This window comes from Cheilinus undulatus, linkage group 5 (genome assembly GCF_018320785.1).
Source record: "Cheilinus undulatus linkage group 5, ASM1832078v1, whole genome shotgun sequence".
Lineage (NCBI taxonomy): Eukaryota > Metazoa > Chordata > Actinopteri > Labriformes > Labridae > Cheilinus > Cheilinus undulatus.
In genome coordinates this window covers 22,064,351-22,176,349 of record NC_054869.1, presented here as the reverse complement: position 1 = coordinate 22,176,349, position 111,999 = coordinate 22,064,351, and the positions used below count along the sequence as shown (strand labels likewise).

The window sequence follows — 111,999 nt, the reverse complement described above, 5'->3', positions numbered from 1 at the left end:
GCCACTGACACACACATTCTCTCTCCCTTTGCTTTACTACACTGACAAACTTCAAACCTAACTCTTCATTTTGTTATCTCATCGCTGCGTGACATGCCAGCACTGATAGACAGCCAAAAACAGTAGCATAAAAAAACAACTTTATGATCCAGGCACATCAGGATACCCACAGCTCCTAGATGATACAGCATTCACAAACCCTGCTGTCTGTTGATCTAAAGCGTGTTTCCTCTAAGGAGAAGACCAAAGCACACTGATTTCTCAAACTCGGGGTGAATGAGTTTACTCCGTGTACCTTAAAGGACCAGACGACAATTTTTCCCCCTTCTTCCCTTGAGATGTATGTTGCTAAACAGATGGATCAGCACAGCATTTGTTTGCATCAGCTGTTCTTCATGACTATGAACATGTGTCTAAGCCTTATGACACCCAGGGGACTGTGCAGCACGCAAGCCCTTAACCTGTCTTTCAGCTACCTTTTGATAAGGTCCTTCAAGGTGAAGCTACCACACATGTTTCACCTTTTTTCATGAATGTTTCTATATCCATGTTAAAGACTGCGTGTCTGAATGATTTGCACCAGATCTTACATGTTTGGTGCACAGCAGGTCATACAGGACAGAAATAACATGTGTCACACCCCTCCCTACAATAGCTTCATGTTTAATAAATGAGGACAACTCTGCAGCGTTGGCAGATTGCGTTGTGGTGTTATGAGGATCTGATGTTCAATATACAGCAGCTCATATTCCTCAATTCCTTGTTATTTGAACCAAATACAGCTAATGTAAAAATCCTCACATATAGGCCTATCTCTCCTGTGTTACAATACAAGCTCTTGATATGTATGTAGGCCTACAAGCTTGCTCAAATGTAGGGCTTATCACCAGTGATAGAGCTGTAAAATAGATTTCACCTCACTTGTTTGCTAAATGAGATGTAAGGCAGAACATTCACAGACCAAGTGATGTATGGTCCCTGCTTGGACAGAGAGCACCATGAAAGAATTTATGAAACAACAACTTTAGGCTCTTGTTTGTATTTTGCTCTTTCATCCTGAAAGTGGAGGATTAGTCACAATGACAGCACAAACCTTTTTAATGGTAGTTTGAATTGTTGCCACGTGAATGACATTGAGAAAAGAACAGCAGAGATGGCAGGCTTCTGCCATGACCTTGTCCTTGAAACGACGGTTGCAGTGAGACAGAGAGATGGAAAATAGCAGGATCAATACACAGGAAAATGTCCAAAAACAGCAGTACGTCTGAGCGAAAATAAGCTGTGAGAATCAGAATGAAAGATATCATGTGCATGTTAGTGTGTGCACGCCTGCTCAGCTGTGTGAGTACCCAGGGTATACATATCAGGAACTTCCCTTGTTTTATCCTATATTTAGCTCTTTCTGTGATTTGAGACAATGAAAGAAAACTGGAGATGAGAGGTAGTGCTGAAGCCAGACGGTGGAGGTTGCAGACAACAGAGAGCAAGATAATGCACTGATGAAGGGATGACATGGAGCCACAAAGAGGGATGAGAGGAGAGGGCTGGGTGAGAGAAGTGGGAGTCACCTTGAGAGGGACAACCAGAAAAATGGCTGTTCTGGCAGTCTTAAGGATGACTCAGCTGCAATACAATTAAGGCATTGGATTATGTTTACTTGCTATAAATCTGTATTTGGTAGGGTGTGCATTCATGTGATTATATGATGGTGACAATATGTCAAAGCTGATCTCTGTTAGAAGAGGACAGCCATTAGAGTCAGACATTAAGGTTACCGAAACGTGTTAGTAGGCTATGTTTATTTATGTGTATTTTTTTTAAAGCTCTCACATTAAAAAAAAAAAAGGAAAAAGAGCATCTCACATAAGCTGAAAAAAATCCAAATGACTGAAGTTTCCAGAACAGTCCCTGCAGGACTTTGCTCTGTCACAGCACCATCTACCGGACAGTCAGCAGGCTACAGGCCTTACTTCCCGGTTTGTCCACAGGGGGCAGCACAGCCCCGCTGCCACAATAAAATCACCGTTTATTTCCTGTGTTAGCTTCATGACGAACGAGGGAAACTTCAAATGACCCACTTGTATTTTTCCACAAAATAGCGAAGAAATGTCTCATACAACCTACCAGCAGCCTTCTTTATTAGATGGCTGGACAAAGGAGAACAACGAGTTGGTAAGACAATGGGAGGTAGGTATTTATCAGCTTCGTTTATGTCTTAAAGCCAGCATTAACGACACTAAAGCAGACTGCCTTATTGACCTGCATAAAAAAGGATGAAACTGCCGCCTATATCCTTTTTTTCTCGTAGGGACAGTACATTTTATTGTGTCAATACCAGAACTTGAGGAAGTACTCATTTTTTGTTTAATGCTGCAAAAGCAAACATTCTGTTGCTTAATTTTAGCAATAAGTCAAGCGAGAAACTTGGGAACTTACCATTTCTGTGTAAAACTAGGGGGAGCTAGTTGGCTATAACCTACTTTTAAGAAGAAGAATTGAGTTAATTGCAGTGTCCAGATGTGCAAGCCTGATTGAGACCTGTCTACACAGGCTCAGTGCTGTGATTACAGCCAGAGGTGCATCTACTAAATATTGACTTGAAGGGGGTGAATATTAAGCCCTGTAATGTACGATAGCTTGTACTTATTTCTTCTTTCATTCATTCTTACTGGAGATGTATTAATGTGGGGCTTAAGTATTATTATATTAAATATAATGTTTACATTAAATATGAGGATAGTTGGTTTATAGCCCAAATTCTAACTAATGTTGTGTTGTAAAGTCATTTCAAGAGACAAATGTTTTGAACAAAGTGGCATCATTTTGTCTTCATTAAAGTGTTGAAATAAAGTTACTAAAAATATGAACACTTAAGAGTACATCTAAGTCCTATGAATTATAATTAAATCCAGGTTCTTGAATTGCAGCAGCTGGACAGAGGAGAAGATGCTTTGACCAGAGATCAGAACCAGACACATCTGAGATGTTGCTCCTCTGAGTTTCACAAACTTTTAAGAAATATTCAAGGTGTATTTCTGACTCATAAAGTGTACATTAAATTATCTAAAAGTTTGTTTCAAAGGTTTTTAAATTTCCTGTGTCTTATACCCTCCTTTCATTTCTCCATGTTCCCCGGTGCAGGCATCCCTCCTCTTATAGATCACATGAAGTTGGAGCTGACAGTGGTGTACAACACTTGTGTGTGCTTCACAGCTCAGTCCTGCTTCTCTGAAGCTGAGGGGCTGTTTCATCACGCAGCACAGAGAGGTAGACCTACCCTGTGAATCGATATCAAAACTGTGGAAGCAGAAGACATAGAAAGAAATGCTATAAATCAAGTTTCATGTTAGTTTGAATAATTGCTCAAATGTGACTTATGGCAGGATGCTTTCCTTTCCATCAGTTCTACAGGTGACAGGAGATGATCATGATGCTTCAGACCGTCTTGTGTTGTGGAGAACCATTTTAAAATCAACAGAAAGAACAGATTTGAAATCATGTGTGCTGCACCTTCTGTGTCTGCAGTGGGCAGTATGGCAGGCCACCTGTGAGCTGAAAATTATTCAAGAATTTAAGGTGAGGTCTACATGTAGGCTCTGTTTCAAGTAGTGTCTCTTTTTAAAGGAACAGGTACCCATTTAGTGAATTTTGATTAGGCTTAAAAGAAGCTCTTATTTATCCTGTGAGAATAAACCCCTGATCTTGATCATTACGTAAACAACCAGAATTATTCTTCAGTGTGGTATGGGAATGTGCCACCTCTAGAGATATGAAAGCTGTTTTAATCATAATCTTGGTATTTTGGCTGTGTTGAGTTATTTCTCTGTATCTCATCACAGGGCTTCTATATCCGTCATGAGAATTAACCTCTTCTATCAACTCTCAAGTTGTAGATTTTTTATCGAAACAGTCTGGACACATAGAGGAATTCTGTAAATATTTTTTCTTTTCTGGTTTGTTGGAGGGTTAGATCTGAAAACAACAAGAAATCAATCAGTTTAACTATATAATATAAAACCACAACAAACTTTATTTTATTACACTTCTCATAGAAGGTACATCTAAGTTATATGTCCTTTTTGAAATGATTTAAAAGGAACCAACATAAGATTCCTTTTGAAAAGTTATTCATAAAGACACAGGGAAATAGACATCAACAGATCCAAAAATGTTTACTATGGGTATAACTTTTATTAACTTGTTTTCTCTTTCTGTTTCTGCTAATAAAACAGTAAACGTGTATTTGATCACACGCTGCAGTGTCAAGTCCAAAACTGTTACATTATTACAGCCTTGGCCTTATTTTATATTGCAATTCAATAATACTCTGGTATATCTGTTGGACCTTGGTTTACAACTAGACTGCTACAAAAAATAGCATTCTAACCTATCCAGCTGTATTTGCTGATTTTTTTCATTGCTTTTGTGGAACATGAAATAAGGGAAAACAGTTGTGAAAAAAGCACTGTATTTGCAGGATGAGCTGTTCTCTCTGGTTGGGACACTTTCTGCTGAAATTAGGGATGACAGGAGAGAAGCAGGGAAAAAGTCCCCTGACACTCCTCTACTGCTGGTGGACCCGAGACGACTCTCTGAACTACTACACATATGTACATTCATCGCACAAGGTTTGCAACATTCATTGATTTATCGTGATGTCTGCAAAACAAATAAAGATCATTGTTTACTGATGAAAGTATTGTGCAGTTTAAGTAGCTTTAGCGCTGGGTTAAAGTCTTGATTGCTTTGCTGTACTTTGTGTATAAATGTTTAACATTGGCTTCAAAAGAGTTTAGATAATTCCAGGGTGAGAAAAGGAAAATAGCCTAGTCTTAGCTGATTGTATTTGAATGCTGATGTTGGCTTTTTAAATCAGAGTTAGTAATGTTAATGATGTGTTAGAGAAAATGTCCCAGATGTCTTCAGTGCATTTTGAATACACCTTAAGACTTAGATGTATGACAGTGTAAATAAAATAGATATAAATAGCCTTCTTGTGTTTGTTGTATGGATTAATTGAGCTCTTTGCTTCATTCAGGTGCAGAAAGGTTAAGTGAAGGTCAGAGTTCAGAAGCACTGTCTGATCTGCAGACAGCTTTCTCCCTGCCTGCTCCCAGATGTCTCTTAGCATACACACATCTCCTGTCAGGCTCCTGTCTCGCCCACATGGTAATAATGAAACATATGAACAGAGAAACAGCATGCATCATACTTGCATCATCCAAGGTTTGAGCATTTGCATGCAGTGAGTCTTTTTTTTTTTTGTCTGCAGGGCTGCCCTCAGATGGCGTTGCAGTGTTACCGAAAAGCACTGGAGACAGACTCTAGGTGTGTATGTGCTCTTTACCAGACGATGCTCATCTACAGACAGCTGGGCAATACACAAGCTGAGATACAAGCTCTGCGTTTGCTGCACTCCGTGAGTAACACAAACTTTAAGTCCATATAGGGATGGCAGAGAAATATACCAAATGGCTTAACATGTGTCCAAATTATTTCTTGTTGACATTTTTTGTTGTTGTAAAACCTTCTTTGTCTTTGTTGTGGTAAGTTTACCCCTCAGCAGGTGAAGCTTTACACCAGCTCATGTAGGCCTGTGCACTGAAACATGAAACCTCTCTTGTCCCACAGACTTTGATGTTGCCCTGCTCCACAGAGCCTGCCGTGCCTGGTACTCATCCTCTCTCTCCGTCCTTACTACTCAGCAGCCAATCACTGAGTAGCTTGCTCTCTGTTCCCTCTGCCCTCTCTGTCCTTCATAGTCTGGCCCTGAAAAGTGCGCTCCATGGGAGGTGAGAAGGCCAACATGAACCTCAGAGTCTCTAATCCTGTTATTGCTGGCACCTCACCATTACTTTCAACTATGAAATGTAGATGAAGAAAAGAATAGCCAAGTTATTGTTTAATGGGTGTGATTATGTTTCTCTAGGGCGTCAGAGGGCGTGGAATATTATTTGGACCTGCTGGCTGCTCTCCACTCAGAAAACCAACATGCAGTAAGTCAGAAAGTGAGCATTGGATATATATTTTTGCATGCATATGTGAAAACCACCATAATTGGAAACTGTTTCTTCAAATTTTAACTGACATCTGTTTGCTGTCTGTCTGTCTCAGGTTCCAGTCGAGGTTCCGCCCCTTCCCAGGTTACCTGAGCTTTACCTGCAGGCCGGTGCTGTCTTGCTCATGGCCCGACGGCCTGCTGACTGCATGGCGCTGTGTGATGAAGTCATGAGCTCGACACTGGAGCTACTGCCAGAGAGGGTGGTGTTAGAAGAGCTGGAGGAATATGAAGTTGAGACCAGAGGATGTGCAGAGGGTGAGGACAGGTTGGAGCTGCTGCTCTGGGCTGGAGCTGCCTATCTGCTACAGGGTCACTGCCACACATACCTGAAGGACTGGAAGCAGGCTGTCACTCTCTACACAAGGTCCGTCTGATGCCATCTTTTTAGTCTTAATGATTATAAACAAACACATAATATTTCACTATGCATTTCAGGTGTATAAACCTGTTTGTGAGGGTATGCTGTAAAAAGAGTGGTGAGTATTTTTAGGACTTTTAGTAAGATGTTGCAATTTCATTATTCTTTGAACAAGTACTGTAACTTTGTGCACTTTATTATGTGGTGTTCAATAACAGGTTTCCAGCCACAGATCCCCAGTGCAGATATGGTTAGCAGGCAGGGAAAAGATCTGTGTGTCCTTCAGAGGTTAAAGGGGCTTTCACTAGCCGGACGGGGCATCAGCTTCACCCAGACAGGCCAGCTAAAAGAAGCACTTAGAGACCTCCAACTCAGCCTGCAAGCACTCCCAGGTATGTTCATTAGAGATGTAACTTTAAGATAAATGTGTCTGAGCTCTAGACAGGGGGTCAGTGCCAATGCACTCCAGCTAATTATACAAACTAAGGCACGTCAAGGGAGATCAAACACAATAGGGACTTAACTTGGGTATGATAATCTATGATTTAAGCAGAGTTTTTCAACACTGTTTGTTGTATTGACAGCATTATGTTCTGAATAAATGTTAAACAAATTCTGCACAAGTTATCTGCTTTTCTAACGATAGGCATTTGGTTAATAAATTAATAAAAAATAACATTAAATATATCTCTATTTTATCTTATCCCACAAATTACAGCATCTCCAATTCTGTCTTGTATTTGCCAACCTAATCACTTCTACATTAATATATAGTAAATGATGTTTGTTTGGTCTCTCTTAGACTATGTCATGGTGTGATATGTTCCCTCTCAGAATGTCTGAGTGCAGGATTGTGGTGCGGTGAAGTATTCTGGAGACTGGGAAGAAAACAGGAGGCAGTAGCTTGTTGGGAAAAAACCTGGACCTTAAGCACACAATCCTCAGAAAAGTAAGCTGTTTCATTCTTATGGTCTATTTGCCATTTTCTGTAAGTGAATGGTTTACACCATAGGAATCCTGGTAGTGATACAAATACAAAAGAGTATCCCATTTGGTGTCTTTTTTTCTTCTTTTGATTAACATCATGTGAATGGGAGCACCATTTAAGTTTTACATGATTAGATTGAATCTGTCAACTCTGTCAAATACATGGTGGTCACCGTCAACTCAGACAGACTGCAGGCTATACAGTTAGCTAGTTACTCATAACATTAAATTGGAGAATCTCATTGGAAGGCAAAAATTGTACTGTTCATCTTATGTTTCTAAATCTGACACAAATACAGGTGCATATCAATAGATTAGAATATCATGGAAAAGTTGATTTATTTCAACAACCAATTCAAAAAGTGAAACTCATATATAGATTCATTACAGAGAAATTGAAACATTTAAAATGCTTTTTTCTTTTCAGTGTGATGATTATGGCTTACAGCAAATAAACCCCAAAATTTCAGTACCTCATCAAATTGGAATATTGTGAAAAAGTTGAATGGCCTCTTAGTCTTCGTCTTGAGTAACAAAAGGTCATTGCTAAAGAAGCTGGCTGTTCACAGAGTGCTGTATCCAAGCATATTAATAGACAGTTGAGTGGAAGTAAAAAGTGTGGTAGAAAAAGAAAAGCAACATAGAATAACTGCAGCCTTGACGGGCCTGTCAAGCAAAACCCATTCAAGAATTTAGAGGAACTTTACAAGGAGTGGACTGAGGCTGGAGTCAGCTCATCAAGAGCCCCCCCCTACACTGACATATCAAGGACTTTGGCTACAACTGTCGCATTCCTCATGTCAAGCCACTCCTAAACAAGAGACAATGTCAGAGGCGTCATACCTGGACTGAAAAGAAAAAGAACTGGACTACTGCATAGTGGTCCAAAGATCTCTTTTCAAATGAAGCAAATTTTGCATTTCATTTGGAAATCAAGGTCCCAGAGTCTGGAGGAAGATCAGAGAGGCACAGAATCCAAGGTGCTTAAAGTCGAGTGTTTTCATTTTCCACAGTCAGTGATGGTTTTAGTTGCCAGGTAATCTGCTGCTGTTGGTCCACTGTGTTTTAAGAAGTCCCGAGTCAACCAGAACATTTTAGAGCACTTCATGCTTCCACCTGCTTCCAAATGTATGGATATGCTGTTGTTCGAGCAGGACTTGGTACCTGCCTATACTGCCAAAATCTGGTCAAGAGGAAGATGAGACACCAGACAATACAGATGAAACTAGAAAAGCACTCGGAGAGCGCAGACCTCTGCCATTAGCCACATCTCCCAATAGTACAGAATCCTTTAAAAATTCCTGGATCCAGACGGTGATCCAGTTCACTCCCAAAATCTAATCAGTTCTTCCTTTTGCCATTTCTGACATTTCCTGAAAATTTCATCAATATCCGTCCATAACTTTTTGAGTTATATTGCTAACAAACAAACTAAGTCACTAACAAACTAACAAACCCACCCGATCACATAACCTCCATGGCGGAGGTAATGAAGAGGCTGTCAGAGCAACCATAATACCTCAGCAGTGCCACAGGCTGATCGCCTCCACGCAATACCACATTGATACAGTAATTCATGCAAAAGGAGCCCCAACCAAGTCTTGAGTGAATATAAATGAACATACTTTTCAGAAGTCTAACATTTCTGTATTAAAAATCATTTTATTGGCCTTATGCAGATTTCTAATCTTTTAGATACTGAATTTTAGGTTTCCATTGACTGTAAGCCATCATCATCAAAATTGAAATGAATAAAGACTAAAAATTTTTCACTGTGTAATTAATCCATGAAATATATAAGTTTCACCTTCTGAATTGAACTACTGAAATAAACTAACTTTTCCATGATATTCTAACTTATTTAGATGCACCTGTATTACTTTACTTTAGCTGTTATGTTATTACTAACTTTGAGTTATTTTTTTAATTTCTTACAATTATCAGACACCAACATCCAGCCCTTTTTATGACGAATTTTACATTCTCAGCAGAGGATGCAATTTTCTAGCAGAGAAGCTCACTGAAGGAATACAAGGGAGGTTAATTCTGGTCAGCTCTGGCTAATGAATATGCTTTTAAGATGCATACTGACATGAATTACAAACATATTTAGATGCAGACATAGTCTGAGTAAAGGCTAATTAAAGATACTTCATACCAGTAATAAAAATGCATTTTTTCAATGTAAATCAAATTGAAGGCCTGTGTGGTTGTATCAGTCTCTTGTATCAGTCTGTTGTTGTGTTGTACTGTGATTTGCTCTCTTTCTTACCAGTACATGCCTTTTATTTGCAGGAGTCTGTCTGTGTACCTACAGGAACCTCAGACTGGCCCCTTATTGGACTCTACAGAGCTGCGCTGCAGAATAAAGGAACTTGGTCTTACTTTGTCTGCCTAGAGAAAGACAAAGGGAGAATACCCTATCACTTACTGAACAGGATCAACGTTCTCCAGCCTGTGAACTGAAACTTATACCCACAACAACCATGTATCTACTGGGACACAAAAATAAAGCATCTTTGAAAATCTTGGCCATCAGTTTAGAATAAACAAAGTGTGTCAGGTAACCTTTCTATGTAAAGGTTGTAATGATGGAAAAAATCTCCAAATACTCAGCTACTCAGCTACCAAATACTCAATGCCATTGTTGATTCTGCTTATCAAGTAAATTCTTTATTAATTTCCTTATCAATTCCTTCCTATGAATTTTCTTTTTGGAAAAGTAGACTTTATAGGTTTTCACTGTTAACAACTCAAATTGTATTGTGTCCATCTCTCTGACTCCGGAAGAAGAATAATGCCAGTTTCAGTGAGAGTCAGTGACAAGCACACTTTAATTACTGGCTAAACATAAAGGGTTTTTGTGAGAACAAAAAATTTGTATAAATGTGTTGATGTCCAAAAATATATATTTTTTGTTGGAAATGTCTCAGTAGAGACAAACTGCTCTCTGGAACATCAATCTCTGAACTTGAATTAGAAAACAATAGTAGTTAATTATCTTTGCAATATAAAACCTTGTGAAAGGGGTGCGGAATTCAGGTATCAATTAAAGGCATTGTTTACATTAAATGTTAATGGTATTGATGGACTGAACCAATTGGAACTGGTTTTCGATTCCAATCCCTGCTGAGCTTCTGTAGTTATTTGCCTTTTGTAGTCAAAACTTGGGTTCGGAAAGAAATTGTGCATTTTGGGTGACTCAAGAAAGCAGGACAGTTACTTAAATTTTTTGCTTATACTTTTTGAGATAACACATCATGCAAATTGCTTGGGAAGGTGGCATGAATTTACAATTCACTTCTTTTATTTCTTTTAGGTAGCAAAAAAGAACTTATAATATTTTTTATAACTTAAATATGTGTGATCAGCTTCCTAATTTTATTAATTTTAAATGAAAATCTATCTCCTTTTTCTAACTAATCTTGTGTACATTAACTGAACACACAAAGATAGCAAATCAGTTATTCGTACTGTTCGCTCCTGATCTGTTACTGAGAGCAGCACTGGTTTCTGTTCTGTTTCTCAGTATCAACGCGGTACACATCAATTGGATGACAGAACTTTGGTGACAGGCTGAAATGACCAATAGGAGAAGAGTTGTCGCGAATGGAAACGCCCAATTCATTTGTAACTGGCCAAATCTCCACCATATTCCCGTTGTCGTCAGGCTCTGTGTTCTCTCATTGGTTATCGTTTCTGATGGGTAGCCTCTGGCCAATCAGAGTGACGGATGCATCAAGCTCATGGTATAACAGTAAAGAGGAGCACGGAAACGGCTGCTTTTCGTGTGAAATCACATAGAACGTTGAGTAACAAGAACCGGTTAAGCCCTTTACACATTTAGCTAGAATATCTTTATTTATTGATAGGAATCCAGGTGGACGACTATGGCTTCGGGAGGGGAGTAAGTAGAGATCAATTTCAGTCTTATTAGCATGTTTTCAAGATTATGGCCATCGGTGAATATATTTTAAATAACCAACGTCAGCTCAGAAGACGTTAGTTTATCAAAGTTAGCTTGATGCTAGTACGTTACCGTGTTTGCTAGCAAAGGAGCTAATGGGGTCAGTTAGTTCAGCCTCCGCACTATCTCTGCGTTGTTACTGATAACATATTAAGTCTTCAGACAGTCTGGTGTTATATTGAAAAAGCAATAGTACATGTCAAAGTGTTGTCACTCGAGCGGTTGTCGTTTGGCAGCACCGGTATTGTATTAGCCAGCTGTGTGACAGCGACTTGACAAAGCGCAGTCATTGCTGTCGTGTTTTAATGCTAATGTTAGCTTAGCAATAGTGTCAAGGCCACAGGCATCCACCATCACACCGATAAATTGGCCTAGCCAGCGATTAAAAGCCTGTATTTTTTATTCTGCTTCTAGTTGTTGGCGATGATAACATATTTAGGCATTAACTGGTGTAGATGGAGAGGATGAGCTACAAATCACATCTGTAAACGTTAGCTCGTCCACACTGCTCATTTCATAGCTAACTACCAACAGCCACTCCGCTCAGAGCACCGGAGCTAGCATGCTAACTGGGTATCCATTGTAAATGATCGACAATTTACTAAGGCTATATTTCGCTACTAGCTGAACAGTGTTATAACACATTCCCTCATCTGGTTTTTATATAGCACATGATGTATGTGTAGTTGGTGGTAGATACATTTTATTTCACAGTGGAGCTGTAGTGCCAGTTCTTCTGTGAGGTTCCTAGCAAGCTAACAAAGTTTTTTTCTAATTCTTTTGCTGTGTCATCTGGGCTCGCTTGGTCGCCAGTCAGCTAGCTTAAGGGCTAGCTTTAGCATTTTAGCAATACGAAAGGAAAACTACAAAATCGGCCATGTAGTTTTCTGGAAACTTGCAGATTTTTTGAAACCGAATGTTTGCTTCCGACTAAGTTTTATGTCATTATCCATGGTACCCATTTTCTGTGTACTATGAAAGAGTATTGTTATAGTCGGTAGTCTATGGCTAACGTTAATTAGCTAGTTGTGTAAACGACCTGTTTACACGCACTGTTGAATCGATACATACTGTTTCATATGCTCTAATTTTTGAAATATTACACGGTTACGCAAGAGAGACTGTTTTGTTGAGATTAAAAATGTATCATACTTGATAGGCACTATGTTGTCATGTTGACCCAGCGTGTCATTACGTTTTTGATAAGTAGTTAATACAAATACAATCAAGTAACAAAAAGCAACCGCTTTACTTTGTGCCAGAGTAGCAGTTTATTAGCATTTTCACTGTATGAATTTGTCGGTTTTAAGTTACCGTTACAATGGTACATTTTGACGTCTGTGGATAAGAAGGTCACAATGTTCCTCCACCTGTACACAGGGCTGTGGTCTAAGTGGAATTTAACAAACTGTTTACAATTTCTCCATCATCATCAGAGAAAACACATCTGAAACTCTGGAAACTTTAGCATCAAAGGGCAAAGTTACTTGATGCCTTCATATGGGTAGATTTAATGAAACAACTAAATCTGGCACCTTCAAAGTGTTCAACATATTTTTGGTTTAACTTTAAACCTGTTTTCTATCTCTTGCCATAGATCCAAAAATGATGATCTAGCCACTGCAATTCTAAAACAGAAGAACAGACCCAACAGACTGATTGTTGATGAATCCATCAATGAAGACAACAGCGTTGTCTCCCTCTCTCAGGTTGACTTTTATAAAGTTTTGATGTTTTCTGATAATTACAAGCCTTTTACTGTCTCAGAGATCAGATTTTTTTTTGATATGTCTTAAACTCTTGATAATTCAATGTTGTAACACTGAGATTTGAAATATTACTTTAATAAGACCAAGATGGATGAGCTGCAGCTCTTCCGTGGAGACACGGTACTGATGAAGGGAAAGAAGAGGAGGGAGACGGTCTGTATTGTCCTGTCTGATGACACCTGTTCCGATGAAAAGGTACGCATGAACAGGGTGGTCCGCAACAATCTGAGGGTCCGTCTGGGAGATGTCATCAGGTGGGAAAAGTTGCCTATTTGATTTTTTCCCTTCACTTTGAAAAAAATGGGTGGTTTTAATGTTAATATCTTCTTCAGTATTCAGCCATGCCCTGATGTGAAGTATGGGAAGAGGATCCATGTCCTCCCAATAGATGACACAGTAGAGGGAATTACTGGAAACTTATTTGAGGTCTACCTTAAGCCATACTTTCTGGAGGCTTACAGGCCAATCCGCAAAGGTGAGTATAACTTCCCATTGTCTAGGGCATGATTTGATTCTGTCTGATTAAAGCTTTATGTATGCAAGATATAGACTAAAACGGTTTTCTTTTTGTCGTAAAGGTGACATTTTCCTGGTCAGAGGAGGCATGCGTGCAGTGGAGTTCAAGGTGGTAGAAACTGATCCTTCCCCATACTGCATTGTTGCTCCTGATACAGTCATCCACTGTGAGGGAGAGCCAATCAGGAGAGAGGTGCGTTGTCGACACACAGATTCATAACAATAACCAAAAGCAAACTTTGCTGTTAAAATGTTAAAAATCTTGTTATGACACAGGATGAGGAAGAGTCCCTGAATGAGGTGGGCTATGATGACATTGGAGGAGTGAGGAAGCAGTTAGCTCAGATCAAGGAGATGGTGGAGCTGCCTCTCAGACACCCTGCATTGTTCAAGGCCATAGGAGTCAAGGTGAGGCACTACTTAAACATAAAATTGACCAATGGTCAGACACTAGCTTGCCAGAAATTGTCATCCATCTTCTATACCTTTTCTTTTGTACAATAATTTGTGTCTTAGATATTGAATAGTGTCCTTTCACTAGAGTAACGCAAGAGTGAATGTTTTCTGATGATATATGGGCCTATGTTGCTCAATCCACTTTGACATATTTGACTTTCAGTTTTCATAATTAAGCCATCATTAAGTGACTGACTCATGGCTATTGCTACATTAAAGGTGCATTGTGTAATATTTAGCCTAGTAGCATTTAGCTGAACAAACATTTCTAAGACGGTTTATCTGAAAAAGTGTTTAGTCATCTAAATTCAAAAATAGCTATTTTGAAAAAACAACTCAGAATAAACCTTTAATTCATACATAGGGAGGGTCCCCTCTATGGATGCCGTCATCTTGGATTTTTACATGTTTCCATGGTAACATGGAGGAAAAAAGGATCAAGTTGTTGTATTGTATTCACATTACAGATACACATTAAATTCAACTGGTTGCCACAGTTTCCAGCAGAAAAAATGCGATCTAAACCCACTTCTAGACGTTGATATTCAGTTTTACACACTGCTTCTTTAAAGCACTGGTATGGTTAAGTTTGATTAAAGTTTTTTTTTTTTTTTTTTTTTTTTTTTCTCCTATCTTCAGCCCCCACGTGGAATCCTGCTGTATGGACCTCCTGGAACTGGAAAGACTTTGATTGCCAGAGCCGTAGCCAATGAAACTGGAGCTTTCTTCTTCCTGATTAATGGTATGGACACAAATATTTCTTTATTCCTGTGCAAAATCATCCCTACTTCCAGTTGTAGGCCAATGCAGAGTTGTTTGTTGAACGTGTCTCCTTGCTGTTGTTCAGTTTAATGAAATAACATCATTAAATTAGACCTGAGAAACAAAGAAATGTTGCATTTTACAGTTTATTTTTTGCATTTATTTCCTAATAAGTAATCTATACTATGCAAACAGTAAAATCTTTTAGCAATGGGAAGTTCAGCCTGCATGATTTAAATCATATTGTAAAATTGGATTGTATTTTCTACATGAAGATTTTCATTTCACATGTGTTTTTAGTATGGAATCATGCTGCAGATGCACTTCTTCCTCCTATTTCTATGCTGTTCAGATTTTTAAACTGAAATCTGGTAAGCTCAAGGTGCCTTCTAAATTCAGAGTGTTTGATTTTTCATTTTAGGTCCTGAGATCATGAGCAAGTTGGCAGGAGAGAGTGAGAGTAACCTGAGAAAGGCTTTTGAGGAAGCAGAGAAGAATGCTCCTGCCATAATCTTTATCGATGAGCTTGATGCGATCGCTCCTAAGAGAGAGAAGGTGAGCAGGAGGAGATGAGGAGTAAATGGATTGCTGAGTAAAGTACAGCCTCTGTTTTGAAAATAAATTTAACATGAATATCAGATTTTTAGACCTTGGTGAAGACAGTGGTGTCAAGATACAGTTTGAAAAGTGAATTGTATAACAACTTAACCTTTTTTTATCCACTCTCTCTGCAGACTCATGGAGAGGTGGAGAGGCGTATTGTTTCCCAGCTGCTGACTCTTATGGATGGGCTGAAACAGAGAGCTCATGTCATCGTCATGGCTGCCACCAACAGACCCAACAGCATCGACCCAGCTCTCAGGAGATTTGGTATGTTGTCTGTTTTTGACCAGGAGCATCCAGTCACTTTTGTTCATAAAGTAGTAATTTCGAATGCTCTTAAAGAAAAGTTCAGTCTATAATCACAGTCCTGTTGTGTCTCATCACTATGAGTGTAATGAAATATGCAGTTGAGTCGAGCTGTATTCTCATTGTCAACCATACAGAGCTTTAGAGGTTAACAATAAATCTGTATTTTAGATCAGTAAGCTTTAAAGGTATAGTTTGTAAAATACAGTAGCATTTAGCTGATCAAACTTGGAAAAAATTAAACAGAATATTCATAAGTATGTTGGAATTAGTGTCTAATCATCTGAATTTAAGAAAGTTTTATGTGTACAAACAGAATAGCCCTTGTATTCATATTAAAGAAAGGTCCCCCTCCATGTACTCCACCATCTTGCACCACCTTCTTTCTACAGAAGGGACCCAATAACAGTTGCATGTTTTTATAAATTCCACCAGCTGTTACAGTTATGGCTTGAAGTGCTCAGAAAGAGACTTGTTGAGTTTGTGGAAAAGTTTGTGTTGATGAAAATACCAAAAGATCTGTGTCTGTCGTAGATGACATTAATTTTGTCCTTCAAGGCCCCTGTGACTTCAGCAGGAGAATTGAGCAAACGAGTGTTACAATCTAGAATCTGACAGTTGGATATCTCAAATATTCCCAGTTGAACACAGTGTACCTTTAATTTGATCAAGCGCAAAAAAGTATCCATGCATTCACTGCACCTTGGTTTCCAAGAGTATTGTCTTATGACTTGCAGTGGGTAGTAATAGTTAGTTACAGCATTCATTCAAAGAAACATTGAGATTATTGTTGAGTGAAATTCAATCCATCTTGGAGAAATGTAAAAAAAAATTTTTACCATCAGTGACACTTTAGTAGACAAACGGTATGTAACTTTCTATTCAGCTATAGAGCATCTAAAGAAATGGGTTCTTATGATGCTTAAACTAAAGCTGCTCTGCATGTAGGGCTCACTAAAGCATTTTGGGATATTACTAATTATGAGTGCTTTCACACTAGGGGCCTGGTCCCAGATCTGAGTGCACTTGAGCCCAAAGTCCAGTTTGTTTTGTTGGTATGAATGCAAATGAACCACGCCCGGGCCCACTTGGGGAGGTGGTCTTGGGCATGCATCAAGTGGACTCTGGCACGGTTCAGATGAGATGTGAATGCATCCGCGCTCAGATATGGGAAAGAGCGTCCTATCAGCTTTATGACTTCAACGTAAAAACTAAACTTTCCACAGTGTGGAAGTTTGTTCACATTTTTTTCTCAATAAAGGGCCAAAGTCATCAGAATCCAGTCAGTAAACGGTCTGTTGTGACTCCACTTACAGCTGAGCACAAGTTGGAGTCAGTGAGATGAGATGCAAAGGCAATAAAAGTCTCCTGTCACCTCAAAAACCGCTGTATCTGCGCAGCGCAAGCCCATTTAATCCTCTGAGCTGCACGTAGATGTGCAGATATGAAGATCGAAGTTGCTGGCATCTTAAAAAGTAATTTAAATCATTCATGGCTGCAGGATGGACTTTTTGCTGGGTCAAAACAAAAACAATCTTCGCTCAGTGGTTGTCATGGTAGCGTCTTCTTTTCTCTCCTCTGTGGTGGGATTGTAAACCAGCTATGTGCATACTGCCACCTGCTGTTTCAGACTGAGTACATACGCAAGTGGGCCCGGGCACGGTTCGATATTGCTATTGTGAAAGCCAGCTAGCGGGAGGAAGGGGGAGGGGGAGGAATTGTGCCGCGGCGCGGTTCAAATCAACTGGGCCTAATGTGAAAGCATCCTTTAACTGCTCCCTGCTGTTTATTTTGTGGGCTCTGCAGCGCAGCATTAGTTTCTTTCTAACATTGTAGTTCACAAGTTTCAGGTGTTGTGTGACGAGATGTGTTATTGATGGCATTGACAGTTTTGGAGTTGGAGCTCTGATGCTTTATGTATTTTTTAAGCAATTTTGACAACCTTAGTAACAACCCAAAATTTATAAACAGCCATCCTATCAATCCAAATGTGCCATGAGCAGAGAGCATAGGATACAGCGGTAGACAATCCAGTAAAGAGAGTGAGCGCAGTGAGTGTGGAAACAAAATAGTGATGCAGAGAAACACACGTTATTTCTGATTGGTTCACAGTGGTCATGTTCTAAGAAAACTTCCAATGACAAATGGGAGACGGGAAACTGGCATAAATATTCTCCAGAAATTAGGTAATTCAATGTTAGATGTTCTACATTTCCTAGGAAAGAATCCCCAGACCCCTCTCCAATTTTATCTGGCTCACTGTGATTAAATACACTCTTTGAAACACTAGTCTAGTTCTCTTATATCTGGGCTACAAGGTTGCCACTGAAAATCCATGCAGCCCACCCTTATTTTAAAAGGTCTTTTTTGACTAAAGTATTATTCTGCTTTTTAGGAATGAAACAGTTTATTATCAGCTCAACACATCTGCTAAAATGTGTTCTGATAAATATCACCATGTGGCATTTGATAGAATAGAGGCATGAAATGTGCCAGAAATTATTACATTTGGGCGTTAATGACCAAGAAATGTCTTTTCCCTTCACTATTTGACTTTTGATAAACAGGTCACTAAATCAGACAATTCAGCCCTGGCCCAGTGTGCTAGGAAGTGTCACATGCCTTTCATTTTTGACTGTTTATAATGTGCAGAAAGTGGAATTATTTTTTCTATGCTCAGGCCTTGAAAACGTCTTAAATTTGATTTTTTTTGAAAGCATGTAGGAACCCTGTGTACTTAAGTAAAGGTAAAATTACTAGTTTTAGAAGATACCCAATAAGTACATGTACACAAAAAGCTACTAGTAATGTAAGTGTAATCACTTTACTCCTCTGACTGTCTATGAAGAAATTTTCTGCAGGTAACTGCAGCCTACAGGTCCATTTAGAGCTTTGACAAACTAACTTTTCTCTATTCCTATTGACACCTAATAGCTTCTCACCTCCTGCTCCCCCTCTGACATTAACCCATCAATAGGATCATGTGACTGCAAACAACCTGTACTTTATTTCAAGAAAATCTTTTTTATTTGCCTTCCCAACAGTGTCTAATTTAAACTGTTCAGTGAGTCTTTGTAATGTAATTTTTAAGTCAAAAAAACTAAATTAAACAATTTATGTAGTTTGACATTGACTAGTTCAGTTTCAAATCTCACAAGGTTACATCTGTAGTTGTTACCATTCCAGGCTCATATCTATAATATCTCTCATGGACCATTATAGAGGAGGTGAAAAGTTTACATAGCTGTGCTCTTAATTATCGTCAGGTGTGTCTGGTGTGTTTATCATAACTCTTCATGTGTTCTTTAGAACTAATAAGTTTGTTTTAAAAACCAACACCTCCAGGGCGTTTTGATAGGGAAGTGGACATCGGCATCCCTGATGCTACCGGCAGACTGGAGATTCTCCAGATTCACACCAAGAACATGAAACTGGCTGATGATGTTGACTTGGAACAGGTCTGTGCACATCATTTTCTGAAGTCAGGTGACAACACACAGCTTCCCTGAAGCAGAATAGTGTGTGTCATGTGATTATTGTTATTAATATCTATAACTTTCAAGTAAAACACCACAGCTATTAGCTGGCATAACATTAACAGAGTGGACTAGGTTAAGCTCAATAAAAGTTTACTGTGTGTTATGTGGGAAAGGAATTTATCATTATATTTTCTGAACATGTTTCTGTAGGTAGCCAATGAGACTCATGGCCATGTGGGTGCAGATCTGGCTGCTCTGTGCTCCGAGGCTGCTCTGCAGGCTATCAGGAAGAAGATGGACCTGATCGACCTTGAGGATGAAACCATCGATGCTGAAGTCATGAACTCACTTGCTGTCACTATGGATGACTTCAAGGTAAATGCTGTAATATGGTCAGTGGAAATGTAGTTTTATAAAAGTCTGCTGAGCTACTTACTAGCATGTTTGATTCTTTTCTACAGTGGGCCCTGAGCCAGAGCAACCCATCTGCTCTGAGGGAGACGGTTGTTGAGGTTCCCAACATCACCTGGGAAGATATTGGAGGTCTGGATGATGTCAAGAGGGAGTTGCAGGAATTGGTGCAGGTATGAACTTCTTCTAGAAGTAGGTTCATAACTGAAAGAGATGTGGTTAAAATAGGTCTCTCTTGTTGTTAAATCTAGTACCCAGTGGAGCACCCAGACAAGTTCCTCAAGTTTGGCATGACCCCCTCCAAAGGTGTGCTGTTCTACGGTCCCCCTGGTTGTGGTAAAACTCTGCTGGCCAAAGCCATTGCCAATGAGTGCCAGGCAAATTTCATTTCCATCAAAGGACCTGAGCTGCTCACCATGTGGTTTGGAGAGTCTGAGGCCAACGTCAGAGAGATCTTTGACAAGGTAAGATGGTAGTGTCAGTCACACATCTTTAGTGTAAAGGAAAATAAATGCTAAATTTGTTTGTTTATGAAGAAAAACCCCAAGCTTTGGTGTTCACAACTAGTTCTGATGTAGATTTCACTCTATACCCCTCTTTTTGTGTGTCTGTGATGTCTTCAGGCTCGTCAAGCAGCCCCCTGCGTTCTCTTCTTTGATGAGCTGGACTCCATAGCTAAGGCTCGTGGGGGGAATGTGGGAGATGGTGGTGGAGCAGCTGACAGGGTCATCAACCAGATCCTGACTGAGATGGATGGAATGTCAAGCAAGAAGAACGTCTTCATCATTGGAGCCACAAACAGACCAGACATCATTGACCCCGCTATCCTGAGACCTGGCCGTCTGGATCAGCTCATCTACATCCCTCTGCCTGATGAAAAGAGCAGGATGAGCATTCTGAAGGCAAACCTCCGCAAGAGCCCCATCAGCAAGGTGACTTCCTACCGCTCAGTTTTACTCCTAATAAGAGTTTCTCTTTTTATTTCACGACGCTCAGGGCTAAAAGAAATACTGTGACAATGCTTCTGTGGTTAAATGTTTTCAAACGCCCATGAGTTTATGTTTCAATATTTCAAAAGTACTCCATGAGAAGATCACTGAAGACCTAAACCCAGAAAAAAATTCAGAAGAAGATCTGGATGGATCTTAATTGAATCAAAGTATGTGGGATTTTGAATCTCAGACTCCTTTTTTAACTTAGTGTTTTTGTTGTTAAAAGGATGTGGACCTGGACTTCCTTGCAAAAATGACCAACGGCTTCTCTGGAGCAGATCTGACAGAGATTTGCCAGCGGGCGTGTAAGCTGGCAATCAGGGAGAGCATTGAAAACGAGATCCGCAGAGAAAGGGAGAGGCAGACCAACCCATCAGCCATGGTCAGTGCCGCTTCTGTCCCCTCGTTAACCTCTTCACACTACTGCTGCTCTTACCGTTTGCATGTAGATGATTCTCTTTCGTTTGTTTTTTCACAGGAGGTGGAGGAGGACGATCCTGTTCCAGAGATCAGGAAGGACCACTTTGAAGAGGCAATGCGATTTGCTCGTCGCTCCGTCAGTGATAATGACATTCGCAAATATGAGATGTTTGCTCAGACACTGCAGCAGAGCCGGGGCTTTGGCAGCTTCAGGTACAGTGCTTGGCATTTACTACTAGAATGATTGTTGCTTTGTTGCGTAAAAACCATGTATGTTCATTTATTGCCAAGATAATTCCCCAATTCTGGAGTGTCCAAACTTCAGCCTGTGGCCAACTGTAGCTCATGGTTTATATTGAGATCAAAATAAAACAAATATGACACTCACTGAAAATCATTCAAGCATGCCTGCATTAAATGTTTACTGTGGTTACTACAAAGATTAAGATTAGAATGAAATGTTACATCCTCTCTTCTTTGTGTTTCAGGTTTCCCTCCAGTGCCACGGGCGGCAGCGGTCCCAGCCACGGCTCAGGAGGAACCGGCAGCGGTCCGGTGTTCAATGAAGACAATGACGACGACCTTTACGGATAAACATACACTGCCCCACAGTGGTCAGTACCGGGATCACACCTGTACAAATTCTCACCAGATTCCACATTTTTAGGACTTTGTGCTTCTTTCATGTGTTCCTTTTTTTTGTATGACTTCCCTCGGAGAAAGCATGTAGCCGCTTGGTTTGCCCTGGCTTTGATGTGGGTGGGGGTAAGGGGGATGTTGGAACTGGAAGGTGAGTGACTGACGTTGACTGGGGGAGGGAGGGAGGGGCGGGGGGCGTTGTTGAGTGGCCTCATTCTCAGTATATCACAACCAACATGAATGGCTTTAGTGATGGGATTCTATGCTAGACTTTAAGAAAGAAAAAAAAACATATTGCTAATGACTTCCTCTTTTTTTTTTAAAGAAACAGTAGCATATAATGTATTACAAATTTGTCAAGGTTATGTTGTTGAAAATAAAATCTCACGAAATGGAAGTGTTACTCAGTGTCTGAAACTTCTTTATTGAGGCAAAGTTACACATTCAGTCTGATTTACATACAAGTGCATCTTGAAATTTTAGCTTCATGCAAAATTACCCCCCCATGATTTACTTAAAGAGGTGAAACTTCCATATATTCTTGATTCATCTCATACAAAATGAAATATTTAAAGACTTTTTTTTGTTTTAATCTTGATGATAACAGTTTACAGCTCACAAAATCAAAAGTCCACTATCGAAAAATAACAGAATATCATGGTAAAGTCCAATTTGTTAAGGTTTCCTGCGCAATCATTCTTAGTCTGGCTCAGTACAAAACCACAATCATGGGGAAGACTTGGCTTTTGTCCAGAAGACTATCCCTGACTCTCCATAAGGAGTATAAGCCACAGAAGGTCACCACTGAAAAGGCAGGCAATTCTCAGGGGGTGAATCAAGGCATTTTCATGGAAAGTTGACTGGAAGGGAAAAGTGATAAGAGAAGGTGCACACACAACAGGGATGAGCTCAGCCTTCAGAGGATTGTCAAACAGCGGATTCATAAACTTAGTGGAACTTCACAACCTGTGGTTTCTGTTTTCACTATCAGCGATGGTTTGAGGTGCCATGTCATCTGCTGGTGTCGGTCCTCTGTGCTTTATCAAGTCCAGAGTCAAAGCTGTAAGACGCCTACCAGGAGATTTTAGAGCTCATCATGCTCCATGTACTGTGAAGCTTTACAGAGACACTGATTTCCTTTTCCAGCAGGACTTAGCACCTGACCATGGTGTTAATGTGTTTCATTGGGCAGCCAACTGGTCTGACCTGAACCCCATAGAGAATCTCTGGGGAAATGTCAAGAGGAAGATGAGAGACACCAGACTTAACAATACAGATGAGCTGAAGGCTGCTCCAACAAATTACTGCGTACATAATTGAGCATAATTTTCAAGAAGGTCACCATTTCTGTATTTCCTTTATCTGACTAATGTTTTGTGATATTCCAACATTTTGAAGAGGGGGATTTTTGATTTTTGAGAGCTGTAATCATGAAGAATAAAAAGTCATGAAATGTTTTAATTTTTACGAGATGACTCTAGAACACATAGAAGTTTCACTTCTTGAATCAAATCACAGGGAAAATAAACTTTTTTTAATGATAATTTTTTTGAGCTGCTCTTTTAACATTAATGATGCACACATAATTATCCTGTGGTAGGTTCATTTTTAGATTTTGAGATATAAATTGTCTTGTTTAGACCAAAGGACATTGCATGCTAGTCTGCTTATGTGTACTTAAACATAATTGCTAATTCTGTTTTGAAAACTAAAAAGAACGTTAAGATTTTTTTTTTTTAGGTTCTGACCATAACTGAATCGTAATTTAAAGTTTTTTTTTATTTTGATAAAGATGCCACTCCTTTTAATATTTCATCTCTGAAAGAACTGGACACCATTTGATCAAAACTCACGAAAGTGCAGAGGCAGTTCTCTTGCTGGCCACAGGGTGTCGCTGTGACAGTGAAGGAAATGACAAATAATTTTCTGTCCTCACTGCAGTTTCACTTTAGAATCAAGGGTAAAGTAAAATTTTCAAGCAACTTTCTTTGCAGACTAAGTGATTTAAAATCATTTAATGAGTGTCATTCATACCATCAAGGATATATAAAGGAAAATTGAAATATTATGTTGTTATGTTGTCTTTACATTTCTCCAATGTTACAACCATCCTTAAAAAGAAAACTTTGCTTTCTTTGTGTATCTCCTCAGTAAGCATCATGGAAGGGGAAATGAGGATGTTCTGCATCCCTCCACACTCTCTTGCCATCTCTCTGTAAAAAAACAAACAAACAATTAGGTTAACCATCATAACCTCATAAAAGGGTTTGTTTACATTGAACATGTGATGATGTTTGACCTAAATTCCTACAGTGCAGCTCTCTAAGAAAGAATATCCCATGAGCATATCAGAGGTTAATGGTGATCTAAAACAGATTGCTGCTTCAGCCATGTGGTGTCATCAGTGAGTCTAAACTCGGCCTGATGTATCTGCTGTAAATTCTGTATATAAGTAAAGGTCATAAGTATTATATCAGCCTTGTGTGGGAGAGAAAAGTCCTCTTTAAAATATTGTGTGCTGTCACAAGATTGATGACTCACCTCCACAGCTGGGACGATGAAGCGCTCATTGCGGTTGAAGGATTCAATCAGCTTCATGTCGTCCTCTGACAGGGAGAAGTCAAACACCTGCAGGTTCTGCTGGATCCTGGAGGGTGTCACGCTTTTAGGTATACACACGACGCCTCGCTGAATGTGCCACCTGAAGAACGAAAGGACAACCTAGCTGTTTGAGAGAGCTTATGATTTACAGTGGGTTTGTGAAAAGTTGTACCTCACCTGAGTATGACCTGAGCAGGGGTCTTGTTGTTCCTCTGGGCAATGACTTCTAGTCGAGGATCCTGAAGCAGAGTTGGTTCACCAGGAGAGGCCCAGGGTCTGTCTCCACTGCCCAGTGGACTGTATGCTGTCACACAAACCGCCACTGACCTGAGGAGGAGGTATGAGCACCGTGAGCACAGTGACCATAACTTAATCAAAACTATGTTTGACTGCATTTAAACAGACCGGCAGTGAGACAGGAGATCTGCCTGAGTCATGTAAGGATGGCATTCCACCTGCAGCACAGTAAAACAGTTCTGAATCAAACATCAGCAACACCTTTTCTAATGTATGTTTCTGTCATATTGTACCTGGTTCACCACAGGTTTGTGCCTGGCCATGCTGATGATGTCATTAGTCTGTCTGGCATTAAAGTTGGACAGTCCTATAGCTCTGACGAGACCTTTATCCACCAGGTTCTCCATGGCCGCCCAGGTATCTCTGTAGTGAGTGTTAGAGTAACAAATACTGCCATCTTCTCGCCGAGGCATCAGCTCTTTCCCCCTGCTGAAACATCCACACACTCATGTGATAGTTGATCCACTTTAATAATTAATAAAGATAAGCTTATTTTGTGCAGCAGCTCACTGAAATGCCATTGGCCAGTGCATGAGGTACAGGTCCAGGTAGGACAGACCCAGGTGGGCCAGACTGGTCCTGCACGCTTCCTCTACATCTTCTGGTTCATGTTTGGTGTTCCACAGTTTGGATGTGATAAACACATCCTCACGACGCAGAGCCTTGAGAGAAAAGCTGATTTAGACTCTAGCATCAATGATTCCCTGCTTTCTACACCCTGGCAACCTTTAACTTTGACACATAACATATGCCTCCTGTCTTAACTCCTTAGTTAATCCTTATCCAAACCCTGACCCCAGCCAGTCATGAAAAGGAATACCTGCACTGCCTCCATCTGAGCATTTTTTACTTATTGTGAATGTTGCTTGTAAGGACACCCAAAAAGTAAAAAAAATGCCCCAAAAATCTGAGATTTTGTCAGCAGGACTCAAATTGTGCACACTGCTGTTAACTATCCCTTGCCTGGCCCCTCATAGTGTGACTCTTTTGAACACTGATTGCACTCTATGTCTGTAGGTTATTTAGAGAAAGCTGACACAACAAAACCTTAACTCAAGCTCCACTTGTCTGTTTTAGATATATTTTTTTTTAGTTATTTTTATGCTTGAAGCCTCTGCCCTGGGGCCTACCTGTCACAATAAAAACTGCATAAATATTCACCCCCTTTAAAATGACTGACCTAATTCAACAGAGGCCCAACCAATCGGTGCCGCTAGTCTCACAATTAGTGAAACAGGGATTGCTTGAGTGCAGTGAACGTGTCTCAAGTATTATAGTATAAAGACACCTGTGTGTGGAAGCTCCAGTCTGGTCAGTCAGTATTCCTGGCTACCATTACACCACGAAGACAAATGAACACTCCAAGCATCTCAGAGAAAAGGTTATTGAAAATTATAATTAAGGGAGCGGATGGTGTTAGTAGGTGTCAGGCAAAGTGACTAAGAGCAAGCTGCAAAAGCAGCTTTTTGTTTAAATTTTCCAAAGCCATAAATCTGAAATATGGAGACATCTAACTGTCAGAAGGCAGTGGGAAATTATTTTGGGTAAAGTTATGCATATACAGGACAAATCATCATTGTGATAAGATGCCAATTCGTCTACAGAAGGTGTGAAAAACTAGACCAAAAAAATAAGTACCCTAAAGGCGCTTTAAACTGCCAAAAATAACAAAATCTGTAGTCCTAGCACAAACTCCATCTATTTATAAAAAGTGATGGAGTGTAAAATATCAGAACAAGTCAAGGGATTTATGGTTGAAACTGCCTACTTAAAGCGGACATATTATGCAAAAATCACTTTTTCAGGCTTTTCTAACACAAATATGTGTCTCTGGCCTGTCCACAATCCCCTAAGGTACCAGAAAAATCCATTCCCCCCTCCACCTCTCTTTCTCCACCTTTCAGAAAATGCGTGCTGAAACAAGACGTTCTCAGATTTTATACCTAGTGACCTCACATGGGGCATAAGCACCCACCCCCAGGTTTGGTTTGCCCTCCCCCACCTGGAGGAAAGTTCTGCCCTCCTCTACTGACCATCCCAGCTACCAGCTGAGATGCTGGATAGCTCAATGGGTTACCCTGCTGACTATGGTCAGGGATATTGATGGTTTGAGTCCCAGTCAGGTCCTAAACTTCAGATAAAAGTGTCTGTAACATCAGGAGTGCTGCATCCATTTCCCATGAGGGGTGTGGTCAGGGGCAGAGTCAGACAGCTAATTATCATTTAAAGCCACAGACACAGAAATGGCTCGTTCTGAGAAGTGCTGAAACAGACGGTCTTTTAGACATGCAAAAATCCAATACTGGAGTGTTTTTTCAGCAATAAACTTCACAGACATGTTCTGGGGACCCCTGAGACCACTATAAACTTGACCTGAAAGGGTAAACTATGTCTCCTTTAAGTACTGTCTAGCTAGATCAGACAGAAGGCCCGGGTTCGAGTCAGACCTGTTGCTCCTTTCCCTTATGTCATTCCCCACTCACTCCAGACTTCCTACTCTATCCTCTGCCCTATGTAAATCAATCAAACTTTATTTTCATAGCACTTTTCTTACGAAAATAATGTAGCCCTAAGTGCTTTACACATAAAAACAGCAGAATTAATAAACATAAACGATCACAACCTCCCTACTCTTAATCTATGCACAAGGTTGGAAAATATGTCATAAATAAAGGGCTTGTGAAAAAAGGACACAGATGACTGATGACCCATTGTCTTTGATTCATAAATAAAGTTGTAAATGGTGAAAAATGTATCTCTAAAAAAAGAATACAGGAATAATTAACTCATAATCAGTTTCATTCAAGAATAAATTCCTCACCTTCCCTGGACCGACCCTGGCAGCCAGAGCGTCTCCCACCTCCTGTTCATTGCTGTAGGCAGCAGCACAGTCGATGTGTCTGTACCCACAGTCTATCGCTGCCAGCACAGCCTGCTTCACCTGACAACACATGGTTCAGACAAAAACAGCATGATTATCATTTCACAAACTCCAGAAATGAGGTTTGTCTCACAAACAGAGCTTATTATCTCTACCTGGCCTGGAGCGCTCTTCCATGTGCCAAGGCCGACCACGGGCATCTTCTGTCCCGTAGAGAGAGTCACGAAGGCGCTCATGTTTCAGATCTGGAGCTCTGATGGGAGGAAAGACAGTGACAGAGTGTGTGAGGTGATAACATGTAGACTCCTATAGAAGCAGGCCAGTCATCATGACTAAGTCCTAATAGTCTGTTACTGATTCACACTCACATCTGAATTCATTAACTCCTGCACTAAAAGAGGGGATGTGTGTGTGTATACTCCCCACAAAGCAGTAAGCATCATACATGCACTGAAAAATGTTAGATCACAAAAACAAAGGGAGAAGTATCTGAATTTCAAAATAATCCAGCAATATCAAGAAATGTATGTTTAGAACTAGTGGAAATAATAACCGTCAGAGGAATCCACTGTGATGAATGAACTATTAGCTGGTACATTTGTCAAAAAAGTATTTTTTTTACATATGAAGGGCAATTTTATGCTTGTATTTATTGTAGCAGTGGTGTTTAAATCTGGCTAAATACAGAAGAATTCACATAGAAATGCCATAATAATAAAAATAATAAAAAAACTAAACCTGACCCAATGTACTTGCACAATAAATCTGATTTAAAGAAAGACTCAAATTAAGAATTATGTGGGCAGAAGAAACACTTCATGCTGTACTTAATAATCTGCTGTGTGTTGCGTTGTGGGCTTCATATGTTATGACACAGATAAGATCATTTCTAAAAATCAATGAAAAACAGTAACTTTTACCTATATATGTTTATCAGAAAATATTGATTTCTTGCAACTGTAGTCAAAACAAACCAAACTTAGCACAAAAAGTAAGGAAATGTGTGTTTGGTAGATTATTTCTTTGTTGTGACAATGCTTCTTGGCAATCAGTCTTATACCTCTGGAAAGCCTGTTCATTTCCCTTTTAAATGGTGCCACATTTGTAAAGAACATGCATTTGTGGGATGAGGAGCAGCAGGCCTGCAGAGCATATTTCCTTACTTTTTGCTTAGTTTATACAGACTGCTTATAAAATGTAAAGGAGAAATATTCTCCTGAGATAATTAAGCAAAAAAGTCCCACAAAGATGATTTATTCTAAACTTAAACACTCTGGGGGTCAAGAAAACAGACATCATCAGGCTGAAATAAGCATGTTTTGCTTTGATTTAAGCAATTGCATCTTAATGTTCTTCCGTGTAATCCAGCCTGAAAGCAAACAAACTACAAATTTCTGATGACCTGGTTTTCCTTTTTCCATTTTTCACCTCTAGGCTGAGATTCAGTGAAGTTTTAAACCCTCTGTGAACCCAGCCTGACGCCCAGAAATAGCTGATACAGGTATATTGCATCAGTCACAGTGTGGTGATACTGCAGCATATCTCACAGCTTTTCCATGCTCTATTAATTGTCTGCTATATCCCCAACATGTGACACACTCACAGAGCTTGCAGTGGTTTCACATGATCAGCCTGTTAACACAGATCACCTGTTTCCTGACCCAGAAGAACAGTGAAGAACAGTTTGACTAAAGTTAAAAGCAACACACAATAAGTGCTGAAATGTCTTTTTAAAATACACACTTCAGTTCCTACCTGCGATCACTCTGCTAAATAAGTCGGCTGAGGATCCGCCTGGATTTGAACAGATCCAGGTCAAAGTCTGCCTTCATTTGTTTATCTGTAACTCCAACTGATGGAAAACATCCAAACTCCATTTACACAAAGTACACAGATGCACATGCTTTACCAAAAAACTACCATACAAGTTCTCAAAGCTTTACTTACCTGCTTTAACTAGCTTCTAAGGTGTAATAGCATGTTAGCACCGTATTTAAGATTTGAAATGTATTAGTTGTATGAAAAAGTTTGTTTAGAACAGCTGATATAATATCCTTGATTACATCATGCTCATAATTGGGATTTTTTGACAAATACCTTTTTGTTGAAGTGAAAATAGATTTCTTCAAAGTAATGTCAGTTAAACAAAATGTAAGGTAAAATAAGTGGTTGCACAAACATTTGCCCCCTTTAAAATGACTACCCTACGTAATTCAACAGAGGTCCAGCCAATAGATGTTAGTAGACTCACATTGGTGAAATGGGGATCACCTGAGTGCAGTGGATGTGTCTCAAATAATTGTAGTATAAAGACACCTGTGTCTGGTCCAGCCTGGTCAGTCAGCATTCCTGGCTACCATTACACCATGAAGACAAAAGAACACACCAAGCATCTCAGACAAAAGGTTACTGGAAAGTAAAAGTCAGGGGATGGATACAAGAAAAAAAAAAACCTCCAAGGCAGTGTCCCCCAGAGCTCATTAAAATCCATCGTCAATCAATCATCACTCAAACTGAGTGAAAAGGAGACACAAAGACACCTATGACTACTCTGAAGGAGTCATAAGCATCAGCAGCTGAGATGGAAGAGCCTCTGCATACAACAACTGTTACTGGGTTCTAGAGTTCGCCAAAAGGCATGCAGGAGACTCCACGGTCAAGTGGAAGAAAGTTTTTTGATCTGATGAGACCAAATTGGTGCTTTTTGGTCATCAGACAAGAGAAACTACAGTTTAAAAGAAACGACACATTTGGCAGACTTGTTCTGGGGAAGACAGTTCCTCAGAATTACCTTGGAGCTGCCACTGCAAATGCATGATCACAGATGATCTGAGAAGGCTGCAAAAACAAGGGCACAGTTATTCTGTTATGTATGTAGGAGCCTGGCCATGCAGGGCCTTCTCTGTGATTTATATAGTCTTGAAATTTGTCCCGAGCTTAAATGTAAAACAGTGAGCAAAAACTGGAGTGTTGTGGGAATGACAACCACTATGTGTTAAAAAACCCTAGCTGTGTCATTTTGTACAAATAGTAGGTGTAATATAGAGGGCTGAGTGATGCCAGTGAAGAGAGAGTTGCAGTAAACTCACTGGTAGAAGATTAAGGTATGGATTAAAAGTTCACTGCGTTTGGCTGTTAGTATGGCCTTGATTTTTGCAGTGAATAAAGCAGAACTGAACCAGCTTAGTGGTACAGAAATATGTCTAAATGTAATATGTAACATCTACTCTGAAAAGGTTTCATTTCACACCAAGGCTTTAATCTCTTTAACTCTCCAAATAACCTAATGATAGATGTTTGTATTTTCCTGCTAATAATAGTCATATAATGTTCACCTTGCAAAACTGTTACATATTTCCTTTAACCTGCATGTCATAAATCGACCACTCTGTTTTCATACAGTAAATAACTGAATGTAAGTTGTTTCAAACATTATTTAATACCAAAATGCATAGTAAAGGTTAAACCATGACTGGAAATTAAGGACTTAAATGTCATTTAAATCACATGGCTTTGCAGTAAGAGTGCTGGTACTATGCTAGACATGCAGATGAATGAAAAATGAAACCCCCCAATGTTGTGCAACTTAAGATGTATATCAAGCAAGCATGGGAAAGACTCCCTCTTTAGTACTTTAATAATTAGTGTCTTCAGTCCTTAGATGTTTACGGTGTGTTAGAAGAGAAGGCGATGGAACAAAGTGATAAACATCCTTCTGTCCCAAGTATTTCAGAAAGTACTGCAGGAATCAGAATGTGTTTAAAAATGTTTCTGTTTGAACATTTATCACAGTTATCTTGTCTTTGTGCTGCGTTCAACTGAGTTTAAAGGTAATTGGAAATCAGTGTATTTTACTTTGGATGACATTTTACACAGTGGAAGTGGGGTTTGTACATGTTATATGACTTTAAATGTACCACCTTGTGGTTTAAAAACATACTTTCACACTTTATTTAACGGATGTCTGTCTTTGCAGACAGAAGACAAAATCATTTATATTCTTTGGTAGGTGATTAATCCCAGGAAAACAAATCAACATGAAACAACAGTGTTAAGTTCACACAGTTGGTTTATTTGTTTCCAAAAGGTCATAAATATGTTAAAATGCACAGAAGCAGAGTCAGTCTCTCAGCAGCAGCACACGTACATTCTGATTTTTCATAAATTCCAGCTTCTCATTCTCTGAGATTCAGGATGCTCTCACACTCAGACACATCAAGTCCATCCCATCATCTCATAGTTTGTCAGTTATTTCTAACAACATAAAAGTGCTTTTATCCACATTTTGCATTCAAACATTTGTCCTACAAGATATATATGACCTCACAGGTCTGTTGGCATAAATCACACTTATAAATATTTCTTATTTGTACTGTAAAGTACAGTAGGAAGAGCCGAGGAGAGCTTTAGAGCCCCCTACAGCTGACACACAGAACAGCTGCTGCAAAAATATAAAACCTGCCCAACCGGGGTCTCTACTGGAAAACAGATGGGAAGTTTGATGTACAGATGTTACCTATGACAGAAGCAATTATTAAATCACAAACTAAAGACTCATTTAACCAAATGTAGATCCTTTAGGGGTCTACTTTTGGCACTGCTCACAGTAGCACCGAGACACTGCCTTTAAATGGCACGAGAGAAAGCAGAATATACAGCAGAGCTGGCTTTCCCAGAGAAATCTTCACTTTTTATAGTGGATGTAGGTTCCTCTGGGAAATCCAGCCTGTGCTTGTACGGCACTTTACAGGGATAAACTGGCTAAATGCATCAGTTAAGTAAAAATGGTCTTTGCTTACATGAAATACAACTTTCAAAGTTGTATTGCTTACTTGGTATTTTTCACCAGATACCAAAGGTAATGTTTTAACACAGCATTGGGCATCACCTGTTGTGCACTTTTCATGGCTGGCTTTCTATATTACAGTGTGACCTGTGTGTATGTTCACATGTGTGGTATAACATTGGGCTAAGGCACCTTGATGTCCCTCATATGGCGAGCTAAGCTGATATTTTTGAGCAGCCACAAGGCTCAGATGGAAAAGCACCTTTATAATGTGCAGATTGTATTAACCAAGCTTACACTGCTGTTAGTGTGATTGTCTGTCCCATATTTTCCCAATGAAGCTGAGATATTATTTGGAGTGATGAAGGAGTCTAAGTGGCATTGCACACATCAGAAAACAACTAGTTTTAGGGGCGACGGGTCTTATCGAATAGTTAACAGCCTGCAGAATAACAGTGTAACACTCACTCAGACCAAAAGCATTAGAACTTTGCTCTTAACACACTGAAGCTGCTGGTACACCCAAGGATAAAATAAATAATCCTATTTGAAACTTCCTTTGGAAAAAAGAATAATCCTGGGAAAGAAGTGTCTTTTAAAAAATATCTCAACCTTCATCCTATCACAAAAAGTCAAGGATCAGAGAGTCTGACAGCATAGAAAACCACTGATAAATCCGTAAAAAACAGAGTTAAGAAAAGACCATTGGGTAAAAGACACGATTGTGCTAAGCCCATCCTCAGCACCACTCCACTGCTCCAAGCTTGTGTGTATTTGTGTGCCAAAACAAACAAATAAAAACATCCTGATACTGCCATTCATGTTGGAAATCTTCCCTCATCCACCCACCAAGAAGACCCTACAAACAGCAGACTTAAATGCTGAGTGCCTTAACACAGAGTGGGGACTGGAAGTGGAAGAGAAACTACAATAAAGTCAAAAATATGGCACATAAAGGAGGTGTTGGTGTGTTGTAGTTAATGTGAGTATTATGACTGGGGAAGATGTTGTCTGATGATCTCTCGGGACTGCGGGGGGATCCTGTCGGGAAAACGGACGGAAAACTCCACAATGAGGTCACCGCGCTGTGACGGGTTCTTTGGGAAAGGCAGGCCTTCCCCCCTGACTCGCTTCACCGTTCCTGGCTTGATGATGTCATGACACGGGAGCGAGATGATGCGGTTATCCAGCGTGGGAATGCTAACTGTGCAGCCACACAACGCCTGCAGGAGAGAAGAGTACATATGGTTAATATTTTTAGTAGCATTGAAATACCAAAGCCATGAATACACTTATGAGCTAATGTTTCCACCAAGAAAGAACTGAGCTTATCTTTCCTCTGAACATATTTTGTCTGTGTTACATGTGCGTTTTGAAAGAAAAAGATTAGAAGTAAATCTTTCCGGTGAGTTGTTTTGGTCTTGACTTCAGTGCTGTGGGGTCCACAGATCAGCACAGGGAACAGGTCCAATAGGAAAACATGACTTGGCAGAGGAAAGATTTTCCTGTCTTTGTGAGTGTGTAGGTGGAAGGAGTGTGTCCAATGTTGAAGGGGCTACACATTGCACAGGGGGCTAATTTTAGCAACAGCCTCATAGCGGGGGCTAATGAAGTGAGGTTGGAATCGGCTGAGCTTGTAAATAGTTGGAGCGCTTGTCAGATGGGCTGGCAAGACAAGAAGAGGGAACACACAAACACTCCTGCAAAACACACACTAAACCTCACCTCCTTATCACAATGCCTGGTGAATCCAGGCAGAGCGTAGCAAGCGCTAAACTAAACATGGAGGCCTGTGGTGGTTATCTCGACTCCACAGGCTTTCCAAAGAGCATCACCTGCCAGATTTACACTGAATAAAAAGAACTATTTAAATCCACAACTCTATGAATGAACATCCTGGCCAATAAAATGTTTCTTATATAATGCATTAGTAAGCAACTGTTAGAAAAGGAAGTATTGAATAAATACTTAAAAGCTGTAGAGAGGCAGATGGAGAGAAGATACAAACGTTTGAAAAAGTTAAGGTCAAGAAAGTAGGAAGAAATAAAAGACTAATAGCGACCAAAAATACTCAGTTAGAAGAACAGCTCATTTCCCCTAATCTCCAGCCAGTTTTCTACTCATAGGTCATTTTTGCCCACAAAAGTACTACAAAAAAGAAAAGAAATAGCACTAATATACTGTAGCTACTTAACTTCCTCCAGCACATACTGGGTAAGTCAAAAGACTTGTGGCTCTTGGAAGCACAAACAAACCATAACAAACTCTAATGGACTAAACCAGACAGCTTGTTCAGCCATGCTAGCTACCCTGTCAAATGCTTATGTCACCAAACTAACAGACCTTTAAAAGCCATGCTGATGTGGTGGTGCTTAGCAGGTATTAAAAACACTGTTCACAAAAATACTTTAGTTTGTTGTGCTTAGACAGTCATGTGAGCTGTTCTGTCTTACGCCAATATGGTTTAATACTCAGTGATTTCATGCCAAGTGGCAGCCTCCTGTCCAGAAAAATGAAGCTAATGTGGAAGTGCAAAAAATTGCAATACGACGAGTGTGACTGATTGGCGTGATTGTTTGACAAATAGCTTGACAGGCAGACGCTACCTATCTGTCAACCAGAAGGCTAGCTAGCTTAGCTAACAGGAAGTCGAGCTCAGTAGGCGGGCTCTTGTCTGCCATTAGGTTGATCCAAAGTTCGGTTTAAACAACAATTTAAATATGGAAGCCACCGCGGATTGGCTTCAAAAGCTGTTTGAGTCTGCCTATTGAAATCAAATGACTGACGTCACACAGGTTTTGTCCAATTTTTTTAACAGTCTACATTTCATGCTAATGCAGGTACAAAACCACCATTTCCCAATTTTTTTGAGCATGTTACAAGCTAACACAGTCATATTTTCCTCTCTTGTATTCCTACATGGCTAAATAGCAGTGTTGACATGTTTAAGTTTAGCAAGTAACTATTGAGCATACAAATTCAGCGTGTCACAAGCTAACAGTCATAATAGCCTCTCTCTTAATAATAATAATAATAATAATAATAACTTTATTTATAGATCACCTTTAAAAACAAGGGTTTACAAAGTGCTTTGACATGGTTAACAACAAGAGCAAAGCAACTAACTAGAGACAGAGACAACAGAACGATACCCAGAAACATCCACAGAACCCAAAAGTTCAAGAACAGAAAACATGATCAAGATAATAAACTAATAGCATCAATACGTAGATGTCTCAGATACCAAGTAAACCATGATATCATAACATCATTAGTGTGCAGGCATTGTAACCATACAACTAAGACATCAATGATCATAAGAGCACAGGCATCATAGGTACCATAAAAACAAAAAAAAAACATAGTAACCAAGGCAACACAGGAACCCAGCTACACAGGTTGACACCAAGAGGACCAGAATGCAAGAGTGTGCAGTTAAAAGGGACATAAAGAGGTAAAAAATGAGAGAAATAAAAACATTAAAACGAGGGTAAAGGCAATCAGACGTGATAAGAGAAACAGAACAAGAGCCAGTAAAAATGGTAAATTTGCAATGAAGGGGGAAAATCTGTTAAAGATAAAGCTCTATACAAACGAGGCATTAAAACTGATCATTTGAGAGCAAAAGCAGAAAGAGAGCAAACAACAAAATGGACAGAAACATCAAAGGATTAGGTAAAAAATGAAATGAAATAAAAGAAGAGTAAAAATAGGAATAAATCTGCTAAAAGATTAGAAACAAATTAAACTATTAGAACCAATTAAAAAGATGACATCACATAAAAGCAAGTCTGTAAAAATGTGTTTTAAGAAGTGGTTTTAAAGAACTGACTGTCTACCAACATGGCTTAATCACAGTGTTGACATGCTAAAGTTAAGCATGTAGATATTAACCTTTTTTTTTTTTTTTTTTAAGCATTTTACAAGCTACCACATTCATGTTAGTCTCTGTCTTGTCCTCTAGGCTTAATAGCAGTGTTGAAAGTTTGGCAAGTAGCTATTGAGCATAACATTGTACCATGTTACAAGCTAACACAATCATTTTGGCCACTCTTTTGCTGACAAGCTTCTTACATGGCTTAGTAACAGTGTTGAAAGTTAAGCAAGTAGCTATTAAGCACAACATTTTTGCATGTTACAGGTTACCAAAGTCATGTTAGCTTCTCTGTTATATACTAACATGATTTGAAAGAAGTGTTGACATGCTAAAGTTAAGCAAGTGGCTATTAAGCACACATTTTTAGCATGTTACAAGCTAACACAGCCATCTAAGTTTCTCTCGTCTATTCTAACATGGCTTAATAGCAGTAATGAAAGTTTAGCTAGCAGCTATAAGCACAAAATTTTAGCATTTTACAAGCTAATACAGCCATGCAGTCTTTTCTCTTGTAGCTATTCTAACATGGCTCAATAGCAGTGTCGACATGCTAAATGTTAGCAAGCTGCTATTAAGTAATTTCTTTTACATTTTACAAGCTAAAACAGCCATGTTAGTCTATCTTGTATTCTAACATGACTTAATAGCATGCTTAAGTATAACAAGTAGCTATTACACACAAAATTTTAGCATGTCACAAGCTATCACAGTCATGATAGCTGCTCTGTTGAATGCCAGTGTCACCATGATTACAGTAGACCTACATGTCTTACCAGAGCTAAAGCTTGGATGAAAAAAAGAAAAAAACATAAACAAGATAATTCAGTCAGCATTTCAGTCATACCAAAGTATGACTGCACAATACAGCCTATTGTGTATCGTATGTTTAACATCAAGTTATGAGAATGGACCCTTTATGTGCTGTGCATTCCCATCATTTGACCATATATAATTCATCTTTATTTCAGTCCATCTTGTGACATCTATCAGGTATGGTTAATTAAAAAGGAAGTTGAAAAAGACCTTGTGGTGAGAAAGAACAGCAATTCTGCTATTTTGTTTTATCTAGCCTACTTTTAATTAGTATTATGAATACAAGTGCTTCACACATGCTGGGAATTGGTGCTCAAACAGATAACGTCCCTTGGCTCTGTGCTGTTCAAGGCTAACTTTTTGATGGATCAGGTTTCCCTCTCAAGTTTTTCCAAAAACATGCCAGCTCTTATCTCAAACCCTATGAAGGCAGCCAGACCCTCATGATGTAAGGGCGATTAGGCCTGTAATGGCACGTGCTTAACCTCTGACACTCAGTCCATGTTATTACATGACTTTAATTGTTTTAAGATTGCTGCAGGATTTTCTTGTCTGGTCTGGTGTTTTCTGTTTTTTTTTTTTTTTTTACAAACAGGGATGGACATGTGGAGGCTTGAAATCCACTAAACAGAGCAGCTGTTTCAGAGGACAGACAGAGATTTTCAACCATGACATCAGCCCTCTCTTACAAACTACATACATTAGGAGGTGATTTAGCCAATCACTGTGATTGAGACTGGGGCTCATCCCCTCATTATAAACAGTTCCATTCACTAACACGAGTCTTACACACAGAGACAGGTTGCCATGACGCTCGACACACACTGATGCTGATCTGAGGGCCCACTGATTGCATAAGCCTCAGCTCAGACACCATAGCTCTGGAGACACAAACTTACTCATGTACTCTTTGATTTGCTGTACTTGTCTGATTGCTCTGTAGAATGTACTAGTTTATTCCTTTGTTCCAAATTCTCACAGTAGTTATTGCGTTTTTGTGCTTATGTGTTAGGTAGTCCTTTTTGTTGAGGCCTGTATAATATGAGGAAAATCTGCAATGTGCTATAGTGTAGTTTAATACAGTGATGGCAAGACATGCAATAATTATTAGTTAAAATTTTAACTAGAACTTACAGTTGCTATTGGGTTGCACAGAAACATCAGTTTAACATCGATATTGGCCAATATTGGCCATTCACAAACATTGCCATCTGACAAATAATGTGGCATGAATAGATACTGTAACAGATACCAATATCTATCTGTAGGGTCCAATCAATACTATGACAGAACTTGGTATATCTAGTTGCTGAATTAAAAAAAAGACTTTTACAGGGCAGAAGAAGTTACCAGTTAGACAAACTGATTTGTCAAAGTTAGAGAAAAAGTTTAACACCAAAAGTGATGAAAAAAACATCAGTACTGGCATCGGCTAAATTGTTACGTTAAACACTGGCCTCAGTCCTAACTTTAGGTGCATCTCTCTTTTCTATGTCATCCTGCTATTTGTCATGTTTAACACAGAAAAGCCCCACTTGCCCAAAACTCCTGAAAACGTCCTGAATTTACCAGGGTGAGCTGCATGTGTAAATGCAAATATCTGAGTTTTTAACCTTGATTTTACCCTGAATTTTTCCTGCTAGACCCCAAATATTCCCCCTGTCAACCCCAAGTAAGGAAGGGGGAAATTTCTTTCCGTGAGAGACAAGCAAACCAGAATTTCTTATGGGTAGGTTACCCTAAAATTATTGCATGTGTGAAAAGTGCAAAGTGGTGATTGTAACACACTGTCTCTCCTGAGCTAAAATTAGTTCAACAGTAGCAGACATGCTGTTCTTTTGCAGCCACACTTTTTCTACCCTGTTCTCTCCTTCTACAGCCATTGGACTAATTAACCTTTTAGTGGCCACAAGCAAATCTGAGAGTGGCTAAACATAAGCAGGGACATCATCCATCTGGCCAGTCAAACAGAGGTAATGCATGGCACATATATCCAGGTTTCCAATGTTTGTGGATGTGGAAGTCAGTGCATTGTGTGAAAACAAAAAAACTTGCATTGTTATTCATTGCAATAAAGTATTTTTTAATGTGTAAATTTAGCATTTTCATGTGTCATTGAAATTGTGATTTATTTAGCAACCTTGACTTAATCCATATATTTTAGGGGGTAAAGGGGTGGGGGGCTTTTTATGTTTATTGATAGGAAAACGGAAGAGTAACAGAAAAAACTAGGTGGAGATTGGGGGTTGACATGAAGCAAAGTGACTACAGTTGAAGATCAGCCTGAGGATGCTGCACCAAAGGTTATAGTCTCTGCATATGAGCTGCATGCTTTAACCACTGAGATAAAACAGCACTCTGACTATACCTAATCTGTGATTGTCCAATGCACTAGTTACCATTGTGTTTTGAACTGAACCTATTTGAACCAGTTAAAAAAAATCTAATGCTCTGTTGCTCCCATTGTTTCAGAACCTTAGTACTAATAGTTTATACACCATTCTTGAAACAGCAGAAACAGAGTTCTTAACTTTACCTTCACAACCTAATGGCTACAATTAAAGCCAAAGTGTGTTTGAGCACGATAGGCAGTGTTAACAGGAGTTAGCGGCGCACTGCCACAAAAGATTCCTGCAGACTGCAGAGGAATCATTAATGCCAGAACGAGCAGCCTATAAATCCAGGTATAGGCCAGTTTCGGCAAAATCAACCTGTCAAATTTGCACTAATCTCTCTAACTGCTCTTGATTGCTGCCACAGTGAAGACACTGAAAAAATGAAAGTTGGCTCTGGATGTGACACTTAAAGGTTCAAAGCTTGGTCAGATAGAATGGGCTTTAGGCAAAAATGAAACACAGCAAGGGAATCCTATGATATTGAAGTCCTGAAAGCCTTTTTCCCTTTGTTTTTTGTTTGTAGAATGCGGACGTCTTTAGTCTCTTGGCTGGTAGAAGACAATCACCTATGTGGCTGTGTTATATTATCTACCAGTGCATTGCATAACATTTGGCTTACCATATGTTGCAGGTTTTCTGGTGTGCAGCGTGTATTCCTGATGCTGTGTTTTACTGCAGCATCACATCTTCAGGGAAGCCAGGCAGTGGAATATGAGCTCTTATTTGCTTTGGATACTGAATCATCTGACCCACTTCCCTGCTATTCCCCGGATACCCCCCAACCCCCATTCTTATCCCTCCTTCTCTCCCCCACCGCGTCTTTTGCTGCATCACACTAAGTCTCTTATCTGTGTGCTGTAGGAGCAGAGGACTTAGCTGTGGGAGTTCTGCAGCAAACCAAATCACTGTGCGAGTTTGATCAAGCACCATCTTCTGTTTAATGCGACTTAACAAAATCTAATGTTCTCCTATTATCTAGGCTGTCTTCATGGCAATGCTGTGAGCAGGTTACTATGTTTCATGGTGAATAACTTCTGAAGAGATTTCAGCAGAGAGTCGGTTCTGCTTTTAGAGAAAAAAAAGCTCAAAATTGGTTTGAATGGAGCACAAACAACCCCCCCTGACATCTCCAACTCTTTGAGAACACCTGCCATTAAGCACGCCATGTGGAGTGCAGGCCACTGAGTGGAAGTGCTATTAGTAACATTAAAGCTTGTATAATTCGTAGACAGAGCAGAGCCACGCTGGACCCGATGCCCTTGTAGGAGCAGCTAATTAAATGTCCTGCCAATCAAAGTAATAGCAGCCTGGATTGTCACCACTGTCACACTACAATCCATCTTTAAATGTGGGTGTGTTTGCAAATACGCTCGAAAGATGCAAGTGTGTAAGCCTGAATGCATGTCTGTGTCTGTGTGTGAACCTACTGGGATGTTTATGTATATTTATTCAGACAGCAGCGCAGAACAAGTGAGGATGATGGTTCCACAGCAGTCACACAAGGACAAGACATTCCTGCTGCCTCTCTCGCACTGTGGTGGCAGAGACGCTGCTGTTCACTGATCCTGCCCTCCAGCAACAAACACACAAATACACTCACACCTCAAAGGCTTTGAGACCACCTACCAGGGACATAATCCTACTCTGAAATTATAGTGACACTTCTCCACCCTATCCACTGTTTGACCAGGTCTAAACAACAGCCACTGTTTGGATATTCATGCAGAACTTTGCAGCTCTATGAATGCATTAAAATTCCTGCCTGGTTTGCGTCACTGGGTATCAAACACACAACCTCAGCAGCACTATGCATTCATCAAAATGCAGAGCTGTAGTAAAGAGAGAAGAAAGAGAGACCAGAGGATTATTAGGTAAAAAAGGGGCATACTCACCTCTTTCAAGCTGATCTTGCAGTTAAAAATTACATTGGAACCGTCTCTTTTGAAGTGGGCATGCCCTTTGTCTTTGAGCACAAATGCTATGTCAGCAGGAATGTTCTCAGGGGTCTCGTCACCCTCCTTTGGGAAGGTGATCTTGGTTCCCTCCTTCCAGCCCTTCTTGATGACAATGTTGAGGATCTTGTCCTCTGTCCTCATGCTCCGCCCGTCTGGGTTCAGCCTCCGCCGGGTGATCTTCATGCGTTTGGTGCAGCCATGGAAGATCTCCTCCAGGGAGACCTTCAGCTCATGGACCACTGGAGGGTCCTGCTGCTTCCGCCCAGTGCTTAGGCGCTCTGATGGCGCCCCTCTTCTCCTGCGCCCCTCCCCTGGGAAGCCATTATTCATCCCGCCGGGAAAGCCAAATTGTCTCCCAAAATGGGAGAAAGGGTCGTCCTCATCCACGTCCATGTCCTGCTCGTTGTCGTGGTCGTTGTGAAAGGAGAACCCATTGGAGCGGCTGTGGCTCCGGTTGGAGCCAAAGAACATGTCGAAGGGGTTGGAGCCACCAAAGAAGGAGGCAAAGGTGGCGTGGGGGTCTCCATGGAAGGTGTAGTGGTACGTCGAGCTTCCTGGAGCACCTGAGGAGCTACTGCCTCCTGTCTTCAAACCTGAACGAGAGAAAAGAACCAGAACGTGAGACCTCTGAGGCACATGCAAACACCCACTAGCTGAAAAACACTCATTTTTCTGAACTCAGAAACCAGGCTCTGGACCCTGTTCACATGAGACTGGTGCTGGTAACAGCGCAGAGAAGAGTGGAGCCCACGTGGGCAGGAAAAATCCCACAGCATCACTAATCTTCAAACAGCTCTGCCAGCGGAGGAACTCATAAAATACCAGGTCACTCTGTCCAACACGCTCACATTAATACACACAATAGCACATACACACCTTTCAACGGAGACACATGCACAAAACACCCACACAAGCAAACTACAGCAGTCGCTGCTATTCATAACTCAACCACGTAATGATCTTAAGCCATCTGTCTGTCAGCTATCACACGCACGCACAAACATGCACTCTTTTGTGCAAATACTACACTAGCAGCTGAGGAAGACTGTAAGTTATTAGAGCTTGTTGACAAGTAAAGGTAACAATGGATAATCCCACACATGCCAGCACAGTAACACAGACATGAAAACATGGAGGAGACACTTTTATTACTTCAATAACTGCAGACCAGCACATTGATGGTAGATGTTCAGTGTCCCTGAACTATTTCATTAACAACTTAATACATCAGAAAGTCTTTATAACAATGCCTTACTGACAAGATGCTAATTTTGACTGCTATTATTAATTTTTGTTTTGGTCTTAAGGTTAAGTGCTCATTAGCTGTAGTCATATTTAAGTCATTTTTACCCTTTTAAGTCTTAGTTAGGGCTGTTAGTCTTGGTATTCTGAAGTAATCATGATTAATCGCACCTAACCCATTTAAAATCCCCCTATTTAGCATTTTGAACTGTTTTTGTGTCATTTTGGATTTGTCTACTGTCATACACTAAAAGTAACTGACTTCCTATTTGGATACAGACCTCCTTTTTAGGTAGACTGAAAATATCATTATGATCTTAACCACAGAAAAGGGAAGTTGTTATGGATTGAAGATTAAATAAAAGAACATTAAAAAGGTTCAGATGACTTTTAACTTGTCCACTGAGCTATCTGTGCATTTTTTAAGTAAAAATGAGACATTAAAGGGATATTTTGATAAATTTTTAGTTGGGTTACATAAAGTAATTGGCAATAATAGTGGCATTATCCTCCCAAGATATCGGTGAATGTTGCCCCTTCAAGCAGGACATGTTTGGAGAAGCTAGGCTTTACAGTGTAGCAGACAGGGGCAGTTTCACTGTGTAATTTAGCGAGTTTAAGGTAAAAAAAATGGGCCAAAAAACAATGTTGACTCAATTCTACGCTGCATCAAAAATGTTTGAACGTTTTATATTTCACCCAGAAAGCCTCTGTGTTTGGCACAAACAGCTGTTCAGATATACTGAGGTGGAAGAACATGTAGCCGGTTGCAAAAGCTAGCATTGCAAAATAGTGCCAAACACAGAGGCTTTCTGGGTGAAAAATAAGATGCTCCAAAATTTTTGACATAGCATATAATTGAGCCAGCATTGTCTTCTGGACCTTAAACTCGTTAACTTACACAGAGAAACTATACCCATCTGCTACACTGTACAGCCTAGCTTCCCCAAGCACATCCTGTTTGAAGGGGCAAAGCGCTCTGAAATCACTGGAGGCTAATGGCACTGCTGTCGCCAAGCACCTTGGAAAACCAAACTTCAAAAATACTGAAATATCCCTTTTAGGAGTAGTGATGGACTTTAGTTTTTACATCACTGTGGCTGCAGGGTTAACCACAATTAAAAAAATAGTGCACTTGTTGTGGACCTTCATTAATCACAATTAACTAGATTTATCTTGACAGTCCTAGTTTTAGTCAAGGATAATAAATAAAAGCCCTTACATTTTAGTCTCTACTTTTAGTCAGAACATTAATTTTCTTTGCCTGAACCTGGTGCCAAATCATACCAGTGTTCTGTGCACCTGATAAACCTGGGATCTCTGCTGTCTACAGCTGAGAGGCAGAAGATCTACAGATGCATTGTGTTATGATGGATTTACCCACAGTGGAAGAATATCATGGATTTTTAAATGTCCAGTTAAAACGTAACTACCTTTAACTCAATTTAGTCTTCTTGACAAAAACTAAACTTACTTGCCATCAGAGTTTCAGACATCAGAGATTCATTTTAGCTAGTCTTTGTCTCGTCACTCATTGAATAAAGGTAGACTAACAATTTAGTCATACTTTTAGTCTAACACTGCTCAACACTCTGAGACAGATCATGACCCCTCCCTCCTCCTCACCTTCCTCTCCCAGCTGGTCATAGACCACCCTCTTCTTAGGGTCACTGAGCACCTCATAGGCCTCTGCTATCTCCTTGAACTTCTCCTCTGCGTTGGCGTCCTTGTTCTTGTCGGGGTGGAAGCGCAGGGCCATGCGACGGTACGCCTTCTTGATCTCCTCCTCGTTGGAGCCCTTGGGGATCCCTAGGGTCTTATAGTAGTCCTTCCCCATGGCTGCACTCACGCATACAATCTCAGGACAGGGACCCCCCTGGTGTTTGCCTCAGGCCGTGGTCAGTCACTGGTGAGAGACAGAGCTTCTTTTAGTTAGTTTATATTTAAAATTTTTATAACACCCCTCCCAGATAGATGCTGACCAGAGCAAAAGCCTATTTCTGCCCTGGCAGAGGAGCAGTGTGAACTCAGTGCTCCCCTAAAGAGTGAAGCCTATTAGTGATGGATGGAGATAAGATAGAAGAGTGCTGCTTTACTATCTGTTGCTATGGCGATGCTGCACTGATGTAGAGTCCGGCAGTGTAGAGGAATCCCCTCTTCTGCTTTTTAAACCCAGCTTAGCAGCTATTTTAAAAGCTTCTTTAAAAAAAATTGTGTTAATTTAACAGAGCTGTCTTAACTAGTGGCTGGCTCTATGGATGATGTGTGGTGTTAAACCAGCTGGACAGACACACAGCCTGTCAGACAGCTTAGACCCTTCACTGAAACACTGCGGTGCCTCGAACAGGATACAAAGATCGTGTGTTGGCCCAAGAGAGCACACAAGTCTCTAAAAATCCGGCTCCCTCCAACAATACGATGTGATTCGAGAGGAAAGAGCCCTCTGTAGAAGGCATGACAACTGAAAAACACAAGTCATAGGCGCACAAAATGCACCAACAATACCAAATAAACCCCAGAGATAGATATGGCCATCTTAACCCGGACCATTAACATGAAAGGTAGACTCAAAGCCGCACGCGCGACCGGGCAAACGCGAAAAGAAGGAAAGACGAGGAAATGGTTAGAAGAAATTATCCTACCAGAAAGCCCAGCAGTTTCAGGGGGAATATTACGCCAACATGGTCCAGCTTCTTTCTCTCTTGTTGTGTGCCTGCTCCCCGGCACTGCTGGGTCCTTATAAATTGACGTCAGGACGCCGGGAGGATCACAGCAGCCTCTGAAATAAACTGGTGACCAAACACTGAGCTGCATCTGACGTTTCAATGGAAAACCTCGGACAACTGCCCATAGGGGCTAAAACCCACATATACACCACCACAGAACCACAGCTGTTAATGTGACAGAGCGAGAATGACTGAAAGAGAAAACAACGCTAGAAAAGTTTATTTTGGTTCGTTTTAATTGGTGTTAATTTTCCATTCTCTCAAAATGTGACAATAGGCTTTTAATTTGATTGGCTGTTACGAGATTAACACCAACTCTATTTTCTCATTGTTTGAAGCCTGAATTTACTATCATCCATGATCAATTTCTCCCCTCTGCAGATTAAAACATGCTCCAGTGTCTGCTGCAAAAAACTGCCATAAAACGTCAATATTTCCTCACCGAGCCCACAGCCTTGAGTCCGATGCTGCTTCTCCTGCCGTCGTCTAAAAAATCCGCTTGAAGACTGTAGAGCAAACCCAGCCCCTCTCCACCAGCAGCAGCAGCTAGCCAGCAAGCAAGAAGGGCTCTTTGTTCAAGGTCTGTGTCCTCAAAAACACTCCCAGAGTTACATGTAGGAGGAAGTTTTAATGAAGAATTAAGAAATGTAGAAACTGGTCACATTGCTTTAATTCTCTCCTTCTGCAGTGGTGGAGGCATGCAAGTATGTAGGGGGCTGTAAGTCCACTGTTCGGGGAAACAGAGTCATATTAGGAGAGAGAGAGAGAGAGAGACAGTTCAGATAGCTGACAGGAGAATAATCACCTGATAGAAATTCTGTATATGTGTGCGTGATCGTGCAGTCGTGCCTGCTTTGGGTTGGTATAAACACCTCTGAGTCATGTGCTGACTCCAAACACACACGCGTTTTATCTTCTGTCTTTGCAAAGCCTTGTGAGTTTTTCATAGCCATAACCAACTTTCTTAACAAAAATACCCAAACTGACCCATGCTTTAGCCCCAAATTTAGTTGTTGGCCCAGAATAGCTGGCCCTGCCCTCAACCCTGACCCTAGTCCAATGTGCCAAATACCCTACCCTTACCCTCTGCTACAGATACGTTCCAAAACAACACAGCTAAAAACACCACATGCACCATTTTTCAGAACTATAACCCCCTTTTGACCCCTGAAATCTAAACCTTAACCTTAATCTATCCATCCTAGAAGGAACATTGGCAAAAAGAGAGGTGCCATTCTTGCTGTCCCCTAATCCTGCAGTTTTGAACAGGTTTTAAAATCAGAACACTTCTTGACTCTAGGTTTGTTATGTTGCTTCTAAATGTACTGAACACAGAATAAATTAGCATAATTTTACTATGCACCAAGCTACAAGCAAAAAAATATTTAAACATGAATGCTTTATGCCCTTAAAGGTGACATATGATGCCATCTTTCCACCTTTAACAGTCCTTTTAACCTTGCAAAGCCAATGGATTGGCCAGATTCCAAGTCTGTCATCAGGGGATCCACTGCACAAAGCCTCAGTCTGAAACTTTTATTCTTGGTCTGAGAATGGATTGACTAATCAGCATCATTTGTGAAGAATGAGGTGGTAGCAAAAGGTGTGGTTTTAGTTGTACTTTACACACTATAGGATTTTAAGCCCAATTCAAGGCTAGATTTGCCTCCCTGATGATTGTGGGGGCGTATCCCGTGTGTAGGCTCGTCGCAAACGATTATTTGTCACGATTATTTTACTGCCCAAAATCACGTCAAAGCCCTCCAGACCTAGAATTGTAAATATTTAACACCTTTGATTCTAGGTCCTTATGCCTCTGACGTAATACCCACAACAACCAATGAAAGCGGGCCCTAGTGGGTAAACAATGGCAGCTGGTGAAGCCATTAGCTCGGATATAGCTATAGGATCTATGCAGATGACATCAGGCAACAGCAGAGAACCCCAGATGGGGGCATGAAGTGATTTCTGCATAGGGGGACGCTATTAAAATGCCAATATTTTGTGCTGTTTACAACTGTGTCAACCATTCAAAGTGGGGAAAAAAACGTTCTTACACTATGGTTGGTCAAGGGTCGTCCAGTGTCCATAAAGTGGTCCAGCTTGGCTCATTACAGTTTGCCATGATTTAGCACATTAAACCCTAATCTCACCTATGTTTCTTCAGCTAATGTCCATTCAGCCGTGCTTGTTGAAACAGCTACCCTGTTTCACATTTAAGAACCGTTTTGTAGAACAGGCTTGTTTATGAGTGGCACATCATTACTAGGTTGCTAGCCCCACCAGGATTATTTTGTTAATATTATATCAGCGTTTCCATTAAAAGCATTTTTGTGACAAAACAAAGGTGACAAGCTGTGAAAGGGTGCAGTGATGGCCTCTAAGCTCATTGCAAGACTCCTCAAGACTCTTGTCTCTCTTCATGTGGTCAATGTTAGACGTTAGGATGCCTGCAGGACTGAGTAATTTGTGATATTGATCGCCTCAGCACCAGGTTAACCGACCCCATTCACTCCTAATGGCTGTTTTTCGCTTCCATCTAGCATTCGCGCATCATCCAGATGACATGATTTCTACCAATGTATAGTGGCAGTTTTGATCAGAAATGGACTGTTTTTGTTAAAGGAAGAGCAAAGAACCACACTTAAAATTTTCTTGGTGGAAAAGATGTTTTTGTTCTTCTCCTTACATGCTTCAACAAGACTTTGATATGCCATCTGGCTCCATTTATAGCTAACAGTGATAATGGCTGCCCGTCAAGTTCATGTTCTATAGCTTACTACCCGGGGCTGTGCCATATTATGTCTTGTTGCTCTTATTACCCCAAAATGAATATGACAGAGCATTCGTCCAGTCATCCTCCTGAAGTTTTTGCAAAAGTTCTGCTCTTCCTAAACACCCACTTTGGACTGTTTCCCAGATGGATGTGAAATACATCCCATGCAAATGATACACGACACAGTCTGCGATTACAGTCCTCTGTGGTCTAAATAAAACGTCTATGCTGTGATATGGATCAAGCACCGGAGGAGGTTTTGACCCTGTATAAACTAGCTCTTAAGAGCCTTTTTCAGAACAGTCAGCTTTAGTGTATCTCTTTAAATGCAAACAAGGTTCTTGTCACTCTGCCTCTCTTTTCCAGGGTGTGTGCTGACAAAGTAAAGCTGTGTGCCTCCATGGCTATGGATGGAGATCTCTGGGTGGAGACACCAGGTTAGGGGTAAGTGGTATTAAAATGACACTGTGATGCCAGATTTTGTGTTTTCAGAAGAAGGTGGACCACAAACAAAAGATTTAGTTGGCTGATTTCACATTTTGTTTACAAGTATTGATTTCTGACATTAAATCTCATCCTGTTTCTTTTTAACATTCAAATGTGTCATTCATTGTGAGTATTTAATGTCAAATATAAAGAGGCTGTTTCTTGAGTGTGCTGCTAATCTTCCAGCATTACCCCGTAGTAGCAGTTACTTATGTCTATAAATACAACATAAAGATAGTCTTTGTCGTTGCTGATAGACTTGCTTGTGTTTTCTCATCATTAAGATGCATCACTGTTAATTTTATTGTTCCATAACCAGCTAAAACTCCTTACAGGATGCTATAGGGCCAATAGGATCTGTGTTAATGCTCCTATTATGAAAGCTGATGTCGACTTTTATTTGTATTATACCCCTTCCATTTTCGTTACATCAAGCGAGTAAACATTCAGCACTTCAGCTACTGGAAACATAAAGTTCTGATCCTTCTGACTGTTTGAAAATGTACCCCCCACAGTATACAGCCCATAATATGACACATCAGTGCAACAGTCCAAATATAAACCAACAAAAAATTGTTTCCTCTCAATGGAAAGCAATATCTTGGAGATTTTATCCAACACCCAGTATGTCCCTGAGGCCAAACATTGCTCCCTGCTTATCCACTGTTGCAACTCGAGCACATTAACAAGCAGCCCACCGGCTTTCTAAAAACCCTCTCAAACTTCACTACCGGTGGAGGTCTGAGTCATTTTTGTTGACTTTTACCGTTAAGTGCCCAGAAAGGTACACTCAGCGGGGCGAAGCTCTTCTATTCACATGGGTCAATTCAAGAGGGACCAGGCGAGAGAACGAGAGAGAAATAAAGCCTCATTAGAGCTTGAGTCATCGCTCCCCTCCGGACTGGCGAGGAGGTGCGAGAAAAGTGGGTGTTGTCAATGGAGGGAGCCAGTCTGACACACATGCATGAGCTCTCGTCTGCATGTACACCCACAAATACACTAAACAGTCATGGATGCTTGGTTCAAGATAATTAAAGATCAGATCAAATCAAGACTTTCAAAACAATGCAGGCATTGAATTTTTACTGAGGCTTATGAATCAATGAACATTTAATGTCCCTGTAAAGCGAAATCCAAAATTTGTGTCTAAACACACAAGCTCTGATCGAATAAAATTTCTGTAAACATGTGAAAACAGTGAGATCTATGTGTAACTGAATTTTTTGTTTTAGACCAACTGAAAGTTTTCTACTTTGTTGGTATAGGTTTAATTTGGACAGGGCAAATAAAGCTCTTCATGACATCACAGGTTGCTTTGGGAATTACCCCGCCCCCCAATGCTACAATGATGTAAAATCACAAGCAGTTAGTCAAAATAGTCTGCTGTTAGCTGATGTCACTGCCATTATTGAAAATCAACAGCCTGCTAAATGTTGTTTTTGTTCACAGAGGTAAATTTGCCAAATCTATCAGACATGGTGGCCTATGGATCATTAAAAGGGCAACAAAACAGAGATTTGTGACAGAAAACAGACTCCTGTCTCTGCTCTGGTCCAGAGCAAGGCAGCTGCGTCGGTCTAGAGTTCACTATAAGGTCTGGGTATAGACTATTTTCTGGAGTACTTGTCTGTTTTTCACTTGAGCAAGGTGCAACAGGAACAAACATATTACCTGCCGAGGATGTTTTAATCCATTTCACTTGTCTTTAGTCCTGGATGATTAAAAGAAGCAGACTCCAATGATTGACACAGTCAATTCCTGCCAAGTCTGTCAAAATAAAAATCTCCATTGCTAATCATCATTGATGACTTTTGAAGAGCAATATCAGGAAATGTAATAGCAACTTAACAACAAAGACGACTCATAGACGGGACTTTACAGTGACCTTAAGGCAAAAGCAACATCATTTGAGCAAATCTTTGGGAATGAACATTTTTTGAGACATCTCTTCTGCAATAACCTTCCCTCACTCACAAGCCCAAATTGAACTCTTAAACTTATAAAGCAGACTTTGCATTTATTTCACTTTGTCCATAAGTCAGGTCTTTTTTCAAAAGGAGTAGGTTTTTTAATCTGACACCCTTGACCAAAACAATCCGACTTCTCTTTGCCTTCTGTACTTCTGAAATGTAATAAGTGCATTAGTTTGGGAGCACATGAGGATTCCTCTACTGTTTACTCCTTATTCTAACTCCTACATTATCAGACTGATTTTTCAATAAAAATAAATGTCCCTGTACTCCTCTGCTTCAAAAAGAGAAGGCTTTATGAAAACTGTGAGAAAAGAGAATGATTTAATCAGCTACAATTAAACTCTTTTTTCATGTATTTATGAATACTTCCATGAATATCAGGCACTGTTTTTATTTTCTTTGATTCTGTGGTGATGATTCAGCCTGTTTTGCTCTATTCATATAAAACAAGGCATTAAAAATCAAAGTATAACAAACAATTTGATATGTGTAGTAAGTGTGTGGAGTGCAGAGGCATTCCTGTGTACCAGCTGAGAGTGCATGTGAGGGTCTTTGGGACAACCCAGCTGCCCAACAGAGCAACTGGTCACCGGTGGGGTGTCACACAGGGTCAGACACCGGATCTTGTTTACTAAAACACACAAACAGTAACACTTGATAGAACCATAGTTTTCACTCTGAGTGTACACAAAGCTTACATAATAAACTTTTCTTAAGAACTATCAGGGGTTGCATAACTGGACACATTTGTATGATTGGCCTCTGTTTGTTTTAAGTCATTATTCAAATTGCCCTCAATGACTGAGGGGAGCTGATCCACGTGCTGCACCAAAAACAGTCGAAGAACAACTATTCCCGACCTGATGCTAGGTTGCCATGGTGACACAGGAATCTGCCAGACAGTGATGTGTCTGCCAGGAGTACTCTCTGTCTCAGCAGTGGGCCCTCTGAGCACGTGGATGTGCATATATAAGTGTGAGGGATATTTAACGAGGCCAAATTGTCCTGTAAATATGGAGCCAGACTACAGTCTGATCTGAGACAGCAGAACAGAAGGTTAGGTAGATGGCAGACAAGGGGCTCACAGAAAAAAAACAAACCCTGAGGCTGTTTTATGGTGTGAAAAGGAGGCAGAAATGTGAGTTTGTAAGCATCTCCCACCTCCTCTCTCCTTAGAACACCCCGTCCTCTCCACCTCCTCGCTCACTTCTACCCTTCTTGTAACCATAGAGACCACAGTTGCCTGAAGAGAGGTTTTTCTCCCAGACAGACGAGGTGTCAAGTAAGGATGCTGTGCGCTAAGTTAGCACATAAATCAATAAAAAAGACCCCCCCACCCCTCCCCGACAGTGTTTGAAAGAGCCGCTCTCAGCTGGGGACGTGTTTTGTACCTTCGCTCAGATGCAAAGAACAAGAGGATGCAGACGCCAATCAAATTACAAGCTTGTCAAAACACTTCTCTTAGACAATGAGGCTTAAATTTCACTTTGACCATCTACATTGTTATGCACGGAGGATGCAGATTGCCGGCTGGGTTTGATGCACAGTGTTTTCTGTACTGCTGCCTGGACTTATTTTGTCTCTCGCTTTGTTCTTTACAGCATGATTCATACAGCAGTGTCCTCATGTGACCTGTCCAGGGCTTATACATCAGTCTCCATTCTTCGATCTACTATAACCCTGTTACCAAAAACATGGGAGGTTATGTAAATGTTGACAAAAACCCATTGTGGGTGATTGCAAAACATTCAAGCATCATATTTAACTGAAAAAGCACATAAAAGCATATTAAATAGTGGAAGTGAGAAATTTCATTGCCCATTTTGAATGTAATGCAGCAACTTGTTTCAGAAATATTGGGACAAAGGAGACTATGCAAGAAAAAGGGAGAAATGAGTGTTTGAAACTTTGCTTAATCATGTTTCTCCCCTCCATCCACTACAGGTGACAATGCAGATTAGCTTCCTTTTCTTGCAGCTGTGTTTTCAAAATGCCCTGCACTCATGGAAACAAAGTTACTAATAACAAGCCCTTTACACGAGAGACCCTGAATTTTTGAACAGCTGAAATGCTAAATCAAGCAAGAAAGGTATGATAGTCCACTTTCAAAATGACAGAAAATGGTCTCCCCAGTCCATGAACACGTCAAAAGAAGAGAAGATGCAACAAAGTGGTCAACATAATCCTGTCCCAGCATTTTGGAAATGTCATGGTATCATCAAAATTAAAATGGGCATATATAAATAAGCAAGAATAACTGATAGAGTATATCTGCTTCAACTAGTGCTGTCAAAAAATGTTGATTAGGGGTAAAGGTTACAGTTGAGGATGTGGTTCCTCTTCTACATCATTCTCCACTCTCTTATTCCTCTTTGAAACTCTATCCACAGTCGTATCCCTAGAATAAAAGTATTTAAAAAGCCCAATAATAATATTTTAACACTAATGAAAACAAATGAAAAACATTCTTATTTTTTAAAAAACGTACCACTATAAGTGGTGGCGTTTCCGTCTGTCTGTCTGGATTTGCACACCACAGCGTTGCTCCAGTTGTCCTTGAAACCTCTCAGAAGACTTCTTGGGTGTACTGGTTTGAAACTGGTGCCAGGAAAAATTAAAAAATATGTCCTGAATTTCCAAAAATCTTGCACCAAGTCATCATTCGTGGGCTTCTGTTGCGTTCCATTTACCGCAGAAGGGGGATGTTGGAGCTAAAAAATGACGTCACACTCGTTGAAAGTGTTTAATTTGCTACGATCTAAAAAGAGTAAGTGTCAGAGCTGGTGTTTTGTGCTACCTATCAAGATGTGCTCCTTTGCCTTTGTATGCTTTGTTGTTTCGTGCTAAAATAGCATTTTCGACAAGGGCTTTGTTAAACACATCAATAAGGAAACATATTTTGATGAGATGTCACACCTGCTCAATAATCCTTGATTAAAGTAAACTTTCTTAAAAGCACTTCTCCATGCTCATATTAAACAAGATAATACAGGAGATGTGTCACATGTTGCTTTTAGAATTATTCACCGAGAATTCACTGTTTAATTGCTGTTTTGTCATCTGTAGTTTCAGGTGCTGCATAAACATGTTTGAACATGGCTGTCTTGGCATAGCCAGCATTGCATGGCAGGTGTGCTGTATGATATTTTGTTGAAGCTCCGCAAAAAACTGTGTGCACTAAAACTTTGTAAATAAGTCAAAAGGCACAACTTTAATCCTCCCTTTATTGTGTTGTTGGCCTATCATCCCACATATGTACCAGTGTGTAGATGTTGAGCCATTATGCTGTTGTTTGGGGAAAAAACATCCCTATTGATACAAAAAAGGCCTTACTGTATTAAGCATCTACTAATGAGGACGGTAACAACACAGCATAAATAAAGATAAGCCTACTGTCTGATAGAGCTGATAGAAGTGCGCTGCAATTTTTTATGATACACAAACTTTCCAGAGATCAGGAAACAATTTCACCTCTGCATCTTTAAAAATAAATATGTTAATAAGGTCAGAGAATATTACTATGACATTGCTATTACTAAGCCAGAATCAGGAGTTAAATCAGTCTGAGACTCCCAGCTGCTTTGTTATCAATGTGTGCCATTATTACGCATGACAAGGATGTGGTTGTTTTCTTAGGATTTCATTCATTCAAAGAGGAAACTTAATCAGGCTGGTACTTGTGGGAACATATCAATATTGCCTTCAATTAAATGCACAGTCAGTTAATCTGAATATTTAACATGGATTGTCAAAATCTGTGAGGGCCTGGAGACACCTGTTGTGGGGGGGCATGTGCTGTGGAATGGGTGGGAGGCAGGGCTCTAGTACTCATGAATAGAGAGAGATGCTTAGGTCTGTCCAAACAACATCTATATCATACATCTATTGATGTGTTGCTGATTCAAAAGCTTGTAAAATATTCTGATGCCATTCAGAATCACATTCTTTTAGACTTTTTCAGTGATATTATTATTAAATCTACCTGCAATGCAGTCCCTCTCATTTTAATAAGTGTGTGATAACGTGCAGTTAAATACATAGCCTGTTTTAATAAGATACATTTTTTTATTGATTAACAGCACTTGTTTCAACATTTGATATGTTGTCTTAATGCTATTCTTAATTAAATATGCAATTTACATATTTTGCAGATCATTCCATTCACCTTTTATTTTCTTTTTACACTATGTCTCAACTTTTTTGGAAACAGGGTTGTAAATGTAGTCCTTGATCATTGGCTTTAACTGGTAAACACTAGATGAGAGACACTCTGTGTTCCCTTTATTGAACATGTTTCCTTTGTGCAGTGCTCCCACTCCCCCGCTCCGTCTCTCCCTCCCCCCTGCAGCCCCACAGACCCATTCCTGATCACTGAGTCATGAAAAAGCAGCACTTCTGACATTAACAGTCGACACAGAACACAGGCAATAAGGCAAGCCTAAGGCTGCAGAAGTGCAGCACGATTATTATTGAGATGGCACAGAGCAACAGAAGTGGTGAACAGCCAAGGGTAATTAAACTCAGGAGAAGAGTGCTGGGTGAACAGTACAGTCTGTAAATCTGAATCATAGTGTGCTTATACCACTATTTAAGTATAAAAGTCCAGTCAGAATTTAGCTCCCCCTACACAACATACCTGCTGTTTTAGTAATACCATCAGCTTCAGAAGCTTGTGTTATGGCACACACTACTTTATAAGGAAGCCAAATGGGGAAGCACAGAGTAAGTGGTACTCCTGTCGAGTGTTCCTTCAAGTATGTTTTTACAGACTGCAGTTTTATGTACCTAACAGAGACACGTGGAATAACAAGGATGCATGGGCAAGACGATTAAAGTAGCTCAGAGAACCAAAAAAACATCTCTTTGGCAGAAAAAAATGAAAGCACTTTTGGCTAGAAATAAGAATAATACTGACATGTTCTGTTACTAAGCATGGTCACTTCATACAGGCAGACACTGTAGTCATATGCACAGATTGTAGCTTGTTGCTAAATGCTAGCATCCAAAGTTGAATTGTATCAGGCACAAGACCCCGCCTTCAAGCTTCCCTGGTATGTCGCCCACCCTTTTTCAAGAGGGTGCCACTAAACATATAGGCCTATTAGATCCCTCCTTCAAACCCCTCCATGTAATCTATGGACCCTTCATCTTTTATTTTGTTAGATTCCACATGTAGTCTCCAAACTGACACCTTAAGCCTAATTCTGATTCACGAATTATGCTTCAATAAATATGTGCAACTTCCTCTCTAATAAAGAATAGAACTGATGCATTGGCAAGATATATAAAAGCAACAAGGCATTAACAAGAGAAGAAAACAAAGTGTGAGTAAGGAGAAGGGCTTAGCTTGTGACATTTCTTATGCCTTCATTGAACCAGTCAAAAATGTTCACAGAGAGCTCTGATGAACGGTCAGTTTCTGTGTTAAAAAAACACATGGCTCTTGATTAAAAACCAGTAACAGGGTCACTACTGGAAACTTTGTGCTCCAGAAATGTGTCTCCGTTCAGGACTGAGTTCACAAATGGCTGACATCCTCCTTGATTACCAGCATGAGAGTCAGATACAGTCTTGGCTAGCGGATTATGTGTAGGTATCTGAGGTCGGGGTATAGCAGGTTGGCTAGCAGAGACAGAAGTCTGGGTCCATCTCGGAGACAGTGTCCTGGGTAGCGGATGAACTGCACCGCTTTACTCACAGAGTCCTCTAACTCAGCGTACTGTTTATTGCTGGGCATGGCCTCCAATATCCCGAGCGTCTGCATCCACAGAAAAGGCAAGAAAGTTATTCTTAGGAGATAAATACAGACTAGGAAATGAAAATGTGTTGTTTGCAGTTTTTGCTGCTTACTTGCTGGGCTTTGGCAGAGAGCTCCAACTCAGCGGTGGGTTGGAGTCGGAGCTCGGTCTCGGATTGAACTTGTACTGACAGGAATGCTGCCAGACTGCGTACCACCACTCTGAACCTGTATGTACAGAAGGCATGTATGAACAGCTGGTGTAGCAAGAACATAATCTAACAATCCCTTTTACCTAGTATTATATTTACTAATTAGCAAGAAACTCTTGAGTTACCTATTAGAGACAGGAGACCTTTTCCCCAGGCCTATAGCACCTAACAGCCCAGAGTTCAGTCTCTCTTCTCCCAGCTGAAGCAGCCTTGTTTGTAACCTCAACAGACCCAGAACGACTCCGATCACTTCAGTCTGGCTGGCCTGTGGCTGCAGCTGCTCTGCTGACAGATTCAGTGCTTTGTGCCACCAAAGAAACAGCTTGGCTTCATCCCCCGGACCACTGGAAACACAAAACACATCACAGCATGAATTAAACAGTGTACAAACTTTGACAGGATTACAGGACTTCTAAAAACAAAAAGGGCGAAACAAAAGAGAGAATAAAGGCTGAGACCTTGGGAAGACAGTAAAGGTCCATGTGTTTATCAAAGCCAGTGTCCTCTTCTCATTGGCTGCTGTGTACTCTGTGTTGAGGCGCTGCAGGATAAAGGCATAGAGCGTCAAGAAGCTGCCTCCAGATTGGCTCTCAGAGAGGAAGTCGTCCACGGTGAGCTCAGGCACTTGCAGCGATGCCAACACAGGACCCCAACCCAGAGACTCTTCCTCAGCTAAAAGGAAAGAGAACGTTCACATATGAATCCTTGAAAATACTTCAGCAATGCTAAAGAAGAAAAACTATCACTGTGCTTACCATGATTGAAGTACGCTGTAATGCACGCTTCCATGATACGCGTCATGTGCCGCACTGATGCAAGGCAACGGGAGCAAGCTGTGAGAAGAGGCAGAATAGGAAAGCCCCTCCCCTTCCTGTCCAGCCAGGTGATGACATGAGAAGCGAGTGCCTCGCCTGTGGAGACGCCCACTCTGTTCAGGAGAGCCAGAGCATCGCTGAACAGGCTGCAGAATGCCATGTGCCTCTGCTCCAAACCGGTCTCTGAGGAGGAAAAAGGAGGAAGTGAGGTCATCAGGAAAGTTATCACTGATAAAAAGAAAAGGACAACTCACCAGGTGGGTTGAATGTGACGATGCTCTCCAGAAGCAGCTCAAGCTGAGCCTCCAGGCAACTGAGGGTGATGCTGCCCCCCTGCTCCAGGGTCACCAAAGACTGAACACACCAGCACACGTAGGCTCCAGCTTTCAGCGTCTCCTCCTGACAGATGGAGAGTCACAAGACCTTAATTTTTTCTCATAACTTGTGGTAAGAAGGACTGACAGAAATGATTTATTTTATATTGGAGATGAAGAATTAAGTATCAAATAAAATGCTAGATCTTGGAGTAGTCCTGTGTTCTTCAGTAGATTGTTCAGATTCAGCCAGATTCTTTAAATTTTGTCACATTTCCTACTGAAAAGAAAATCCTTTTGTTCCTTTACAAAAACATCAAACAAAAGGAGTGATACACACAAGTGGCTGAGTGATACAGATTAAGAGCTGGCACGGAGAACAGAATTGTATAAGTCTAGATTTATGTGGATGTTCCAAGCTTCCCACTTTCATGGAAGATGTATCAGCCTCAGGCAGAGTACATGAACACACAGCAAAAACATGAATTCTTTCACTGTTCAGCATTAAGACTCTCCTTTATACTGTTAGTATCCAATGTCATACATATTATCCACACTGAAGCACCACATTAGTTCTTATGAAATCTCTGCTGTGATTAGTAAAATAGGATTTTATTCATTCATTCATAAAGTAACTGTATGTATTATAAAAAAAAATCCCTGAGATACTGTGCATGAGATAAAACATCAGTAGGAATGTTATGTAACTCATTTTTGGGCTTTTAACATTTTCAGGCTGCATGATGAGAATAAGTTTGGGAGATCAAACCAATTTCACTGACCTGTAGATATAACTCAGTCTGGTCCTCAATAGGTTAACAATGCCTTCACGGATCTGTAGTTTTATTTGTAAAGCAAACACTCCTGTATTGTTCTCTTACCCTGTGTGGAGCTTCACTAGGGCAAGGGCTGAGCCCTGCAGCACCACGTAGAGATTTCAGCAGCAGCTGAGGCGCAGAATCAGTACTGAGCAGTAGAGAGGGAGGGTAGTGAGTGCTAACGTATCCCAGAATGCCCTGGTATGAGGAAAGGTCCAGCTGGTGCCAGGGCAGAGAGGTGGACTGGACGAGTAGACTGAGCAGAGGGGAGTCCTGGGGGATGAAGTGTAAATTAATAAATATAACTCAGAGAATGGAACGGATGTGATCCAGAGGTGAAAGAGGATTGTTTTAGACTCACCTGTTGGCTCAGAAGCTGTTCCTCCTTTGCCAGAAAAACCAGCATGTATAGGAGATAAACTAACATGGCGTGTGACTCCTTCTTAGCTCCTTCATCAGGTAGAACAGGATACACTGTGGAGGTCGGGGGTTTGTGTAAGTGGTCACTAAGGACGCTCACCCAGTTTACTTCACATAAAACTTCACCTAGGAAGAGGAAACAGCTCTTGGGGCTTCCTCTCTCCACCTGCGGTAAAGAAATAGAAAAAAATAACATTCAAAACTACAAACACATCAAACCTCTTGGATTTTAACACGCCACCCCAAAAATATCTGTAACTTCTTAATATGTTTGTTACATGTTAATGTAAGATGCAATTACTTTTTTACCTTTTCAGTTTATTTAACAGTAATCACAATATCCTAAATGTAAATCTGCTGAAAGCTATTAGCTCAATCAAAACCCCTCCTCTCTGGTAATTAGGTAGTATTTTACCATAACCCTAACCCCCATCCCTAAAAATTACTTTACAGCTAGTCAGGTAGGACTCACTTTAATTTAGTAGGCAAAAATAAATGAAGTACCCAGGAATTATCAAGTAACTTATATAGAAAATCATTATGTTATTTCTAAAAACAACTTGGTAAAATGCCACCTACCTACCAGGGAACTGACACAATGTACAAGGAATTGCTTGATGATTAATACATTATTACTAGGTTAATACTCCCTTAATGTTACCATATTTCTGAGTTATTACTTGGTAAAATTCCAAGTTATTACAAGGTAATTACACCTTTAGTTTTGGTTATAACTATAACATAACTATAACTGGACTATCTCAGCTATGTCTCCTCACACTGGGGTACCTCTTTTTAGTAAATGTTTTCTGAGTATCAGCAGCTGGCTTAATAATGTGCATGGTTAATTCTCTGACTTTGGAAAGACTCAAAACCCCTGACGTGTATGTGGGAGGAGGAAAAAATGGCAAAAGTAGCATGAGAAAAGTCACTGAGAAAACTGAACAAGAAAAATGACTTGTGTAAAGAACAATGGGACCATTTTAACAAGAGTATGTGTGAAGACAGCTTTGGGATCTTGTCAGGATGCTGATAGAGTGTTAAAACATATATTTAATCAAGCTTGTCGAGGATTGATGATTCTTTCTGCGTTACTGTCTCTGATATGTTTCCTGTTCTTTTTTTTTAGTTGTTTGTTTTTATACTTGCCTGTTATCAAAAACTCATCTCATAGAAGTCAATAAAGGTTTTTAATTGTAGAAAACTAAACTAGTAAAATGGAGGATGTAATCGGTACATCTTTAAACCAATACATGATGAGAAAATTAAAATATACATATTTTTGCATATTGACAATAAGATCTGGTTTTCCTTTATTTTATCCTCTCCTGCTCACTTATGGTGCATTTCCAACAAGTAGCCCAGTTTGGTTCAGTACAGTTTGGCATGGTTTGATACAGTAAACACTGACTTGCATGAATTTCTACAGCCAATGTCCATCTAGTCTTACTTATAGAGTTGGGAAGTCCATCTCTTTTTAGTAATCTGGATCATTTGGCTCAGATCAACAATAAGAGTCAGTCTTTCAGCTACCAAACAGCTCTTCATTTGGTACAGTTTCAGCTTTTTATGTCTATTGAAAAGGAACAAAAATATGAAAAACAGGAATTCAATTCTCAAATGTAAGCTGGCTCCTGTTAACCTGACACATCATATAAATTTGTTTCACACATCCATCTGGTAAACCACTCATACATAGCATTTGGGAAAGGGCTGAGCATTTGAAAAAAATCTTGGAGGGTGATTGGATGAACATTCTGTCTGTAACATCTTTATGGGCCAATCAGAGCAACAAAATACGTGACACTGCCATGCTACCGAGGTGCGCGTGCGCAGCTACCAAGGAGTAAACTCCATATAGAACTGCATAACACGAACCATGGCGACTATAGACATTGAGTTAAGTAGTCATTTCAGTCCAACCACTACCATACAGTATTTATCTGCTACAAAGAACATGACCGTGTCCTTCGAAAGCATTTTAAGCTCATATATGTGCATTTTTTATTGACCAATCAGTGGACAGCAGTAAGATTAGCTCCACTCTATAGGTATGCTTGTAACCCTCCAACAGAAGGGTGCCAAAAGGTGGAACAATTGGGCACCTTCCCCAACTTTTCACAGAAGAAATGCTAATATAATTATAATTGAGGACCATACTGAACTAAACTAGTTCCTCTTGGCAGAAATGCAGATTTATAGCCAACATTTAGCCATGCTTAACCATCAGTACAAAGGTTGTTATTTTTTGGGCTTGGGTGCAATGATTTTTCTGATCAAATGTAATAAAGTAGCCTCAATAGATTCCTTTTGGTTTTGAGAGACAGCAGCCTGTTTCCAGGAACAGGCTGATGGGACTACGATTACAAGAAGTCAAGCTAATAATAGGAACTACGGGGCAAGGAGCGTGGTCTCAAATTAACAAGCTCCTCTGTGTCACACATGTCTAGACCAGGGAGCAGAGTGTAGCAACAGGGCTAAGGAGTTTCTGAGGGCAGAGAGTCTCACATTAAAGAGCTGCTGCATGAGCTGGGTGTCCGGGTACAGATGACTCCAGGGCAGGCTGCGTAGGTGTGTGTGGTAGAGATAGAGCAAGTACTCAGGGGTGCGGGGAGAGGTGCAACTCTCACAGTACTGCATCATACACAGCCAGAGCGCTCCTCTCTGACCAGGGAGCAGACGATCTGTAAACACACAGTTATAAATAACTTTGAAATCACACACAACAGGGAACAGCAGCGCCAAAACATTTACTAATCTATGAACACAAGGTTAGTGGGAGCCCACCTCTGAACTTGTGATGCAGTGTGTCTGTGAGTTGTGCGTACAGGCTGACCAGACTTCCTGCTGCACTCGCATCCGTCTCCAGCCAGGGGTAACACTTGAGGTTACTGAGAAAAAGACACACTAAAATGGACTATTTCTTTTCATTTTCTTGCACTTTCTCAACAGCAGCGGATAACTGTATAAACCACAAGCCACATGAGAGACTCAAAGTCAAAATTTAGCATCTAATGTTATCTTTTTTTGTGCACTGGTAGTTTGTTAGGTTTAGTACTATTCAAAGTAGTGCTAAAACCCCTAAAGCATCTGCTATGCACCTGCTAAAAGAAGCTAGTACTTGAACATTTTTGATCTGCTGCACTCTCTTGAGCTTCCTCTGTCTGTGCTCGCATCTGTTTCACATCTGCCTCACTGACAACAGAACTTCACGATCTAAAACAAATGACTGCAATAGAGAAAATAGGTATGCTGCTTACCCGCCGTCATCAGTGTCCAGAGGGAGGATCCAAGGCTTAAATAGCTTGACAGTCTTAGTGTGGAGATCCTGCAAAGCTATGAGAGAACAAACAAAGACAGCTGTCATGGGGAGAGGGCTTAAATCTAAGCCATCCACTATGGATGAATAGACTGACATAATATGTGCTATATGTTATGGAAGGCCTGCCATTTTGCCTCACAGTCTATAAGGAAAGATTTTACAGGATCTGGACCAGAATGACTAAGTATCTTAAATGGATTACATAAACTTTATCTGAGACAAATCACTAAGAACACCTTATTTTATCGTAATTATCTTCACTCTTCATTTAACGCATCTCAGGTAAAAGATTTCCATGTTTATTTGTTAAAACAAAGGGGGGCCTTCCTTCTTGGGATGCACAAAATTAGTATCTTGATACCAGTATTGGTAGATGTTAGTCCAAATAAATGAGACTCCTAAGCTCAGTAAGGTTTTTCTGGTTAAGTAAATGTAAATAAATAAATAAATCAAAATTAGCTTTAAAAAGTTAATTATTGGTATTTACAACTGATATATTGGCTGTAAATACTGGCCATGCATAAGTTTATGGAGTTTAAGGCAGGACCAACAGACCTACGTCAGCTTAAGTGTTTTTTTACTTCCTTCTGGAGTTTGTCCCATCTCGACACAGGATCTCTGGACCTCATCTAGAGTAGGCAATGGGTTCTTGGTAACCTCTTGCATTAAAGCCCTTCTCCCCAATTGCTCTGTCTGGCTAGGCGTGCTCAAGATCTTCCATTTGAGAATTATGGAGGCCACTGTCCTCTTGGGAAATTTCAATGCAGCAGCCACTTTTTGTAGTCTTCCTCAGATCTGTGCCTTGCAAAAATCCTGTCTCTGATCCTTTGATCTCATGGCTTGGTGTTTGCTCTGATATGCATTGTCAGCTGTGTAAAAATTGAACTAAAACAGTGATAGATACAACAAAACAAACAGGACTACATCACTATGTACCTTTCAAGATTTTGCTGCTGCCCACTGACTCTCTGGCACAGCTGCTGAGCTGCACACTGATCGAATAGTTGATCAGATGTTCCCAGAAAGAGACAACCTCGGTGATGTAGGGTGTCCAGGCTGAGTACAGGCCAAAGCTGCGGAGGTCTGTCTTACTGAGACGACTCCGCAGGAAATAATCACTCAGCCAATCCACTGTCTCATCTACCTGTTAGCAACCAATAAAAGCATACAGCATTTTTTTAGGGGTCGTTAGGAAAAACACAATTTAGTTGGATAGATGGAATGCAGTCATTTTAAAAAAAACTATTTATTAGTTATTAGCACCAAGATCAGTTACCTGCTGAGGGGAGAGGCCGATGGGAGTTCTGTGTGAAGCTGAAGATATGACAGCGCGGCCGGCAGCATCAGAGGGGCAGTGGGATTGTTCAGATTTGCTTTTGGTGATTCGGGAAGGAGGTAAACAGCCAAGCACACGCAGGGTCACTTTCCAACATTCTGGACTCAGTAGCTGGTTTGAAGAGCCTGATGGAGAAAAAAAAATGTATGTCAAAAGAGTCAAACAGACAAATCCAAACCTCTTGATTCAATACAAAAAAGTTTTGACGTCTAATTGTTCACACTAAACCAGAAAGGAAAGGTACACTGAGGCTTTGTTCTTTAATTTTTGACTCGTCTGATTGATGGAGCGATTCAGCTAAATTAAGTTTTGGTTACCAATGAGTTTCATCTTTTGTTGGTGGGAAGAAGAGTAGGAGGCATTCTTTCAGAAGGCTGAACGTGTTTTGATGAATCACTTCAATGGGCAGCAAGAGAACCTGTTAAAGCAGTCCTTGCTCCTGAGAACATTAATAGACGATGTGTAACATAAAGACAATAAAATGAAAAGCTGCTTCCTTTTAGCGTGACAGGATCGAATGTGTTCTACCTGTTCAGTATGTGATGGGTTTTGAGCCGTGTTCAAGCTAGAATAATAAAATGTATTTATTGTTTTATTTGACTGAATAAACGATGATTCAAGTCTTTGCTTCAGAAGTACAACCTTTTGTTCACTCACTAGTCATGAGAAGACGTAGGCAGTCACTGTAATGATCAGGGAAATGATGGCGTAGAAGCCACGTCCAGTGTTTGGTGAAGAGGTGAAAAGGCGTGAGGAGTTCTGGCTCAGGGTCCCGGCCACAGACACAGAGAGCTCCATGGACCAACTCCAGCAGACGGGTTCTCTCCGAAAACGCAGGATGGGCTTCATTCAGCCACTGAGACAAATCGAACTAAAGAAGAGAGAGGAGGTACCGCTGGATTACTAGAACAGCACAGCTTTAGGGTACAACTTGTTTCTTTAATATGTTGCATTTGTGTGCAGGTTACCTTTGTGAGCAGCATGAAAATGACATCAGCAGTGTCCAGATGTAAGGACGTGACCACATCTTGGTAAAGAAAGACGAGCTGTTTGGGTGCTGCGTTTGGAGTGAAAAAGGGGGAAATGAGGGGACAAAGACGCCTCTGCTCCAGGATTGTCTTCAGGACACTGCCACATTCCTCTGAATTATTCTGAATAAACACCTACACACAAGACAAAAGAGGAAAAAGCCTTTAAACTCAAGAAAATATTTGAACCAGTAGTAAGAAAGAAAGTAAACCAGCCACCTTTACCCAAAAACTATATCCAATTCGTCCTATTTAAAGTTAAACAAAGTGAGCATATAGCCTCAGTTCAGGCAGGCTATGGAGTCAAGCACTGCCATATAATTGAGATTGGCTAGGCTCACTCAAGCCCTCATCAGCTGACAGCCAGCCGATTCACTCTGGGCATTATACTGGTTAATCGCATTTTTGCTGCCATATTTAAACTGCTCTAGCCTGGCTACTCTTTGCTGCTCCCTTTGAAAGCTGCTTTTTGCAACACCCCTCCACCCCAGCTCCTCCTTTAGGGTCTGTGTCCGTAGCCAGCTTTTTTTTAGCACTGGCAGTGCTTAGTTTTGATTCAAAACCAATGTAGTCCAGCGTTCTGAGCGCTCAGCGCCCTGGGTGGAAAAACACCCTCAGCATCAGCTGTTTTTGTTGCTGCTTAAAGCGCTCTCAGTTGAAAACTGCTCAAATTTTGGAACAGCACTGTGCTTGTCAATGTCACTTTTCCCTCACTTGTCAATCAAAATCAAGAAGGGGTGGGACTTCTGACAATAGAGGAAGAGAAACCGATCTAACTCAGCTTTCTTTGTCTTTTTTCAAGGGTAGTTTCCCGGTCTTCAGCTGATGCCTGTGTCAAGAAAGGATTCCTTTACATTTTCTGCACGTCTTCTGTGTGATACTTCCTTGAAATACACAAATATGAAGCACACTGAGATATTTTAAAACAATGTTAGAGATTCTAAAGAGGAAAGTGGGATTTATTTCTTTTAATGCAGCAACAATAAGTGCTAGTGAGAAGTGCTCTGGAAATGAGGTCCTGCAAAGAAAAAAAAAAAAGCCATCTATGGACACATAGTCTTATGCTGCCTCTGACTTTATCAACGTCATTCTGTTGCCATTGATGCCTGCTCTGCTCTGGGGGTTTTGCTGCCCCCTCCCTGCCTCAGGCGTTCCTCGTAGGCTCAGGAAAGGCAGGCAAGGTGTTGAATGAAGGAAGGGGGATCCCAGAACAGCCACACCACCAAATATAAATAACCACAAAGTGCAAATAAATAACAGCTAATAAAGACAAATATTTATAACCGCAAATCATGTGTGTTTCTCGACAAAGTGGTCCTGACTGGTGGGAGATAATTATTGATACTGCATGTTTTAATCAAAAATACTGAGCTCAAAGCAGATTTCCCCGCCAGTCTGACTCAACATGCCACTACTCTATGACTCCTTATGGTGACATGAATGAGGCTAATGAGGAAAAGTTAACTGGCCACAGAAGAAGTTGACAGCGGGATTGAAGGAGGAAAAGAAGCTACTTTCTCATTTCCTTCTCACTTACACTCCCGCATGGAGAGAACTCTGTCTGCGACACTCGTGAAGCTCCCTATGTTAAGGTTGACGGTTGAGACAGACTCAGTCAGATCACTCCAAAATATGCTAAAGAAAATCATACAGATTTAATGGCATTTTTTTTCTTTTAAAAACATCCTATAGTTTCAGTCTGTTTTCTGTAAGATGATGTGGTTTTTCAATGCATGTCAAATAAACACATTTACTATTTTAAAGATCTGAAAATTAGATCCTGATTACAATTTAAACATCCTGATTTTACATCTGAATGAAACAGCTATTTTGGACATATTTATTTCTGTTTACATTTGTGTGCGAGTGATAACATTGAACATTGAACATGGAGCATTTTCATTGATGAAAAATGAAAGCTGTTGTAACTGTTCAGTAAGTCAGCATCCGTTCAGACTAGCTGTTGGGGGGGTTAATAACACTCTCACTCTACACTCTGAGGTTTTGGACAGCACTCAATGTGGCTGACCCTCCATGCTAGCACACAAACGGAGTTTAAATGTTCAAGGAAAGGCTGGGGGGGTGGGGTGAGAAAAGACAGTGAATAATGCCAGAGTGGTAAAAAGTTAAGAAATAAAGAGTGATAAGAGGCTGCACACACAGAAAACTAAATTGAATAAACACATTAATCCTGCACCTCACCTTTTTTAACATTTCTTTTTGGCTTTTGCCTGTTTAGATAGGATAGCTTAAGACAGACAGGGAATCTGGAGAGAGAGAGGGGGAAGACCTAACAGCACTGGGACGAGAACTCAATCCCATGACCAGTGCTTTGGGGACTCCAGTATTTGTATATAGACGCCTGCTCTACCAGCTGAGTTAAACCGGCACCTTGCACTACATCAATATTGCATATTGTATCTGATAGTATCATTTTGTATTGCATTCTCTCATACTGTATGGTTTCTTCTCATCTTGTGTTGTATTGTACTGTGAGCTACTATGTGACTTCCAGCCGTAGTGGTGCGCATGGGTGTGTGAGCTCACCTGTCCCAGGATCTCCACGCATGAGGAGAGATACTGGCGTGTTGGGGGATGTCGTAGTGTGTCTTCACACACAAAAGAGACCACCTGGTAAAAGGCAGACACACCAACCTGCTGCACTGCTGGAGACTTCTGTGTCTTGTACAAATTCACCAGAGCCCTGACACATTAAAAAAGTCCATACATTAATCAAAACATCCTCTGTTTGATCATACATTTACTGTGATGTTGACTTTTTCTTGTTTAAGTGACACAATGAGTTTGCACTGACGTGATAAAGTTCTCCGTGTGGACTGCTGCTTGTGCCAGGTTTTGTGGTGGAGGAGCCATGGAGTCTGTCTGAAGCTTCTTGATGTCCCTGCGCAATGATGTTATCTGAGTCTGAACTGCCTCCTGTCTCTGGACACGCTCACACTGTACAGAAATCACACATGAAGAATTTAATGGATTGAAACAAAGAAACTCAAAGACTTCCAGTCAAGTAGAGATCATTCAGTTTTAACAACCATACTGTGACTGTGATGTTTGCAGCTCCCTGGCATGGCTGCCCTCCTTTCCCTTTACACTCCAGGGCCATGGTGACTTGCTCTGGCTGGTTCTTGTACAGAAGAGGAAGACTCTCCAGCAGCTCCTGCTCCATCGCCACCTGTTGGGCTTCACGTGCCACTGCAATTCTGATACGATTAAAAAAATACAAACATTTCACACAAAGTGTGTGTGCCTCTGATGATGTGAAAATGTGTCACTGTTTTTAAACTCCATGTACCTTGCTTGGTCTTGTAGAGTGTTGAGGTCCTGCTGCACCAGTTTAACAGCAGCTTTAGAGTCAGTGAGACAGGTGATGGGGACTTCTGCTACCGGAGCCTTCAGCTGCTGAAGCTCTGGAGCCGGAAATGGAACTGGATGCTTCTGTAGGTTAGACAGGATACGCTCTCTTGCTGCACAAAAATAAATTAAAAAAACATTAAGTAATGAAAACTAATAAAAACGCTACATTAATGGGAGAGTAAAGGGAAAATACATACATTTGTTGGTGGCATATAATACTACTTCCTAAAGTATGTCTCTACACCGTATAAACTACTAATACATTTTTGAGCTTGTATGTCTTTGCTTCTTTGGGCAAACATCCAGATCTTAAGTCACCAGTGAAGGTCTGATAAGGGTTTTTACCATTGCTGAGGCTTGTGTTGTCAATGAAGCCAGGGTTTTGGCCTTGTAAGAAGGTCGGCTCACTCTGCACCTTCTCCCACAAAGACAGAACCTCTCTCCTATCATACTGTAGACGCTCCTGGTCTACAAACTCCAGCCACAGCTCCTACAGCAAAAAATCACCACAAATACACTAATTCAGGAGTAACATAATACACACACAACAATGAGATTCCACTGGCCTAATGTTTTTATTATCTATTAACTTAAAACACACACAAACTCACCTGTTGTCTCTGCATGACTTGTGCCAGTCTATGTGGTTCATACTCTGGAGGAAGAGAGGGAAGGTATACTTCCTGCTTCTGCAGCGTCTCATCACCCAACCACACAGCAAATACACCAAACAACCTGAAGAAGACAATCAAATAACAGAATATGAGAGATTGTTCAAAACTTAAAATAGTACATAAAAAGCCACATAAGCATCAGTACGTACCTGACCAGTTCTGTATGTAGCTGAGGAGAAGTGAGGTAAGAAGGTAAGGGATTGTCTGGGCTTTCATTGCCCTGGCTGTCAGATGTAGGCGTGTGTGTCGGGGGCACCTTAAGGGCCTGACTGGCAGCATGGTGGAAGTCAGACACCTCCTGTATCCTCTGCCTTAGGTCTCTGAGTAAAGAAGCCTGATGGGAGGCCTGGAAGAACCTGCGACCTATGCAGCCTACTGCAGCCAACCTGGTGCACGATGCAAACAAAAAGACACATGGTTAACCTTACATGTAAGTCTATTTTCTCTGTCAGAGATGGTAATGTGTGTGCATCGTACCCATACTCAGGTCCTGGCTGTCTGAGGTAGAGCTGCAGGAACTTTTGCCAGATCAAAGGGAGGAGTGGATGGTCAGGAGGCGTGGCTAAGGCCTGACATGCCCAGCGATACACCTGCAACCGCTGTAGTGATGGTGCTACCGGCAGCTTCAGCCTCTGCTGTGCTTTCTGGCACAGACATAGATACATTGTTAGCACCAGCTGAATACTGCACTTAGATTAATAATTGTCTATGGACCAGGCAGCTAAAGAGCCACTGTATTCTCATTGCCATAAATAAGAGCAACCATCCAGGTACTTTGTCCAAATAATGCCCATCCTGCTCCTTTCTGGGTAAAAACATGACATCAAGGGGGGGGGGGGCATGCGAAAAACTTTAAAGTTAAGACTTTTCTGAACAACAAAATCCTAATTTTTATACACCTATGACAAAGTTTTAGGTGTATATCAGTGTTTTTTTTTATCCAACAAGCCCATCTTGTGATCAGAGATTTCATAAACTGACATCACATACCATATGTTTGTATTTCAACCATGTTAAATGAGATAGAACTAATATTACTACATCAAAAATCATATATAAGCTCTGTGAATAAAATAACTGCTTCCTTAACCGTCAGAGATCCTGCATGTACAGTTGAAACCAGAAGTTTACATACACTATATAAAAAGGCACATAAACTTTTTTTTCTCACCATCTAACATTAAATCAGATTAAACTTTTCCTGTTTTTGGTCAATTAGGATTACCAAAATTATTTCTATTTGCTAAATGCCAGAATAATGAGAGAGATCATTTTTTAGACAATTTTTTATTATTTTCTTGAGAGTCAGAAGTTTACATACATTTTATTAGTATTTGGTAGCATTGCATTGACTTGGGTCAAACATTTTGGATATCCTTCCACAAGCTTCTCACAGTAGTTTGCAGGAATTTTGGCCCATTCCTCCTGGCAGAACTGGTGTAACTGAGCCAAGTTTGTAGGCCGCCTTGCTCGCACATGCCTTTTCCGCTCTGCCCATAAATTTTCAATGAGATTGAGATCGGGGCTTTGTGATGGTCACTCCAAAACATTGACTTTGTTATCCTTAGGCCACTTTGTAACCAGTTTGGCAGTATGCTTAGGGTCATTGTCCATTTGGAAAACCCAAGCTTTAACTTCCTGGCTGATGTCTTGAGATGTTGCTTCAGTATTTCCACATAATGTTCTTTCCTCATGATGCCATCTGTTTTGTGAAGTGCACCAGTCCCTCCTGCAGCAAAACAACCCCACACCATGATGCTGCCACCCCCATGTTTCACAGTTGGGATGGTGTTGTCGGGCTTGCAAGCTTCCCCCTTTTTTCTCCAAATGTAACGATGCTCATTATGGCCAAAAAGTTCAATTTTAGTTTCATCAGACCACAGAACATGTCTCCAAAAATTAAGGTCTTTGTCCCTGTGTGCATTTGCAAACTGTAATCTGGCTTTTTTATGTTTCTTTTGGAGTAATGGCTTCTTCCTGGGAGAGTGGCCTTTCAGCCCATGTTGGTAAAGGACTCATTTGACTGTTGATAATGACACACTCTTACCAGCTTCAGCCAGCATCTTCACAAGGTCTTTTGCTTTTGTTCTTGGGTTGAGATGCACTTTTCGGACCAAAGCACATTCATCTCTGGGACACAGAACCCGTCTCCTTCCTGAGCGGTATGATGGCTGGACATTCCCGTGGTGTTTATACTTGCATATAATTGTTTGAACAGATGAACGTGGCACCTTCAGGCATCTGGAAATTGCACCCAAGGATGAACCAGACTTGTGCAAGTCCACAATAATCTTCCTGATATCTTGGCTGATTTCTTTTGATTTTCCCATGATATTATACAAAGAAGCAGTGTGTTTCAGGTGTACCTTAAAATACATCCACAGGTGTGCCTCTAATTAACTCAAATGTTGTCAATAAACCTATCAGAGGCTTCCAAAGACATGCCATCATCATCTGGGCTTTCCCAGATTGTTTAAAGGCATAGTAATCTTAGTGTATGTAAACTTCTGACTCTCAAGAAAATAATAAAAAATTGTCTAAAAAATGATCTCTCTCATTATTCTGGCATTTAGCAAATAGAAATAATTTTGGTAATCCTAATTGACCAAAAACCGGAAAAGTTTAATCTGATTTAATGTTAGATGGTGAGAAAAAAAAGTTTATGTGCCTCTTTATATAGTGTATGTAAACTTTTGGTTTCAACTGTACATATGAGGACATTTTTGGCAATGCTCCCAGTGTTACAGGAATTAGGTTTACTTTTCATAAAAAAATTTGAGGATATATTTGCATATTTAGGAGAGCTTGATTTAAACTTTTGGGAGAGATTTGCCTTGAATCTCCAAGGTACTTTATTGGGAATCTGGGGTGTTTAATCTGTAATTTTTGGAGGGAATTCTCTTTTAAAAAAATCTGATTTACATGGAATTTTTTTTTGATGTTTTTCTTAATTTCCAAGGATTTTTAGGGGAATTTGTCATTCTCTTGGGTTTTGATTTGAAATTTTGGTTAGTTTGCTTGAAAATGTTCAGGAATATTCATGGAATTCAGGGTGAAAAATGTATTCAAATCTTTTGGCCTCTTTAGGAAATTTGGGATATTTTCATGGGATTAAAAATTAAATTTTTTGTTAATGTCTTGGATATTAAGGAAATTTGGGCAGATTTTTATTTCTTGGAAATCTCTAATTATTTTGAAGGATCTTTTTAAGACCTCCAGAACTTTTAGAGGAAATTTAGTTCATACTTGGCCTTAAAAAGTTTTTGTGATCCATTATCAGAAAAATGACACCACAGATCTGTTGTGCTGCCCATATTTAACATTAAAAATACTTATGAAAATTACTTCCTACAAGTAAAGATACTGTAATTTGTTGTGCAGTGTATCGTAAGATAATCCTATCTTTCCTCATGTACATCAGGCTTAGGTTTTAAACGTATACGGTCTAACTTATCCCAAATGTGGGATAAACTAAAAGTGCAATCCAAACAAAAGATCAGGTCTAAGGAGGTTAAAAGAGATTATGGGCCAATCACACATTGATGATAAATATCTTTGCCATCAGAGGTAACAATAAAGCTTAACCATCTTGTTCTTACTATGGATCTCTGTGTTGATCTTCTCCATATATTTATACAGTTAATAGCCCTAGTTAACATGTGTACATACCAAAAACACAATTAACTCCCATCCCAAGAAGATAAAGATTTAATATATATGAAAACACAACTGTTGTATTTTCTATAATCAGTGCTGAAAATATTTACATTTATGCACCTCCTTTGTTGTGGTTGTGCCGTTTCGCAAGTGAATGCAGGGCGTGGGGAAATTCATCATATCTCTTGGTTTCAAGTGTGAAAACCTTTGTTTCAAGGGCTATGTAGCCCTTTGCCCTAGCCCTTGATTCAACAGAGAATAGGAACACCCTGACGTGAACGCGCAAAACTAGGGGGAAGGGCTAAGATAAGGGCTAAGGGGTAGAAACTGGATTGTCTCTTAGGATGAACTCAGTCTTGATTTGTTGATACCAACTCTAAGACTGGTACAGTGCTTCTTTCATCTTTTCTTATGATGTTCAAATATGTTATTTTCTTTAGTGAACTCCTCCATCTTCACCAAGTAGCCCTGCCATCATGTGATGTGGAATAATAATAGAGTGTCATCGCAAAAGTACAACCGGAGGAGTGCACACAGACCTTCAAACTGAAGGAGAGACTTTCTCTGACCTAAAGAGACAAGCATGTTACAATCATTTTACCTATAGGGTGCATATTGTTACTCGTTTGCAGTATGTTTTTTCATGTGTTTATTAGGATTCTTCTGCTGCTTTCTCTCACAGAAAGTCATAAAACTTACAGAAGTGAGAAAGCATTTGTTTTGGTCTGAAAATCTGCTCTGAGAGTTGCATAATGGACCTTCATTTCAAGCCCCAGTGAGTAACGTCTGCATTATTTTCAGCTCATCATGTGGAAAACTGGATACCTCTCATCCCTATCCTGATACTGTGCTGTCATGGGTAAGATATTCTTATGGTTTAAAAAATGACCTTCTGTTTTTTTTTTAATGCCATTCAAATGTGTCACTAGCTGTGAATTTTTGGCATTGTGCTGTAATTCATTTTGTCTTAAACATATCCATTGACAGTGGATACAGGTATTAAAAATCACTAATCTTTTCACTGGTAGCCTTGATTGCTTTTGCGGGTCATATAAAGGCCTCAGTGTTACATTCAATCTGCTTAATAACCAGAATATATTCTTTACTGGAGCTTTAAAGGCACAGTGTGTAAAATTGGGACAATCAACATCTAACAGTCAATTCTGGAGTGTGATGCTCATTTCTCTGGTGATAACTGTGGGAACCAGTGAAGTTTAAAAATCAATACATGCATAACTGTTATTTGTTTCCTTCTATGGTGCCATAGAAACAGGCAAAATGCAAAAATCCAAGATGGCAGCTTCCTTGGAGGGGACCCTCCCTACGTATTAATACAAGGCTTATTCTGAGTTAATTTAAAACATAAATTTAAAAAATGTATTATCAGATGTCAACACTAATTTAAATCAGTCTACTTATAAATGTTATGTTTCATTTTAACCAAGCTTGTTTTGCTAAATGCTACTAGGCTAAATATTACACACTGCACCTTTAATTGACACTGAATGTTACTTTCCATAACAGTCTTCCTTATATTTCTATCTCAGAAATGTTTAGATTATGTGTCTGTATACCTTTAAGGCTTGTTCTGGGGTAAAGTTGGTCTCCGCCAACAGCTCTTGTTCAACACAACGTCTCAGCTGAGACTCTTCCTCAAACACGCCCTCCATGTTCAGCACAAGCCAGGCAAACCAAACCTGCAAACACACAGACAAGTCGGTATCCATATGATCAAGAGCATTCTGACATACTGTTGATGCTTCAGGGACCCTTACCTCCACACTCAGGGATTGGCCCTCTATGAAAGAGGGCGTTGCATTTCCAGCAATCCAGCCAACCAGAGAGGAGAGCAGACCCCGATCTCCGTGGTAACCCAAGGCATTCTACATGAGGAATAAAAATGTAGACTTCTTCAGAGGCTTTTTTCAAAGGGAAAGATTTTATAAGTGACCATGCAGTTGTTTTTCTCTTACTTTCACAGCCAGATCATCATTTCTGTAGACCATTTTTTACCAGCTTTAATTACATTTATCTCTATAATGGCACTGAAATATTCAGCATCTTTACTTGACAAACAAATAACATTTCCTAAATAATGAAAACCTATATCAACATTGGGTAAAAACCTTGTGTTGTTGGTACAGAAGCTTCTGCACACATTCCTCCTGACGATGTGAGAAAGCAGCACAGCAGATTTGATCCATGAGGAACAGGACGGTTTTGTCCCGGTACCAGAGGTTCTGCTGGGTCAAAATCCCAACCCAAAACTCTAGCACTGCTGCCGCTCCGACCCGACCGGGCAGTGAACTCTCCACCACGTGACTCTAAAAAAACACACGGTCTGAAATGTATGTGCTGAAAAACCTTTCTTTTTATCTTACAAGATGTTTTTGTTTAAAAATTCATGACATGCTTTTAATGATCTGTGGTAAAATGTTAATAACTTAAACATTTCACCACAGCATGGTCAAAAAGCCCCTTGTGGTTTAATTTCTGCATAATGTATGAGCAAATTTTCCTGTATAAAATGTAATACATTCTCTTTGGATTACTGGCTTTTGATATCATAAGGTCATAGTGGACTTTTATATTCTAGCTTATAGTCAGATCCTAATTACACTTTTCAAATTCTTTTCCAGCCATGACGAGGTGCATGGGTGTTTTGATTTTTCTGTGACGGTCAAAGAAACCCACTGTGACTAACCTGAATAACACTGTTCAGCAGTCGGACATTGTCTCCATAGATCGTTCCTGTAAGGAGCGGGGCCACCCGATGAGTCACCTGCTGCGTGACACCTTGAGGGCACACACTGTCATACTGCAGGAACAGCTGGATGCAACTTACAAACCTGGGACGAACAGAGGGGCGGCAGTAGAAACAAGAACACATTCAAAGGCATTGGTTGCTGTAAAACATCTTCATTTCTTCTCTTTCTGAGATATATCTTTTCTTACTGAGCATTGTTGAGCAGGTAGAAGCTGAGAGGGTAGGTTGGGGGTAAAATGTTGTCCAGAAGATGCACCGCAGCTCTCAGGTGTCGAGACTGAATCAGACTCTTTAGCAAATCGACTCCATCAGTGCAAAAGTTTTCCAGACTAAAGAAGAATAAACAGATTACTCTGATGACCACAGGCCAATATAAAAAAAACTGAATTAAGTACAGGGAACTCAGTACAAACCTATGTCCAACTGTTGTCATGGCAATGGACAGGTAGCATCCGATGGGGATGCCTGCTTTTACAGCCCTGATAACAGAGTGCATGCTGGGACTGTGTGTGAGCTCTGGAGGTGGGTTAGCGGCTAAAGCAGGCACAGACCAGGCTCCTTTAGGGTTCTGGCCATTGCCGTGGAGCTTCAGCCTTAGCAGCAGCTGCCATGCCCACTGACTAAAGGAGGCTTCAGGAGATACACCCAAACGAAGGACACTGGCGAGGTAAGACACCTGAGCAGAGGACATGTGAGAAAGAAGGAAGAAGACTGAATTGATAAGGCTGCAGTAGAAAACATTGAACATCTATGAGCAGAGCATGGATGTGTCACCTGTTTGATTCCCTCTGATATGAGGCCGCTGTACGGTTTGTCAGTGAGGTACTTCTGATAGGCTTCAGCCACCAGCAGAGCTACTTCACTGTGAAGAGATGAAGGCAGGGCCAGGGAGCCATCCTAAAACAAAGACACATGATTAATAACAAATTCAGTAGTGTGCTGAAGATGTCTAAAAACATGATTATTACTGCATACATCTGTGTAGCCCCAGTTCAGACCCTCCAGTATGACACAGGCCAGGCGGTTCTCCACGGCGGACAGAGGATGCTGGAGCAGCCATGACCCGATCACACATATTTCCTCTGGACGCGGCCGCCACAGGCTTAGAGGCAGCTCTTTACACAAGTACAGAGCCACCTAAGAGACACAGAAAAGTTAGAAATCACCCTTTCAGTGAGGTTAAATACATGCAGCTTTACTTTAAAGCTATAGGTGATACCAACCATTCCTACACTCTGTATTGTCTCTCTTAGTCTCTCCAGCAGCACAGAGACAACATATGGATGGACTGTTGCTATGGCAGCCAGCAACTCCCTTCCCACTTTAGAGTAAGTTTCTCTGGTGGACATGCTCACATAAGATACCTAAAGCAAGAAAAGGATAGAAGAATGATGCATCTAATGAATATTTTCAACCTAGAGACATAAAGAAAACACATCCTTGAAACCGTTTAGTGTATTAATATTATCTCCCATTTTCTACTTCAGGTGCCCTTACCTCTTAATGAAAACAATGTTTCAATTAATGTAGTTAATGCATTTCTGAGTAAATTACCTGGTAAATCAGCAGGGTTATGGTTGTGATGAATGCAGGGTCAGAGTGCTGACTTGGTGTGGCCATGTGTGCGAGTGCAGTGAGTAGGGCGATGCCGTCAGAGCTGTTCACTTCACACAGCCAGAGCTCGAACCTCTCCTGCTGCTCTGGATCTTCGGCAGACACAAATAAAAAACAGGGCAGTCAAACTCAGAGCAAGGAGGAAAAGACAACCTTCTTATAGAGGTGTAGAAAATCTCAGACATGTTTCAAGCAGGTTAGTACAAGGAAAATTTTGTCTTTCTTCAAACACAGGGCACAAAAACCCTAACCTGACACACCAGATGGAATTGTTTCACACATCCATCTGGAAAACCTTCAATACTTAGCGTTTGGGAAAGGGCAAGGCCTTTGAAAAAACACTCGGAGTGTGATTAGATGAAAGTTCTGTCCGTCATATCTCTTCACGGGCCAATCAGAGCAATAAAACACGTGACGTTGCCGCAACAGGGGGGCGGGTAGCAGCTACCGAGGAATAATGCCAACCATGGCGACTGTAAACATGTCAGTAAACGACTTTTATCGTTTCTGAAAAGAAAACAACTCACTGCTGTTCGTTGTTCTTCTTTTAACAAAGAAATGTTGTCAAGTTCTGATAAAACTGGCGCTTTAGCAGCATCCACGCTAATGTGTTCCGCCATGATTGCACCAGCCTCTTGTTGCTGCTTGCTTATGTCATGACTCCGCCACGCCTGAAAGTACTGCCCCTCGTCGCTGATTAGTCCTGTCACTTTCTAATCGGCCCAGACTGTTCAGATGGGAGCTTTGCAAGATGGATTCGCCAGTGAGAAACAAGGAAACAGGCATATCCATCTGCTTTGCAAGGTTACAAGAACCCTGTGTTTATTTTAAAACTAGAACAGGCTTTTGATTGTTAAATTTTCTTTTTGATGATGAAACTGAAATCAGAAAGTCAACCAATCAATCAATTAATGTTCGTTTGTATAGCACCAATTCATAACCGAAGTTATCTCAAGATGCTTTAGAAAGACGGCAGGGGTAGACCACACCCTCCTTTGTGGCCTATTACAATAGACCAGCGTTAATTATTATCATAATAAAGACCAATGTTGCATTTATTATTAATAAATATAGCAGTGAAGCAGTATTGCTCTTGGATTCAATGAAACTGTTCTAGTAATGATTATAAATGTGAGAATTATGTTAAAAGATGAAGCAATGAGGAAGGAAGAAAACAGGGGAGGAAAAAGTACAGGCAAAGTCACACCTCTGTAATTAAACTCTAATATATATATTTAACACTATAAAGGTGTCTATATCGTTCCACACTACATAAAGTTCAACTACACTTTTAAAAGTGTTAATTAGAGTCAACCTCACAGCAAGGCAATTCATACTGATGAAGAATACAGACTATGCATCCTTTGGGAACACCTTAAAATCACAGGCAGGACCCCTAACTCAATGGTTAACTTCACTCGTGGTTCAAATGTGTCTCACATCAAAGAAAACAATTCACAGGAAATATGAACACTCTAGACAAAACCAACTGGAACTTTGCACTCAGCCCAAGTGCATGATGAAGAACTCTGCCCACATATCCCCCAGATTTTAAATTGCAGTGGAGATCAGATAAATTGACTCCTTGCACAGTTAAACACTGGACTATCAACACAGTCAAATAATCCCAACTCTGAAGACCATTTCACCCAGAATAGAGTTTAAATTAAACTTTGGGAGGTAAAATCAACTCTGAAATGTTTAACCCTGCAATATCAACACTCCAGTTTTTACTGTGTACAACATCTGTTTTGAGATGTGAGGAGAGATCTTTCATTCACAATGTAGTCAACAGACATAGGAAAAGTACAAGAGTATTGTACTCAAGTAAAAGTACAGTTACTCTGATAAAAAAATTCTTAAGTAGAAGTAAAAGTACTTATTTCAAATTGTACTCACCAAAGTACAATTACCCAACAACACTACTCAATTACAGTAATCTGACTGACAGAAATTAGTAACTTTACACCACTGGAAGCAAAGCATATTCATGCTAGTTAGATTTCTCGCTTTGGCAGTCAATGTTTTGTTATAAAAGGAGAATTTACTGATACCTCTAAGAGCCTGAATGCAGGATTGTGTAGCACAAGCAGTGCGCAGTTTTTCCAGTCCTGCTGTCTCTGCACACTGCATCACATAAAGGACTTTCCACAGCATAGAGCTGGACAGAGTCCCATAAGGCATCTCAGACATGAATAACCAAATGCCCAATCTGCAAGAGTATAAAGCAATTAATTACAAACATATAAAGAAATTAATTTTCAGTTAAAAATTGAAAGTTAGGGTCAGTTCTTCACCTTTTGTTTCTGAGAACATGTAGAACAGCTCTGAGAAAGAGATGATCATATTCCAGCTGCAGTTTGTCCAATGACAGAGAGTGCGAGCTGGATCCAGCAGGACCAGTTAAACTCACATACTGGGCCCAGTGATCACTGACATAACACACCGTCATCCTGGGGTAAAAGAGAGAGGACAGCATTTTGAATATTTAATGTTGTTGACGGAGTGCATGTAAAGTTTCTCATCCTTTCACTGACCGTATGATGCGTCCTATTCGTTTTACTAGCTGTCTGTATCGGGCTCTATTGTATGTTTGAAGCCCGAGAGCGAGAATTTCGATGAGTGAGGACGCGAAGGCAAAAACACGCATCATCTTCTGGCTGGAGCAGGCTTGCGGTTCATACACACCTGGAGACAGAATTATGTGTCAGTCAGTACTGTGAATAATGAGAACCAGCATATAGAATGAAGAATAGAGTCACTAACCCGGTTTGCTCATCCCCAGCATGTGAGAATAAAGCTGCTGGAATGGAAACTGGTTGAGCAGGGAGATCAGATCCTCCTCACAGAGCATGAGCCAGCTGCTCTCAGGGTCCTCATCCTGAACACAGAAAAGATGGGATGGCGGTAAAGGTTAAATGAACCCACTCTTCTAAGAGCCTCAACAGGCTCCATGTTAGATTGTTTAAAACAGCTTAACATTTTTAGGCAAGTAAAAAGCGAAAGGTACTTTTTAAAATGGCAATAACAAACAAGAGTGTTAAAAATGTGAACAGTTTCTTCAATATTTCTGATTTGGAAAATAATATGTTCCTAACAGCAAAGTGGTTAGTTGGCAACATGTGGGTACCGTCATTGTTTTACGACAGCAGACTGATACTTAGGCGTTCATAGGTGTTCATTTGGCAGCCTTCTTACAACAGCTTTAAATATGACTCAGCAGGTCAGAACAAAGAGCAGAACAATCACATTTAATAATGTGTTTCCTACAAAAAACATTTAATGACATATGTGTAGACTTGTTTTTTCTATGCAACAGCAGCAAAAAGAAAAAAAAAAAAAAAAAAAAAAAACACAAGAAAACCAAGAAAACACAAGAGAAACTGGTTATTCTAAGATTTTCCTTCATGGCTATATTTGCCATGAAATCAGTAGCAAACATTTAAGCATGGTAATTTGGTGTATTTTGTTAATTTCTTATACAGGCTTTCATTCTTTTTTCAAAATTAATTCTTCCAACTCTGTTGAGAAAAGTGGTTATTATTCCTCAAACCCTCCCTAACATACCTCCTCTCCTCCTTCATCCACTAGAGTCCAGTTTCCAGATTCTGGTCCAGAAGCTGATGAGACCTGGCTCTCACAAGGCTTCAGATGTGCCAGGAACTCTGCACGGTGTCTAAAGGTAAACAAATATGCTTCTGGTAAGACGTGTGAGGGTTTTGGACCCTTAAAAAAAAAAGGTGCTATAAAGAAAGTTAGACAGTACATTTCAAAGTCTGTGAAAACTTGCCACGGAGGCTACTGTATTTACCTGGCAGGTGACATTAGGACAGCTAGAGCTTGCATAAAGTTCTGCACTCCATTTGTGTTCCCCCAGACCTGGATCTATGGTAAAAATTGGGGATAGTTTAGCAAATACAACCATGGATGTTACAACTTTTGGGGCACACTCACACGAAGTGCGGCTGCCCCATACCATGCCACAGCATGAATGTTACTCCTCCAAACTACCTCTTTTAAATATGTAATTCCATCATAAAACAAATATTTGCTCACATAGATGTAACTTTTATGTCTTTGTGGCTAACTTTGAGCCATTCTAGTCAGACACTGCCCTCTAAAAGGCCATCATTATTTAGAATAAGGAAGAGTTGTATTAATTAAGCCTCATATGCCATGCTTGTGTGCATACATGATCAACCGTACCATGCCAAAGCCCACCTCTTCCAAAATCACATCTGATAATTGAAATGTTTATGAATCATCCTGAAATATATTGGAGTAATGAGGATGACAGGATGGAGTGGTTGTTTACTTTCAGTGCTTAGAAGTTGGCTTCTTTTGAGGCAAAAGCCTGGAGGAAACAGCAGGATGGTTTATGTCATCAATAATATCCTACCAGGCATCTAATTTTGGCTGGGGATATTGTTTATGCATGACACAATAATGAAATTCAATCAATCAATCCATATGTGCCAGGGCCTGGGAATTGTAATGAGCATGGCATGGGGCACTCACACTAGTCTGGTGATCCCAAATGGTGTCCAGGTATGGCCCACCAGTGCCACAAATTGGGCCCTAATGGACCCTTTACATTAAGTTATATTTGGCCTAATTTTACACAAAAAAATAAAATGATGCCATTGTAATGGAGTTTACCTGCTTTACCTACGCATTTTTATGACTGCTTAAATGTTTTTACATAATCTTCATAAAGGATATGAGAATTTTATATCACCACACAGCCTTTATTGTGTATTATGATTATAAAAATAATGGTACTCAAGGCAATGATACTATCTACAGTAACTTTCAATTGTGCAGTGTGGGATGAGGAAAAAACTCATGTATGTTTCTGCCCTCGGCTTGATATTCTTGATCCAATTTGGCCCATAAGATAAACTAATCGTGGAACTGTCAAACAGACTGGACTTTGGGTTCAAATGTGCTTGGACATGGTATAGATTGCCTTGGGTGATTGTGTCCTTAGTGTAGAAGAGTGTCCCAAACAGACCTGAAGGAAGGATGAGGCCCACTTGCCAACCCCAGCAGCACAACACAGCAGATGGCACAGCAGGTACAGGTGCTCTCCTGACCCTTCAACATGCAGCAGAACTGCAACCTGAAAAGAGAACAAAAACCACATCAGACTCAATGAGCAAACATCACATCTCTGCCAAAAGAAAAGGGAGTAATAAACTGAAAGTGTTTAGTATACCAATCTCTCCAGCCAGTGATGGATGTCTGTCTGAAACTGGGAGTCATCCAGGACTCTGCGTGTGAAGCTGAACAGGACACTGATGGCCTCCTTCAAGGGTTTGAAAGAGCAGGGCTGTGTTTTGTTACCAACATAATCTGATAAAAAAACAAAAATAAAAACAATAGTCATGAATGTTGTGTACTTAAATATAGCATCACACAATAGAATTATGTAACAGCCACCTCAAGTCTAAAAGAATCTGAAAGTCTCTCACCTTTCAATAGACGAAACAAATAGGACTCCACCTGCAGGCGTGACAGCAGAGCGGTGTATGCATGTAGTGCCACCTTCTGATGCAGCAGCTCACTGCGAGCTTCAAATAGTCGACTCAGCTCAGCCAGCACACTTTGACTAAACTCTGCCTGCTGGAAGCGATGGTACCCGCACACCTTAGACTGATCTGCACACACACCCTGTAGGGAAAAAGGATTGTAAAAATGACCTAACAGCAGAAGATGTTTTGTTTGTAGTTTTCTCTTCAAACAACTTCTCCATTATTACCACACCTGAAGTGTAAGCTGCTCATCTCTGAAGCTCCACAGACGATTCTGTGTGCTCTTGCAGTCAGATGACTGTGTATGCAGCTGTGTGTGAGACTGGGTCAGCTGCCTACGACAGCGCCAGTAGTTCTGCAGCAGTTCAGTCAGTTCATGGTTCTCCTGGCGAGCTAGAGCACAGAACTGTGTGGCACAAACTTCAACACCTTCCAACCATGCTCGCAAACCTCCAGCGGGCTCCCAGACACTCAGCTGCTCCAGTGAGAATGGCTGAAGAAGAAGATATGAAGGTGACAGAGGTTATTTCACACACTAAGACCTGTGTTATATGAAAGGCCACACTGCGTAAAGTCTGTTAATAACCATGTTATAATGGGAACTGGAAGTCAAGCCAACTACTGATTTATTGAGGACTGCAGCCTCTGTATATTGGACTCCTGTCCTACCTACTAAGCTACACCAGCACCCCTACAGGGGTATATATTAAGAAAAAAATGAAAGTATACTTGTTAACTTTAATTCATATGGTTATGTAACATTTAAGGCTTGAGAGTCATCTTAAGACAGCTTTTTCACACAATCCCACCTATTAAAAATGAAGATGATCAAATTTAAAAGAACATACTTTAAAATCTTGTCTAATCATCTCAGGAAGGGATTTGATGGTCTTTAAACACAGCTGAGTTTGACATAAAAAAAAAAATCATATGAACCCTTAACACTGTATATGAATCAAAGCAGTCTGACTCTGTAATTAAAAAAATGCATGGTCTTACTCTGTCTTAAAAAGGGCTCATAATCTAATTCACTGTCTGTGATGACTTGTTTTAAAGTGCTACCTGAATTTCTGGAGCTGTTTTGGGTAATTCTGGGTACAGTTTGCTCCTAGAGAGTTCTGCTACAGACTCCAGAGGCTGCAAACTTGGAGGAGATGATTCCTGCTCAGGAAGCGCCAACACCGCAGGTCCCTTTTCCCTGTTTTTCACAGCTTCCTCCCGGAGCTGCATCACTGGGCCCTCCTCCAGTGTGGGAAGAGAAGGGTACAGTGCAGGGGCACTTGGGGGATTAGAGATCTGAAACTCAGCTGAAGCACATGGCTGATTCCATGACTCTGTGTCTTTTTCCAACTCTGTAATCTGTGCTGTAACTTTAAGCTCAGCCCCTTGAGCTGCAACCCCATCATCCTCCTCCTTTGAAACTGTCAGATATACAGTACTCTGTGATGGCAGAGTCTTTGTTATCTCTGAAGTTGACAGAGATTGTGATGAGGAGGTCTGCTGTTTCTCAGAGGGCACATCTGATTGCTGTGCTGAGGTTTCAGGGAGCTGAATAGGCTCCTCATGCTGCTCCTCTGGCTCTGGCTGTGGCAGACTGAGGGGGATGTCAGTGAAGTCGGAGATGGAGGCCTCATCGCTGACAGTTGAGGGAGCTGTGGCTTCATCCTGCTTCTGCTTCCTGATCTGCTGGAAACATAAATACAGATTAAGAAATAAAGAAAGATATTGTTTTTTTTGGGTTACACTTATGATGTTTTTTTTTACATGTGACAATAAACATGTGATAAAAGAGCATGAGGATGGGGAAGTGTGTCTGTAACTGTCTGTGATGGACTGTAGAGACTTACTCAACACTAGCACAAGCTCAGCCGAAAGAAAAGAGCAGAGGAAAGACTTAAGGTTAAATCACCTGAGATTTTCCGCTGCTTTTAGTCTTTGTCTTCTTTGGTCTTACAGCCTCCATCTTTCCTGCCTGTCCACACAAGCTTGTTTACTTTCTCGGCACAGATCACATTGACAAAGAGCTGACTGAATTGTCCTCTAGTGGAAACGTCGCTTAACGACTGAAAACGCACAGTCTTCATAAAAAATATGGCACATAATAACAACAGCCATTAGCGGAGAAAGCTAGCGAGCTCTAACACTCATGATAAGCAGCTAGTCTGGCTGTGTTGTCAAGATAAACACTTGTCACGGGTTTAACACAAAACACTCCTGTTTGGCTTATTGAAAAACAGTCACTGGCGGTGATTAACATGGCAACAGCTGGCTTCCCTCTAAAGGTAGACGTAATATCCACAGGATACATTTTAAGAAAACGAAACCTGCCTCTGCTGATGAAACAAAAGCCAAAACCTGAAGGAGTTAAGCTAATCTATGCTAACCTGTAACCGTTAGCTTGTTACGCTGTTAATATCCCAAATAAGTCATTAACAAGCGGCTCTAACGTTTCCGTATTATTACTAAGATCCCAACAAGAAGATGTCAACACGTCCAGACAAGTGACACGGTGTGTGAGCCCCATCCGCTGGTCAGCTGTCATTTGTTTTGCTCATTCCAGGAACTCAGCGATCACAATCTTTGATCACGTGACTACTCCACCTCTATACGGAAAGCCAGGCGACCAAAAAAGTGGTCATACGCGAGAACACAAATAGGCGGATTATAACTACCACTGTCAAAGTTGTCAATTAATTTCAGAAATTAATTCTAAGTGCTCTTAATTTTTTATAATATTATGGATAAAAGCCATATTCAGCATATTACTATATGTGTGATCTACCTATATTTATAGATCAAAGAATTTAACATTAACTTAACTACAGAAAAGGGAAGTTGTTATAGACGGTAAAGGAAATACAAGGTTCAGATGACTTTTGACTTGTCCACTGAGCAACCTAGGAGCTTATAAAGACAGTGGTGGGTGTATTTTACATCTCTGTTGCTACATGGAGACAATTTGGCTAAACCAAAGTGTGCTAAAAGGCCCAATAAAGCACAAAATTAACCATAATAAAAAAATGAGTGCACTAATTGTGGACCTCAAATAATTGCGGTTAATGTGATTAATCTTGACAGCCCTAGTTACTGTTATTGATAAATCAACCAGTAACGCAATCCCTCTCAAATGATTGACATATACCATATTTGTGATTAATTTATTACAAACACCATAATTATAAGAGATGTGTTTTATTATATTGTTAGTTAATCTTTATTCATTCAATACCTATTGTTTGACTTAAGATGTCTCTTGTAAGAGCAATCTGAGGACAGATAATTAGGCAAGAAAGGATCAAGATAAATCAGTCATACACTGTCAAATGGATTAAAAGGCTGTCAAAGTCTAATCAGCAGGTAAAGTGTCCGAGTCACAGAAGGAAAGAGGAGGTTTTATTTCAGTTTGTTCAGAAGTCCATGTAGTTGATACTCTGTAACTAAAACCAGTCCTCCAAAATGAAGGCTCACTTTGATAATTCTCTAGACGTGGCCTATTGTCTTGATTGTTAAATACGATATCGAGAAAAGTGATAATGAAAATAACCAACGATATTAATGTTTCGTTACAATGTTAATATAAAACATACATATTAGTCACAAACAATAATAAAGTTTTAAAATGTGGTCTAGAGTGGTTCATATAAAACAGCCAGTTATGGGTAGAAAAATTACATTTATTCACAAGTCTTACAACAAATCAGAAGAAATATCCCTTTTAAATGCATCCTCTACCACCACCACCCAACCACAACAAAGAGAATGAAATGCTCTAAGTCTGTAGGAACCGGATCATTATACACAAAGTACGGGCTTGTTCTTCATAATGTCGGCAGCTGACCTGATTAGACATCCTGTAACATAATATTTATTTCATTGATACAAAGCTGCTGTCTGTGCCAAATAACTGCTTGTCACAAACATGTCACACCAAGTCATCCGACATGTCACATGGTCAGTCAGCTTTCTGAATGTCCCTGCCAAGTTGTTCATATTATGAAAATGGGCATGCAAAGCAGAGATGGAGAAGGGAAATGTTAGGAATTAAGAAGCTGTACTAGTAGATGTAATTCATTTGCTTAATTATTTACAGGTGAACATGTGCATCATACCAACATAAATGGACATATATAAGAGGTAAGGCAGCTAAAATGACACATCTATATTATGATTATATTTCCTTGTGATATATTTCTATTCTTTGAATGCTTCTTGCTTGTGGTTACAGGTGCTAATACAGTCTTAGTCCAACAGTAACAAAAGGTTGTTAGTAAGGTGAAAAAATTAAGTACAAAACTGAACATGACATTGATTCGCCTCATGATTTCAAAGCTCCTAAAACCGTGGCCATGCTAAATCTCTGTTCACCCAGATAGACTTTTGTAAGTTACTCCTTTATAGTCAAACTTCAATGTTTTTCGTTCACCTTCTGCTTCAGTCTATTCAAAGTTATCTATAGGAACAAAAGTCTGCTGTGAGCATGGTGAAGGACTGTCATGAGGTGTGTTTGTGCCAGAGGTTTGATAGTCAAATTGTTTTGTGTTTTTGTGGAGAGTCTGTGTAGGACTGCAGGATGGGGTTATCTGATAGTCTTCGCCCTGGCTGTATAATGTGTGTAAAGGAAGCTGTTCTTGCTGGTATGTGTTACTCTGCACCTGACCGAAGTCCTCAGGTGTGCGGGGAATGTAAGCCTGACTCATTGCCAAAATGAGGATCTCTGTCTTCTCCTTGTAGAAGCGCAGCTCAATGCCTCGCCGCCGGGACAACACCAGCTCTCTCTGAGCCACCTTCAGCTCCTCCCTGAGTCGCCCAGGTGACTTCTGCTCCCGTCCAAGCCAATCCAGAGCCAAACTACTGCGCATGTACTCATCAAGCCCTCTCTGAGAGTAATAAGCAATTACACTCTAAGAGGAAAGCAGGAAAAAATCATCATGACTTGGCAATAGAGAAACCGATGAATCATTAAAGTAATGTGAAACCAGGTAAGAGCTTTGTTTTACCTGTCGAGAGCACTGTCGTTCCCTCAGGGCCTTTAGTGTCCCGTTCCAGTGCAGTAACTGGAAAATGGTCATCATCTCCTTAACATAAGAAACTAATTAAATCTCACAGATGAAAAAAATGCTGCAAGCATCTAATTTATATTTAGTGAAGTGTCTGGATTTATAGACTGTAGATGGATTTTGCCTCCACAGCAACCTTGCTGAGGGGAGCAAAGAATGAGCACCTACTTTACCAGCTGAGTTAAACCAATGCCCTATATATTTTGTGCTTAATTTTAGCTAAGTGTGTAATGTCACATTTCTAAATTTCCTTTTCCCCTGAAATTTTACAGTGCCATGAAAAAGTATTTGCCCCTTTTCTGATTCCTGACTTTTTTGCATATTCATCACACCTAAATGTTTCAGATCATCAAACCTATTTTTATATTTCACAAAGACAACCCAAGTAAACACAAAATGCAGTGTTTGAATGGTTATTCAATTTTTAAGTGGGGAAAAAAATCCAAATCTATCTGACCCTATGTGAAAAAATAATTGCCCCCCTTGATAAATCATGAGTTAACTGTGATTAACTACAGTTTTTGGAAAGCTGAGCTCAATGTCACTGGCCACACCCAGGCCTGATTACCACCAGATTTGTTGAATCAAGAAATCACTTAAATAGAAGCTGTAAGACAAAGTGAAGTAGGCTACAAGATCTCAGAAAGACATGCATCATGCCACAGTCCAAAAAAATTCAAGAACAAATGAGAAACAAAGTGATTGAAATCTATCAGTCTGGAAAATGTTACAAAGCCATTTCCAAGGCTGTGGGACTCCATGGAACCATGGTCAGAGCCATTATCCACAAATGGAGAAAACAGGGAATGGTGGTGAACCTTCCCAGGAGTAGTCAGCCAACCAAAATAACTCCAAGAGTGCAATGACAACTCATCCAGGAGGTCACAAAAGAACCCATGACATCCAAAGACCTGCAGGCCTCACTGTTCACAGTTAAGGTCAGAGTTCATGACTCAACCATAAGAAAGACAGTGGGCAAAAAATGGCATCCATAGGAGAGTTCCAATGCCAAAACCACTGCTGACAAAAAAGAACACAAAGGCTCGTCTCACATTTGCCAAGAAACATCTTGATGATCCCCCCAGACTTTTGGAGAAATATTCGGTGGACTGATGAGACAAAAATTGAACTTTTTGGAAGATGTGCGGCCCGTTATATCTGGAGTAAAAATAACAGCAGTTGATAAAAAGAACATCATGCCAACAGTTAAACATGGTGGTGTCAGTGTGATGGTCTGGGGCTGCTTTGCTGCTTCAGGACCTGGACCACTTGCTGTGATTGATGAAACAATGAATTCTGCTGTCTACCAGAAAATCCTGAAGGCCAACATCTGGCCATCAGTTTGTGCCCTCAAGCTCAAGCACTTTTGGGTTATGCTGCAGGACAACAACCCGAACCATACCAGTAAGTCCACCTCTGAATGACTAAAAAAAATAAAATAAAAATTAAGGAATTAAAGTTTTGGATAGGCCAAATCAAAGTCCAGACTTAAATCCAGTTGAGATATTGTGATGTGACTTTAAACACGCAGTTCATGCTTAAAAATCCTCCAATATGGCTGAGATAAAACAATTCTGTGAAGAAGAGTGGGCCAAAATTCCTCCACAGCGACGTGAAAGACTCATCACAAGTTATCACAAACGCTTGATTTCAGTTATAGCTGCCAAGAGTGGCACAACCAGTTATTAGGTTCAGGGGGCAATTACTTTTTCATGTAGGGCCAGATAGTTTTGGATTTTTTCCCCCTTAAAAAATTAAATAATCATCCAGACACTGCATTTTTATTTACTTGGGTTGTCTCTATTAGATATTAAAATCGGTTTGATGATCCAAAACATTGAAGTATGAATCAGAAAGGGGACAAATACTTTTTCACTGCACTGTACATAATTTATATTTTCATATCTTATTTCTGCTCAGTGTCACAACTTTTACAGTCATAACATTGCTCTAACTCTGTAAAGCACTTTGAATTGTTTTATGTATGAATGGTACTCTTTAAAAAAACTTGCATTGTCTTTCGAGAGAGACAGAAAATAGGTTATAATGAGACACATAGGGAGAGAAAGTCTTGCGCAAGACTTGTTTTTCAAACCTAACCACTAGCTCTGTGTATGTATTGGTCTTTCAAAGAGAACATATATGCATGTTTGATTCTTGAACCCACATCTACATTATTGATGATTGCTATGAAAAGTTTTTTAAATCAAGATCCAACTAGACTTCATAGGGCAGGCATTTGCCACTCTGATTTATGAAACGCTGAGTGGTTGAACAGCTGCCATGTGTTAAGAGCTGGTGACAGTAGTGTTAAACAGAGTGAGGCCATAGATTAACTGTAATTGATCTAATGAGACGCAGATGGAAAATAATGACGTGTAAGTTCTCTTGGGTTGAAGTCCATCTTGTACCTGCTGGCTTTTTTACTGTATTTAGAACAGTGAATCTGACCTTGACTACTTTCAAATGATTCAGCTAAATACAGATGTATTTGACAGCTCCTGTAATGAATGTTAGTATAAAGTTGAAGAACTACTGACAGCTATGTAAGTATAGCTGAAGCTTTGTGTGGGAAGATATGAATTTATGTTCCAGAGAGTGTAACTTAGAAGTTCTCTATGTGCCATGCCTTACCAGGAATGATAATGAACCCATTTCCCCCAGATAATAGCCCTCTGTCTGACTGCAGACTTATGCTTATTTATACTAAGGTAGAGATATTGGCTGTTTCATACCTGAACTGCCTGCCTGAATCCAACTGAAAATGAGACAGAGTGGAAATATACAACCAAACCAGCTAAGGGTGTTATGCTTACAATGGAGGCTGGAATAATCACCCAATTATGGTGATTTCTATATTATTTTTGGGAATAATAATTCCTCATTATAGCAAAGTCTAAATATACTTGTTAAAATCACTTAGTAGAAAGTAGCACTTCACAAAACCTTGCTGCAAATTGGCATTTTAAACTATACCCACATGCTTTCTCATGATTTATGAACTCAAGTACAAGAAAAATAACAAGTCAGCCTTGAATGTTTGTTTTACCTGGAACTCCAGCATGGTCCGTCCTATGTAGGCGTGGAGCAGCAAACTGTAAGTTCCTATACTGGTGCCTGAATCACATGCATCTTCAATAGAGACCTAAATAGAGACAACAGTGCAGGTAAAAATAAATGTTGTGACTATAAAATGTAACAGTGTCTGCACACTCACAGCGCTGTCCATGGCCGCCTGCTGTAAACTCTGCGTGATAAACTGGGAGGTGATGCGTCGACATGGCAGCTCATTCACCAACGAGTTCATCAGAGCAACACGGGCTGCATCCCTCCGAGCCTCAGCTTGACTGCTACACACCTGAGGGGGGGATAGGATGAATGACAACTTGTCAAAGAGTGCATCAGTAAAAAAGGAGAAAACAACGTCAAAGTTTTTAACTTTGAAAATTCTGTCTGCTGATGTGTGAAAGCATGTGGTCTAATGGCTTAAGTCCTGTCTGTAAATGTCAATCCGTGCCTTTTGGAGCATTTGAATAAATTCACACTCCACTGAGGCTAATCATGGGATCAGAACTCAAATCACCAATGAGATTAGAGGCATTCATAGATAGCCAATCACATGATGTCTTAGAGCTGCCAGCTGCTGTCTGGGTCACAGTGAGGCTTGAAAGGTAATGTGGGATTTAAACATCTTAAAACAAACTAAAAAGTGTTTTTTTGTAGGTATGGCTAAATAGCACTAAAATAACAGTTACAATAAAGCTTTATATGAATCAAAGAAGAAGAAAATGTGACTCTTGTTTTAATTTAATTGTTTTAATAATTGGTGATGAATAAAGCCACTAGTATAAAGTTTGGAAACATGTCAACAGGTGTAGTATGTACAGTAAGTATCAGCATCAAAACATGTAAAAGTTATTTATGTAGAAGAATAAACTGTTTCAGAAAGTTATTTACATTACATAAGATTCCACCAATTTATCAACGAGATTCAAACATGCAACTTAAAAATACCAGCATTATGTTCCTACTGCAGAGCTGTTAACACTGATATGTTAAACTGGAAAGTGTAAATAAGGTGTTAAAAAATACTAGCATTATCCTGTCTCTTCATCAAATTGTTGTGCTTCACTTGTGTTTTAGACATAGTGCACTCAGATAAGTTACACTACTAGGTAAAAAAACATCCCTCAAGACAATCTTGATGATGACAAACACACCTTATAGTTGCCAAAGCAGCTTCCTCCAGGCAGGGTGACGTAGCAGACATACGGTGGAGCAGGGGATGGTGCAGACTCATACAGCAGCAGACTCTCTGTATGGATGGCTGCATCTCCAACAGACCCATCTGACTCAGTGGAAGAGCCACTTGACTGACTTACCTGCCTCCGCTCCCAGAAGTTATGCAGCATGGCTACGACATTCACTACACATGTATGAGAGGAACACGTGTCAAAATGAGGACAGAGAGTGTAAGTGCTAGACCTAAATATGAAAGCTGAATGTCTGTTAATCAGCATTTCCAGACTGCTTATTTAAGTCGAATAAGAACCTGGAAGAGACTCCCCATTAAATACACTAATCAGCATTCTGTAAACCCTTTGAGCTCTTTCTGACCCTGAATTAGGTCAGAATGTTTCCTGAGTACTTCAATATGTGTCAAACCATGTCTGCAGCACAGATTACCTGACAGCCACAACTCCAGGAATATCATAGAGGAAGTAACTGACAGAAATGCTTGCCTGTTTTTATATTATTTCAGTGTATCATCACTACTGTAGGTCCACAGGGAGCACATTTATATTCTGTCGGAAAACATATTTTTTCATAGTTTCTTAAGTACTTACAGTCTTTATGGCTGCTTTCATTCTCACTCTGCGACAGATAGGACATGATGCTCTCCTCCACTTTTACTTTATTCATCCTCAGCCAGTGTTTATCTCCACAGCTGCCTCATCGAGTCCACTTTTCTCAGCAAAACAGCACAGCAGAAATCAGCAGTCACATCCACCATCCCTGCTCAGGATGAGAACATCTCAGAGAATAAACTGAAACTCTGAAAGCCTGTCTACCCCCTTACTCTGCCTCCTCCTCCTCTCCTGTGTGAACATCTCACCATGGTTTCTTTTTTTTGAAGCGGACCACCTTTGTCAACCTCCCTGCCAATTAGCTCAGAGGGCCCCTCACTCTCTCTACACATGTACACAGACACAGAGGTGCAGGGTTGGAATGCTGAGCCCCTCCCCTCTGGCTGTGCAGCTGCTTAATCCCTGAACAGAGTCGAACAGTTAAAGACCTGCAGAAAACTGAACCACAACCAGTTTGACATACTTTGGAACAGTCTGGAAAAGTACTGGATACACCTTTGCTATGTACAATACCAAACGGACGCAGCATCTTTGTATTATTGCCAACATACTAAGTCTGAAATGTGTTGTGGGGGTGGGATGCTTTCAACTTCACACACTAATTTGAGCCCACAGAGCCCCGCGTCTGAGCTCCATTCACTCTCTTCAATATGAAAGGCCATTGTTCAAGTCTGAATTCAGCCTCCTGCTGAAAGCCTCTTACACTTAAATGAACCAAATTCTGAGAAGAAGTGGTTTCCACGCTCTTTTAAAAGTCCTCCGTTCTCATCTTTTATAAACAACCCTTCACTCTTTGCTGAGTCGTGACAGTGTGACACAGTGAGGAGGCAATGTTTGCTACTTTCTGCAAATTTGCATGCCAAGTGTTCTGGTGTTTTCTGGAGCATGTATGTTCCCACATGCTTGTGGCAGTCTGCTTTTTGATTGGTTGCTGGGAGGGTGGAGGTAGCCATGCATTCAAACTATCAGAATAGCTACAATCCTTTGAACCACAGGAGTTTAGCATACATAAAGATCTCTGTGAATTTGCATTCAGCTTGAATCTTGTCAGTCACCATCAGTTACTGTGTCCACACCAGTAGTTCTCAAATAGTGGGTCTGGTCCCAAAAGTGGGTCACAGAATGATTTTCAGTGGGTCATAAAGGAGTGCAAAAATGTGTCAAAAAGTCTATTGTGCTATACAGGAATGTCTGATTTCAATTGATCAATCTATAGAGGGCAAGGGTTCGAAAAGAGATGAGAAATAGAAAAAGAAGGACAGAAAGACAGATGACAGAGATGTGGAAAAAGAGTTAAGAGGGAATTGCTGACAGAGAAAAAGATGCACAGAAAGAGCAAAGAGGGAGAAAAAGAAAGACAGAAAAGGGGGGTGCAAAAAGAGAGAGAAGAGGGAATGCAGAAATACAGAAGAGGGAGATGCCAAAAGAGAGGAGGAAATGCAGAAAAGAGAAGAGGTAGATTCAGAAGTAAAGGGAGGTGCAGAAATACAAAGAAGGGGGGTGCAGAAAGAGAGAAGAGGGAGATGCAACAAGACAAAATGAAGGAGCTGAAGAAAGAGAGAAGCAGGAGATACAGGAAGATAGATGTGGAAGACAATAAGAGAGAAGAGGGAGATGCAGAAATGCAGAAGAGAAGGATGCAGTTAAAGAGAAGAGGGTGATGTAGAAAGAGAGAGGGGAGAGATACTTGAAGGAAGGAGAGAGAGATAAAGGAAGGTAGGAAAGGGAGATGCAGAAGGAGAGATGAGGGAAATGTTAGAAAATAGAAGAGGGAGAAGGAGCAAAATGTATGATAAACTCGAGTCATGATTTCTCATCACAGAGATGGTGGTGTGTTCTGAGGCTTAAGCAGCTGAGAATCACTGCTCTATACTTAACCTGTGTCTGAAACAGACATGGAAAAGTTTAATATGTTCCTTTTGTTTTGAAGACTCTATTATGACTTATTTAAAGAAGATATGCTCACTTGTAAGCCAAACATGTTAAGCACACGTGCATGTAATGATCTGACAGAAATTTCATTCTGTTTAATACTTAAAACACTACTCTGTTGAAAAAAAACAATGGACATCACTCCTTCTCAATCATGTTTACATGGTTTAATTAACAATCATAATTCTTGGAAAACTTTTAAAGTGTTGTACTCCTTGTGTATTTTAATGACAATATGCCGATTGATTTGATGCACAGAAAAGCTCCAGCTGATTTTTTCATAGTCCATGGTGTGTTTTAGTCTCTTACAAAAAAGGAGCAGAGGAACAAGCAGCACCAAACAAAAACACACATGTTTATACAGATCCCATCTGTCCATTACATCAGTCCCATTTATCCCCAGAATGAAGCACTCTCCATACTAGACTTGATGTTATTTTGGTTCTCTCTCCTGGATTTGGTCACTAGGTTGGCCTCTCCCTTCTGCAGACGCCGCCTCTGTGCTGCCTTCTGCTGTTTGGTGAGCTGCCTCCGCACCTTCTGACGGACGACCTCCTGCAGGACACACAAAAACAACGACAGCAGGTTACTACAGATAGATCTACCCACTGTCTATCCCTGTGATGCAGATAGACACAACATTATGTAGACATGTTGTTTCTGTCTTCATATTCTTTATCAAACTGCTAAAGCACAGAAAAGCTCTTCGGCATCACCTTGTGGACATTCCACTTTTTTGTACTATACTTTGACAGGCGTTGCTACAATTGGAGGTGAAAAGTCAAGATTGTCTTCATATCAAGTGATCACTTCAATCAGATGAGGTACTTTCATAATGACTAATTTATTAGTGTGTCTGTGTTTTACTTACTGGTGGTATGGTGGAACAGCTCCCTATGCTGCCTGCTGTGGCCTCGCTGTCTGTCCTCCTTCTGGTGTGCTCTGTTATGTGTAGAAGACTGTCCGAGTCTCTGCAAGAAAAAAAGAACATATTAATAACAATTCTGTCACATTTTACAACTAAAGGAGAGCAGCTATACAATTCATGTTATATCAGATGATCATAAGAAAAAAAAAACCCTCACAAGGCTCTGATATCAATCAAATCTTTGACAACAATCTGGCATAATCCAAATCACATTAAAGATTGTGAACATCAAAATGTTTTTTATGCCATGAAGTAAGCATGCAGGAGAGGACTTTATAACAGAGCACAGAAATTCACTGTTGGGGTGTAATTTGCATTTTTTCATCTTAAATGCTTGTATTCCCCATGAAATCTGAATTGTAATATCTGGAGCAGCTTATAAGTTGCCCAGCATTTAAATCAACTTTGATTTAACATGAACAAACATTTGCATAAAGAAAGCATTTTTGCCCACTCGTGTTAATAAGGGTCTTTAAATCTTGAGAAATAGTCCTGTAAGGTACATTTAGAACAGACAAAAAATGTGTGATTAATCTAGAGTTAACTATGAAATTTGTGAGATTAATCATGATTAAAAATTTTAATCTATTGACAGCACTAGTTTAAACTTATTTTATTTGGCCGGGTTGATGTGAAGAGCTTTCAGTTTGTGTTTGACACAGCTGTACGTCTTATCTTTGCTGATACTGTATGTCCTGTGCACATGCAACTTTACTGAGGAAAATGCAAATAAAGTCTGTCTCTACTGTGTGCTGTTTTCACCTACCTGTAGCAGTGGTTTCAAGCATTTATTTTCTAACATAGTTCAAATAAAGAGAACAAAATTGATGTATTTTACAGTTTATAGGTGTTGCTAGTTTTTCAACTCTTGTCCTCAGTTGAGCCTTTACAAATACAGTGTGATAAAAATAATTGGGTGGCTCTGCATCACTGCTACATTTGGAGTATTCACTCTTTGTAGATTGTTATTAAACATGCGTTATATTGGACAACATTGCTTTTACCTGAAGGGCTTGAACTCTTTGTTGCAGGTAGAAAGGTCTGCCAGCTCTGGACACTCATCTTCCTCCTCATTCAGCTCTTCCTCTCTGTCCCTCTCTGCCTCTTCATCACACCAGGCAGCAGGCTTTGTCTCAGTCTCATTCTGCTCTTCAGCTTCTCTGTCATCATCTTGTGTGTCACTGACTTTGAGTCCTTCCAGTTCCAGCATTGCATGTTTATATTCCTCCATGTTCACACTCTCTCCTTTTTCTGCTTCCTCATCTGTTTCGTCTTCATCATCATCCTCCTCTTCATCATCATCTTCTCCTTCAGGTCCAGCTGGGTGAAGCAATGCACCATCCCTCTCCATATCTTTGGTGAAGCCGCTGGCTAAAACTTCAACATCCAGAGAACAGGACCGCCTATATGGATAAACATTGAAAGTAGATATCAGGTGAGTATTATGTTTTAACCGTTTAAAAAGTTTCAACAGTTTTGTTCTGTTGTAAAACAAAAAATGCAGTATGCTTTCTTTAAAATGTTTGGACAAAAGTGATGTACGCCCTAAAAAGTAGCAAGAACATAATGATTTATTGTACTTAAGTGTTTAAATGGAGCTGTCATGAGAGCATGAGCAGTTACCTGATGTCTTTGAAGGTTGGGAAGAGCTCGCTCTCGTAATTGAATCGTTTTGCGAAGAAATCTCTGATACATTTGACATCTCTGTCAAAGTACCTGGAAAAAAAGTCAGATAAATATAAAGTCTTTTGATTGATTCACTGAATATTGTCTGAAATTTCTGTTTTGTAGGAAAAATACCAACCATTCTGCATTAGGATGTGAGGTGGAAACCATCTGAGGAAAGTCTATCATAGTTATGTGGTCCTTGTTGTCCAACATCAGGTTAAACTCGTTGAAGTCTCCGTGAATCAGGCCGTGATTGGCCAGTTTGACTATGAGCTCCATGAACTCGTTGTACAGAGCTGGAGGATCCTGCAGCTCATGAACTTGACACCTGAAGGATTAAGGCATTAAACGGATGTTATTCTGGGAAACATGGTGTAGAAAGAGCTAATCAATTATAGGAGAAATGATGATGTCAGAGAAGGGTGGCTTGTTGTTTCTTGTTGTTTACATACAGTGGATATCCATTGATAAGTTCCATCACAACAGCATGTCTGTTATAGTCCGCAGGTTTAGGAACAGGAAAGCCCCGGTCATACAAAGCCTGAGAATTAGGAGATGAATCAAATGATGCATGTGATTTTTTATTTTTTAACAATACATAAATCACATTCTTACACTTCAACCAGATTATCTTTGTTACCTTCATGTAGGCAAACTCTTTCATAGCAGAAAGGCGTGAGAGGTAGAGCCAGGACATGTTCTTCCTGTGTTTGTGGTAATCTCTCTTGTTCTTCAAGTTCCTGAAGGAGGTGCGACCCAGTCTGTGAAGCTTCAAAGCATACTGCTCTCCATTTGGACTTGCCACAATATATATATCTACAAGAGGTACACACAGGATATATCAGTATTTACCTTGCATAAACCAAAGCTAAAAGCCTGGAAACTTGACAGATAAAGCAGTTTACATCACAGCCCAAGGAAGTCATTTGCACTCCACATAATCTCCCTGTATGTGATTTTGCCTTACCTGATTCTTTACCCACACCCATCTGGTTGCCAACTGAGATGATCACTTCTCTAGAGCACAGAGTCTTCAGAGCTAGGTAGTCATACCCTCCATAGTTCAACCTATAACCCTGCACAGCTGAAATCAACATTCACATGTTACCGTAGAAACATCAGATGTATCTTTTCCCTTAATATTTGAGAGGTTTGCATGTTTACTTACTCTTAGTGCGTTCATAGACAACAAGTTTGTGTTTGACGAGCTCTCTGAGAATCTTGTTGCAGCCGCCATGTCTGAGGCTGGCAATGGAGGACAGGAGACTCACTGGAACAATCTCATGGTTTTTCATTCCCATTTCAACCTAGAAGAAGAGGAAGGTAAATCCTTAGAGGGCTTAAATCCATCCTGCCCTTGGGGACAGTGTTTTTTCTTTTTTTTACTTTTTAGGTCCATCAATACAGACAATATTTATACTCTAATGAGTACATTGAAACTGCCTTTTTCTTGATAAAATCCTCAATTGTCTGACTGCTCCACATCTGTGCAAGAGACAATAACAACCAAATTTTGTCCATATCCCCTTTGTGTTACTATACAGCATAGCAATAAAGTGTGTCAGGTGGATCAGGAAATATGCACTACAGAAACCACCATCTTCTAACAGCTCTACTGTATTTATCTAAAACAGGTGACAAAAGAAGCAATAATAAAGTAACATTTGGCTGCACTATCCCACAGAAAGCCAACAGTGATTTTTTTATCCCATCATGGACAATGAAAACTTTACAAAATGCAGTGCTTCAAGGCCAATGAAGGCATTAGTACTAGATGCAACAACATATACGTATATATAGTCATGTATTCCATGTAAGGTAAACTATAAATAATATAGTGTTAAGTAAGGGGAAACGCAAATCAATGGTAAAACACACATCAAGACAACATACGACACATTTGGCCATGCTATGGACATGTCAGTTTAAATGATACCGACATTACCTTTATATTTGGGTTTATCGTGAGTCACTCAAGTATCTTTTTGGATACCAGGGTCACTGAAAATCGTTTTGGCAGCGTAGTAAGAAGAGTTTATTTTACACAGGCTCGTGTTAACCTCGTTATGACCGTTACACATATACTGATGCTATTACATGGTGGCATGTAGTCTACAGACTGTACTATGTCATTCGGTGGCTGTCAATCACCAGGTAAATCTAATCTGTCACTGTATGTCCCGTGTTTTACTGTAATGACATACAGACCAAAGCTACCGTTAGGCTAACACATGCTAGGCTAAATGTGTAGAAAAGATCAGCTTAAATATCTTTCTTACCGCAGTGAGGACCCGGAAGTCATCTCGAGATAAGTATCTCAACATAACAACATTCAGCTTCCCCATATTTCTACCTAATCGCAAACAGTCACCGTTTTAGGAAAGTTATTACTGTTAGTTCATCGGCTGAGTGTCCACATTTTTAGTAAACACACGTGCAAGGCGGAAGTTCGGGTCACGTAAAATACGTCACATCAGGTTTACGCCAGACGTCATCTCGACGCTCCAATGCGTACCGTAAAGTATGAACTATGGAAGTTTTTCACTTTTTGTGAAAAAACAAACAAACAAACAAACAAACAAAAAAACCCTGATGCTAAATAAAAATGCTCTTTACGTTAAGTAACAAAAAAAGAATAACTGGCAATTTAGCTTAAACATTTTCAAAACATAACAAACAAACATCGTTTGGTAAAAAAGCCTACTTTTGGTGTTTTTTACAGCACGTATTTATTAAAGGTGCAGTGTGTAATATTTAGCCCATTAGCATTTAGCAAAACAAGCTTGATTAAAATGAAACATAACATTTATAAGTAGATTGATCTAAATTAGTGTTGACATCTGATAACACATTTTTTAAATTTATGTTTTAAATTAACTCAGAATAAGCCTTTTATTCATACATAGGGAGGGTCCTCTCCAAGGAAGCTGCCATCTTGGATTTTTGCATTTTGCCTGTTTCTATGGCACCATAGAAGGAACCAAATAACAGTTAAGCATGGATTGATTTTTAAACTTCACTGGTTCCCACAGTTATCAACAAAGAAATGATCATCACACTCCAGAATTGACTGTTAGATGTTGATAGTCCCAATTTTACACACTGCTCCTTTAATGGTGGGAGACCACCCAGGAAGAAGCTGCTATTGTCCCTTCTGGTTCTTGAACCCACTTGCTTGTCCATATCAAGCTGATCCCCAGTCCCACCAAACTAATAAACCAATGGTTTTTGTTTTTGTTTTTTTTTAAGTATTTTTGCTTCTTAATGAAGACACAAGCTGGTGAACATAAAGCCTCTTTTAAGCATTATTACTGTAAGCCATTAAAGGTTACTGAGGGACCAGACACACTAAAGCAGAAAAAGCTTCACTGGGATTGAACTGGACATTGTCAGTGACATTTAATAATTAAGGTCAGTGCCTAACCAGCTAAGCTACTTGTTTCAAGTGGGGAGCCTTTTTGCATGTGTGCTAGCAACCTTAGCTCATTTAACTATGCTATCTGTAGAATAAAAGCAAGAGGCAGTACAAAATCACTGGGACACCATTGATGCAAACCCAATTTAAAGCCATAAAAAGCCCCAAAATAAGACTTAAATTTTCAGAAGACTCTTCAAATGAATCCCTGCTTCTGTGCACTAAAACCTAAATATGATATCTAAATAATACTTTGTCAGATGATGAATTAGGAAGATGACTTTAAATGAAAGCTGCATTCCATTTAGCTTATAAGTGATTTAGGTGGTTGCAGGTAGCCTATCTGTTGCCATGGTTTCTGGATTCTGTGCATTCCATGGGCAGGTAGATTCTAACAGAGGAAGTGTGTGTGTGTTTGTTTACTCAGGACTGCCCTTTGACAAACACCACTCTGTTCTGCCCCAGTACACACATACATGCACACAGGTTGTGTTGACTCCATGGAATTCCTCCTCTGGTTTATTGGTTTATTTAACATTCTGCCATTCAGCACGTTCTGTAGCCAGAGAGAGGCTGGGCATGATGTGAGTGTGGTTGCTTGTGTTTGCATGCATGTCTGTTAGTGTGCAACTAAAGGTACCTGGTAAAACTGGACAGAGGGGATTTACTTGAATTTTACTCTAGATGCACAAATTGAGTTTGTATTTTAAGTAATAAATACACTTGTACAGTAGCAACATTTTACATTACACAATTTCCTCTTGTATTAGTGATCCTAGCAACAATTGCTCATTTGTCAGCATGGACTTGATGTCATTTTCAAATCCACAGCACCTGTGTGATCTGTAGTAATGTCCTTACTGTGCATCTATTGTTGTGGTAACCATCATACTGTCCATTTTTCAAAACAAAGCTAGATTGTATTATACAGGCATAATGCCATCTTGTTATATGTAACAGCTAGGCTTGTAAAAATAGCTATGTTGTGCTTAATCAGGCCTCTTAGTTGACTTAGAGGAGTTGAACCTTATTAAAGGTTGTATACAAACAAACACAATTCTCCCCATGCTTGTAGAAAGCAGGTAACTGAAGCTTTCTTCATGTCTGTTTTGGATTATGGAGATGTCATCTGCAGACATGATTCTGCCTCCACTTTAAAATCCTTAGACTCAGTTTATTATTTCTGCCCTCAGATTTAACAAGGTGGACTGCTACTCCAGTCATCATTGCATCCTGTGTAACAAAGCTGGTTGGCCTTCATTAACAGTTAGAACAGTGAGAAACATTGGCTTATTTATCTATAAAGCTCTCACTGGAAATCAGCCTCCCTACATCACTTCTTTATCAGACTGGGCAGATAGTCGTTACCAGGCTCAGTAAAGTGACTGGCTATTGCTCAAGGTTTATAAGTGCATACTAAGATTGGAAAATCATCCTTTACCTTTTGCGCTGCACAGCTGGGACACATCACAACTAAAACTCAAGGCAACTGTGAACATGGGCCAGTTCAAACCATGATTATAAATGACTGGACTCATGAATCTAACAGTTTCTGAGTGCAATATGCTCATTTTGTGGTGCTCACAATTTATTTTCTCTTTTGTCTTAATTGCACTCTTGATGTAATTGAAATAATGATGCCCTTGGTGATCTCTCAAGATTAAATAAAGGTTGCAATGAAATGAAATATTCTGTAGTTCAAATGTTGGAAAATACATAAAAAGCAGTTTATTGTGATGCAGAACTCCATATATCAGTCGTAAAGCTGTTACATACATTAGTCTAGGGTAAAATATCTGTCTTAGGAGGGGCTATAAGATAATACCCAAAAAACATAAAAAATCTACAAGTTTGTTAGCGAGTCAAATTAAAAGTTTGAGAGGGCAGAGACTGTGAGCATGGCATTTTTGAAAGTGTAAATATTTCAACCAAGCGGCTATTCCCTGCATAATCCATATATGTGTGTATGTTGAGTTCCCCATCATGCCCTTGGGCAGAGTGGTTAATTTTGTTTGGCTGTTGCCTGATGTATGGTGATCTCTGCTGGGATTTTTTTGCTCATGTTTCTAGTCGATTGTTGATTTGCTGTTGAGACATATTTGCACCATGAGTGAAGTTGTACACTGAGTTAGATATAGGGATGCACCAAAATGAAAATTCTTGTCCGAAACCGAAAACTGAAAATGGGGAAACCAAGACCGAAAACCGAAACACTGAAATAAATTATTATGCCAATTATTATTACCATTGCATTTATGGCTATGACTGTGTACTAACCTCACTAAAATCAATTGCAATCGCATACATTAATATTAATGTATGCGATTGCGAACATTAATATTAATGTTTGCAATCGCATACATTTGGCATAGATTCTAAAATCTCATGTACCCCCTGGAGAGCCTTCACGTACATGTACCCCTATTTGAGAACCACTGATCCAAGCACGTGCTGGCCGCGGTTTTTGCTTGCGTCATCACAACATCATGTTTCAGTGATAAAAGTCTTTCGGCTGAAAACTGAAAATGCACTTTTGTGCCATTTTAGGCCTAAAATTTTCGGTGGCTGAATTTTCGGTGCATCCCTAGTTAGATATACTGCCTGTGACTTTAAGTGCTCCTATAAGATGCACAGAGTATATTCATCAGTATGCACTGCCTTGCTGTGACACTGACTCTCTGCTTCATTGTTGCCAGAGGAGCCCCACCATACCAGACATTTTAATGAGTTACTGCAGCTCTGTAATATTGTGAAATATTTAACGCTCACCAAAGTGTAGTTTAACTAAATGTAGTGTAGAATAATATTAACACTGTCAAAGGGTTGGATAAACTCTGTATGAGTTTAATCAATACTGTCAGTTTTGCAGTGTATTTTCTTTATAGAGGTGTGACTTTACCTGAACAACCTGGCTGGAGATCTATTCTCTTGCTATTCTTGCCAATAAGGACGGGGGCGAGCATGGGCAACTGAACTAATGATGATCTATCACAAGTAAGTAGTACAAAGCAAGGATGAGATGCATCAGCAGCGGGGCAGCTTCCTGTAGGTCCCTCTGCATTATGTAGCAGTTGTTCATGTAACATCCCACTTTTGCATGGCAAGGATAAACAACTTGTGTCTGACAAGGTGGCTCTGTTATGACAGATACCATTAAAGGACAAGTCATTACAGTTTAAAAAAAATGAAAATTACCCTGGCTTTGAAAACTGTTGGAAGTATTTAAGGTCATGTAAGAAATCAAATAAAAATATAAAGCATATGAGTAGTCATTAAAATTATACAGACATTTCAGTGCAAAAATGAAGCATGTGGTGCTTAATAAAAAAAATATCAGTCAAACATTGCCTCAAAATATGGCCTCAACAAAAACCCATTTTCTAGCCAACAAAAATAACTACAGATTTGAAGAGGACTGTTCTTAACACCCGTGCATTAGATTACACAGAACAAGTTTAGGATGCAAAACATGCCACAACAAAAATGCCACCAGCAGCAGTTCTTAAGTTTCCAGCCAGGTGGCACTGTGACACAGAGGGATGTCTGTAGCTGTTCCATTGCTGTCTTTTGTCTTTTGTGGACCTTTGTTGTCTCTGGTTTAAGTCAAGTACTAATGCTACATGTTCCTGCATCTATACCTGGCTCTTTGTTCAAACCCATGTGTCTTTATGACATTTAGCAGACGTGTTTCTGGCAGGGTCATCATGACTGTGAGAGATCCATCACATTGTCATCAGTTGTGTTAACTCATCCTGTTTTATTATGCAGATTTTATCTTAATTATTTCATTCTAAATGAATTGGTTGTGCTGTACTCATAAACAATGTTCCATTGTCTCTTCATCTTGATTTTCTGTTTCCTCCCTCATTTCATGCTCAAGACAAATGGAAGCACATGATAACCCTCTCATTAGGCATTGAAACTTTGATTAGATTATCATGTTGTTGTGCAACTCAATTTTATGGGGAAATTTTTGGAAACTCTGCCGTCAGTGTGACTTCTTTGAAAGGATGTTTTCTTGATTTAGAGTCAGGGAAGAAATCAGTAGAGATGTAGCTGATTAGTCTGACAGGCTGAGTGTGTTTTTTATTGATAAAACTTTGTGGTGTGCTCCACTGGTTTTCAGCTGCTGCAGATTCAGAATCTTGAGGCAGAGTTTCTTGTTAAACAGGGAGACAGACAGGCGCAGTCGCCTGTTTCACCGAGCCTGGACACTTCCACAAAAACACACACCAGAGTGACCCCCTGTGTGTGTTGGTGGAGCTCAGCCTGAGGTATAGAGATGGAGTGTGGACCCGCCAGCGTGTGGAATTATCTGGAACGTGGTGGAACAGCCTTTCCTCCACACACATACACAGTAACTCACAGTGAGATAGTGTCTTCTTTCCAGATGTGTGTGAGGGGAGTTTTTGCCATGCTTTAACACAAAGCAGCTCTCTTTTCAGTCTCCATACCACTCCGTCTCTTTCTTCCTCATCTTTTTTTTTCTCTTCTCTCTGTTTCAGCTGTTGCATTGAAAAAGTCGGACTCAAAAACAGTGAATCTTGTGAGACAGGAACACCTTCACATTATGAGCGCTCGTATTGTTGTAAATGTGATGACCCCATCAACTTTCTGTGTAAGGAGGGCTGAATATCCTCAGTGGACCCGAGGTAAATCAGAACCCTTTGATTAGAAATTAATGAGCCCCTCGTTAGAGAGAGATCAAAGGGAGAGCTGGATAGGTCAAAGCCATGAAAGGTCCTCAGCAGTACTGAGAACTGAAAGTATTTGATGTACATATGGTGTATCAAAGATTCAGCCCTTCCCCCTCTTATTCGCATGAAGACAGAAATGTCACATTATGCTTTAATAATGCATGAAACCAAAAGTTGCAATAGTTTTAGAAATGTCATAAGTTGTCATTCCTTCTGTTGTGATTGTTTGTTTTCCATTTTAGTTTAGTTTTCATTAGTTCTGTTTGCTGGTTTGTTCGATTGGTTTTGTTTGTAGGCAATTTTGCAAAAATACTTATTTCTTATTTGATATTTGAATGCAACTCAAGACCTAAATGTAGCATCGTGTGATACCTTTACCAATCAAACTGGGCCATTTTATCCCCAGGCTTAGGTGGCCCAACATACTCCATATGGACAAAAGTATTCTGCCCTCTGACCTTTACACCAACAGGGACTGTAATGACATTCAAATACATGAACTTTAATGCCCGCACTTTTGCAGCTATAAAGCCTCCACTCTTCTTGGAAGACTATCCTCAATATTTTGGAGTGTTTCTGTGGAAATTTGTGCCCTTTCCTTCTGTTCAGCATTTATAAGGTTGGGCACTGATGTTGGACAAGAAGGCCTGGCTTCCAATCTCTGTTCCAGTTCATCTCAAAGGTGCTCGATGGGTTTGAGGTCAGGGCTCTGTGTGGGACAGTCAAGTTCTTCACAGAACTCATTAAACCATGTCTGTATAGTCCTTGCTTTGCCCAAGGGCCTTCCCCAAACTGTTGCTTCAAAGTTAGAAGCATAGCATTGTCCAAAATGTCTCCGGATGCTGAAGCAGTAACACTGCACTTCACTGGAGATAAGAGGTCTAGCCCAAACCCTGAAAAACCGCCTCATACCATCCTCCACCAAACCTCACAGTTGGCACAATGCAGTCAGCCACACTGTAAAACCAAACAAGTTGCAAAGTTCTGTTCCAAGTAGTGAAAATAGATTTTTTTTGAATATCATTAACGCAACTCAATGTTTTCAACGACCTTCAGCTACTGTTTATTGGCATACATTCAACCTAGACTCACTCATCTGACTACCAAACTGAGAAATTTGGCTTTACACTACTCCATCAGACATTTGACTTGATGTGAGACTTACATCTCTTCAGCTATGGAGTCAACAAAGCATTAGCATCTTGTATGCACCATGCACCTTAGCAGTTGTTGACCCTGCACTGTGATTTAAAGTGGTCTTTTTAAAGGCCTGACTGTACACCTAACAACTTTTCCTCCGATTTCAAAGTCTCAGACAAAATTCAGTGGGAGTAAAACATGGGAGTCTTGCTAAAGTCACAGCTCGCTCCCGTTGTCTCCGACGTTAGTTGTAAGGTTGTCTAAGGCTTGATTTTAGCAGTTTTAAGGCAGTCTTTCTTCAGTCTAGACTTAGGATAATATCAAACGTCTTTGTTATAATGGTAAGTTTTTAGTCTGGTGTTATGCAAATTGTGTTTCTCAGTGATGCGACTGTTGTCCATGACCAATGGTAGTCGGTGTTGTGCGTAGGCACATTAATTCACTTCATTCTTCAAAATATGAACATGTGCGTTGTCTGTCAATTAATTCCAGGCTGACATGACAGATACGGTAAAACTGCCACTGGGGTTTTCAAAGTAAAAGCCCCATCAGTTTGTTTCTGTGGTGAGATGACTTGTGTTTTCATACGGTACTTTTATTCAGAAGGGATAGTTCCTTGGTTGTTGCAAAAACATGCAAAGTTGCTTTGGTGTTTTGCTTTTTCTTTTGCACTCGATATAAATGATTTAAAAACATCAGATTATAAGAGATATTTACTCAAAGGAGATCTCCATCTCTATCTACATCTTGTTCTCCGCTCAAAAATTGTTGTTGTGAAAATCCACCAGATGCATGATGGGAAAAAATCTCCAAAGAAATTGTATTCTAGTCTTGTAGTTAGTGACCCACAGTCTTTGCAAAATCTTAGTCTGAGACTAAAAACTAAACAGCTTGCTGACAAATTGTCTTTGGAGGTGAGAGGGTCCCAGATGTCAGTCTTTTCAGAGTTTTAGCAAATTCTTCTGGTGTAAGGCTGCTGTAAGTTACTTCTGATAATATCATTTGCAGTTGATAGTGGAATATCCAGCAGGGATGAAATTTCCCAAACCGTCTTATTTCAAAGGCAGCATCCATCAGAGTACCATGTTTGAAGTCACTAAGCTCCTCAGATCGACACATTTTGTATCACAAATGGAGACTGCATGGCTTGGTGCTTGATCTTATACACTTGTAGCAACGGGTCTGACTGAAACACCTGAATTAACAGGTGTGGCCAAACACTTTTTTCCATATTGTGTATTTACTTTGACACTAGAGGTTAAAGTATGCCTTTATTATTGTTAACTAAAATGCTGTTTACATTTCCGTTTTAGTTATTTTGTAAGTTTTAGTGACCTATAATAAGAAAGTTTTACATCCCAAGTATATCTAAAAACAGATCATGTTTAATCTTAATATTTTTGGACCTTCTTCACACATAACATATAGATGTGTGAACTTGTCTAACCTCATGGCAGCAAATGTAGAGGTATAAGTCATGCTGTTATTGTTTCCTTCTGTAAATAGTTCTCCAGAGGGCCAAGCCATTTTAAGGGGTTGTTTGTGTCAGTGCCGTCTGCTGGTATTTGATTTTCCTTACCTGTGTTGCTGCAAAGTTAGCGTAGGATCATTGGGGATTTGCCCCCATCAGCCCACAGAGGATGTCTGCTCCACAAACAGACAACTTTGAGCATAATACCCATAAACACCTCTGAGCACACTCAGTGCTGGCCTGTTAAATTGCTTTCTAGTTGTTTTCCAGCATTAAGCTTCAGGGAGGGGGATGCTAAATTGAAGCAGGAATTGGAGAAGCTTAAGGAAGTCTCCAGCAACAAGCGAGGGCTTTGTTCCTCGGGTATCATCGCTGTGCCTTTAGCCAGCTGCTGTGTTTGGAAACATCAAATTTGATTAGATTAGAGCAGAGGAGAGGAGATCTACTTACCATGTGTGTTCTGCTGCAGGTCTCCTAAACAATAATCTGCTCTCAGGTGCCGGCTCAAGCAGCGAGTGAATGAGGGGCTTCAGGAGAAACATGAGGAAGGGAGGCATAACCTGTTCCTAGCTCAGCTGATAAAGATTACAGACACACATAAGAGACAACTTGACTAAGTGAGGGACACAGTTCTCTCTGAAGATTCAGCTTATAGCACTGGATAAAGCACTATCACCACTTAAGAAGGTAGGTATTTGCCATGAATACTGTGAAATCTACATATTACAGATTTTAAAACTCATTCTACAGAGTATGGTTTTGTACCTTGGATAAATAAATTGTACCTCAGGTTTGTGCAGAATCTGGGTGTCATGATTGATGACCATTAATGTTGACTTGGCCATGCTGATTTGCCATCTTAAACTTAAACCCTTAGGATAATTAGACCCTACCTGACATATCAGGATCCTTGTTTTTTCCTCTGAGTAATTTTGAGAAAGGATTGACGCTCACAGGTTTTGGTTTTCGGCATTCCCCCTTACATGCAAAAATGTCTCCATATTCTCCGGCTCTTTAGATGTTGTTATGGACTGTAGATGGTGAAATATCTAATATCTACCTTGCGATTACATGTTGAGGAACATTGTTTATAAACTGTTAGGCTATATGCCCATCTTGTGCCATCAGTCAGGTTAACCTGTTGACCTGTGGAATTTTTCAGATGTTTTTGAACATTCCATAACTTCCCCTGTCTTATCTTTCCCCTGTCCCAACTTTTCTGGAATACATTGCAGGCAAATTCAGAAATGTGTGTATATGAAAATAAACCAAACAATTATCAGTTTGAACATTAAATATCTTTGTGCTGTAATCAGTTGAATATTAACCTTGCAAAGCAGATGGATACGCCCGTTTCCTTGTTTCTCACCAAGGAATCCATCTTGCAAAGCTCCCGTCTAAACCATTTGGGCCCGGTTAGAAAGTGACAGGACCAATCAGCATCGAAGGGCAGTACTTTCAGGCGTGGCGGAGTCGTGACGTAAACAAGCAGCAACAAGTTTTATTAGAGCTTGATGACATTTCTTCGTTAGAAGAACAAAGAACAGCATTGAGTTGTTTTCTTTTCAAAAACGACAAAAGTCGTGTACCAACATGTCTACAGTCGCCATGGTTCGCGATATGCAGCTACCTATGGAGTTTACTCCTTCAGTAGGGGTGCATATGTTTCTCATACCAAAAGAGGTGTGCATAAACTATTTAAGTAAAGTTTTGCCATGATCTTAGTTGATATATGGCAATCTTATTTTGAGAACCTCGGAGCAGACAAAGCCTTGCCACCGCCCTGAGATCTTTGGCACCCTCCCAAGGAAGCTTGGACCCCAGGTTGGGAACCAATGAAATATGGGGTATAAAGGATTTGCAAATCCTTGTATTCGGTTTTCATTCACATTCTACACACTGTCCCAACTTTATTGAAATTTGGATTTGGAGATTAGCATAAATTGTCAGATATTCATATATAAGGTTTTTCTGACTTACTGTTGGCATAGATATGTTTACACTTGCAGTGTATGTATACAGCAACTAAAATATAACTCATCCCTTAAATATTAGCCGACTAAACCGGTAAAACTGTGCTCCTTTGTCAGCGATCAGGCTGGCACTGCACAGGAATAACAAGGTGCTGCAGGGCAGGTTTGCATAGAGATAAAGCCTAGCTGGCATCACGGTGTGTACACTGGGATTCATCCAGCATAATTTTATATATTCCTGTTTTACTGCTGCACCAAAACATTTCAAAATTATGTGTACTGATTATTTATGAATGCATTATGTGGTCTGCATACATCAGCTCTATGTGATGTCTTCAGGGATTTGTGTGCATGAGCAGTAAACCTGACTTCCTTTTCAGCTCCATGTCACAGAACAAGCTCCCAAAATGGTAGAAAATCTGTTTTTATTTATTTGGTTGAGCTCATATTCATTAATTTTAAAAGGATCATGTTAGTCACCTTGTTTTGGGAGCAATTTTGGCAAAGTCCCCATGTTTTTAACCCTTTGAGCATCAAAAGCTCTTGCTTGGACTTATTTTCTTAAAAAGCTTATAAAACATCAATCTTATGATGTGCAGTCAAGCTCTAAACATCCTTTTTAGGACATCCTGGGCTTTCAGAAAATGTGTGCTGCAGTAATGCCAATTTAAAAAAGTTATGGGGCTATAATGACAATAAGGAAAAAACTAAACAGAAATAGAAACTCAAAGATTTGTATATGTGACATACAGTAAACAATCTAGACTTTTTCTTGCATGAGCTTGTTCTACCTTCTCTTGGAGACCAAAAAGGGAAAAAAAAAATCTGTGACAAAAATTTTTCAAAATATTCACATTAATTAAAAAAAAAAAAAAAAAAGTCTGTGATGACAGAGCTGCTTGCCGTTGGTTGTCACAGCCCATGTGACACTTATCTGGGGAGCTCAAGATAGTGGCTAATGCTAAGCTAGCTAGCAATAGATAATTAGAAATTGATTTAAAATGATTAAAAAGATGTTCATGTGCTAGAGTTACTGGTGTGGATTGGATCTTTAAAGACCTTGGAAAGTCATCTAAGTTCAAAGCTCACTAGAACAGTGTCTGTAAGGGCTATGAAGTCAAGGATAGCTCCATTAGAATGGCAAAACAGAGGGCTTCCAGAGGAAGAAAAAGCTAGTGGCTACGACTTATAGTTCAAAAGTTCTTTAACTTTTTGAAACGTGTGTCTTTTGTCGTATAGACCAATCCTACGGCTGATTTGTGGGCGCCGCCATCTTGAGCGGCCACCATTACTGCGGTGAAACTGCAGTGTCCACTGTCTTTTAACACAGATTACACATGACCGGAACTTCAAAATGACTGATAAGACATAATTCTATCTATTTGCTTGCAAGCTGAATAAAAAAGATCATAAAGTTTGGCGAGCTGCTTCTTATTTGCCTTTTGTTATATTTCACACATTGAACAACCAGTAGCTTCAGTAAACTCCCAGTTAGCCCATAGCTTATTAGCCATCATTAACAGCCACATATCCTTCACACTAAACACCAACAAAAAAACTGCATTTTAAATGAACTATGTTGCGCACCGATTTTGGTCCTCATAAGCTGATCAATTCAGCTGCAACCGCTGTTTACCTTAAACTTTAACATCCAGCCATCATGCTTTAATTTGAGTAGCCTTGCCGTGGAAAGAAAAATGGGTCCTCTGGTTCAGTAGTAGTTAAGTGTTGTCCTCCGCTTGTTGATAGTTTAATGTTGTCCTTTTGTCGTTAATCCCTCCATCAACTGAAGTAACGTCTTCACTGCTGTGAGCCTGGATAGCCTTTAGCATGCTAACCAGCTCCTACTTCATGTTTATCTCATGAATATTCAATTAGTCATGTGCTGCTTTCGTAGATCAATAACTCTCTCCTCTGCCAGTCCAGGAATCTGTATAGTCCATAAGGTGTCATACAGGGACACTAAAGTAAAGGCTTGTGCTCAAAACACTCACTTTTTTTTTTTTTTCAAAAGCTTTAGTTTTCCACTGCTGTTATGGCAGCCTAAAACTGCACATGTTCTCCCAGATCGCCCTGGCATTGTTTTTTATAGTGATAAAACAAAAATACTTCGGTTTATGTTGATTCTTCGGACTGCTTTCATGCAAACTTATGCTAGTTAAGGGGCTTTTTCCACCGCAGTAATGGCGGCTCGTCAACTTCCGGTGTTTCTCCGGCTTCGTCTATATGACATGTCTGTCTCAGAGGGCTTTGCTGTGGGGTCAGATTAAGTTTGAATTAATTTTGGTGTAAGATAAAATAAATTTGTGTTTTTTTTAAGAAACAGAAGAAGAACTTTATTTATTTGTCCCCAGTAAGGGTGATTCAGTGTGCAAAAATATGGGGAGCATAAGAAACATAAAAGCCACATAAAACACGTAAGAATACATAAAAACATGTAACAGCACAATTGACCCATTATAGCACAAAGTAACATAAAACAAGCAACAAATTTAAAATCCAACAAGGAAATTGATCAATTAATTCATCACACTGGATGTCACAAGGTGCAAAAGTGCAAAGACTATCTCCTCCTAATGGAGTTAAGAAGGGAGATGCCAGTAGGAATAAAGGAGTGTTTGTATCTGTTGGTTTTGATTGGTGGAAGTCTGAGAAGGGAATTTGATGGGAGAGGCTCAAATTGTAGATGTAATGG

At 40.1% G+C, this 111,999-nt stretch overlaps 7 protein-coding genes across 15 annotated transcripts; 2 read left to right on the top strand and 5 right to left on the bottom strand.

The window, feature by feature from the left end:
• The first annotated feature begins 2,049 nt into the window (after positions 1-2,049).
• On the top strand, positions 2,050-9,934 carry fancg (FA complementation group G). Of its 6 annotated transcripts, none has more exons than XM_041787811.1 (14): positions 2,050-2,187; positions 2,928-3,027; positions 3,142-3,267; positions 3,404-3,576; positions 4,478-4,628; positions 5,039-5,169; positions 5,273-5,419; positions 5,632-5,792; positions 5,930-6,008; positions 6,115-6,425; positions 6,497-6,537; positions 6,638-6,811; positions 7,254-7,368; positions 9,702-9,934. In XM_041787811.1, exons 1-14 carry the CDS (start codon positions 2,107-2,109, stop codon positions 9,802-9,804), a joined length of 1,893 nt encoding a protein of 630 aa, XP_041643745.1. In that variant the 5' UTR covers positions 2,050-2,106; the 3' UTR covers positions 9,805-9,934. The 6 variants fall into 6 exon arrangements, with proteins under 6 accessions (XP_041643745.1, XP_041643749.1, XP_041643748.1 ...); XM_041787815.1 differs by having other exon boundaries at positions 2,051-2,172; XM_041787814.1 differs by having other exon boundaries at positions 2,051-2,187; positions 2,931-3,027; positions 5,930-5,996.
• Positions 9,935-11,172: 1,238 nt separating this feature from the next.
• On the top strand, positions 11,173-22,123 carry LOC121509672 (valosin containing protein). The gene is made up of 17 exons (XM_041787239.1): positions 11,173-11,313; positions 12,971-13,082; positions 13,224-13,396; positions 13,475-13,617; positions 13,721-13,851; positions 13,935-14,066; positions 14,754-14,856; positions 15,298-15,431; positions 15,611-15,746; positions 19,131-19,243; positions 19,475-19,639; positions 19,726-19,848; positions 19,927-20,139; positions 20,299-20,607; positions 20,894-21,049; positions 21,146-21,300; positions 21,576-22,123. The coding sequence occupies exons 1-17, from the start codon at positions 11,297-11,299 to the stop codon at positions 21,679-21,681; spliced, it is 2,421 nt and encodes an 806-aa protein (XP_041643173.1). The 5' UTR covers positions 11,173-11,296; the 3' UTR covers positions 21,682-22,123.
• A 121-nt stretch (positions 22,124-22,244) lies between these two features.
• Positions 22,245-29,298, bottom strand: akr1a1a (aldo-keto reductase family 1, member A1a (aldehyde reductase)). 2 transcript variants are annotated; one of them, XM_041787240.1, is made up of 9 exons: positions 29,261-29,298; positions 27,661-27,758; positions 27,446-27,565; positions 25,135-25,286; positions 24,858-25,053; positions 24,733-24,782; positions 24,505-24,654; positions 24,268-24,427; positions 22,245-23,939 (listed from the first exon to the last, which is right to left on the bottom strand). In XM_041787240.1, the coding sequence occupies exons 2-9, from the start codon at positions 27,739-27,741 to the stop codon at positions 23,874-23,876; spliced, it is 975 nt and encodes a 324-aa protein (XP_041643174.1). In that variant the 5' UTR covers positions 27,742-27,758; positions 29,261-29,298; the 3' UTR covers positions 22,245-23,873. The 2 variants fall into 2 exon arrangements, with proteins under 2 accessions (XP_041643174.1, XP_041643175.1); XM_041787241.1 differs by having other exon boundaries at positions 24,858-25,050.
• Positions 29,299-31,556: 2,258 nt separating this feature from the next.
• dnajb5 (DnaJ heat shock protein family (Hsp40) member B5) lies at positions 31,557-46,003 on the bottom strand. Of its 2 annotated transcripts, XM_041788110.1 has the most exons (5): positions 45,743-46,003; positions 45,217-45,363; positions 44,201-44,480; positions 41,270-41,925; positions 31,557-33,514 (listed from the first exon to the last, which is right to left on the bottom strand). In XM_041788110.1, the coding sequence occupies exons 3-5, from the start codon at positions 44,409-44,411 to the stop codon at positions 33,281-33,283; spliced, it is 1,101 nt and encodes a 366-aa protein (XP_041644044.1). In that variant the 5' UTR covers positions 44,412-44,480; positions 45,217-45,363; positions 45,743-46,003; the 3' UTR covers positions 31,557-33,280. The 2 variants fall into 2 exon arrangements, with proteins under 2 accessions (XP_041644044.1, XP_041644043.1); XM_041788109.1 differs by lacking the exon at positions 45,217-45,363.
• Positions 46,004-53,758: 7,755 nt separating this feature from the next.
• Positions 53,759-84,721, bottom strand: epg5 (ectopic P-granules autophagy protein 5 homolog (C. elegans)). Its single transcript, XM_041787098.1, has 45 exons — positions 84,065-84,721; positions 83,218-83,838; positions 82,388-82,648; positions 82,096-82,294; positions 81,840-81,976; positions 81,636-81,743; positions 80,433-80,506; positions 80,189-80,297; positions 79,388-79,502; positions 79,159-79,309; positions 78,919-79,074; positions 78,676-78,833; positions 76,562-76,713; positions 76,231-76,371; positions 75,983-76,144; positions 75,782-75,904; positions 75,421-75,683; positions 75,196-75,336; positions 74,945-75,089; positions 74,367-74,564; positions 74,016-74,123; positions 73,815-73,937; positions 69,061-69,227; positions 68,733-68,969; positions 68,521-68,644; positions 68,255-68,399; positions 67,848-68,019; positions 67,593-67,755; positions 67,353-67,495; positions 67,085-67,241; positions 64,478-64,672; positions 64,167-64,380; positions 63,450-63,634; positions 63,110-63,317; positions 62,112-62,187; positions 61,639-61,742; positions 61,360-61,535; positions 58,793-59,017; positions 58,495-58,704; positions 57,554-57,698; positions 57,240-57,482; positions 56,943-57,156; positions 56,610-56,828; positions 56,386-56,500; positions 53,759-56,293 (listed from the first exon to the last, which is right to left on the bottom strand). The coding sequence occupies exons 1-45, from the start codon at positions 84,116-84,118 to the stop codon at positions 56,111-56,113; spliced, it is 7,719 nt and encodes a 2,572-aa protein (XP_041643032.1). The 5' UTR covers positions 84,119-84,721; the 3' UTR covers positions 53,759-56,110.
• A 1,149-nt stretch (positions 84,722-85,870) lies between these two features.
• Positions 85,871-93,607, bottom strand: lix1 (limb and CNS expressed 1). Of its 2 annotated transcripts, XM_041788049.1 has the most exons (6): positions 92,060-93,607; positions 91,433-91,638; positions 90,430-90,570; positions 90,262-90,357; positions 87,153-87,230; positions 85,871-87,056 (listed from the first exon to the last, which is right to left on the bottom strand). In XM_041788049.1, exons 1-6 carry the CDS (start codon positions 92,133-92,135, stop codon positions 86,592-86,594), a joined length of 1,062 nt encoding a protein of 353 aa, XP_041643983.1. In that variant the 5' UTR covers positions 92,136-93,607; the 3' UTR covers positions 85,871-86,591. The 2 variants fall into 2 exon arrangements, with proteins under 2 accessions (XP_041643983.1, XP_041643982.1); XM_041788048.1 differs by having other exon boundaries at positions 91,433-93,607.
• A 557-nt stretch (positions 93,608-94,164) lies between these two features.
• riok2 (RIO kinase 2 (yeast)) lies at positions 94,165-99,075 on the bottom strand. Its single transcript, XM_041787658.1, has 10 exons — positions 98,888-99,075; positions 97,777-97,915; positions 97,576-97,692; positions 97,249-97,424; positions 97,061-97,149; positions 96,745-96,936; positions 96,564-96,656; positions 95,945-96,343; positions 94,884-94,983; positions 94,165-94,567 (listed from the first exon to the last, which is right to left on the bottom strand). Exons 1-10 carry the CDS (start codon positions 98,951-98,953, stop codon positions 94,406-94,408), a joined length of 1,533 nt encoding a protein of 510 aa, XP_041643592.1. The 5' UTR covers positions 98,954-99,075; the 3' UTR covers positions 94,165-94,405.
• Between the last annotated feature and the right edge of the window lie 12,924 nt (positions 99,076-111,999).

What these genes read in the sequence shown, in the direction of transcription:
- fancg (XM_041787811.1), top strand. Translation starts at nt 2,107, where the DNA reads ATGTCTCATACAACCTACCAGCAGCCTTCTTTATTAGATGGCTGGACA. An exon ending in TCATCACGCAGCACAGAGAG is followed by an intron (nt 3,268 to 3,403) that starts GTAGACCTACCC and finishes CCTTTCCATCAG; the next exon opens with TTCTACAGGTGACAGGAGAT. An exon ending in CTCTGCGTTTGCTGCACTCC is followed by an intron (nt 5,420 to 5,631) that starts GTGAGTAACACA and finishes CTTGTCCCACAG; the next exon opens with ACTTTGATGTTGCCCTGCTC.
- LOC121509672 (XM_041787239.1), top strand. An exon ending in TCACTATGGATGACTTCAAG is followed by an intron (nt 19,640 to 19,725) that starts GTAAATGCTGTA and finishes TCTTTTCTACAG; the next exon opens with TGGGCCCTGAGCCAGAGCAA. An exon ending in AGACCAACCCATCAGCCATG is followed by an intron (nt 21,050 to 21,145) that starts GTCAGTGCCGCT and finishes GTTTTTTCACAG; the next exon opens with GAGGTGGAGGAGGACGATCC.
- akr1a1a (XM_041787240.1), bottom strand. Translation starts at nt 27,741, where the DNA reads ATGAGCGCCTTCGTGACTCTCTCTACGGGACAGAAGATGCCCGTGGTC. An exon ending in CCTGCTCAGGTCATACTCAG is followed by an intron (nt 24,428 to 24,504) that starts GTGAGGTACAAC and finishes TTCGTTCTTCAG; the next exon opens with GTGGCACATTCAGCGAGGCG. An exon ending in TCATCGTCCCAGCTGTGGAG is followed by an intron (nt 23,940 to 24,267) that starts GTGAGTCATCAA and finishes GTTTTTTTACAG; the next exon opens with AGAGATGGCAAGAGAGTGTG.
- dnajb5 (XM_041788110.1), bottom strand. Translation starts at nt 44,411, where the DNA reads ATGGGGAAGGACTACTATAAGACCCTAGGGATCCCCAAGGGCTCCAAC. An exon ending in TGACCAGCTGGGAGAGGAAG is followed by an intron (nt 41,926 to 44,200) that starts GTGAGGAGGAGG and finishes TCTCTCGTTCAG; the next exon opens with GTTTGAAGACAGGAGGCAGT. An exon ending in GCAAGATCAGCTTGAAAGAG is followed by an intron (nt 33,515 to 41,269) that starts GTGAGTATGCCC and finishes TCTCTCCTGCAG; the next exon opens with GCGTTGTGTGGCTGCACAGT.
- epg5 (XM_041787098.1), bottom strand. Translation starts at nt 84,118, where the DNA reads ATGGAGGCTGTAAGACCAAAGAAGACAAAGACTAAAAGCAGCGGAAAA. An exon ending in CCTACGTCTTCTCATGACTA is followed by an intron (nt 63,635 to 64,166) that starts GTGAGTGAACAA and finishes TTTCTCCATCAG; the next exon opens with GCTCTTCAAACCAGCTACTG. An exon ending in CTGGACACTGATGACGGCGG is followed by an intron (nt 61,743 to 62,111) that starts GTAAGCAGCATA and finishes TCTTTTTCTCAG; the next exon opens with TAACCTCAAGTGTTACCCCT.
- lix1 (XM_041788048.1), bottom strand. Translation starts at nt 91,732, where the DNA reads ATGCTGATTAACAGACATTCAGCTTTCATATTTAGGTCTAGCACTTAC. An exon ending in GGACCATGCTGGAGTTCCAG is followed by an intron (nt 87,231 to 90,261) that starts GTAAAACAAACA and finishes TCTTATGTTAAG; the next exon opens with GAGATGATGACCATTTTCCA. An exon ending in AACGACAGTGCTCTCGACAG is followed by an intron (nt 87,057 to 87,152) that starts GTAAAACAAAGC and finishes CTTTCCTCTTAG; the next exon opens with AGTGTAATTGCTTATTACTC.
- riok2 (XM_041787658.1), bottom strand. Translation starts at nt 98,953, where the DNA reads ATGGGGAAGCTGAATGTTGTTATGTTGAGATACTTATCTCGAGATGAC. An exon ending in ACTTCCGGGTCCTCACTGCG is followed by an intron (nt 97,916 to 98,887) that starts GTAAGAAAGATA and finishes CTCTTCTTCTAG; the next exon opens with GTTGAAATGGGAATGAAAAA. An exon ending in AAGAGTTTGCCTACATGAAG is followed by an intron (nt 97,150 to 97,248) that starts GTAACAAAGATA and finishes CCTAATTCTCAG; the next exon opens with GCTTTGTATGACCGGGGCTT.